The sequence below is a fragment of the Conger conger genome, chromosome 14 (genome assembly GCF_963514075.1).
Source record: "Conger conger chromosome 14, fConCon1.1, whole genome shotgun sequence".
Lineage (NCBI taxonomy): Eukaryota > Metazoa > Chordata > Actinopteri > Anguilliformes > Congridae > Conger > Conger conger.
Window position 1 is genome coordinate 12,522,139 of NC_083773.1, and position 144,179 is coordinate 12,666,317.

The 144,179-nt window shown below is 41.9% G+C and overlaps 1 protein-coding gene across 1 annotated transcript; it reads left to right on the forward strand.

Annotated features, from left to right (window-relative positions):
• Positions 1–5,612: 5,612 nt before the first annotated feature.
• suclg2 (succinate-CoA ligase GDP-forming subunit beta) lies at positions 5,613–118,021 on the forward strand. Its single transcript, XM_061220909.1, has 11 exons — positions 5,613–5,761; positions 33,116–33,257; positions 56,592–56,691; positions 58,477–58,567; positions 60,281–60,433; positions 61,100–61,189; positions 65,681–65,777; positions 69,228–69,389; positions 70,707–70,849; positions 109,123–109,243; positions 116,953–118,021. Exons 1-11 carry the CDS (start codon positions 5,678–5,680, stop codon positions 117,063–117,065), a joined length of 1,296 nt encoding a protein of 431 aa, XP_061076893.1. The 5' UTR covers positions 5,613–5,677; the 3' UTR covers positions 117,066–118,021.
• Positions 118,022–144,179: the final 26,158 nt, after the last annotated feature.

Below are 144,179 nucleotides of genomic sequence, written 5' to 3' on the forward strand. Positions count from 1 at the left end.
CCAGAGGTTTGAGAAAAATTACATTGTTGCATTTTCAATACGAAATACTTGGTTTCCCACCAAGATTAGAGTTCCCAGCAGTACAATGAAAGCCCACAAAAATCAGTTTAGAGCAGAAGTCTGTATATGAATCTTTACTGTTTCCCAGTTAACACAGCACGAATTGAAACTCATCATCAGATCTTTATGGGAGCATAATAGCAAGTCTAAATTCCATGGGAACTAAATTCTTGAGGGCATGGGATGTGTGTATTCCTCTGTAGGAGAAGTACTGTATAAGTAGGTTTCCTCATGCACTATACCCTGCACAATACAATATAATGCTGGGAAGGAAAGCTTGGGGAGAAATTATCGGCTCAAGATTCAGCATGGAGATAATGAAGAACAAAGGCTTGAAGTGGACATGAACAGGAATGGTAAGTTACCAAAGATAAAACAAGCAAAAGAGAAAAGACCTGCAGTCTAGTGGCTAAGGTATATGACTTGGATCTGGAAGCTTGGTGGTTCAAGCCCTGGTGTAGCCACGATAAGATCAGCACGGCTGTTGGGCCCTTGAGCAAGGCCCTGAACCCCACATTGCTCCATGGGAAGATTGTGCTTGCATGCTTAGTCTAATTAATTAAAAGTCACTTTGGATAAAAGCATCAGCTCAATAACAAATTATTATTAAAGAAGCATGAATGAGGCTAAGGAAGTAAGGGACCATGCTGAAAGCATGACAGGACTTGGACCTGGTTGGATCCCCTCTGCCCCCAGGACATATTGAGAATTATTCATTGCATTGATTCAACAAGGTGCTGGAAACATTCCTTAGGGATTTTGTCTAATGCTGACTTGATAGCATCACATAGTTCCCTTGTATTTTTTAGCCACACATTCATTCTGCAAACCTTCCATTCTGCCTCACTCCAAAGGTGCTCTATTGGGTTGAAATCTGGGGACAGTGCAGGCAATTTAAGTAAACTGAAGTAGCTGTCATGTTAGTGGAGCCAGCTTGAGATAATGTGTGCTCTGTGATATGGCACAATATCAGGCTGGAAGTATCCATTTGAAAAATGGTAAACTGTGGTCATAAAGGGATGCACATGGTCAGTAGAAATGCTTAGGTATGTTGTAGCATTCAAATGATTCTATTAAGGGGCCTAGTGTGTGCCAACAAAACATTCCCCACAGCCTTACACAACCACCACAAGCCAACACCGTTGACATAAGGCAGGATGGATGCAAGAATTCTGACCCAAGCATCTGCATGTTGCAGCAGAAATCAGGTTCTCTCAGACCAGGGAATATTTTTCCCATCTTCAATCATCTAGTTTTGGAGATCATGTGCCTACTGTGACCTCGTCTTCCTGTTCTTACCTGAGGAATGGAACCCAGTATGGTCTTCTGCTGCTGTAGCCCATCTGCTTCAAGGTTGGATGTGTTGTGCCTTCACAGATGCTGTTCTGCACACCACTGTCGTAAACATCTGTTATTTAAAAATGTGCAGCCTTTCTGTTAGCTTCAACAAGCCTTCCCCTTCTCCTGTGACCTCTCTCATTAACAAGTTGTTTTTGGCCACAGAATTGCCACTCACTGGATGTTTTTTGTTTATCGCACCATTCTCTGTAAACTCTAGAGACTGTAGCGTGAGAAGGCAAATATTTCTGAGATGCTGGAACCACCACATCTGGGACCAACAATCATAGCATGGTCAAAGTTTCTTTAGATCAAGCATCTTTCTCAATCTAATGTTTGAAAAATAAGAAGAAAAATAAATCTTCACCATGTCTGCATGCCTCATATATTGAGTTGCAGCCACATGATTAGCTGTTTAGAGGAGTGGGCTATTTGCGTTAATGGGTGTACCTAATAAAATGGCTGGTGAGTGTACATGGGAGCAAATAATTAAAGAGGCTAAAAAGGAACATGCAAAGGCATTTACAAGAATTCTGAGCTTGATTGAGTATGTACTTTCAGAGTATGTACTTTCAGTTCCTACATTATGACACATTCGGTACTTTTGCCACATTCTCTGCAATTAATCATCAGATGTGGAGTACATATTTTGCAATATTATCCAGAGAAGTTTTACAAAATATATTGGTAATGTTGCAATTAAACCCACATACTATCTTCACCCACAAAACATTTTTTTAATGTTAATATTATATCATTTGGCTTCCAATATAGAGCACATTCTTTGTTTTAATTTTATATTATATTTACTTTGAAACACATGCACTGGCGCACATTATGGAAACACTGCATTAATGCAATATTTTTCAGCAAGTTTTTAGAATCAGAATCACTTTAATCGCCAAGTAGTTTTCACATACAAGAATTTGCTGTGGTTAGTGGGTGCATGCAGACAACATAAAGAATAATACTAAAGATAGAAACATAGACGTAAAATAAAGTGGAATGTAAATTAAATTAAATTAAATTAAATTAAAATTAAAATATTTACAATACATGACACTGAAGTCTATGGGGGCGGGATAAGAGTCTGACAGTGGGGGGGGGTCCCGGGTCTTGTTGACGTTGCTCACAGGGAGATAGTGCGTTGATGTAATGTGTCTATGGGGGTGGTGTAAGGGTTCTGTGACAGTGGGGGGTCCCCCGGATCTTGTTGATGAGGCCAGCTGCAGATGGGAAGAAACTGTTTTTGTGGCGAGAGGTTTTGGTCCTGATGGACCGCAGCCTCCTGCCAGAGGGAAGTGTTTCTAACAGTCTGTGTCCGGGGTGAGAGAGGTCGGCCACAATCCTTCCTGCACGCCTCAGGGTCCTGGAGACATACAGGTCCTGAAGAGATGGCAGATTGCAGCCAATCACCTTCTCTGCGGACCAGATGATACGCTGCAGTCTGCCCTTGTCCTTGGCAGTGGCAGCAGCATACCAGATGGTGATGGAGGAGGTGAGGATGGACTCCATTATGGCGGTGTAGAAGTGCACCATCATTGTCTTTGGCAGGTTGAACTTCTTCAGCTGCCGCAGGAAGAACATCCTCTGCTGGGCTTTTTTTGGTGAGGGAGCTGATGTTCAGCTCCCACTTGAGGTCCTGGGAGATGATGGTGCCCAGAAAGCGGCATGACTCCACAATGTTGACAGGGGAGTCTCTCAAGGTGATGGGGGCGGGTGGGGCTGGGTTCTTTCTGAAGTCTACAACCATCTCCACTGTCTTCACAGTGTTGAGCTCCACGTTGTTCTGACTGCACCAGGTCACCAGTTAGTCAATCTCCCACCTGTAGGCGGACTCATCCCCACCAGAGATGAGTCCAAGAAGGGTGGTGTTGTCCGCGAACTTCAGGAGCTTGACAGACTGGTGACTGGAAGTGCAGCTGTTGGTGTACAGGGAGAAGAGCAGAGGGGAAAGAATGCAGCCTTGGGAGGAACCGGCGCGTTCAGCTGGGAGAGCTTGTCCTGCAGCAGAGTTGGCATTATTGTGTTGAAGGCAGAGCTGAAATCCAGAGAGAGCCATGTGGAGAGCCATGTACATCTACAGACCTGTTGGCTCTGTAGGCAAACTGCAGGGGGTCCAGGAGGGGGTCTTCAGACTTCGTCACCACAGAGGTCAGGCCGATGGGTCTGTAATCATTCAGTCCTGTGATCCTTGGCTTTTTGGGGACTGGGATGATGGTGGAGGTCTTGAAGCAATCTGATACATGGCAAGTCTCCAGTGAGGTGTTAAAAATGTCTGTGAACACCGGAGACAGTTGATCAGCACAGTGCTTCAGGGTGGATGGAGAGACAGAGTCTGGCCCGACTGCTTTGCGGGGGTTCTGCCTCTTGAAGATCCTGTTGACAGCTCTTTCCAGTAAGGACAGGGGTGTCTCTGAGGTGAGTAGCTGTGGAGTGGCCCAGGCTCCTGCTGTGATGGAGGAGGTGGGGGAGGAGGGGGGCTGGAGCTGGAGCTGGTGGCTAGTGTCAGGGGGGATGGTGTCAGGACTGTTCCATTGACCTTCAAAGGGACAGTAGACCTCGTTCAGGTCGTTGCCAGGCGTGAATTGTTCATAGAGTGGGGGTTTTTTGTTTTGTAGTTCGTGATCTGTCTGAACCCTTTCCAGACAGAAGCAGAGTCATTGGCTGAGAACTGGTGTTGCAGCTTCTCTGAGTACAGTTGTTTAGCTTCTCGCACCTCCTTGCTAAACTTGTACTTGGTCACTTTAAACATGACTCTGTCCCCACTCCTAAATGCCTCTTCTCGGACCTTAACTGTCTGGGTTTTGCTGTGAACCAGGGTTTGTCGTTGTTGTAACCCACCCTGGTGCGTGATGGTACACAGCTGTCCTCACAGAAGCTGATGTAGGAAGTCACCGCCTCATCCAGATTGTTGGTAGCAGTCCTGAAAACATCCCAGTCGGTGCAGTCCAAACATGCCTGAAGATCCGCCACAGCTTCACTGGTCCACTTCTTTGATGTCCTCACAACAGGTTTAGAGAGCTTTAATTTCTGCCTGTATGCAGGAATCAGGTGGACCATGACGTGGTCAGAGTATCCCAGTGCAGCACGGGGGACGGCATGATAAGCACTGCTAGCTGTGGTGTAACAGTGATCCAGAATGTTCTTCTCTCTGGTCGGACATTTAATAAACTGTCCGTATTTGGGGAGTTCATGGCTGAGGTTTCCTTTGTTAAAGTCGCCGAGAACAATAACTAAAGAGTCTGGGTTTGTCCGCTCCACTCAACAGTACCTGATTGGCGAGCATGCGCTGCACGTTAGCCTGCGGTGGAATGTAAACACCAACTAGTATGAATGAAACAAACTCACGGGGGGAGTAGAAGGGTTTGCAGTTTATGAAAAAAGATTCCAGATCAGGAGAACAGTGTTGTAGGATCACTGTGACCTCGTTACATCAGCCACTGTTAATGTAAAATCACAAACCTCCGCCTTTCGTTTTGCCGGAAAGTTCTGTGTCGCGATCCGCTCTGAAGAGTTGGAAGCCTGACCAGCTGCAGCGCAGAATCCGGTATCGATCCACACAGCCACGTCTCCGTGAAGCACAAAACAGAAGATTAAGAAAAGTCTTTGTTTTTACCCAACAGTAGCTGAAGTTCATCCAGTTTGTTTCCCAGTGAACGCACGTTAGAGATAAATATTCCAGGTAACGCTGTGCGCACCAGCACACCAGCGCGTCTTCCTCTCCTCCGGCGTTTCACTGTATGTACAAAGGTGAGCGCACCTTTGACCACAATGTTCAGTAGTTCCACAGATGTGGCGATGAATGTGGGAAATAAATCCGTAGGGGTTGTAGCCCTGATGTTTATAATTATATATTATATATAATATAATTACATCACATTTTTATAGACTACTGGAAACAAGAACAGAAGAAAGGGCACAGAAGTCTTGAGAGTATCCTACTCAACTTCTCAACACTGTTTCCCTCATTTGCGCCAGTAAGCTACTGTATCTTGAAAATATGCAAAACTGGAGCATAACTGAATTGTCTCTCAAATGTACAATGCTTATGCAGTAATCATTTAAGATCTGAAAAGTCAACTACAGTAGCCTAAACCAAAGTAAGAATGCGCACCGATGCGCCCGCCACACACACCCTGGGTAAACACGTTTTTGCTGACTTCAACTCCCGTCGACACCAGCGCCGAGTAAGAAACATGCCCCCACAGTTCTGTGCTTCTCTCCAAGTAGTAACCACTCGCACGTGTTTCAGTTCCGTTCTTGCTTCCGGGTCATCATGGCGGCATCCATGGCTTCACAGGCAATACTAAGAGGACTACGTGGAGCTAGTACCAGATACTTATTTCTCGAGAAGAGCAAGGTACTGATTTTAGTTTCGGAACTTTGTTACTCTCAATACTATTTTGCCTTAGTATTGCCGATGCAATCGCAGTTTTTATAAACGTTTGCGCGACTTAGTTGGAACTTCATCCAACGTTCACCCAGTGGTCAGTGCAGTGACCTGTTAGCAAGCTCTAACAGTTTCATGCAATTTAAATAATAGACATAAGAACGTCGTTCTGAGGCAGATAATTTATATGCTTCAGTGGCTAGGCGAATGCTTGACCATAGAATGCCTCAGCCCTTTTTAAAAATCATAACCATGTGAGCTTTTTTTGTTGCAAATAACCAGGGACGCTCATCATTGTGAACTTGTTAGCTTCTCAGCTAATATAATAAGTTAGTTGGTCGCTAGTTTGCCAAGATCACTCTAGAATAATCCGTGATATTCTCAGCGACTTTAAAGACCACTTAGTATAGTAGCGTAACGGCTGAATCTAGTTAAGAATTCCGTCTGGTATGTTTGGTGATTTTTCCAACAATATACCCTCATAATTTTGTTGATAAGGCAACATTGAGTGGTCAAGCTGCCTTTTACGTGGTAGCCTAGGTAGTAAACTAGGTAATTTAGTTGCTATCGCTGTAATGTTGTGCATCACTTAAGCAGACGTTCAATCTCAACATACTGTCAAACATGTTGTGTACCTAGCTAATAATTGCTAGTCAGCTGCCTTTTTGAAACCATGGAGAAGTCTAAAGGTCATTGCAAATGTGAGACCTGTTTTTTCTCTCTCCAGACATGAATACACACACACACACACACACACACACACACACACACACACAGTAGAAATAATCAGAAAATACTGCAGCTCAGGAGGCACTTTTGTAGTGATCAATGGAAGGAAATTCCGGTTCTATTATGCTTGTGGTGCAAAATCATGGACAAAGGTGAGCTTCCACTAAAAACGTGGAGCTAGAATCAAGGAACACCACTTCCTGGTTGGTGGACTTTGATAAAGTTTCCTTTGTGTACTTTGTGTGTTTACTTGTGTTTCTGTGGGTTTATTGTGTTTTTTTTTTTAAGAATAACATTTACAGGTCAATTGCTCTGGCTGTTATTATAGAGAATCAGAAATGCTAAAGGTGAATATGGAAACTTACTTAAATGAGCCTAAATAGCAGTACTTTTGTTATTCTGGACAATAGTAGTAGCTAGTCAACACTGCACATTTATGTTGCAGAAATGTCAATGTCCCCTTATTTCAACATTTACCATGAGGAAATGTGCCATTTTGTGCTCTAAAAAGTACATACATAATAGTCTGCTGCTTTGATAGTTTTATAGGCACATTTTTCAATGAAATTAGCTAATTCTTATGAATTGCTGGATACTGAACTTAAATGCTAAAGCACTCAAATGGAAGAATGGACTACTGCATACCACATATGTTTTTGTAATTCATGAGTCGTATAAATGTGTTACCACTCCTCTCCTGGACTTTGTTTCCACAGTGTGAGCCACTATTCTCTGAATAGTGAATGCAAGAATATGAATAGCCTTGCCACCGTTCACTGTGTCATTAAGCATTGATGATTGTTTTCAGAAGGTACCCAAAAAAGGAAAATAACCATAGATGCGTGAATTAATTTAAACATCGACCAAACTCCTTGCAGATCTCATTGGAACAATACATTCAATCACCAATCAGAACCTGCCAGACCCCTCCGTTTCACTACTTTGGGACATCTGGCACCTCCCCCTTGTCACACCTGCACTTCTTGGTCACGACTGCTGTCTGTTCTGACCCCACGGTTGTGGAATGACCTTCCTGTGGATGTCAGAACTGCAGAGTCTTTGACCATTTTCAAGCGCAGACTGAAGACTCATCTCTTCAGGCTGCACCTTTCCCTCCCTAACTCACTACTATGATTAGCCTTGTGTATGCCATAACTTATAATAGTTTATAGTTTAGTTATTGTAGTATTTGGGGTATTCTAGCTGTCAACCTTGGTTTGCTAATTGGTAAGTTGATGTACTCTTCAGGGGTTCAAGTTGTATCTTTGTGATCATGCTAGGACTCGGAACTGTACTTTCCTCTAGGGTCCTCAACACACTTGTCCCTGGGTTTGATTTGCATTGATTTTCATTGTACATCGCTCTGGATAAGAGCATCTGCAAAATTCCTGTAATGGAATATGTATTGTAACTACGTACAGTGGCTTCAGAAAGTATTCAGGTCCCTTTATTTATAAAATTTGCCATTTTTGCCCATCAATATAAACTCAATACTCCATGATTAGCTACAAAGTGAAAACATTTTTGAAAATGTATTATCAAAAACTGAAAGCTGTAATTCACAAATATTTGCTTTGCTGTGCCTCTCAAAAATGTGGTCAGGTACATCCTGTTTGCTTTAATTATCCTTGAAATGTGTCTAAAACCTGATTGGAGTTGACATCGCATGCACCTGTGTATATAAGCTCCCAAAATGGACACTGCATGTCAGGACAAAAACCAAGCCATGAAGTCCCAAGTAACCCATTGTAGACCTCGATAAAATTGTCACGAGGTACTATTTTGAGGGTTCCCAGGAGCACAGAGGCCTTAATAATTGTGAAATTGAAGACGTTTGGAACGACCGTGACTCTTCCTACAATTGGCTGTCCAGCCTTACTGACTAAGTGTGTGTTAGAGGGACCCGACGGTCCCTCTAAGAGTTATGGAGTTATGGAAATCCTCTGCAGAGATGGGAGAACCTGTTGGAAGGATAACCATTTCAGCAGCATTCCATCCATGGTAGAGTGGCTAAACAGAAGCCACTCTTAAGTAAATGCATACGACAGCTCACTTGGAGTTTGCCAAACAACATTTAAAGGACTCTGAGAGCATGAGGAAAAATATTCTCTGGTCTGTTGAGACAAGAAGTGGGCTGGTTTATGTCTGGCGAACACCCGGCACTGTTCATCACCCGGCTAATACCGTCCCTACGGTGAAGTATGGTGGTGGAATCATTATGCTATGGGGGTGCTTCTCAGGGGCAGGGACAGGGAGACTGGTCAGAATTGTGGGAAGGATGAATGTAGCCAAAGTCCTTGACGAAAACCTGCTCAAGTGTGCATGCAACCTCAGACTGGTGTGACGGTTCACCTTTCAGCACGATAATGACCCAAAGCATAGAGCAAAGACTAAGCTGGAGTGGCTTCAGGACAAGTCTCTGACTCCTTGAGTTGCGCAGCCAAAGCAAAGACTTAAACCCCATAGAACATCTGTGGAGAGACCTGAAGATGGCAGTTCACTGACACTTCCCATCCAATCTGACGGACCCAAATCCAGGTGTGCAAATCTTATAGAGACTTTCCCAAGAAGACCGGTATGATGCTGAAAAATAAAGAAATAAATCATCGCTAAGCAAGTTTCTAAAGTGTTTTTTCCGCTGGAAATGTAAGACTTAATAATCGTCCTCAATGCATTACTAAAAATTGACTTCTGTCCATTCTATTGATTCTCAGAATGCTAACAGCTTTTTGGATAGTGCCTTCTAGTTAAACTCTTGTCACCTCTGCATAACCCGAGGTTTCACTGTGCCTGTGCCACATTCCACTACATTAGTGGCAAATGCAAAAGAATTGGATTGCCTGATTAAGTCTGGGCTAGAATGATGTAGGCTGAAGTTGTACTAGGTCTAGCACTTAGATTCATCTGCCTCCTTAGGAGTGGCAGTTGGTGAAGCCAAGCCCCAGTGACAAGCCCACTCCAGCACCTCCTGCAGTAATCCCCACTTTAACATTATCACCACTCTTTCTAAGCCGCTCTTAGCATGTAGCTACCAGGGGACCACAAATGCTTGGAAATCCTCCCTTGTAACCTGCATTATGGATAGCCTTTTTCATTGTATTTGCATTTTTTCTTTCTCTCGAGGCAAATTCCATTGTAACAAATCAGTGTTGTACAGGATAAATGAGGTTTACCTGTATATTAAACAGCTTTATGGATTAACTTTAGCTCGAGACTGAACTGCTATTTTTAGAGCTGAATGGAATGAGATGGAACACATGAGTGTAAAGTTGTGATAATACTGCAGTTTGGCATTGCATTTTAACCGTGCCAGCGCCAGCTGTGGCTTGCAGCCCACTGGGTGTTTGTGTAATTACCCCTAGACTTTCAGTGTTCCCCCGCATTTTATCACAGAAGATAAAATTATAGCTACTCTATTAACTTGAACCCAAAGCATTCTGATTGACAGGCAGTGGGCGGAGCTGTGCTGTATTCTGCGACATACCTTTGTGTGGTCACGCTGCTCAGAAATCTGCTTTTGTATTCTGCATTCATACTTTGCTAGCATATATATTCAACCTGTCAGTATAATGAGGTATAGTGGTAGTAGCTGGGGACTGGCTTCATCTATCTAGGAAGGCTTCACATAATGAGATTGTATACAATGCCAAATTATATTACGGTTCACATCTTAATTGGAAAGATGGTTATACATTTAGAAAGGTTGAGAGGATATTTTTCAAAATGCCGTATTTAATTGTATGAATAGAGGATGAAGACGTTTCCAAGCTTTTGCTACATTTGTCATGATAATTGGTTAATTACGTAAATCCTTTTTTGTAGATGTTATTTAAGATGGTATCTCTGACCATTCAGCAGAGAATACAGTGTCTTGCCCATAAGAATATAGAACAGATGAAATTCCTTCAGGTGCCCTTATTCATTAATCTTTTCATGAATTTCACTGAAAAGTTACAATTCTCACTTCCTTTCTTAACGTTATGACAGTGCTCAAACATAGGTTTGCATAACCCTGCCATTTCTTCAAAGTTTTCTGGGTCCTCTGTCAAAGCCGTTGCTCAGCATTGTGGCAACACTTCACACCATTTTTAAACTGGGGAGCCTGTGGATTGCGCCTCAGTCCTGAATATTTAAAAGGGGGGACTCCTCCGGTGCAGGGACTTCAAACACTGTGAGGCGTTCCCATCTGTCTACAGCAAGCACACATTTACATTTCCTTCCCACAAGGAATACAGTGGACCAAGTTTGCTTTAAGTGGATACACATAATATTTCACCAAGGTTAATAGTCCTTTCTGTAGCTGATAAAACATAGGCTTTTAGAGGGTAATCTGTTACCGTGCCAAATATTTGGCAAAATAATGTAATATGTTGAATGATTACATTCAGTAACCATAACTGTTATCATATTTGCTTATGTCTGAAAGACACATTCATTTCCTTCATTTACTTTTACTTTACAAGTAGCATATCTTAGAAAATTGATAATATAGGTTAGAACCTCAGAGATATGAATCTCAGAGCTACACACTGACTGGTCAGTCTAGCAGGGTATGAACCCAGAACTACCATAAGCAAGTCCACCTTTTCAATCTCATTATGCAACATGTGCATGTATGACTGATCCAAAAACATTGACATTAAACAAAAGTCACAATTCCCATTGATTTTGGGAGCTGGTTTCTGAAGGAGCAGCATCATTAACTGAAAGCAGTGGTACAGTAACTTGTTGTTCTTTGACTTCACTTTCATGGTGATGAACATAAGAGTGACGCAAAGTATGTGGCAATGGTTAAAAAAATAAATAAAATCATTCACTAATGTTACTGTACTTTTGTAGGCCACTGTACATCCAAATAGGGTGATCTTGGAAGGAATTACAGCTCCCCATTTAAGTAATTGGACAAATAAGGTGAAATAACATCACATTTAGTACTCGGTAGGTAATCCTTTACATTTGATGACTTCCTGAAATCTGTGACCCATAGACATCTTCCCTGGTGATGCTCTGCCAGGCATCTACTGCAGCCGTCTTCAGTTCCTGTTTGTTTCTGGGGCGTTTGCCTTCAGTCTTGTCTTCAGCCGGTGAAACACATATTCATTTGGATTCAGGATGGGTGATTGACTTGCCAGTCAAGAACATTCCACTTCATGGCCCTGCAAAACTGAAAGATGTTGAGAGACGACAGCAACTCCAAATGCAATTTCTCCAATTTGCACACATGACATCAACTCTCAATCTTCTGCTCGCTTCCTTCCATGAACTAATAAGAAACGGCTTAGTAATTTGTAATTGTCCAATTACTTTTACTCCCCAAAAAAATATATAAATATGTTTAAAAAAAGCTGTATTCCTATGGATCCCCCAATATGGATGTTAATACCATCAAATTAAAGCATGAAATCTGTTATTTAACTTCATATTAATTGGGATGTTTCAGTAGCATTGTGTATTGGAGTACAGAAATGAAACAAATAAAATCATGTCACTGTCCAAATTTCACCCTTTATATCATTTCTTTCTGCATGCTTCTGAAAGCTTCTGGAAAAAAGTGCTGCACTTAGCGGCCCAAGGGATGGTTTTCAGTATGTTATTTGGGGCATGTATCTGTTATTTAGGGTATGTTTTCTGTCCAGCTGAATATCTGAATTTCTCAGTTCCCAAACTGAAAGGAGCAACACTGACCCCAGAAGCATTTTCACACACATTTGACCTGGTGGTAAAAGATACAGCTGAATGTGTATTCTACCACATGTATTCTGGCATTGAGTGCTGCTGTTTTGACGAAAAGGGCACAATAGTCTGAGAATAAATGCTTTGGGGAATGGGTAGTCGCAAAGTACATCCCTTCCCGTTCTCCACCAATATAAATGTTATCAAACAGAAAAATTGAAATGGACCTGCAATTTGCCTGCTCTCTCTGCCTGTGTGACGTGGAGTGTTTTTTCTACATTGTCAAAATTATTTTTTTCCATGGATACCTATGTAAATTATAAGAATGTAGATGGTAATGCTAATATTTTCTGGTCACAGAGCAAATAGTCAGGTCTAGACTACATTTGGGTATGTACACATGTATATACATATGTATATATGTTTTATTTTTTTTATCAGCGGGAAGTAGCCGACACACAAAAAGTAGCAGTTGCATCATCTGCATACATAATGATGTTTAAAGTAATTGAATGTACTTGTACAATACACATTTTTAAAAATGATTATTTAATTTATTTAATGAAAAAAAGTGATTGCCCCCTTAAACTTAAAGGAGCACTTCACCAGAAAATTTAATTAAGGTATTTCTCTACTTCAGAGTAGTATCTGTCCACCCCGATAGTTTGACCTTAACGTGTTGCGTTTTCTGAACAGTTGCTGTAGTTAGCCCTGATAAAGCAGTCTCTATGGGTCTGTTGTCCAGTGGCTTCAAAACGGAATAAAAATTTCATACAAAAAATTCAACAGCAACTTCTCTTTCGAAATATGATCTCATGGTTAAGCACAAACATCAACATAGTTTATTTTCTGGAAGGGTCCATGAAACTAGTTTACTTCTATGGAAGTACACCAACTGTGTAGCAGGCTGGCGGACTGCTTGAAACCTCAGTGGAGATGACAGGACATGGTGGAGTGTGACCTTTTGTAATTTCTATATGACAACTTGTTTGCAACTTTAATTTATTAAACTGCATACAAGTCATGGTTGAGCGATATAAACTGGGTGTAAGTTTTGTTAAAAGTCCATTTGGGCATAATTGCTCTCACCGTGCTTCACTTAGGCTTAGGCTTAACCTTTTTTTTTATTTTTTTTTATTTTTTATATAAATTCAGGAATTTCCTATAATCGTGGTTTAGTATGTTTGCAGAAACTTTCAGTATGACTGAGGTTTAGATTTTCAATATGACCTTTAGACCTTTTAGAGGTTTAGGTCTGGCTACAATCAAGCCTTCTGTGTTCTTTCATTGGCTCATCAATGTATTTAGTTAGAATAACTAAAACTGCTTTCTGTGCAGTTTTTAGGGAGATGTTCTTGTCTCTGTCCATGAACTCCCCAATGCCACTGTAGTTCTGTTTTTTATGCACATATTTTGAAGAACTCTTGTCAAATCTGGCAATCCAGTCCAGAGGGTGTTTTTTGACAAACAGTGTACTTAGGGGTTCAGGAACCCTAACAGCCTCAATGTGGGTGGGTTTCCATTCAAAAGGGCACTTTTGAATAATTATTTTGGATTGTAATCTGTGGTCAGTTTCTTCATACTAAAATGTCGTGCCCAATGTTCAACATTGGAGCATCACAGAAAATTTGAAGACCGCTCAAATGCAAATGATCTTGACTCGCAAGCTATCTTGGAGGCTAGTTATCACAGAATTTTGTACCATCAAAATTAAACAATATTTGGTACTACTGCTACAGAATACATCAAGCGAAATCATATAAAAAGAAGGGCCAAAACAAAATGGAATAGCAGTGGATTCTATAATATAATTAGAGAGTTACAAAACTTAACTTAATTGTAAAACGTAACTTAAGCCTGCTTATTGCTCATTACTGCTCACCTTTTGAATGAATTTGAATGAATCTTTTTATGAACCCCATGGATGTGTAATGAAGAATAATTAAGCACTGATCAATCCTTAACAGCTCTACAATGAAAACAAAAAGATCTGAAGTGTTTTATAAATAACCATATAATTCACTTTCAAAGTTACAGACATTTCAGAGTTCTTTGCCACCCTTATTCCAAAGTAGAAATAATTACTGATAATGATGTGTGTGCACAACTGTCAACACACCAAAAAGGCTAAACAAGCAAAAGTATGAACCAAAAAATGTGCTAATTGTCTCTGGAAGGTTGCACATTTGATGTTTAAACAGAAAAGAAGCCTACAGTTCCTCAAACTGCAACAACAGCAACAACTTAAATGTTGTTGAAAAGATGTCTAAGGTTTAATAGAAAATGTGGCTAGCTAGCTGTCTTAATAGTCATATGTCAATCCAAATAGGTTCCATTCTAATATACTGTATCTGTCTTTGGCATCAGTATCATTGTTGATGTGTCAGACATCCTCTCACTGTGGTCAGTATATGCCATAATGACTATATTACTCATAAACTGACTTAACTGCTGTTTTGATATCGTAGGAAATGGAGGCTTTCTTGGATACACAGTTAATCGATTTTCAGTGCCTACCATGACTCCACCCCAACACCCCACAGGATTTGGGTCCCTCTGCGTTCTTATCTTCCTCCAGACCTGGCTCCTTCAATAGGGGTTCCTGATAATTTCTCTTATTAGCCATGGTAATGGATGAGCTCCTATCTGCATTGAGAGGTGTCCCATGTTTGCAGTCTGTGTGCCGTGGATTAGACTGTGGATGATCCGTTTCGCAGCCGCTCCAAATCCCATGTAGCACTCTCGTTCCCTCAGCCTGCGGGTCACTGCTCCTAGAGACTGATTCAAGATCAGCTCAGACCCTTCAGCGCTGGAAAATTACATTGATGCATACATGCCAAGGATTTTTTTGGTGCCTTTCTCTGCCTTTTGAAGAGCTGAAAGAGAACAACTCAAGATAAATATTATAGCAACAGAAAATGTAGCATTTGATTTGGTGGATGTGATGCTTTGGATTAAAAGCGTCTGCCAAATTACAAAAAAGTAAATGTAAATGTAAATGGGTGGGCAGGTTCTTGGTTTCATTGCAGAGGCTATACAGTAACAGGCAGTTCGTATTTTGTCTGGTATTTGTGCAGGTGATTATACTGTGCAGTGCCTAAATTTAAATTACTTGGGTTTTCCTGCTACCAAATTCTTATGCATACAGATCATTGTAATTGTGCTCATCTCGTTTTTTGGTCAAATTAAAATCACCATTTATTTTCTTGCATCATGAAACATCTCCCAGCATCTGTAGAGCAGTCAAAGCTATATCAGTTAAAATTGAAAATGTGTTCGTAAAACATTTGAAAATGCCCCAGGAGGAATATTTAAGTTAATGGAGAGTAGTGCCATTCCAGGTGTTAATTAAGTTGACTCATTTCAGAGGTTCTGGGCTCCGCTATGTCTGGTAATAGGGATTTTACCCCTTTTGGATCCGGAGAATCCCAGGGCCTTGTGGGATTTTCAGGGCAGTCTGCGGATGATCTGTAAGCCGACTGCTGCTCGCGGTTCTCTGACCGTACTGGAAGTTCAGTGCAGATAGCGATGACTCCTATGCATCCACAATGAGCACAACATGGCGTATAATTACACAGCGCGCGAATGTAAGATGGTTTTTGTGTACGTGAAAAACCTGAGACTCAACTCTTACAGTTCTGTGAAAGGCCGAGTGCCAGAAAATGGTATTATAGTAATCTGCACTGAATGAAAGTGAAGCGCAAATAAGCTCTGGGGTTTATGGCAAGGCTAGATTGTCTGCAATGTTTTTTTAACATCACATACTGTCAAACAAAATCCAGTCCAAAAGCCCCTCTTGGTTTCCCGGGTTGAGTCAGGGTTTTTCAGTGGCTTGGTGATTTGTGGAGAAAGCGTGTATAGAATACTTTCTGGTGTTCATTTTTAGCAGCATTAAAATGCACAATACAGAATGCCGTTTAAGCCAATCCCAGTGGCAAAGTATTTGATGTACATTCTGGATTCTAACATCCATTTTTTCATTGATGTTCAGTGTTTAACGGACTAAACTGCCCCCCTGTATAACCGTGTTTCACACCTGCAAAGCCTGTGGTTTGATGTGCTGTCTGTTTCTGTTGTCTGGGTTCATGGTCTTTGTCAGAGATGACATGAGTTGAGACTTTTTCTTGTGTTCTTCAGCCGGTTACATATCAAATGTAACAAGGAACGTAGAGGAAAAACTCTCAAAAGGATGGTTGTTCGAGCATGGTTTAGTTGTAGCTTAAATATGCTAAAGCCTCATTAAACACAGCTTGTTCTATTATGCATCACAGTTTAAGCAAAGAAATGGCAGATTAGTGTGTTCCAGTGGTCTTCTGGACAGTAAGATTGGCTCTCGTGCTGTTGGGGGATTTTCCATAAACCCTGTAGATGTCCAGTTCTTCATGGAGCCGGGAATCTTTGGCTCAGTCACAGCAGCTGTCTTTTCCTATTCCCGCTTCCCCATACCACCATGCCCCCGGAAAAGTCACTCGGGAGACCTTGAAAGGGCATTTATCATTTCAAACCCTCTTTGGGATACGTTTGATTGCAATTCCATGAGCTCCACATCCTCTCCACAGAGCAGGTTCGGGTCAGTGAACATTTGCAAATCGCTCTTCATGAATATGCCAGCAAAATAGCCGTCTAGCATATGAGAGATTTCAAGCCACGCTACATTTTTTTGTTTTTTTCTAATGGGGCTCTTTTAAAAATCGATGTATATATATCGACGTATTGAGTTTTCAGTGCTTCTAATGGAGCCTCTGTATGTGCTCTCCCTAAGACATGCTAATGGTAATAGCTGCTGCTGTATCATGCAGGGTACAGTGCATTAAATACTAATTCCATCCCCCTCTGCAGTTTAAAATGTATTGGTAGATCCTGTGGCCTGCATCTGGTTAACATCTTCATTCAGAAAAAAAGGGGGTGGCAAAACAAAGGCACATGTACAAAGCTCTGAATATTGAATGTTAAAGACTGAATGAGTGATGGGTTCAGTTTCCTTCCAAGTGTCCTCAGAAAAGGATATTGATTTTTTCCCTCCTGCCTTTAGCAGGGATATTCTGCTTCATCCATCAGGGTTCCATCTAAACATGCCTCACAGTATTAGGGCGCGAGTGAGTCTGTGAAGGCGCGGTGTCGGCAGTGTAAATATGTTTCCTACCCATGCCAATTAGTGACATCACACATCTGTGATTCACTTCCAAAAGTGTACTTGGGACTGAGAGGGGTGGGGGAAAGAAGAGAGATGCAAAGCAGCCCGGATACGGGAGTACAGCGCCTCAGTGAGGAATGTCGGGGAGAGGGTGGATAAACAGTCGGGGAGATGCACATAAGATCAATGTCAGAAACTGCAGTAGAGAAGTAGAGGGACTGATTTGGGTGGTTGGAGTGTATAAATCCAGAAATGGTATGATAAGGGGTGTAGGAGAAGGGGTAGGAGAAAGGGGACAGGTGTAGGAGAAAGGGGAGGGGTATAGGAGTAGGGGTGGGGTGGAGGAGAAAGGGGATATGGTGTAGGAGAAGGAGAGAGGTTTAGGAGAAGGAGAGAGGTGTAGGAGAAAGGGGAGATGGTATAGTAGAAGGGGAGAGGTGTTGTAGAAGGGGTGGGGTGGAGGAGAAAGGGGTAGGTGTAGGATAAAGCAGAGGGCTTGCATCTCCTAAGCAGCTGCACACACGGTTGCAGCGGCATTTGAAAAGTGCGAATCCTGCTGCAGGCTAATTAAACTCGTGAGGAGAATAATTTCAACGAGGATGCTGCGATGTATTTATGAGTGCGAATGAAAATGAGCAATTGTCTCACCTTTTAAAATCTGCTTAGAGACTGATGGACCACTAACAGCAGCGGTGGTGGCGAGAGGTTCATTGCGTGCATGGCGATGCTATTTCGCTGCTGTTTATGGGTTTGTTCAAGCAAGGTGACATTTCTTGACCTTCCCCTCGAAATGAGGACTTATTACTCTATAACGTCCCCGGCCGAATAATGAGATATGTTTGCACTGAAAATGAGAAGCAGCCTGCCACAACACGGTATGCTGCTTTTATATCTGTCAGTGGTTGTTGCGATCCCATGACACACCACAATCTTTAGCGGGAGACCTGTCAGCCCGTGTAGCCCTCGGCTCTCTTCCTCTAGCTGTCCCCAATGGACACTGTATCATGTGTGCTTACTGTGGTGGTGTGTGTCTCCGTGTACTAACATGGAAGCGCAATCCATTTTGATAAAGGAGGACAATGGCTGAGCTTATAATTGGATCTAAATTGGCCAAGGGAAATGATAAAATAAGTCCATTGTTGTCCACCTGGCATTATCATGCATCATTGTCTGCTTGAGGGTAACACTTTTGAGGAATTTATTTACTTAGTTTTGTTCCGGGAAAAATAATTAATAGGCTAATTTATTAATGAGAGGAGACTGTGTGCTTTGGGATATGCAGTGCCCAGCACTAAAAATGTGTATTCTATGAGGAAATTATGATTGTCTTTCAGTTTCTCTCTTGGCTGTCATTTGTTATTTGTATACACAGTAAGCTCAATATTGTTTGATTCTCTGTACTGCACAATTTTAGATTTGCAATCAAACAATGTATGTGTGATTAAAGTGCAGATTCATAGCTTTTGCTAAAGGGTATTTTTAGTTTTTGGTCACTGTGTAGAAATTGCAGTATTTTTCTTCCATTTCCAGGCACCACAGTGATTGGGGCAAATGGCTTCACATGTGTTTCTGATTAGTCGGGTGTGTTCAATTGCTTCCTTAGTCCAGGTATAGAGAGCTTTCAGTAGGTGAACTAGTCTTGATTCTAAGCTTTTGATTGCCTTTGGAGTCTGTTATTGACATTTGCCAGCATTAGGGTCAGAGTGGTGCCCATGAAAGTCCAGGAAGCCATTATGCGGCTGAGAAACAGTCACAGACATAGGCCAAACATTAGGCTTACAAAAATCAGCTGTTTGCGACGTAACTAAGAATGAAGAGAGCCCTGCTGAGCTCAGTAATTGCAAAGAGCCTGGTAGGCTAAGAGAGAACCTTTACAGTTCAAGACCGAATAATTCTCAAAAACCTCAAACAGCTTTGCAGCACATCTAAAACACTCTTCTGGAGGCAGACGTGGCTGTATCAGTGACTGCTGTCCACAGAAGGCTTCACAAAGCAAACTACAGAGGCTACACTGCAATAATCAACAGTTTGCTACTGTAAGAAGTACCTAAAAGAGTTTTAGGTAAATGGCCAAGTCCTTCATCTGACCTGAACAGCTGATTCATATGCTGGAGAGAAAATGTAAGGCAACTAGTCCCCAAAACAGGCAGGACAAAGCAAGGCTGCAGTACAGGCCTGGTAGAGCATCACCAGAGAAGATACTCAGTTGGCTACCTGCTGATGCATATGGGCCACAGTCTTCAAGCAGTCATTGAATACGAAGGATATGCAACAAAGTATGAAACAGTACTACTAACGATATAAGTTTGATTTACCCTGTAATACGATTTGAAAGCGCGACTAATTCACCCCAAATCAGGAGAAAATGTCTGTCATCTGGAGCTTAGTTGGTTGTACCCACATGATTTCTTGTTTGGAGGAGGACTATTTTCATTGACAAGCAGGTTTATCGAATAAAGTGATTGGTGAGTGCATGTTGCGTAAGTGCAGGTCACGTTTTTGGGTCGGCATTTAAGTGCACCTGTTTTTGAGTGGAGCACGCCTGTCCTCTCGAGTCTACGCTCTTTATAACCTCCCTGGACAGCACCTGTGACCTGCCTGTGGCACGTTTCATCGTCCTGAGGTTGGGACACACACTGCAGTCCTCCCATGGTGTCATCCCCAAATAGCTTGCTGCTAATTATAATTCGCTCGGCTGTGCACTAGCCTGTTGTGCAAATTGATCCCCCAGAACAAACGCACAAAGATCTGATGCCGTTATTAGTTTAGGTTTGTCATACGTCGATTTAAATGTGACCTGCTGCCCATGAATTCGTGAATAGTTTTAGTGTTCAGAACAAGAATTTCTGGATGAATTGAGCCACAAAACTGCATTCGTTTACACCCCAAACTGGAAAAATAATAATTAAAATGCATTCAGGGGGAGTCTGCATCCACTGAGATAGCACAGATGCTTAATGAGTCAAACAACTAGTTCACAAAACATATTGAAATTGTAAAACGTTTGTGACTTTAAACAAATTAATGCTTTCTTAAGCTGACGGTATTTGATCATAACGTGCCCTTAATTGAGGGTCCTCTTAATGACAGAGTCTGCAGGTCCAACCCTCGGTCTAGACGGTAATGGAGCTTTTAGCGTTGGTGGAGTAGAGTTTGGAATATAGTTATGCTGGACTGGACTGATGGGTGGTCCACAGTAAACTGGACTGCACAAGGCTGTAATTGTTACGTTGTGCATTCGCATCATAATCACACAGCTGATTTTGTGATTGGTCTGTGGGTTGGTCAGCAAGAAGTCCTGGGGTGTAAGTATGAAAGTTAGAAGATAGAAATAGCAGAGCAATCATGTCGTGACAGCAAGGGTGGATGGAGTAGAAGCACTGGCTCCTCTGAAATGCAATATTAAACCACTCATTGCTACGGAAGACTATAATGCTGCTCTGCTATATAGCCTGTCTATTGGATTGTACTACAGTACAATGGATTAATGGTCTACTGGTGCCCCATGGGTTTGCGTGCCATGTTCAAGTGCTTGAACATGCCTTTTTTTTATGGACATAAAACCGGAGACCGACCTGGGCTACACCCCAAGCCTTCTTTAATCACGCTGGCCTGATATCCACTTCCTCTGTCCTCGTCTTCTGTAGAAATGATATCGTTCCTCTGGGCTCTCAGAGCAGTTGCTATGGATATTCATGAATTAACTGTGGTGAGGGCCTCAACAGCTCAATGTCTTAGAATAACCCAATAACCTTACTGGGGTTTTATAAATGTGCTCTGATGTCCCTTTTTCTTTTTCTTTTTTTATACATGCAGTTCACCCTGATGTAATGGAGCTCTACGGAAATTTTCTTGTAATCAATGCACCAGAAATTACATTTAAAAAAATGTTTTTTTTAAATGAATAGCTACGTCTCTTTCCAAATGTAATTCCAAATTTCTTGCAAACTTGCTCAAAAATGCAACTACTGTATTTCTTCTTCTTCCGGAACTTGCCAACTGTGTCCGTGCAAGGCACAGTTGGCAAGATGAGCAAGGCTCATTGTTGACAAGCTTACGAGCCACAATTAACATTGCGAGCTAAATTAGTTTGTATATTGGCTTGGAACTGAAGTTCACAGGTGGATAATACATACTCTTTCATGTTTCGGTATGTAAGCCTAATGCAGCAAAACAGCTGGCTAAAACACTGATCAAAACGATTGACCCCTGTGCCTTTTCTGGTGTGCCTCCGCGGACATACTTGGCTGTATTATTATTATAATTGTGTTTCTTTTCACAAAAAAAATCACAAGATCAACTCTGCTTGTGTTCTTTACGAATATAGGCAAGTTTATTAACCACAGGTTTAAGACACAGCTTTTTATTTGTATTCAATTGCTTGTGTAGCCTTCTACTTGTTCCACACAGGTGAAGTTGTTGATTTGGAGATGCATAATATTAAACTTGTAAATATGCTCCATATACAGGTGCATCTCAAAAAAATCTTATATTGTGGAAAAGTTTTTTTTTCTTAATTTAATTCAAAAAGTGAAACTTTCATATATTAGATTCATTACACATAAAGTGAAATATTTCAATTACATGGGCTTACAGCTCATGAAAATCAAAAATCAAGTATCTCAAAATATTAGAATATTACATAAGACATTGATACTTGGTCGGGGCTCCTTTTGCACGAATTACAGCATCAATGCGGCGTGGTATGGAGGAAATCAGCCTGTGGCAATGCTGAGGTGTTCTAGAAGCCCGGGTTGGTTTGATAGCGGCCTTCAGCTCGTCTGTATTGTTGGGTCTGGCGTCTCATCTTCCTCTTGACAATACCCCATAGATTCTCCATGGGGTTCAGGTCAGGCGAGTTGGCTGGCCAATCAAGCACAGTAATACCATGGTCAGCAAACCAGTTACTTGTAGTTTTGGCTGGAAATCAGCATCTCCATAAAGCTTGTCAGCAGACGGAAGCATGAAGTGCTCTAAAATCTCCTCGTAGATGGCTGCGTTGACTCTGGACTTGATAAAACAGAGTGGACCAACACCAGCAGATGACATGGCACCCCAAATCATCACTGATTGTGGAAACTTCACACTGGACTTCAAGCAACTTGGATTCTGTGCCTCTCCAGTTCTTGAATTGCCTTTGCCTGACAATCCTCTGAAGGCTGCAAAGCATCCCTGTTGCTTGTGCACCTTTTCCTACCACACTTTTCCCTTCCAGTCAACTTTCCATGAATATGCTTTGATGCAACACTCCTTTCAGAAATGACCTTCTGTGGCTTACCCTCCTTGTGCCCGACCAAGTATTGAGTGCATAAATGAACATACTTTGACATTTGACATTTCAGTATTATAAATCTTTTTTTTTTTTTTTTTGATCGGTCTGTAATATTATGTAATATTCTAATATTTTGATAATTTTAGATTTTCATGAGCTGTAAGCCGTAATCATCATTTTTATTTTAAAAGGCTTGAAATGTTTCACTGTATGTCTAATTAATCTAGAATATATAAAAGTTTCACTTTTTGAATTAAATTTCCACAATTCTAATTTTTTGAGATGCACCTGTATATGATGTGCTTACAAATGTTCTTCCTATTGCAACAACTGCCGTGGTTTATAGGACACAATATTTTTCATTGTTATTATTTGTGTAGCAAGTGGATGACCCAGAGTCTGGGATCGAACCCTGACTATGCCAGTGCTTGCCGTGGCTCATCGAAGGTTGGCGTGTAATTGGCTGTATCTTTGCCCAGGGGGAGGGAGGGTTCATTTGGCACGGAGGGTGTCGTCATTCTGTAGCCACCCCAGCTCGTCCAGGTCTGCCTGCATACAAAGTGTTTCCTCCAGCTCATCTCAGTGAAATTCTGACTTGTGCGCAGTGGTGTAATAAGATGTGCAGCTTGACTTGGGGAATTGTAACCTAGAAATACTGTACAATAATACTCAATAATACTAAAACATTTGAATAGTTTGAATAGTCTACTTTCATCACTTGAAATTATTTTTTTACACTGAATAGCTTGTGAGTCTTATGAATGTTTGTTTCCTTCCTTCTCAATATTCAATTTCCATTCCGTAATTATGCTCCAATAACTAGGCATGCAACTTCACTTACCAATTTACTGAATGGGCAGTGTTCTGGCACTTGAAATTTTAACATTCCTACTGAGTAATGTGCATTTGCAAATGCAACAATAATCCTATTTGGAAGATAAAATGATGTTGCTAATGGTATTGGAATGTAACCTATTAACTTAAATGCTAAATGCTATCAATAGCTCAGTTTGAGACCAGCCTCTGGATCCTCCCTTTAATCGACTGCCATCGAGCAGTGCAGAGAAAAATAAAATAAAAAAGAACTCACTGAAAGAGGTGGGTCTTGTGGAACATTGCAGGGAGGATAGAATATCCTCATTCTCCCTGTGTGCCTTTCATTTCTTTTATTTTACTGTTATTATATGTCCATAATGTTTATAGTGAAAAAACCCCCCAAAAAACAACAAATAAATACAAATAAAAAAAACGTTCAGTTTTTCCGCATACTGAAGCTCCAAAATAGGCTGAAGTACAGCTTACTGGCCTTATTAGAAAATGACTGTAATAATCATTGTCAGATATGCATAATTACATAATGTGCTATATTCAGGCATGCTCCCTAGTGATTGAATCCATGGCCATAAATGCAGGCTGTGCTCTGTAGTCTCAGGTTTTATGTTATTAGGCAACTAACAGGTCGATATCTGCCCTGAGGTAGGGCGGACTTAAAGTTAGCCAGGATTCCTTTGGCCATTTACCGGTACATTCTTTCCTTTCAATGGTGTGATTAGTGTCCTTATGGTACTAGCTGCTGCCAGTCATATGCTGCCATATGCCTGTTCTCCAAATGTCGCTAGGATTCTTCTGTCGTCCAGCATAACCTGTAAATTTTGAAATGATTGCTGGTTTGCAGACCACTGTATGAGCTTCTGGTAGAACAGTGATTTCTCGACTGTCAAACTTGAGTGCAAAAAAAACGATTCACACGAATGACATTACTTGTACCTAAACGTAGGTTTATTAGTACTAGCCTGATTAAAAATAGGGACATCAGTATACATTAGAGCTTCTGTAAAACACTGCAGTATTTTGTTGTGTTTCAGAGCCCTTATTCACCGTTCTGGTTTTCAGCTGCGTCACACCGAGTCTTGCTCTACCAGAGCCTCCCATTAGCGCTCAAGCTGCAGCCCACAGGCAGGCATGGCTGCCTTTTTAATTTTGACACAATTTAAACACTTTATTTATTTTTTTATTCACCGATTTCTCATAATAGACCTGCTCTCACAGCATTTGTTTCGGCATTGGCCCGGGTCTAATTAATTACATTTCAGTTCGTATTCAGATGTTTAACTACTTTCAAACGTCTTTAGTGTTTAAACTAAACAGTGCAGCGATGAAGGAAATGCACTGGGCATTTTTCCAATTAGTACATCCAAGAACAGTGAAAGGATTAATCTTACAAGCTGACACATACAGATAGCGGATAAAACTGGAAGCCTCCTATCTTAAAATGCCGGAGCTACGTGGTGTTTGGACATTATGCACTCTTCCCCAAATGTCATCCAAACGAGACGTCTCTAACGGCGGAACCATTCCACATGGGACACTTTGGGCAGACTTTGCCTGTTTTCAAAGCAATATGGGACATTTTATTCCGGGGTGATTCAGTGCAGACTGGCCTATTTTACAGGGCAAGGCTCATTGTTGACAAGCTTACGAGCCACAATTAAGACGGGGCTCCTTAAAGCCTTGTGTCCCTCCGCTGTTACCCTGATTCCCATACTGAGGATGAGGCAATCACACCAGCTTTATTTCAGCGCACACATTATGTGCAGCAAAGTTGGTGTTTTTCCAGTTTGAGTGTAACAGCTTATGCTGTTGTAGGCCGCAGAGGCAGAGAGAAGCCCACGGGGCAGTATCATTCTATATTCTCCAGAATGTCATTTGCTCAGCTCTGAATAATGAATAATTCTGCTCCTGGTCAATCAGTCTCAGGGAGGGGGTAGAACGCGCCCGTTCTGATGGGGGTTCTGGGTGTATCTGCAGAGATTTTAATCTCTGTTGAAGTTGGAAGGAGAAATGAAGTCGCGCACTGATGCATACCCATCGCGGCTAAGTTGTCTTCTCAATTGTTTTCCATCTTTTATGGCTTCACGGCTGAGGAACATTGTCCTTTTCATTTTCAGCATGTCTGAAGCCTGTTCCCTGGCAGTTTTTAAAATTTATGAAGTACAATGGGGTACTGCTGAAATGAAAATACCATTTGAGCCATGGGTGTTTAAGTGCTGCTGCTGGTTTCTAGAATGCTGATGAGAATAATTACTGTACAGTGAGTACGTCATGGGGAGATCACAAGCCTTGGCACAGTGTTGCTTAACTTAAAATCACTGTGTTCAGAACAGTGCAAATTTTATGACGAATAACTGGAAAATGACTTCCAGATAGACGTAATTCCTTACATTTTCATAGAAAATTGGTATGAGTCACATACCCGATCCATTTCAGCATACAGTGACATGGTAATAGTGCTCCACTGTGACATTGCGGTGGGGAAGCTGTTGCTAACGAGAGACTGTGAACCGGGCTTATACGGAGGTATTCGGGCCATCGTGAGCTAACATGTTCTTCTGAACACAGGGACGTTGTGTAGTTATTTGTCGTTTTCTCTATAATTATTGGTCCAGTTCACATCAATCAAACTGTTTTAGTGTCTGGGATAGTCAATAAGCAACCATGATCATAAACCACATTGCTCAGGACCATTCAGAGGATGTTAAGTTCTGGTGGAGTTCACGTTACCTCAGGTCAGGTTGTCAGGTTCTTCGTATTTATTGACATTCTCTTCTCCACAAATCAAAATGGCTTGTATATTCTTCTGAAAATGTTGATACTGCACTAAAGCAGGTCTCGGAGGCTGTGTCGCTGGCTGGGGTAATGAAGCATTGCAGCAAGAGCAGGTCACCGGGGGGTGGTCACGGCTGGGTCAGTCTCATCCCCACTGCCTGGGGAAGCGGCATGGTCAAAGCCCCCAGAACTCTGAACCCACGTGAAATACCCTTCAACACTGAGATGAATGAAAAATATGAAGGTGTAGTTCATCTCCGCTCTCTCTCCACTCTCTCTGTTCCTCTGTTGCTCCCCCTCTCTCTTTTCCTCTCTTGCCCCCTCTCTCCCTGTCCCTCTATTTTTGTCTTTCTGTCTTTCTTTCTGTCTTAACACATTGCTGCTCTAGTTTACATGCCAATGTGGAGATGTGGCAAAGATTTTCAAAGGATTTTTCAACACTCCACTCAGCATCCGTACATTTTGAACATTTGCAAAGTTCAACTCTCATTGCCTCGGCAGAGTAGTACATCACAGACTTGGTTGATGTGCAGCTCCTCGCATCCATATTTTTAAAATTTATTACCATTTTGGCTGAAATGTGTCCCCTATTAACTTTGACAAACGTTACCCACATGACTTTTTTGAGGAAGCCCGTCTGCTTTCTGTGAATCTGTCTTAGCAGACATAAAGTGTCTATTAGCTGACACAGAGTATATGTATCAGCTATATGTTGGGCACATGTGGGGGGGAAAAAAGTGATGAAATTGGAGTAGCAGCGTGCATGGAAGTAGCAGTAATTTATCTTAGTCTGAGCTCTGTAAAATTAAGTGCTATCCATATATTCCGGTTCTCTTTATGCCCAAGGTAACTTTTAGTGCCTGAAGGGACACCTCAAACCCTATTACATATTCAGCATTTGTTATTTTTGGAATTATTTGTTCGGTGACAGTGGGGCCTCTGATGATTCATTTTAAAATGCCTTTGCTTGTTCCATCTCCTACTGTTCGCCAGGTAATCTGGAAACTTTGTTTTGTGATTTTATTGAGCATCTTCCGAGCACCCTGTCTTTATAGCTGTCACATTGGATTAATCTCTGCCCACTTTTGCTCATTGCAGTTTTCCACCAAAAAAGTAACTTTTTCCAAAAATAGACTATTTAAGGCTGTTCCTTACCTTAAAGTTGGATAGACTCGCATGGTTTGCATATTGATAGGCAAGGCGAATATCTTTTCACAAACTTTTGACACCCTGTACATGGCAGTCCCTCTAATCCATGAGTGATGAATTCACTATTGATTTTAACAAAAGTAAAATGTCTCTGAGTAAAGACATATGCAGATGGCTGTTCTGAATTATTTAAATGTGTCATTTCCTTTCGAATTGTAAAAATTTATTTAAAAAAATTTAATTGAATCTGATCTGTTTTACTTTTTCTGCCTCTAGTACCCAGAATGACCTGCTTCTTTGCAAGAAATATTTCCAGGTCACACGGGAAATACAAACCAGCGTAGCTGAAGTATCTTCAACTTTGTTGCTCAGCAACAAAGGTCAAATGGACATGTGCAGTCTTTCTTGGATATTTCAACGTAGGTCATGTTCTTTGTAATTACAATTAAGGACTTTCAGTGCAGATGACACTGTGAAACAAAGTGAAACTTTTATATATTCTAGATTCATTTGACATACAGTGAAATATTTCAAGCCTTTTAAAATAAAAATGATGATTACGGCTTACAGCTCATGAAAATCTAAAATTATCAAAATATTAGAATATTACATAATATTACAGACCGATCAAAAAAAAAAAAAAGATTTATAATACTGAAATGTCAAATGTCAAAGTATGTTCATTTATGCACTCAATACTTGGTCGGGCACAAGGAGGGTAAGCCACAGAAGGTCATTTCTGAAAGGAGTGTTGTATCAAAGCATATTCATGGAAAGTTGACTGGAAAGTGTGGTAGGAAAAGGTGCACAAGCAACAGGGATGCTTGCAGCCTTCAGAGGATTGTCAAGCAAAGGCAATTCAAGAACTGGAGAGGCACAGAATCCAAGTTGCTTGAAGTCCAGTGTGAAGTTTCCACAATCAGTGATGATTTGGGGTGCCATGTCATCTGCTGGTGTTGGTCCACTCTGTTTTATCAAGTCCAGAGTCAACGCAGCCATCTAGAACACCTCAGCATTGCCACAGGCTGATCACATCCATGCCACGCCGCATTCATGCTGTAATTCGTGGGGGCGACATGGCTCAGGCAGTAAGAGCAGTCGCCTGGCAGTCGGAGGGATGCCGGTTCGATCCCCGCAGGGCTGTGTCGAAGTGTCCCTGAGCAAGACACCTAACCCCCAAATGCTCCTGACGAGCTGGTTGGCGCCTTGCATGGCAGCCAATCGCCGTTGGTGTGTGAGTGTGTGTATGAATGGGTGAATGGAGAAGCATCAAATGTACAGCACTTTGGATAAAGGCGCTATATAAATGCCTGCCATTTACCATATTATCCCCGTCATTTGCATCCCCCTGTTCTTAAAGATCTATTGGACAAAAAGGCACACCTCATCCAGTGAAGAGCTGAAAGTAAGCAAGGGCATAGTGGTAATATGCCAGCTGGCTCTAGAGAAGTGTTACATTTGGGTTTAATGTAGCTGATTTGACTCTGAAACATTGATGCAGTGTGGGTATAGGCTTGTGTTTTGTTTGATTCAGACTTTTTTTGCACTTTTTAACTATAAGTAGCACTCCTGGGTGCTCAGTCTTTTGACAGTCATGACAGAAAGCATAGGAACCGCGTTGATGTGTTTTTGTGTGCTGTGGGTACCGGTGAGACAAAGTTGTGGGAGATCTGGTATAGTCCTTCCCATAGGAGACCCAAACCAAGTAACGTTGTGCCCCCAGCTGTCAAAGACAAAGAGCGCTTCTTGCTTGCGCTCGAACAACTAAAATGGGTTTTGCAAATACAAATGGGCTTTTACAGCCCTGTAAAACTCTGTAATCTGTGGATCTAATTGTCACAAGTGCCAGAATACCTCTCCTCTAAGAGGCTACATTTTGTGTAAGGTGTCAGAAGTTTGCTGTGAAGATAAGGTATTCAGGGCAATCGCGTTATACGCTTTCTGAGCCCTTCCAATACGTTGTGTCCCGTCACTGAACCCGCTGTAGCTCAGCAAGACTGCTCGTGTATTTAGGCCAGTTAATGCAGCACAGAGCGTCTGTGGCGCGTTACATCCAGCTCTTTAAAAAATGAATAAAAATGTAGAGCGTCCGGCCTGCCCACGGAAGTGACCCAGAATATAACGTCAATTGTTTATGACAGGCAAATCCTAATCCTTATCAATCTGAACACCTTCCAGGTAATGTAGTACACATCCCAACTTCATAAAAGTGAGAGATGAAGAAGTGATATGCGTTTCGTTTCTGTCCATTCTTTAATAGTCATCATAAACAGTTGACGTTTGTGAATTAGGCTGTGTATTCTATGAGAGGGGAATGCCTGGTTGTCCACTGAATGACCAATGACGATTTTACTGTGCGTTTCATAAAAGAGACCTGTAGAACTGAATCCTGAGGGGCCAGGGCGCAAGCTTAGAACAGAGCCACCAATTGTGATTTTATGGTTCGCATCTGTTCATTGTGTCTTCGTTTCACATTGTGGCATTTTTTATGTTTTATGCTGGCAGGTATTTTCTTTTTTGTACCTGCCAACATACTAGCTCTCTTATACAGACAATAGTGCCCATGGTCACCCGTAGTGTTATTGAGCTTCCGCAGGTGTGATTCCTGTCGCTGCTGTTTCCACTGCACTCCGGCTCTCCCAATTTTACCCCTTAACCTTTGTCTTTAAACTCTGATCTTCTGTTCTCAAACAGACAATAGTGGTGGCTGAATGAATTTCAGTGTTTGTTTATTTTTTGTCCTTTAATATCAAGGGTATTGGCCAGTATGAGTGACATTGTTAATTTGATTGAGTCTCCTCTGCATGCCAGCATTTGTATTGGAACACCAAACAAAGCACGCCTCATGACGATTCCCTTATAAACCGTGTAGTTGCTCCGGCCCTCATCTGAAAGACATGCTGTGGCCTTGTCATCTTGTGCTGTTAGCTCTTTTGTGCGCTCTGTTAAAATGCCTGTTGAAATTCTAAATTCACTTTTTAAAGATTTACTTTGATCACGGCCGTGTTTATATGGTCATGCTTGTTGGAACCATTCGACAGAGTGAATGTACATTGGCGATATCTGATCATGGTCCTCTGGTATGACCTTAACTTGCTAGAATTTCACAGCAATGAAATGGTGCTGGATCTTTGTGATATAGGCACTACAAATCATAAGATGCACAGGTGTTTTGACAGACTAGAGAATTAGATGGGAGGTCTATAAACCCAAGGTATGAGTCCATAAACCAAGACAAGCTGTCACATTTGGGAAGGAGACTATTGTGTCTTGGTGTTGCGAATACATTCGGCTGCATCTTGGTGAAGACAGAGCGTGAGTTTAAGCCATTCACCGGTTCTAACCAATCAGACATGGTATGCTAATACACTTCTTCACTGTGTGAACCCCAGGAGTTTCCGTTGTCAGAACAAAATGTCAAAAGAAAAGGCATACCCCACACATGAATAAGCGTACAAACTTTCTCTGTTACTAGAAAAAGGGCACTATTTTCAGACACCTTTTAGAGAGCTCAGTGTTGATCCAGTCTGCGACACGGGATTGAGACATTTCTCAACATCGTTTATTTGTTCAGCAGACACCGGTTTCCAGGGTGCCTTGCATTGTGCATTTAGCAAGGATATAACTGCCATGCCCCAATGCCCATGCTCGATTCAGGCCTGCTCTCGATGTCGAATGTGGTTACAAGTGCAGTTCCTTCACCACTACACCACTGTGACATTTCTCACCGCTACCTTATTCATAGGTAAACACATGCCCTTATTTTAGCTGTTGCTAATGGCGACTGTAGGGCGAGGTGATTCACGCGAATTGCCTGAGAGATGCTGTTCCCCTATCCTGGGAAAGGATGGCTGTGATTAGATCACCATGTCCATATTGCATAAAGTGTCACAGACACAGTCAGCACAAGTGCAAATGTTGTAGCCTCAGGTCGGAAGCTGTGCAGTAGTAGGAATTAGTGTTGTCTTGGAGGCGGAAAGACAATTCACAGATTCAGGGCAAGGTTTGGATAATTAAGACTGGCAGTTCAGTCTGCCTTCTCCGGGAGGCCAGTGTAATTATAACCATCTGAAGAATGAAGAGAATGTCCTCCCATTTCTGATTTTTCTTTATTCGAACGGGGGAAACGGTCACTGTAGGTGTAGATGTCATTTGTCCAATCAACAAGGGAGGTCACGCGTCCCACATCCTGTGATGTCACAAACATTTAAAAAATATCTTTTTGATAATGCAGTCCTGAAGTGAATGTGTTTCTGCAGGACAGGCCTCAAACACTGCTCCATGTTATTTGTTGCCCTTCACTTCTATTGCTATTCACAGCACCTACCGCCCTGCTGTAATGAAGTAGCCAATTTCACTCCAGCTTTCTCTTAGGAGTGACTCAACCCAGCATTATTTACTCTCGCTAATGTTTATGCCCTTTCCTTTATTGCGGGCCTTGCAGTTTTCCAAATGAAAAAGAAAAAGCAAAACATAGCTAATATTCCACATTTTCCGCTGGCTCTGATTTGTCTTTACTCCGGGAGCCTCTCCGTAATGGCTTTGTTCCTTCATGAACGCTCCGCGGCCGATGCCCGCACTTGGCGAAATGGGCCTGCAGGACTCGCGCTGGATATGTAACGTTTAAGTGGGCTTTTCATATTAACACCCAATGCCTTTTTAATAGCGCCAACAGCTGGAGTCAACAGCAGTCTCGTCTGCTGAGTAAACAGTTTTTAAGCTGCCGCGGCCCGTTTCGGTATGTTCCATTACTCTCCATGAAGAGCAGAGAGCAATGCCCAGATGTCTCCGCTTCAGAAGGTGTCTCGCAAGTAGGCGTGTGAAGTACCTGGGCTCGCACTCCTACTTTCAAAAGAGATCCTGTGTTTTGATCAGCCTTTCAAGAATCATAATGAGCCAATTAGCATTATGACTACTGTGTATGGGGCCATTCATTTGCCTTCGTATGTGTGAACCGTTTCCTTCTTAGATTCACTTAACTCGTTTCACAATTAGCCAACTTTGTGTGGCCAACTTTGTGTCCACCAATCCCGTAGTTCATTCACTCTAGCTAAAGTTGTGCACTAAATGCACAAGCTGTGTGGTAAGAAATTGCATAGTGACTAGCTGTATTGTGAATACGCCAATACCCAATCAACATTACATTCTTACCACTTTGAAATGTTGTAGTAGTGTTACATTTCAATTAATCTTTGTTTTGTGTTTCTATGGGGACAGTTTTTTTGGCTACATAATTTCTTGAACAAGCTATTGTGTAGTACTGTGTTTTTTGAGAAACAGGAAATAGTGAGCTAAGTGAGCGTAACACATTTTTCTTTACAGGAGGGGATACCATTAAGCATTGAACAGAATAATAAATAGCCTAGGTATTATTTATTAATTTCAATTGTTTAAGTAAGAAAAAGTCATTTAGGTTTATATCCACAAGCACGTATATTGGGCTCACTTTAATGTTTTGTTTTCTTTAGACCTCCTGTGTTTATATAATAACTGGGAAAGAGAAAGCACGGACGCTCGCAAAATAATTTTTCTTCTTAATTCGTAACGACAGAAGACCCTGACAAAGGCACAGTCATGTGGAACATGTTGGTCTTCTGCCATAACTAATTAACAGAGTGGCTAAGACTGTAGTCAGTATTTTGCAACCTCAAGCCCATTTAAACAAAAATGTCAAATAAGACCCGCAGGCCTGTTCCTCATTCTGTGGATTTGAGGCTGCGGTTGGCACTTTGGGTAATGCTGCCTGTTTCTCCCCCTGCAGTTGGGGAGGGTGAACCCCAGACGATGGCTCAACCTGCAGGAGTACCAGAGCAAGAAGCTGATGCAGGAGAGCGGGGTGACGGTGCAGCGCTTCTTCGTGGCAGACAACGCCCCCGATGCCCTGGAGGCCGCCAAACGACTGAGTGAGTGGCACAACCACTAACAAAATAAATTAAACCTTTGTTTGCGCCGAAATTTGCCCACACGCAAACAGCTGTGGCTAATTTCATCTGATGTGTCGTCAAATCCAGTTTTGCCATTTTGGCAGGCCGGCTTCCCTCTCATTATTTATTTATTTATTTATTTATTGGTTTGTTTGTTTTGCCGTTTTCCTTTCACAACCCAGTGTTTTGTGTCTCGGACATCTGCAATGACAGTTTGTTGCTCCTAGGAACGTTGTTAATCAGGTCTGTGAGATGCGGGCCTTCAGACCCTGGAGTGCTCAGTTAAATCTTTGGGAGATTAGTCTGGGATGTCTCTCTCTCTACTGTAGCTCTCCCTTACGCTTTCCTTACTTGTGAGATGAAAATGTGACAGGGGGTTACTGAGGGAACGCTGAAACATATCCAGGTAAAGATAATAACCACCTGTACAAGATCCTACTTATCTAAAAGTACGTGATGTGCTTTAACTCTCATTCCTACAGGAGAGGGGTTATTCTTTGGCCATTTTCTTCTGCTAGTAGTGCGTCCATAACTACCTGTTCTTTATACTCTACAGTCCATTTCAGGTCAAGTCTGTGAGTTGTTCCTGTTTTTGTGTATGCCGAAATGACCTTTCCCGTACATGAAGCATCCGTTTAGGTAAATAACGTGGCCCCAGCAGTGTGGGGGATCAGCCCAGGGCCTCCTCCTTCCGTTTACCAAGCCATGAAGCAGCGGACCTGTTTTAAAGTGCCAGTTCTATCCCAAATATAATATTTTACATATTGCAATGTACATATTGCACTTTTGCAATGTTTTCATGATTCTTGTTACATGTTTATATCTTCTGTTGTCCTGATCATAAAAGGTAATGGATTAATTATGTTATACTGAGGTCTAAGAGCACTTACATGTAAAGTGCAGTAGCTATAGCTGTAGACCAGCCCCATTAAATATCACACTGAAAAGCAAGTACATGTATTTCTGCTTTGTGTAAACAGGAAAAATAAAGGGTTTTGAATGTCTTTCCATTTTGATAGAAATGGTGCTGCATCTGTCCCAAATCTAGTAAAACTGCAAGTACAGATGGGATGCTGTACTTTTAAACTCTGTTATTTAGTAATCTAACTGTCAAAGCAGCCGGCTTAATGCTGGCCTCATCAGTCATGGCTCGACTACACACCTCCTGCTTTTACTCCAGCAAACTGGTGAGAGAAAAATGATAAGAAAGCAGCAATATGCTGTATGCTGATTGGAAGCCAGAGCAAACGCAACACTAAGCTTGTTTATGCCTTGATGTTCAGTAAATCAATGTGTAAAGTTGGGTTGTGTTATTTGTTTTGTACGGAGAGGACGGTGGGACTAGGGTTGAATGCAAAACCATCAAACAATAAATGTTTCTGGAATGTTCTTGACACTTATGACACGTTGGCTTGTTTATGATAGTTTTGCGAGCCCCAATTGCTCAGTCACTAAATATATGGACTAACAGTTGAAGGCTTGGCCTTCTATTCACAAGTTCAATCACTGGCTGTGTCTTTAACCAACTATGAGTACAGTCCACTGCTTTGTTGGTGTTCTGCCAGTAGTATGGTGAGTTATATTGGTCATGTTTACCACAGCTTGCTTTAAACAACGTTCCAAGCTCCACTGGCTTCCAGTTGTCGGCAGGGAGTGACACAGGGAGTCTGCCTGTGGGGCGTAACGTTGTCCTCAGCTGACTGGCGAGTGTACTAGCTTCATTTACACTGGTGCTCCTGTGTGGGCAGATGGCGCACTGGAACGCAAGATTCCTGTTCCAAATTCGATAACAAAGATGTTTTGCGTATTCAGCAAAGAAAATCACGAGGTCGCAGGGTATGAAATTTACAATTAAATAGTTTGGAAGCATAAAGCCCATTACTTGGGAGCATAATGCTTCACTAAAATGTAGTCTTCTGTTTTCATCAGGTAAGGCGTGATGTGGTCAGATACGCCTGCGTTGGCATTAAGCGCAGGCTCGTCGGTACCTTATCATGTTGAGACATGAATCGCAACACATGTAATGAATATAAATTATGGTCTGCCATTTTGCATTGTTATTGCCCCTCTCCCCACCCCCCACCAAATGAAAGTCTGGAAATGATTTTGGCCACTTTGTACATTATAAACCTGTTGGCAGATGCATCTGTTGGCAAAATCTTGATGGATATTCGCTGCAGATCCCTATAATAGTTTTCTTTGCATCTGCAGTATCTGTGCTGTCAGCCAGGCCATTTTTTCTGCACACAGAGATGGATGAGGAAGAGATGGGATAGGCTCTATTCCACGTGTTGAGCCAGATTGATGAACATGTGCACTGTGTATGCACACAAAACATTAAATTTTTTTTTGTTCCAGGATCAGTTAAATGAAACATTTTTCCCTTGATCTATGCATGCGGGTTGTCTTTGTCAGAATAACTGCCATGTTTTGAGTTTTGCGTTTTAGCTGTCCAGATAACAGTTCTGTTGAGAGGCTAAGGTTTCAGACACGTTTTCTTTTGGATTCGTCATCGGTGTGAAAACAATTGGTAAAACAATTGCAAAACAAAAAGGAAAATGTATGCTGTATACCAGTGTGTAGTGTGTTAGTTTGCTCTTTGTGATTTTAGAAATATAATTTGTAGGATTTATAAAACATGGTTTAAGCAAAGACATTACTTTTTTTCATTGTTCAAAAATACTTTAGTAAATGGCGCAAAAGAGCAATGTTGCCAAGATCTTTATGGTTGAAACATTTTTTATTAGACTGTAGGATTACATCTGCCTTTACAATTTTTTTGGGCTTTAAACACACACACACACACACACACACACACACACACACGGCTGTGCATTTTTTTTTTTAAGTTTGCAAAGTATAGACAGACTGCACAGCAATCTCCTGTGTGTGCTGTTTTTCCATTTAAATTCTCCATCTTTTTCTTTCATGGTCTGTAGGTAACCCAGAGATAAATAGCACTCTGCTATGGAAGATTTAGCCTTTATTTTTCAATAAACATTCAATTAAATGCCAAGTGGTGACCTGATTTTTAAATGACCTACCGTGCAGGAAAGCAATTGACTGGAGCGATGCTGCAGTATCTTTGAGAACTGTTAATGTGTGTCAGAAATATGTCTGAATCGACAGTCACAGCTTTCTGTAAATGCGCCTTCACCATTACCGAACCTTTAAGGTCAGGCACTGGTCTCGCCATGCTGTTGACATCTCGTCTGGTTTTGTGCTTTTGCTCTGATGGCTCTCCAATCATGATCTCTTATGTGAAACTAGATCTTTTGATTGGTTGACTTCCTGTTGCTGGGGAAGGTAGTCATTGAAAGACACTTCCAAAAACATGGCCCAAACCCATCTGATTTCTGTCGCAATTAGTGCTGATGAATCAGTGGAGGGAACTCTTCCCTCCTGGCCTGGTAAATCCAATGTCCTTGCGCAGTGCTGGGGCCAATGTGCAGGTGAAGCTGCTGTCTATTGGTTGAGCTGTTAAACTGAGGTCTTGACACAGTGGTCATTAAATGTCAAAGAGCTCTCACTGAAAGAGTTGGGTTATTAACCCCAATGTCCTGGTCAGATCCCGAATCTGACTCTCTGTATCTGCCAACCTAATCACAGCCCACCCTGTTTGATTGGACCTTACACTTACATGCAATTACGACCTGAATCAATTCCCCCAGGCTGTCACGGTAAATGTGCATGCTTCTTCAGTGATTCTTCTGATTCTCCTTTTTATTTGAAGGCATGAAAACTTAAACAAAATATTTTTTCTTGAGATTGCACCTTTTTTCGACGGAGCTTATTTAGGAAAGCAGGCTTGTTAAACTCGAGTCACACTTAACAAGAAAAATTGAATATATAAATTCCCATCACAGTGATATGAATATTCAAAATAAAAGCTCTGCATTGTGAACAGCAGCCAAGTCTCCTGTGTGCTTATTAGAGGGATCTCAAGTTTGATATGTCAAAATGCGGCATAATACAGGAGTGAGATGACATTAAGCCCTGTGAAAAATGCAGGTATGAAAATGAACTTCAAAAGAGAAACTTTAGCAGGCGAGCACTTTTGAAATGATCAGAGTTGGAATATATTAGAGGCAATTTATCTGCTCTCCCTTAAATAAACAGACATATGTCATTATTTTTAACAAATGAAATCCCTTGCCTTGAGCAATAGCGGATAGGTCCATAAAACGGTGTTGCTTAAATAAGCTGGAATAGTCAGTAACGCATTCCCTTTGCGGTTGCTGATGAGTTTGTTTTTGAATTATTAAGACGTTGCTTGGTCTAACCTCTTTTTGATATTGTGATTTTCTCAAGATTGGCTGAGGCCGGTCGTTTGATCTTCCTGAGCCACTCAGTTTGGGTGTCATGGCTCCCCTCCGCAGAAGGACTGCTGCTTCTGTTTGAACTGGAGTGGAAGGACAGCTCCTCCATTTGTCAGGATGGATGCGGCTTCTGCATCCGTCTCTGCTTGATCTTCTGTAAAAACAAAGAGTGGGGAACAAGTTCAGGGACGGAACCAGACTTTCTGCTCCACGGTTTCCACAGTAGTGCTGATGAAGCCTCTCTCCTGTGTCCATGTTTGAATTTTACATCAAAGTGTTTATCTGAGCAAAGTGTTTGTGCTTTGAAGGGGAGAATTCTCATTTTGTCTGGGCCTTAAAAAAAAAAAAAAAAAAAAACCTATTACTCATTGGGCATTTAATATTAAATATAATTTATTTAACTTTAAGCAGCCCTGTTTGGAGCACGGTGTCATATAAGAGTCCTGAATTATGCAGGACTATTAAAATGCTTGAGCCGAGTGCACACCTTGCTGATGATTACTAGATTATAGTTACCAGTGTTTCCACAAAAGACCCTCCATTTCCTCCTGCTAGCATGCCTGCTACCATTGAGCCAGAGGTACCACAGTCACTCAATTCAGAGAAAGCCTTTAAACCTAGTTATCCAATTTCTGTTTATGGGTCATTTTATCATCTTACCAAACAGCTCTTTATGCAGGCATATTATTTATTATACTCATTCATTACAGTCTAAATCTATATATTTTTGCCTCTAAATCTATATGACTATGCCAATGATTGTCTTGTCGGTTTTATTGTTTGAGTGCTTTAACAGGAGACTCTATTGTCTCATTCGTTTTACATTTATTTTATTTTATTCTCCCTGACTACTGGCCAAGATTTCTCTCATTCCCTGCGTGCCAGTGTTTTGGAGTGGAGTTTACTGAGCAATCATTATTGCTAACCTGTCTTAGGGTCAAATCACTGTGGGGTATAGCACTTTATCCTTCAGCAAGTAGTGACTTAAGCAAAATGTCTATAAAATTCATAATATGCCGAAATACTATATGTACAGTATCTTTCCATGGATGGGTGAAGTGTGCAGTGTGTTGTAATGTAATATAATGCATTGCTGTCTGTCACTCATTTAAATCTGCTCTGTTTAGTAGGCTACTAGTTAGATTGTGCAGTTGGAAGGAAGAAAGAAAATGAAGCCTGTCACTTGCTGTCTGGTCTAGCCTGGAGTGTTGTTTACATTTTGACTGCAGCCTTGTTTGGGATCATCTGCAGCACCATATGCTTTCTTTCGACCATCCACCCTTTTGAGTCAGTGCCATCTGTCATGCCTTCCCTCACTAGAGGGCCTCCTCAGTCATGCGTGATGCTCCCGCTTTTACTTTGTGTAAACACATCCCTGTGCAAATTACATGCGTGTTTCTCTTTTTTTCCTTTCTTCAACACGGCTAGGAGGGATTTTCTTCTTTCTCTTTCTAATGCGAAGGTATAGCCTAGCCTTTCAGGCATGCCGTGGCACACAAAGTAGCTTTTGAATACTCGCGTAGTTTAATAAATATCTCACAAGGCAATACCAAAAACATTATGTATTTATTATTATGCAATTGCTGAGCTTTTGGGTCCGGACTGTGGTAGAGTGAATGTGTAGGAGGGATATTGGCCATTAATCACTGAATGAGTTTCGCTGTTCTGCTGCTTTAGCTCTCATTTACAAACCCAAGCACTGCGTCTAGAATAACCAGGCATACCAAGGGTCATTGAATTGCTAATAACATTGAAAGGGAAAAACAAACCAATCATCAGATTTTTATTCTATTCTTTGTTTATGGATTTTAAGCCTATGACTGCTGTCCTGATTTGTGTTTATCTTGTAAAACAACTGAGATGTCTTTCAAATTATGTCTGCAAATGCATTCTAAAGACTTCAGGTTGCTATCAGAAACCTCACAAATCAAAATGTCATTTCAAAATCCTGATGGCTGCGCAGTATTGATATGATGTGCTGCATATTACCCTTATTCACTCAGAATTTTGCTGCTTTGCCCGCATTTCTCCTTCTTTCCAAGGCGGGTAGGTGTGGTTTTATTATTTGGATAATGTGAACTGTAAGTGCGTATTTTGTTTGGGTCATTTAAGGGTCTGTCTCGCAGTAAAATGGAAGGTTACATCATATCTTCTTGGTTATTTTGCTTAATAATTTTATGTGATTTTTATCATTGATTACGTAGCTCTGATTTTTATCATCTAGAATTTTTCATTGCACATATTTTGCTTCTTTACATTAGTTGTGATGTAGGTTATGGTAAGATTGTTACCATAGCACCTGGTTAGATGCTGAATGCGTTGTTAGTTAAAAAGCCAGTAAGTGAGCTGATTATGCAAAGTTCAAAGTGCATTATTTTATCCAAATCTACCTCCTGCAAAGATCTTGTGCAGTGCTGTTCGCAGGTAAGCCAGTAGTATAGCTTCAGTCGCCCATCCCCTTTGCTAGAAACACTTCATCTACTTCAAGCACCTTTAAGCCTGCTTTCATCCACTAGAAATGGCATGGCTTTCATGCCTGTAGAAAAACCGGCAGAGTCTTTGAAGAGTGCGGACACTTGCAATAACAATGAGCATTCACCAATATTGTTTCAAGCACGCAGTCCATTTTCTATCCACTGAGGTGCTAGGCAGGGATTTCCTAGGTTAGTAGTACACCCAGTACTGTGACACCGTATCATATTTTCACTTCTTTCTAATGATGCTGCCGCACTATTCCCTGTCTTCTCCGCACATAGTGTGGCTGTAACACACATGCGCACACGCACAAACACACATACACACACACTTTGTGACTGTAATGCTTTAAATGACATGGCACTGAAATAAATAAGTAAAATGTAAATGTCAGAGCAAATATAAAAACGTGAATTATTGTCTGTTGCTGCTTTCAACTGCAATTTAAGGAAATTGGGCAATTACAAAGGATTTAGCCGTCTGCTCTCAAAAATGTCAGTGATTCTGATGTTGAACAATGCCACCAAGCACAGTGTGTGCACTCCAGTCTGCTTTCTGTCTTCCACATACCCTCACTCGCTTTAAACATTAAGAAGTTGTAATTAACACCTAATGTACAGTTTGAATAATTCCCATAAGTTTAGCATAATGCAGTTAGTGCCCTGCATGCAGGTTTCATCCAGGGCACTAACTTGCTTCAAGTATGTTACTTCACTATAGCAAAATAAGGAAATATGCATTTTTCATGTTTCCCAATTTTAAATTTCCAATCACGTTTACACTACAACTCTCATCGCAACTTCTGGTCTTGATTTGGGAAAGCACAGACAAATCATGTCAGTTTTATGCTTCTTTTTTTTAACACCAAAGTTTGCAATCAGGCTCATGCAGACATTGGAGGAAGACGCTTACTGTACAGCTCAACAAACCAGCATTTTGTCACAAGCCAGTTATCTCAGGCTGGTCGCAGTTGGCATTGACACTGTGCATATTGCATAATGACCATGGGGCCCATCCATGCACTTGTAAATGCGAAAACATGGGTTGGTGTATGCGTGATTTACAAATCAATTCCTGTCTATTAGTAGCAGTATGTATAGATTTATAGACTAAGCAAAAATGTGATTTGTTTTTGGTCATTACATTGCTTTATCACTTCATGGATGAATATCTGTAACCCAGCTTAATAAAAAAAATTAAATAAATTTAAAAAAACTGCCTGCATTTAAAGTTATTGTAGGAGTTGACAAAGGTGGACAATCAAAATACTGTGACTGTCTTTATTGACTTTATATGACACCTTTCAAACTTTCAAACACATACTGTTTTTCAAAATGGCGTCTATGGCTTCATGTCATCCTTGAGTGTTCTCTCTCTACCAAGGGAAGTGGGCTGGTTGACCTAGGATCATGACAATGAACTACATCTTTTCATTCTGAGAAAATGGTAAAATCTGATAGGTTGACCTATTTAAGGTCAACTTTTCTGAAGATCTTTGTAGGTACAAGATGTGGTGTCTTGGTCCCTGTGTTGTGGTGGTCTTGTAGTGCTCTGGTACTTCATTCATCTCCCCCAGAAAAGCAGCACACATTGGACCACTCTCTGATTAGACCTCCATTTGGCCTGGCATAATTGTTTCACTTTTTTTGTCAATACCAGCCTAACTGTAGGAGTTGTTTTTGTCTTAGTTTTTTGGGGGGTGGGGTGTGTGAACAACTGTTCTGGAGTATTGTCTTGGAGACCCGATGTCTCATCAGTATGCTTACTGTACATTTGGAACAGAAAGCTTACAGTTCAATTGCCCTTTGCTTCTGTTGCGGCTTGTTCTGTTCTCCAGTGTTAGGCTGAGATCTCTTTCCATCATTAGGTATTCCTCTGAAATAAAACTTCCACTGCTGAAGAGAGATAAAGTTAAACATTTTTTATTTTGATCTGGACTGCGGGGGAGAAAGGGAGATTGATAGATCGAACAATGCACCTTGACAGACGGTGGAATATTCTAGAAGGTAGAGTGGAGCAGCCTTCGTTGTGGGTTTACTTGAGTGGTTCACCTTCAGAGGAGCAATGGAGACTTTTTCAAGCAGGAGCTGGCCTGGTTGTGAAATAGGCAGGCAGTCACCGCACACGGGCATATTCTCCCCACAAATGCTTTTCCCCATTTACATATTCCATTTTACGATCTGTCAGCCATTTTGCACACAGGTTTCTACAAACACAATGGTGCTGCAGTGGGCTATGTTGGATGGAAACCACACATGATTAATAAACTTTCCCCTGGCTAATATAAATGGCTTGTGCCATTTCAGACTCTATGCGGAAACCTGTTTACGCTTTCCATAATTGAAGAACTGAGGTCGCAGCGGTCTGCAAAATATTGCAGTTCTAATTAGTGTGACATAAAAGTTTTGTTGGCTTCTGGCCAAAAGACATTTTGCTTAACAGATTTTTATGCTGCTGTTTATTTGCCTCTTTTAGGGAGGGTTCATTACACTAGATTAGGTGACATTATGAGTCCAAAATGATCATACATTACGCGATTAGTTCAGAGTTAACACCACTGGGGGTATGGTTTATCACATGGGTTAATTTCAGACTAACATTACGATAGTTCATTCCACTGGTATCGTTTTTAAAGATGCAGTGGATGCAGGGATGACCACTTTATCAGTGATAGAGAGCTTCTGTTTTACAGGTATTTTTATATTTTGTCCTGCTACTGTGTGTGTTCGTATCAGAGGATATGCATCAACACCTGAAGTTAATTCACTTCAATAGCATTCAATAGCCCAAAATTACATGGGAATATCAGTGCCTTCTGGGAAGATGAAGGCACGCAAGCAAACTCGTCTTTGCGCAAGGTTGGTTTCAGCAGCATGCGTGCCCAGGCAGCAGGGACACTTCCAAAAAACTCTCTGTCCCTCCAACACCACCAACCCCCTGGCGCTTCCTCTGGGACACATAGGGAGTTATTTTAGTAGTCCACTGTGGGCCCTGGTCACCTGAGGGGTCTGTGGTTTTCAGGTGTAAAGGGGGGGGGCTTAATCTTGACAGAGAGTATATTCTTGCTAGAATGTTGACGGCACGGGGCGGAGAATACGCGGCTTCCTTCCCGCTGAAGTCCCTGTGACACAGAAGTGCTGATAATTGATGGTATTCATACGGCCTCATTCTCATGCCGAGCCCGTAGCTTCTGTGAGGAATGTGCCGCGGAGCCGCTTCCCGCGCGCGGACGGTAATAATTCCAGCCTGAAAGGAGGAAGGTGCTTTTAGCTCCCACTGCAGCCCTCATCTGCGCCGGGGTTACATTGTTAAAAAGAGATGAATCACTGCCAGGCCCAGAAAGCAATAGCCTTCTTTGAGTCTGAGCACCTCATCAAAAGTCTTTTATTAGTCATCTACAAGTTCCATTTTCTGTAGCGGACGCACGCGGCCATAGTTTTCCCTCCCCTCCTCTCTCCTGCTCTTAGTACCTGGTTGTGTACATGCATATCCCTTTTTTTTTTTCTTGCTCTTATTTTCTGAGGTCCATTCAGGTCTGCTAAGCAGCCCTTAGTCACAGTTTCTCCAGTGGGTGGTCTAAGGTGACTTATATGGAAGACAGGCAGAATACTTTTCTTCTGACTGACTCTTATGAATTTATCACAGTCCTTAAAAGATCTCCAAAACTCCTTTCAAATGGGAGAGGCTAGCATCTGGAAAGTCATGGTAAGTGGTTAAATGCCCTACTGTCATTTAAAAGTCATTGATGACTGGAGATTATATGTTCTTAGTGTCTTAGTGCATGGACCTTAGCACAATGCAGAGGTGTGACCAGACTAACGTTTGCTGGTTTGATGGTCGATAGCTCACATCCAAAGTAAGGGGCTGGACTTTGTGGCTTAATTAATAGGAGTGTCTTTGGCTTATTGCATGTTTGCCCCTTGGCAGTTTGCTAATATAATGGCGGATTTAGCAAGACTGATTTACCTCTGAGGATAAAGACCTTTAAAATCGTTTGAACTAATTGTCTAATGTGGTTCAAGTTTTCCTTTTCGATTTATGGTTCTCTTTAGAAATCGTTTTGGTCAGTTATGGAGTATCATGTGAAATATGTAGGTTTTTAATTGACAAATGATTTGAGAAGTGATAATATAGTCAGCTAATGTCTAGTTAATTCGTTCTTTTAATTGCTTGCTTTGTTAACTTGCTGGCAATAAATGCAGATAACAGTAGCCATGCACCCAACTAATTTATCATTTTGTAATCTTACTTCAGTACATGGCCATTTCATAAATATGCCAACTAATTGAGATGTTAGTCAGTTAAACAATTAATGAATATCTCAGGCTTAGGTTAGTTATTTGTAAGCAAGTATCCATGCAGAAATGAATGATTGATGAAGTTGTCACATTTGTTATTGATAAGCAAGTTTCAGTAGAGAAAGGTCACCTGTAAAGTTAGTGGAAAAAAGCACTGGTACAAATATTAATGAATGATCAAGCTGTAACATTTTTTATTGATAAGCCCAGATAAGACTTACTTAGGGTACTGGCCCAATTGGGCAAGTGACCAATCAATCAGCTGGCCAGAACCAATCTCATAGTGGCCTTGGGACAGTGGGCACTTCTTATTGTCAAGCCCTGTGTATTCAAATGTAACATTACAGTCACTGGAACATCATACAGATGTAGAAAAGGCCTTTCAACACAGGATGCAAAATGTGCTCTATGTAAAACAAGTTTCCCACTCTCAGTAGGTTTATGGGCTCTCAATGACATCTCAAGGGTATATGTATAATGTTCAAAGACTTTTACGGGTTATTAGGCTACCTTTGTAAGGTGAACACACATTTATTGCACATTATCTTCAACATATATTGTGCCTACAATATTGCTCATACTTCTAAAATGTAAAAAAAATAAGATTTTTTTATTTTACATTTAGATCTTTTTCTTCTGTGAAATCAACCATTTCGAATTCCATCAGACACGGGACAGAAGGCCAACGGTGGAGTGGCACTATGGTAAAATAGCTAAAGTAGGCCTATTGTCGCGGATAGATAAATTGTACCTTTTGAGCAGTCTCACCTTTTTATTCATAGGCCTTTCAATGACATCTCAACATTGATTGTGTCGTTTCCATCTTTGAATTTTCACAGCGGGCGGATTGTCAGGCGTCCTTGGCGGAGGGAATGCAGCCGGGAATCGCAGGCGTATTTCAACATTTCCTCTCTGTGCTGAGCGGTGCTAAGGCTACCTCTTGAGAAATCATTATCTGGGATCGTGTCTGGAGCCAGGTGGACTTGTATAACAAGGAATCACCTGTCATCTTTGCAGTGACAGAAGGATTTGATATGGCACTATAGGTCTTGGACCACTTATCCACCTCTGTTCCGCTCCGGAGAGAGATGGTATCATTAGGCGGGGGGGGACCAGCGTGATTTCCTCTACATCACAGTATGGGTAGAATGAAAGATACTATGTAATATAAAACAGTGCAGAGAGAACATAAAGGAGGTCAAATTCCAGCGGATCGCAGCTGTCCATTTTTGTTGCGTAGTTTCCAGCTGTCGTCCCGGCCATCAGCAGGCTCAGTTCCTTTGGCCATCGACGTAGAGGCAGTTAAAGAGGGTTCGGCTGAGTCAAGTGCTGATAGGTTCCTGATACAAAGGCTGGGTGAAATTAACAGCAACTTGTTAGCCTTTTAGGGGGGTTTATTCAGTGAGAATTACACTTCAACATGCAGACTTGTGTTTGTGGGGTAATTAGAGGCTGGTGATGTTGTTTTGGTGAGGTCTAAATATGATATCTAGCGGATGGAAAATGTAGTGCTGCCTATTGAAAGATCCCGGTTATTTGCGGAGCCCGTTGTTGGCATGATCATATTCTGTTATCTTATTATTATCATCATTACTGTTATTATCTTTTCTCATGTCATTACCACCACACCCACACCTCATTTTCATACGCGTAAACTTTTGCTTTTTTGTTTTTCCGTTGTCTAAAAATGCACCACTTTGACACTGGAAGGGCTTTCATCTTGGCTGAGAGAAATAATGCATTTTAACTCAGATTTGTTTTCCCCTATTTTGGAGTCCAATATCTTTCTCGGCTGGTAATGCTTCAGCTCTGTTTATCAATTTGGGGGAGCGAAGCCAAACCCCCACTCTCCACTGCTGCCAGTGCTCTTCACTGCACACCAGCTGAGGTACTCTTTCATGCTGTTGGATCACTACACTTCACGCACAGATGGCACAGACAGGCTGCAGCCACACAATCGAACAGAAGAGATCGCTAGTGAGCGATGAGAGACTGTAGACCTCTGGTCTGTAGACCTTTATCCAAATGTAGTGGTACGGCTAACTGTGCATAGTGTACTATCGACACTTTTACGATTGGGCATATCTGCTAGGGATGGGACATTAATCGATATCATAATATATCTTGTTAAAAAACATTAACGGTTATTTAAACTTCATTACTTTATATCACAGTAAAATGTTATTACGGAAATATCCAGTTGTTACACCGTAGCTTTTGTCAACTGCCTATGAAAGTGAACAGGAAGTGTAATTACCACTATGGACATAGGGGGAGCACTGCTTATGATCTCACCCTTGCATCATAAAGTAGGTTTTGGCTTAAGGCAGAGGTCATATATCAATGGACCAGGAGATTAAGTTACCAGAAGCATCGTTTCGGTAACGTTTATCTGCAGGGTTTAAAATTTAAAAAAAGTTATTTTTTTCTTTATAAGCAGGCAACATTTTTACATTTATTTCTAAATAAACTGTGCAGCTGTTGTTTTGTCTAAATCCTGGCCGACATGTTTACATTTACATTGATATTATTATTTTTAATATTTACTTCAGAATTAATGTTAAAACTATTTATTGGCATTGCCAGTAAAACAGATGGCTTCTGATTTGTATGAATTTGTCTTTAAGTCATTGAAGTTTGTTTTAGGGTACTTTCATGCACATAGTTCACTTGATACAATGTTGCATTTTTTGGTTTGGAATGGTTACGTTTCACACTGTCTTTTTTTAAGCAAAGCATGATTTCTAAACAAAACCACATTACATTACATTACATTATTGGCTCGCGTGTGCTAAGATTGTTTGTTTATTGGACAGAAAGGTGTCCTATTAGATTCCGATCCGGTGACTGGGAAGGCCACTGAAGAACATTGAACTCATTGTCACGCTCATGAAACCAGTTTGAGTCGACTTGCAGTTTGGGTTGCTTTGTGACCTGGTGCATTATCATGGAAGTAGCCATTAGAAGATGGATACATTGTGGCCATGAAGGGATGCCCAATATTACATAACATTACATTATTGGCATTTGGCAGACGCTCTTATCCAGAGCGACTTACAGTTGATTAGACTAAGCAGGAGACAATCCTCCTCTGGAGCAATGCAAGGTTAAGAGCCTTGCTAAAGGGCCCAATGGCCGTGCGGATCTTATTGTGGCTACACCGGGATTAGAACCACCAACCTTGCGTGTCCCAGTCATTTACCTTAACCACTGCGCTACAGGCCGCCCTGTAATAGGCTGTGGCATTAAATCGATGATTGATTGGTATTAACAAGCCCAAAGTGTGCCAAAAAAAACATTGCATTACCCACACCATTACACCACGGCCACCAGCCTGGGGTGTTGTCACAAGGCAGGTTGGGTCCATGGATTCATGCTGTTGGTGCCAAATTCTGACCCTACCATCTATATGCCTGATGATTCAAGATTCATCAGACCAGGCTACATTTTTCCAGTCTTCATCTATCCAGTTTTGGTGAGCCTGTGCCCACTGCAGCCTCAGCTTTCTGTTCTAAATTCTGGAGATTGTTGTGTTTGAAAATCCCAGTAGACCAGCAGTTACGAGAATACTCAAACCAGCCCATCTGGCTCCAACAATCATGCCACAATCGTAATCAAAATCACTGAGATTTCTTCCTCCATTCTGATGGTTGATGTGAACATTAACTGAAGCTTTTGACCCATATCTGCATGATTTTATGCATTGAACTGCTGCCACATGATTGGCTGATCAGAGAATTGCATGAATAAGTAGGTGAACAGGTGTATTTTCTATTGTGTTGTGATGCCCATTCCAGATTAGAATGGTATTGGGGGGGTTATAACAATTACATGATTCTAGCTCTCACACTAACGTGATCGCCCATGCTTTGAGAGCAGGGTAAATGCAGTGATGTTGATGTTCTGCTTTCTCAAGCAGTTCTTAAAATGCAAATGGTGGAGTGCTCTAAAATGGCCTCTGCACTGGAAGCAGACATCTCAATCATTCTGTCAGTGATTCACTGCCCGTATCAGTTTGCCTGAATGACAGGAGGCATATATCAGTGTATGCCGAGTGAGGATCATCAGAAGCTCCTGAATGCATGTATGCGTAAGTAGTTTACATATTTACATATCGTGTAAATCAAAGGCAGAACTTTCGATATGAAACCTGCCAGACCTCTTCGTTCAGTCACCGCAGGACACGTGGTGCCTCCCCCTCTCCTCACTTCCACCTCCCTCTCACGACTACGGTCTGTTCTGCCTCCACGGTGGTGGAACGGCCTCCCAATAGAAGTCAGAACAGCAGAGACTCTGACCACCTTCAAGCGCAGACTAAAGACACTCCTCTTCAAACTGCACCTCTCCCCACCCCTCCCTACCTCCCTGTAATCTCTAATTGATTGGTAATTGTTTCTTTTTCAGTTTTTTTTCAGTCAATAGTGTGTCACTACTTGTTATAACTTGTGTTCGCTAGGATGGTATTTTTGCTACTTTCCTTTATTTTAAGTATTGTTTTAGTGTAAATCATTCTATCGCCTTGTGCTATCGAGAAACGCTTTTTGATATGTTCCATTGTCAGCTTAATCAAATGGGCCCGAGTCCTTATCTTTGTTGTAGCCTTAGCACTTGAAATTGTACTTCCCTCTCAGGGTCTTTCAGCGCACTCTTCCCTGGTTATGGGTATGCACTTTGCACTTTGTTGTTTGTCACTCTGGATAAGAGTGCCTGCCGAATGCTAATTATGTAAGGTAATGTTATGAAACCAGTCCTCAGTTGGCCATACCTCCTGAATTTGAACAAAAATTCCCCACAAACGTTTGGCTGTTTGGGAGTAGTGGTTCATGTTGTACGCTGGAACTGAGTGACCATTTATTTAGGAAAGCAAGCTGTCAAGGTTGACCCAGTTGGGGCATCTCAGTGCAGAGATAGTTTGTGCCTTATTAGAAGTGATAATAGTTTTGGTATCCACACCAACAATCAGGGAACAAAAATCATATTTGCCCTCTTCACTGAAGGGAAATGGCTTGATAGTGTGCAGTACCTTTAATCCTCCTATTATGTTTGGGGTCAATTTGACCCCATTCAGTGTTTGACATCTCTTAAAAACCTGTTTCTCGATCCTGTATGATTTTTAAAATGTTCTGTTTTGGTGGGAATTATTGCATGTTATTAAATACGTACTGTACCAAAATTGCATGTGTTATGTGCCCTTATTTTGAACCCTCTGTAACTGTATAAAATGTCAGAAAATATTCAGCCATTTTTATTTTTATCTCAGATTTCTTTGTGGATGATTCTTTTGGCACCTTCCTATAAAGGTGCCAAACTTTCACTTGCTGTACCTCAGGCTCTAAAATGAGATTTTTCTCATAGATTTTTCATATTTATGGATAAAAAGCTGGTCATTTGGGAGACAATAAGAAGCCAACACCCAAAGTGTCGACATTTTTCTGTTTATTTAAACTGTTGGGGTCAATTTGACCCCAAACATAAAAGCAGTCATAAACTCGTAACATAGTAGGAGGGTTAAGAATTTACTGTAAGACATTGCACTTGAAATGTACCTTTCTCCATTGCTATGTTAGTACAGAGAAGATGCCATGCAAAACAACTTCCACTAATAACAGGTATAGATATAGGCCTACACATTCTTCAACTCCTGGTCTGTCTGTCCCTCTCTGTCTGTCTCTCTCTCTGCTTGTCTGTTGTCAGTCAGTCAGTCCGTCAGACATCAAAGATGGAAATACATCTTTAAAGAAAATGTACCCCCATCCCATCAGGAATAAAAAATTGAGGTAATAAAAAGGACAAGGTCGACCATGAGAGGTGACTATAGTGCCCCTTAGGCAAAGCAAATTTAGCAGACCGCTTTTTCAGTGGGAGACACATTTATGGAATGCACTTTACGGTGAACACTAGGAACTGTGCCAGCTTGCCTTTAAATTCAGATATGCTCAAAACGGACTCGATGCAAATCACTAGTGTCACCATCGTATTTTCATGGGTTATTTTATCCTAGAGTTCCTCTTTCTGCTCTTTCCCTCTTCCTTACATAATACAACCCACAACTCTGTTATGTATATTTTTTAATTCGGCACAGGACATCTATATATATTATTGAATTAAGATTTATTCTCTGTCATTTTATCTCTACTAGCTAGCCCAGGGATTACAGATTGAATTGAGCTGCTCGGCTAAATCTGGCATCTTTACATACGCAGTAATGTGTACAAATTATTTATATGGAACACACACTGTCCCTGTCAAGTAAATGCTATTATTTAATGTAGAAATGCGTCCCAGAGCATTCTTCGATACATGTGTTGATGCTGCGCGGAGAAACCAAAGTGACATCTGTCCTCTGCAATGTCAGCACAAGTTTGTACGTGTACAGAGGCATCAGTGTTTACCGTAGCCAGTATGTACATGATGCTTATTGGCATGCTAATAGGACTACTAACTTTTATATCTAATGCCACTGTGAACACGGGGACATGAAAAAATAAAATAAAAAAATATTCAAGAGTTAAGTTTTAGGTATTGGTTGTTTTTACAACCCTGACAGTCTTTTTTTAACCAACTTGGTGAGCCATGTGGTTTTACTTCTTGTATCCCTTTTTTCCCCAATTATTTTTCAGGAATTAATCACTTCTTTTTAATATGACTTTATACCTGCTTTAGTGTATGCAGGAGCTGTTAGAAGTCGACCTTTGGAAGGTTATAGGGTCGGTCCCCAGCCAGATGAAACCAGAGCTGAAATCAGAAATGGTACGCAAAGCCATCTGCCTAACATTAAGAAGGTGATGGGCTGCCATTTTAATGATGTGTTCAGGCAGCACCGCCTACTTGTACATTTCTCATAGACAAGCTACAGCCTCTTAGCCATCGGACATCCAGGTCCAACACAGCAACAATTATGTATACGGCTATGACTATATTTTAAGAATTATACTGTATAAAAGCTTCTCTCTTCACATTTGCATGTATTTCATCTTCATTTTCTTGTGCCTTTTGCTTAGCTCTCGGTTGGCTGGTTTGCCGTTTAAGGCGTGGCACGGAGGGAAAGGGAACCCTCTCTGCTCACCGTGCCTGTATTGGCCGGAAGGTTCCAGCACGTTCCTTAATGCACTCCCAGCGAGCCGTGCTTTATGGCTTAATTAAATATCAGACAACACTAACTCTGTCGTCTCTAACCCCTGGCAAGATCCTCTCAGATTGTTAAAAGAGGATGTGAGCAATAATGAGATGAACATTGAAGCAGAAGTAACAAGCCAGCGCTGACTGCTGTCATTAGTAAATAAGCTTCAAGTTCATTTGTGCTCATTAATTGTAAATGTCTTGCTTGAGGGTATCTGTCTCACCGAGACTGCTGTTGCTATTGCGGTGGAAGGACACGGGTAGAACTGTGGCGCTCTTCTTGTTGTGTCTTTAGGAGGTGCACTGGGTGCGAACAAAGTTTTTGGATCGTCATTCTCAAAACTCAACGATTAAATAATATTATCTTTGGGTTGTTCGGAGACCTTTGCACGTTTGTGAGTGCTTTAGGAATAGACGCCATTACTGAAATCACTATTTTTGTATTAACGGATTCGTTTTTTTCTACCAAAAGCAGGGTGTGTAAACTCTCGCTATTCGTAAATTCAAATAAGCTTTATTGGCATGACCCACACATCGGCACAGTATTTCCAAAGTGACCATTTGCATAAAACAATAGTGCCAACAACTATGTATTATTTTTTGTTAGACTTATTATGTAGACTTATTGGTCTTATGCTGCTGTAGCCTGTCCACAGGTTTGACGTGTTGTGTGTTCAGAGATGCTCTTCTGCAAACCACTGTTGTAATGTGTGGTTATTTGCGTTACTTTCCTGTCAGCTTCAACCAATCTGGCCATTCTCCTTTGACCTTTCTCATTAGCAATGCATTTTTTCCTGCAGAACTGCTGCTCACTGGATGTTTTTTTGTTTTTTTTTGCACCATTCTCTGCAAACTCTAGAGACTGTTGTGTGTGACAATCACAGGAGATCAGCAGATTCTGTGACCACCCTGTCTGGCACCAACAATCATTTCATGGTCAAAATCACTGAGATCACATTTCTTCCTCATTTTGACATTTGGTCTGAACAACAGCTAAAGCTTTTGTCTGCATGCTTTTATGCATTTAGTTGCTGGCTGATTAAATATTTGCATTAAGAAGCTGGTGTACAGGCCTGCCTAATAAAGTGCTCACTGAGTGTAGATTATTGTCCCCGTCCCAGGGACAGTATGATGGTGGATTTGACTGTTCACAGCCTCTCAGGCTGGAACTCCTGCCATCGTACTGTGCGGCCAGTGCTGTGTGTCTTCCCCCAGTGAGACTGATAAACTGTCAGTCAGTCATTACTTTGAATTGAGGGAGATATATTTCGTATTTGTAAAATATTTTTCTCGCAGTTCTGTATATTCTGTAGACTGTGATTACATGCTTCTCTTGTGTTCTCGCTATCTCTCTCTCTCTCGCTCTCAGCAGCTGTGTCAGTAATATTGCGGAACAGCTGTGATGGTAAGCATTGTTAAAAGATCAGTTTTACAAGGGCGATTGATGAGTTCCCAGAGTGAAGACATCACACAGGCACCTCGTGAGAACGCTCTCACCCGCTCAGTAACTCGCCGCTGTGCATTTCAATAACCTCGTGTTTTGTGTGACCTCATGAGATATTCAGCACATGAAAGCACATGTCCACCTCGTGGTTTGCCGGTTCGTTTGATATATCTTGGAGATGCAGCGCGCTGTCGTTAGTTGCCGTACTGGGCCTCCAGGTCAGCAGGTGAGGGTTAGTGCCTCTATCCCTCATGTAAGCTCAAAAACCGTGTAATTCGTAGTTGAAATTGAGAGATTTCCACCAAGGATGACGCAATGAAATAATAAAAATTAAAATGTAGCAGGCTTCACGACAATAAAATGTCCTTTTCACGTACACCACATCATTGATAACAGCTTTGATTTACTGGTGGTGCGAGTGGTGTTGGGGCATGATAGTATCTTCTTCCATTCCCATTTCCTCCTTAGACTGCTATGGGAGGGTTTCCGTATGGCTAAACCCACACAAAATGACTGATATATCGGCTGTTCTGCAATCAACTGGATTTAGCCCTCCATCCTTCCTCTAAGGCTTTCTCTTCCTCCAATGAATCCATATCAGAGATGAACATTCATACCTGTCGGCCATCTTCCTGCAGGCCATTGTGATGGAGTAGCCTCTGTCCTTTGGCAGATGATGATATTAATATGCATTAGCATGGTTGGCCGTTCTGGGGACATTTGTGCTTTAGCGCAGCTGAATATTGATGACTATGAAAATGGTTTTCGCTCTCGCTTTACTGTGAAGTGTGGTCACAAAGGGCACTGCTGCTTTTCTGTGCCTTCAAAATGGCCGCCAGGTAAAGGGGGAGAGTCAAGGCAGTACAACTTACAAGGCAGTACAACTGGCTGACTGGTAAAAAATTAATGTTGGACGACTAAGTAGCTAGACTCAAAAGACATATAGGCCTCACCCTGAGGTTCCCAAAGGAAAGCTGGCTATTGTATAGTTTGATAAGGAACAATAAGACCTGGCTTTCCTTATGGGTCTAGACCCATGTGTGATTGTTAGCCCTTTTTCCCCCCTGTACCTGTAAAAAAATTGCATGCGATCTGGCGGGACTGACCGAGAAGCCCTTGCTTTTGTTCTAGCATACATGATGGATCTATGTCCGAGGGCTTCAGGAATAATATTGAATCTACCTTTAGGTGCTCTTCGCCGTGTAAATAAAACCATAAAACATCCGGTGTGAATTATGTTGAAGGTTGTCAGGATATAAATTTAGTTTTCTTACAGTAAGTAACACATCCATCAGTAGGGCTGTAGCACATTCATCAGTATTGAAAGCAGGTGTGAGGCCGTTTTGACAATAGCACCGCGAAGGGCAGACTGAACAGTCTTTACAACGCCTAAAATCATAAACATCCGATTTAGTTCAGTAGTATAAGCACCTGTTTTACTGTTACTGGATACCATTTTTTATATTTCTGGCTACAAAGTGTGCCCTTATGATTTAGTTAGCACCCAGACTGTACTTTTTCCACTATATTGAATTTAATGAGTTGGCAGAAGAATCCTCAGTTATTTTAGGTATAATCTGAATGTGGCTGAACATGATCTTGGCTATACCATGCACAAGGCAGAACAGTTTTTCCATTGATCTTGTTTTAATGGTGCGGATGGTGAAATTCATACTGCAGATAAGTTCAACTTTCATTTACTTGGTGCTCAGGAGGGGAAATGGTATCTCATGTCATGTTCTATCTCCAATGCTCCCAATACTGTCTCTGCTCCCCAACACTGTCTGTGCTCCCCAACACTGTCTGTACTCGGCCTGTAGTGTAGTGGTTAAGGTACATGGTACATGACTAGGACCCGCAAGATCCGTGGTTCGATCCCCGGTGTAGCCACTATCCGCACAGCTGTTGGGCCCTTCAGCAAGGCCCTTAACCCTGCATTGCTCCAGGGGAGGATTGTCATCTGCTTGGTCTAATCAACTGTATGTCGCTCTGGATAAGAGTGTCTGCCAAATGCCATGAATGTAATGTAATGTAATGTAATGTACTCCCCAACACTTTCTATGCTCCCCAACGCTCCCGAGCACTGTCTGTACTCCCCAACTCGGTCTGTCTGTACTCTCCAACATTCTAGCTATACCCCAACACTGTCTGTACTTCCCAACACTGTCTGTACTTCCCAATTATCCAATTACATCAACTTGTCATCTCTTCCCAAATCTCTCTATCTGCTCTTTCTGCTACCTCACTCCCAAATCAGTCTGCACTCTCACTTACTCATACACACACACACACACACACACACACACACACACACACACACGCACGCAAGCACACACAGAAGTGGCTTCCCGCTTTCACTTCCAGTCTTCTCATTAGTTTCTGATGGGTCATTTTCCAAGGGCTGAATTCAATCCTTGTGCAAAGCTTTTAGCCGGATGCTCTCCGCTTTTCCAGCAATCACTGCCATTCACTCCTGGCGTAAGGTCAGCACCCCTGTTTAAATATGTATAGGTGGCTCATCTAACAGCCAGTGATGGAACACTTTGTATTTCCTATTGTTTTCCGTTCAAGCTTCTTTAGGAAGGCCAACGAGGCACTATCTGAGTAAACAGATTAAATTTAGCTTACACACTGAGTTTGCGGTCTTTACTGTACTTGCGGTCCATACAAAATATTAGTAATGGAATAAACATGAATGTCACTTGAGTGTCAGCTTTTATTTGTCAAATTATGTAATAAAACGAACTGGCCATCAAACCGTGTTATTTTAAAGTGGTGTTAACTATAGCCAAGTTACTCAGCCTGGCATGGTGCTTGTTTTTTATTGAAGTGCAGTTTTAATACAGACAAAGCACTTAAGAAGCTACAGCTTTGCAGGTCTTGCCAAGAAAGAGCCAGTGAAACTGAGTATAATCTGACCCCATCTGACACCATAAGTAGTGCTGTCTGTGCGGAGAGTGAAACGCCCTGCCCCACTGCCCAGGAGGTACTGCGTGGGGGAACGGCTACATTCAGCCACTCCACACCCATGCAGCAAGTCGCCTTGGGCGTGTGCTTGTGTTTCTGTGTCCATGGTGCGTGTGTGTGTGTGCGTGTGTGTGTAGTGTGTGAGTGGTATGTGTGGGAGAGAGTGCGTTTGTCTGTCTCTGTTTGTATGTGAGTGTGTGTTTGTGTTTGTGTTTGTTTATGTGCAGCCACTCATGTTGCTGCATGACATGGGCTTGTTTGTTCCACACGCAGCACATGTGCTCGTGTATCCGTGCACACGTGTGCATGAACACGTGTGTAGTTGCGTGTAGGCTATATCTGTGCGAGAGATTAACTGGTGGTGGATTCGTTCTCATGCTCTCTGGGCTGGTGGACTCACTCAGGGGGCAGTATGCTGCATAAGTAGCCCAGGACAGGCCTGTGGGCTGCATTGAGAGGCAGTGAGTGTGAGGAGGACCTTTAGTACAGTACCACCCCACCCCACCCTACCCCACTCCACCCAGCGTCCAGCACCCTGCCAGACGGGGGGCAGCTAATGGAGGCCCAGGGCCATGGGCGAGTGAGCTGACATTTAAGAGAGGAAAGGGAGCTGGGTAATGGCCTCCTTCATAACGCACTGATTGGAGAACGGGCTCCTCACTCTGCTGCCATTTTATTCCTCCCTTTACAGATGCCAAGGAGATCGTTTTAAAGGCACAGATCCTGGCAGGAGGGCGGGGGAAGGGCGTGTTCGACAGCGGCCTTAAAGGAGGGGTGCACTTAACCAAAGAGTGAGTATGGTGCACTATTACTCCCTGCATTTTCTTTATTTATTCTAGAAGGGTCTGAACAGAGTCTACCTGCACCACCTATTACTTTTCCAAAGGAATACTGGAACTGTTGTAATTAGGTGTGGTAATCAAAAATGTTATTTTATGGTATTGATGTTGTGATTAATTATCACGTTAACCTAAAGTGAATGTTCTGTTGACAAAATTTGTGCTTAAATAAGGTTTAATTGTGATCTAAACAATATTGTTTAATGTTGTAACTAGCATTTTCCAGTCAACCCTGATGGCCACCCTGAGTATTCCATTATTTATTCTCCTCAGATTGTGAAGAATTGTTCTGTGAGCCACTTTGTGTTTGAGCTTATGTGCTCATTTCTAGAAGTTGGCTCAAGTTATACAAACTCTTGCAATTCTGACAGACAGGCAGGCATGTGGTTATTTTACCATTATTGTGCCATACACTTCACAAATCCCGCTTTATAGCTTAAATTACTGGTCAATAGATTGCCACTTCAGGCTGAGGTCATGTAGACACGTGGCAATAATTGCACTTATGTCAGTCAGCATCGAACAACACCAAACGTCAGGCATTATTTACAAAGCAACTCGGCGGTCATATTGCTCGAAATCATGGACAGCAGCACAGCGACATCTGTGTTTATATCAAAAATATATGTATAATTTTTATTATTCAACGCTGTACTGGGCCTTTTGTGGCTTATCAGTGCTGTGCCAAATTGTTGGTGCTGCTGGCCATAATTGACCATTCATTTCCAGAAGTAATTACAAAAAAAAATAAAAAATTTGTTGAGTATTTATTAGCTGGTATCACCAGGTACAATGTAAATTTTTATAGTGGCTATTACAGTAAGATGTTATAGTTTTCATCAAATAAGAGGGATTTGTTCATGAGAATGTAACCTCATATTTGCCATTGTAACCCTGAAGTACAGCATTTTGAACCACATCAAGTTGAGTTTCCATTGACTGGGGTGGATTTCAACAACATATCAAACAGGATAAAACCAAAGGCTTCATTTCCTATAGGTGATATTGGCATCCCTGACATGGACGGGGAGATATGTGTGGGATTAATATGTGTGAGAGTCCAGAAACAAAATTAAACATACAGAGCTTTATTTAGAAAGTCATATTGAAGATTTAATCAAATACTCTTAGCTTCAGAATGGTGAGTATTGAGGCAGGGGTTTGTTAAATCTGGAAAAATAATTATTCCACGTGTTCATAGCAGAAGTGGAAAATCCAGGTTCAGTACTTTCTACCTCTACTTCATGGGAGCAAACACTCTCATCTCGTATAAATATACCTTTCGTTTGGTCTTCTGGTTAGCAAACCAGGTTTGCAAGTAGAATGGGGGCTCAAGCCTGTTGCCGGCCTATAGCCTAGTGGTCAACTTGCTTGACCGGGACCTAGAAGGTTGGTGGTTGAAACCCCAGTGTAACCACAATAAGATCCATGCAGCTGTGGGCCCTTGAGCAAGGCCCTTAACCCCTTATTGCTCCAGGCTGGATTGGCCCCTGCTTAGTCAAATCAAACGTTAGTCACTTTGTATTAAAGCGTCAACTAAATAACTGTGATGTAATGTTGTGCTCCCAGTGAAGTGTGTGTATTTCTTTAGTCAGTTTCTCGCTGAAAGGTAAGAGTAAAAATGAAAATATGAAATACTGTATAATGCAAGATAATCATTACTAAGCAAGTTTATGATGAATAGAATGGAACTGGGAGCTTGTAACTCTCCATCTGCCTGTCCTTCTCCATTTCCAGCCCTGCTGTGGTGGGGGACCTGGCCAGTAGGATGCTGGGATATAACCTGACCACCAAGCAGACGCCAAAGGAAGGAGTCAAAGTTAAAACAGTTCAGTGGAAATCCTGGCCTAATGAAATTAGCAACTCTGAATTCTCTTAGCAACTCTGAACTTTAATTTCAGATTTGATTCTTCAAATGAGTTATTCTTGTTCTGATATCATGAGAAGTGTTAGTATTGTTGCTTTGGTTATTTTCCTGGGAAGATGGTGTTGGTCTCCTGTTATTTGCAGTCTGGGCCCTTGTTTTCTCTTCCCTCTTTAGGGTGGTGTTGTATTGTGATAAGTAATGTGTGCGAGTCAGACTCTCGGCTTGTATTAGTGCTTGCATGCCCGCCTTACCTTGTGTCACTAACAAGCGGGGATATTATTTTCTCCCTGCACATATACACATTGAGGGAAAACACATTTGGAGGTAATGAAGCCGTCCCGCCCAGTGCCATGTTTTTTCTCCTTCAGTGAAATATGGCCTAGAGCGCTCCCCATTACTGCCTGCTTATGCCCTCCTCACACCGCCCCCCCCCCCCCCCCAAGTCACTAAGCCAGCTCAGAAGTTTAGCCGCGGAATCAAACAAACGGCAATCCTCGTCTTTTTGTTCTTCTTCATTTCTCGATGCTTGAGGGGGGAACAAGAAGTTCACAAGATGTGAAATTTCAGTCACGCAGGGAGGATGTTCATAAAAGGATGTTAATAAAAAGTTAAAGAGTTAATAAAGGCGGTGGAGTCGAGGCCGTTCGGCACAGTGCGGTGAGCAGATTAGTTTTGTTCATGTTTTGCATATATCTCCATTGTTGGCCCTTAGTCATAATGCTCGGTGGGCAGACTTGTTACTCATCGCCAAGACACGCGGCGGATCTGCGAATTCTCGGTGAATGAAATTGATTATCTCGTGTATGTTATCATCATAAACAATTTCTAGTGGAAAATAGCTCATGCCATGTCTGTTTCCTTCCCTCATGGGCTGGATGCAGATTAGAGTAATGAATAAAGCCACGGCAACAGCAATGTACAACCCCGGATTGAATATCTAATGCCTAAATGGCTGTAATTATATTGTCGGGGTCTGTCTCCCCGAATGAAACCACAGGCGAGCTGTCACGCGGCTATTGTGGGGATCTGTTAATGTGCTTCTTATGTGCTTCAATAGATGGTGTCGCCCGCTTTATTCGCTTTACAATGCAGCAATCCTCCCCAGACATCACGCCCGGTTCAGCTGCCAGAAAAACACGCACACAAAGAGGGAGCAAGCGCACACAGCCACGCCGCAGATAAAAGCGGCTGTTCATTTCCATTTAGTGTTCATTTGTGAGGAATTAAACACGAGTGCCCGACGCAGCCAAATGCACTGTGTCCAATTAGGCTGCTCAGGCACTGATAATGCTAGGGCCTCTCTCTCTCTCTCTCTCTCTCTCTCTCTCTCTCTCTCTCTCTTTCTCCCTCTCCCTATCTCCCTCTCTCTCTCCCCCTCACCATCCTTCTCTCTCATCTTTTCTGTCTCTCCCTCTCTCTTCCCCCCTGTCTCTCTCTCTCCCCCTCCCTCTCTCTATCTCATTCCTCCTCTCTCTCATTCCCGCTCTCTCTCTCCCTCTCTCTCTCTCTCTCTCTCTCTCTCTCTCTCTCATATTCCCTGTCTCTCTCTCTCCCCTTTATATCTTTCCTCCTCTGCTCATTCCTCTCTGCGGTTAGATTTGGGAGTGAATGTAAACCGGGGCGCCACCGTAGGCTGTGAAATCTCAACGTGATCACCTCTCCCCTGTCCTTCAGGTGATGGTGGCCGAGGCCTTGGACATCACCAGAGAGACGTATTTCGCCATTCTGATGGACCGCGCCTGCAACGGGCCGGTCATGGTGGGCAGTCCCCAGGGCGGGGTGGACATCGAGGAGGTGGCAGCCAGCACACCTGAGCTCATTTTCAAGGTGCCGTTCGCTTGTTGAGTGCGGCGTTGACAAAATGACTGCAATTAGACCTGCCAGTTTAACCACTGATCACGTTACTGATTACTTTGATATATTTTCTTTACATTCTTAATGTTATCTGATTAATTTAGTCGGGCATTTGCTGAAGTTATCCCAGTGAAGTGCTGTAGCTTATTCAAGAGTGACACAGTAGCGCCCCATTTGGAAATCACACCCGCATCCTCTTGTCACTTGTACATAAATACACAGAAATAATACAAGTGCATTTATTTATTAGTTTGATGAAATGCCAGTGCGAACCAGGGTTCAAACATGTGATTGGACACCCACTCTGCAGCATTTGCAACATACATTTATCATACAATCTTGTTGAGTCTCTTAGCCTCAGCCCAAGTCTCTCTACCACTTTTACAACAACACTCTCTCTCACACTCTCTCGTTCTCTCTCGCTCGACACTTCTTTTCATGGCATTCAAATTGCAGCTTGGTGTTTGAGTGATTTCCGTGTGATGGTGTGGTAATTATAAAGCCATTGCCTGGACTGAGGGCTTTATTCTGGCAGGTTGCCACGGCTTTAATTGCCCCCTTCATGATTTAATATGAACATCTACTTCATGTCAAATTAGAGCTGATGGTAGATTTCCATTCCCCTGTCCTTTGCCACAGGAAGTCATAGATATTTTTGAAGGGGTGCAAGACGATCAGGCAGTTCGCATGGCAGCTAATTTGGGTTTCAAAGGACCTCTGGAGCGACAGGTAATATACTCCTGGAGAGTATGGTATTCTGCCTCACAACTGCTCCACAGCATTGCTGGGCAAATGCTACACTCCAATACAGCACTCTGTATCTTTTTAAAATGTTGAGTAGGTGAGGCTCTTGGGGTGATGGAATGTTTATGAACATTATGATCCTATACAGTGCTGTGATCATACAGTATGCTCCATAATGTTTGGGACAAAGACATGTTTTTATTTTCTTGATTTGGCTCAGTACTCCATAATTTTAGATTTGTGATCAAACCAATGTGCAGATGTGAAGATTCTCAGCTTTTATTAAAGGGTATTTCTGTCTGTTTTTATTTTCACCATGTTCCTTTTGGCCTCCCTAGTTTGCTCTTGCCATCCCTCTGATACAAGTCGATGTTGGTCTCATCTGTCCAGAACTCTGCAGGCTCCTTTAGGTCCTTCTCAGCAAACTGTAACCTTTCTGTGGCTAACTAGAGTAGTGGTCTGCATCTTGCAGTGTAGCCTCTGCATTTCTGGTTCTGTCTTCGGCTGACAGTAGTCACTGGCACATCCATGTCTGCCTGCTGAACAGTGTTTCTGATCTGTCAGAGAGGTGTTTGGGGTTTTCTCTTCATTATGGTGGGAATTCTACGGTCATCAACTGCAGAGGCCTTCCTTGGTATTTGAGATTACTGAGTTCCAAACAATTGAAAGGTTAACGTGGTTGTTATTATTATTATTATTATTATTATTATTATTATTATTTTAAAATATATATTTATACAATTTTGTGTTGTGTGCTGATCAGGATTGCTTCTGTTTTTCATACGTGTGACTGAGTAACTGCAGGAAAGTTCTCCTCCAGGCCTTGAGCTAGAAATATGACAAAAAGGGAGGAAGAGAATAAGTTCTACTTTCTTTTCGAATAAAGTGGTGATCCTTGAAACTAGCATGCGCATGGGTTTGCACAGTCGCTCTTAGGGGGTAGCAAGGATAGCTGCAAATAATGCTTTTTGAGTACAGTGTTGACTCTGTCAGCAGGCATGCTCTTTCTGCAAAAATAAAGACCTTATAATTAGATCAAGTGTGAAGTCTTTTCCTGACTGGATTTCCTCCTTATTACAAGACAAGTGTGGAATTTTCCTTCTCTACCCAACAGTTAATTTTAGCAAGTGTAAGGGTTGGTATGTATCTTGACTACTTTTTTCCTAAGTTCTCAGCTTCATCATAGCTACCTTGACTTTCATTGTCACAACTCTCCGGCCCTCATGTTGAGAGAGGCCAAGACTCCAAAAGCAATCAAAAGCTTAAAGACTAGATACTCCTGCCGCAAGGAAGCAGTTGAATATGCCTGATTGTTCAGAAATGTCTGCAAATCCATTTGTCCCAAACATTATGGTCCCCTGAAATAAAGGGGACTATGTATAAAAAGTGCTGTCATTTGTACACACTACAATGTATAAAAATACAATTCAATCAGAGCTGAGAATCTTCACTTTAGGCACAACTGCATTGGTTGGTTACAAATCTAAAATTGTGGCGTTCATAGCCAGAAATGTGTCTTTGACATGATCATTATGGAGCATACTCTAGACACTGACTTTTGCTGCGAGACTGCAACAGACTCCCCACCCAGAAACAAATTTTTTTTTAAGCTTTCTTGTCCATAAACTAATGATTCAAAGACACACAGCTGGCTGAGAAACCGCTGAGCAGCCAGTTGTCCAGTTCCTTTTTCTAAAATGGGTGGGTGTGTCTGAAATGGGCTGTAATTCCTACACAAATCGCACAATGTGGATATAAAAGGCAATTAAATTAAAGCTGATGGTCTACATTTTAAGTGGATTCATCATTTTGTTTAGAATCGAATATGCTGGAGTTCTGAGCAAAAGCAAAATTAGTTTCACTGTTCTAATACTTGTACTTTTAGATTTAATGATGGTGTGTGTATATACGGTATACATACATACATACATACATATACACACAGCCGCACACAAATTCCCCCACCAAGGTAAGCCTGTAAAATAAAAACATAGCTTCCCTGAAGCCGAGCTGCTTCAAACAGCTTGGCTGTAAATTCGCTGTAAATCCATAAAGCCGGGGAAGTCCACTAAAACATCTATGTCTTTAGCCCGTGCTAGACAGACTGTCTTCAACAGTTAACCAGGTTAGGAGCTAATGTAACGCAGAGTTTGATTTCCTGAAGGAAAAATAAAAAACCGAGTGAATACATTGTAAAGGCAATTGTCCCGTATCATCAGATTGCTCATTTGTATTCTCAATGTGCAGATAAGCATACAAAATTATATTAGTTAAGAACATTCAAATGAGGGGAAAAAATGATTTAATTAATTGTTTTTATGAGGAATGGAACAATGCATGACTTGTTTTCTACATCGTTTGAACACAGATGTGTATCAACTCTGCATTGATTCCTTCAACTAGAGGAAATTAAAATGATTTGCTTAGTGTCAAGCTTGTCATTTTGGTTTTGCCAACATTGCCTCTATATATACGTATACAGTGGTGTGGTTGTGTGCAATATTTTAATAATGTTACACATGAGACCTTTCTGCACATTTTAAAGCAAGATTGCTTTTTATTTTCATTGTTTACTGTTTATAAATTATAAGAAAGTGCCCTGTGCAAAAGTTTGGGAACCCTCTGGGATTACTTTTTAAAAGGATGATTAATAAGGCCCAGACCTCTGTGATTTACTTGTTAGTGCTTCAATAAGTCAGATGAGTATAATTCCAGGGTTGAAGTCTGAAGTAGCTCCATGACTTCTAAAGCATCCAACTGCAGAGGCTGTTCTGTCTGGGGTTAACAACATGGGTTCCTCTAAACAGTTGTCCAAGGATGTCAGAATAAATATTTCATTTGAAGGTTAGTTTCCACCAGGAAGGTGAAAGCTGCAAAAAACTGTCTCAATGTTTCAAACGGCCTATTTCCACTGTCAGAAACATGTGAAAATGGATGATCAATAGAACAGTTGAAGTCAAGGCAAGGTCTGGAAGACTAAGAAAATCTTCAGATTGAATGGCCCGAGACCTGGTGTGAAATGCTGAGAAGAACCCACTCATCACTGCATAAGAGCTGCAAAAAAGAGGAGCGAACTCAGCTCTAGCTGTTCCCTATGACCTCAACACAAAATTAAGCATCTGAATTATGCTAAGAAAGAGTTGAGAAGACTGAAGCCTTTTGGACACCTTGCCAACTGTTAAGTATGGAGGTGGATCCATTATGCTTTGGGGTTTATTATGTTATGTTATGTTGTGTGGCAGCTGGACTGGAAGGAAGAATGGATTCACCAAATATCTAGAAATTCTAGAGGCTAATGTTCGGTTATGTAAATGTAAAGGTTAGTCCACTCATTGAAGTCGAAGAGAGGTTGGGTATTCCAGCAAGTCTGTGATCCAAGGCATATCTCAAAATCAACCATGAAGTGCCTCCAGGAAAGACATATGGTTTTGCAATGGCCACCACTGTCCCCAAACTTGAGTATTATAGAAAATCTGTAAAGAGATCTCAAACACACCATACATGTAAGGAGGCCGAATAATATTTCTGAGCTAGAGGTAATTGAAAATCGAAAAACTCTTAACTGACTACCGCAAGCTGTTATAGTTGCCCGAGGAGGAGTTACAAAGTACTAACTGTCAAGGTTCCCAAACTTTTGAGCAGTGCCTTTTTCATTTTTCAATATTTTGAAAACTGGGGAAAAAAAAAAATATATATATATATATATAAACTAATCTTACTTTCAAATTAAGAAATGTGTCATGTTTAACTTTGTACCATTTAGAGGTCAGGTTTGCTTCTGTTCATCAAGATATTAATTGTAAAAGTATTGACCAGGGGTGCCTACATTCTTGCATACGACTGTGTAATTCTTTAAAAAATATATCTCTTATTGTTGTGCTATACTGTTGCTTTGAAGCTGTATGACAGAAAATGCCCGTTAGATTTTGTGGAAGAGAGCAGCTGCATTTTAGTCTGTCATATTGCTTTTAGTTTCAGAGCTGTACTGTCATTAGGATAGAACCAAACATTTGTTTACCACAGACATTTTGGAGGCTTATTTTGTATAACAATGAACAAGGCTCAAAATTTACCATAAATTATTATAGGGAAGCTTCATGCATGTATTTTTTTAAATTTTTATATCTGTTCAATATAAGTTCATGCCAAAATGAGTGTTTAAAAGGTCATGTGCATTTAACACAATGCAAATGTAATGAGTACATTTTTATTTGATTGGTTACAGGCTATATTTTCTGCTCTGTTAAGACTTGTCAGAACATATAAAGTTGAAGTTTGTCATCAAACAGATGAGCAGCCACCCCTCTTTGCTAAAGATGTGAGTGGGGCAGAAATGCAGTGGGCTGTCAGAGCCCAGTTGTGCAGGCTTGAAGGCGATTTGACATGTATTATTAAGCGTATGCACACAGGTGAGTGGATGTGAAGCCACTGCTTGGCTTTCTGTTCAGTAATGACTGCCCTCTGTGGAACACACAGGCAGCAGATCAGATTAAGAGACTCTATGATCTCTTCCTGAAAGTCGACGCTACTCAAGTTGAAGTCAATCCCCTTGGCGAGACTCCCGAAGGACAAGGTAAGAAATGAAAGCAGCCATTTTTATTTTTTTAGGCCTTCTTTTCTTTTATTGTCTGTAACGTCAAGCACTTTTGTCTTTTTCTTAAAAGTGTGTGTGTGTGTGTGTGTGGCTTACGCATTTAGTGATTTTCTGTACAGTGTCATAATGATCTGTTGTATTTATCTTAACTTTTTTATTTATCCTATTTTTTTTTATCTTATACTGTAACTCCTACTGTATTCTGGGGAAGTCACATTATTTTTTTACTTGCATTGATAAGGGGATGAGATAAGAATATTCAGTTGTCCAGGTTATATAATCTTTTGTACTGTATTTAGTGTCTTGTACTTTAAACATGGTCTCCATCAATGGTTTATATTTATGTTATATACTTTATTCTTATAATTTTGAATACCATTTTTTAATATAATATTTATGCTATTAAAGTCTGTTGTGAGGAAACCAGAACACCAAGAGTGAGCAAATTTTCACATCTGAATGTGTGTGTAGATTGAAGCTGTGTTTTATGCAAAACAAACACACACACACACACACACACACACACACACGCATTAGAGGTCTAGCAATGTCAATGTATCTCAGTGACATTGCACCCTAACTGGAAGCTAATTAACCTCTGCTATGACAGTAGAGGATGAATGTGTCTTCATAGCCGTGAGGCCCGCTATGGGTTTACGTTTCTGAGAAGGAAAACGCGTATCATGGACTGACTGGTGCCACAGGACTGTTAAACTGTACAACACCCCACGTCCCTGATGTGCCATGTGCTAACAGCTGCATGGGAACATTTGAGCCGGTTGCCCATAGGCTGATGTTTCTTATGCAAGGTAGTCAAATCAAACTGGAGCAATATAAACTCCTTTCATTTTTCCTGCTGTAGAAATAAGGTGAAAAAAACCTGCTGCATAATGGCTCGACCCTGTAGGGGACTGCCATATTTCCGCTCCAAGATTGCTTTTTTCCACTGCTTTTCTTTTTGATTAGAGGGGGGAAAACCAAGTTTGTTTCTTGTTAGAGGATAACTAATAAAGAACCTGCGGTACTGCAGTCCATGTTCAGATGTGGGAGAATAGTCGACACAGGAGTTTGAAATCATTCAGCTTGGCCCGAGTGTGAAGTACCAGAGCTATGATTTGAATAGCAACGATGAGCAAATTGTTGGGTTTTTTCCCCTCCCTCGTTCATAGTATACCGAACAAGTAGATAAGCACCAGTGCGGGTTTACCCCTTTTCAACACCGAAAATGAACAGATCAGTACAAGATACAGTGTACCCAGCAAATAATGTTGAAAATTGTGCCTCTGTACGTGGGGAGCTGTGTGCCAGTTGTTGGGTATCATTTATCATAACAAAAACCAACAAAAGAATCCGCCATCGCAGAGCCGAACCTTTGCTTTTACATGCCTCTGCATAAAGTCCACTAGGTGTTGTCAACTGCCACGGTGCTCATCTGTCATCCATGGCTCTTCATCGATTCGTGATTCTGCCGAGCCTACATTATCCGAGCCAGTAGTCCCTGGAACTCACTCCTGCTATTATGCTAAGATGCCATGTATACGTTTATGTTTATGTATTTGATCATTTTTGTTTTCTCCCTACATTGATATTGCAGATTGTGCCTCTTATGTCACACTCCTCTGCAAGCCAGTGACTATTTTACACACGACAGACTGAACAGGGCTACAGACTGAACAGTGCTATGAGAGAGCTAATGTTGTTTGCAGATGTGATGTATCACTCACTGGAGATAATGGGAAGCCTGTTGCTGTTAGTGCCTGGTGTGTTGTAGGAAGGAGCTACTGTAGCACTGCTGTAGCCCAAGGAAACTTGGCCAATTTAAACCCACCCAACCCCTGACAGGATAAAGTCAGTTGTGTTCCACTGCTACATGACTGGTCGTAATCATTTAAGGATGTAGCTGAGCGTGGGCCTGCAGTGCCTGCACCGTAGGGCCTGCTTTTGGTTAACCACGGAGCTTTTTTTTATGTACTGTATATAGAAATTGTTGACAACTACGTATGTAAAAATCAGGAAAGGGCTCAATGACTTTGTCTTGTTCAAAAACGTCTATGCAACTTTGTAGTCCGATAATCTTTTTATAAATATGAATGCCCATTGTCACATTACGTCCAAGCTATTATCTTCCCTCCAAGTGGGCCTCGAACTAAAGAGGCGGCTATTTCCTGTAACAGAAATCGTTGTTGGTTTGTTTTTGTTCTTTATAGACTTGCCTCTCATTAAAACTAGCGCTCCTGAGCGTTTCTTCCGTACTTTTGCGTGTCGCTAACGGTGACAGACAGCTGTTAGGGGAGACGCGCGGAGGGTGGAGCAGAGTGGAGGAAACGGCTCTGGTGTAGCTGCCACAGCACCGCGCTGCATCAGGAACTCCCGCCGGAGGGCTGGAGGCCATAAAGATAGGTGTTTTTTTTATGCGTGCCCACATTGCCCTGCTTTTCCACGGGGAGCGAAAGAACGGAAAATGTAAAACTCTTCAAATTGCATTCTTTCCCATAATAAGAGGAGGCCGGGTGCTGAGCACATCATTTGGAGTAACTGCCGTGTATGACTCCAGTCGCGGAAGCAAGGACATTTTTCTTCCAAAACACGGCGAGTGTGCGTCGGGTTTATTACGTTTGGGAGCGCTAGCCTGGCTTTATTTCCCAGCGAAGAGCCATTACCCAGTAAATTTACAGTGGGTTCCAGAAAGAACCAATGTGCTGTGACTGTCATTTTTCCAGGCCTGTTATGCACTATTGATAGATGTAGGCCCCAATCATTGTGTAGAAATGATTGTTTTATTTTGTGGGCTGTGCGCGGCAGAAATCCACTGAGCGTTGCGAATTCCAAAAGCGCCACGCTGCCGCGGCGCAAGAGAGAGAATCGCATCTCGATTCAATTAGCTTTTTTAATGAGGAAAAATGATCAAATGTTTTCTTTTCGATTTCTTTTTTTGTTTGTTGTTGCTGTGCAGCTCAAACAATTTTGCTTCTCGGAAAGAACTTGCATTCGACTTTTTCTTTTCCCATCTCTCCCCTCGGTGTAGGATTTGAATGGATGGTGTTTATTGAAAGGTGTAAGCGTTGGTAGCGTGGACAGGGCCAAGCGCAGAGGTTTTATATGGATGTGCCGTAGACCTCATTTCCTCTGAGAAGCGCAGAGTGCTTAATCATATGCAGTGTCCCGTCCAGGTGCTGTCAAACGGGTACACACTGGGCCCGTTTCCTAAAATACCGAACCGGAGCCCGCTCCTGCATCCGTTTCATCTGCACTGTAGTGTTACTAGAATGAGCGTAGTTAATGTAAACTTAATCAACACTGTAATTAAATCCAACCGTGATTTCAGTGTCATAATGAGAAACAAAGCTGCATCATTACTCTCTCTCCCTGTCTCCCTGTCTCCCTCTCTCCTTGTCTCTCTCTCTCTCTCTCTCTCCCCCTCTCCCCCAGTTGTTTGCTTCGATGCAAAAATAAACTTCGATGACAATGCAGAGTTCAGGCAGAAAGACGTCTTTGCGATGGATGACATGACGGAGAGCGACCCCACCGAAACCGAGGCGGCGAAATACGACCTCAAGTACATCGGACTGGACGGAAACATCGCCTGCTTCGGTAAGATAAGGCAGCAACTCGCCCTCCATTTTAACACTAACGCACACATCATCAGACTGCTGTGATTTGAACCTTGAAGTTTGAGTTCATTCAACTCAAGAAAGAAACCCAACTAAAACTTACTGCAACTCGCTGAGCTGGAGTACAGTCAAAATTGTGATCAGCTTCTTGGGGGGGGGGGGGAGTCATTTTTCAGTTGTTATAAATCAGAGGTTGATTGCAAATGTCTGCCAAAGAGTAAGCTACTTCCACTTTACTTTAAAAATAGAGGGGTGTTAAAGATATATGCAATATATACGTGTTGGTTAGTAACTCCTGTGACAGCCTAAATCCTTATAAAAACAATATGGAGCTGATTCCCTCCCTTAAAAGCTCTGTAAGCCTCCAAAGTGACAGCTGTTAAACTGTTATTCCGTTTATTGAGACTTTGGTCAGGGCGCTTGCCAGGCTGCAGTCTCAGCAATGATAAACCAAATTAAGTAAGATGTTTGGAGCTAGCCGGGTGAGTTTAGCAGGTAAGGGCTGAATCACTGATGAACCAAATGAAGTAAGACATTTGTAGCTAGCCGGGTGAGTTTAGCAGGTAAGGGCTGAATCACTGATGAACCAAATGAAGTAAGACATTTGTAGCTAGCCGGGTGAGTTTAGCAGGTAAGGGCTGGATCACTGATGAACCAAATGAAGTAAGACATTTGTAGCTAGCCGGGTGAGTTTAGCAGGTAAGGGCTGGATCACTTGCCTTGCTTACTGCGCAGCAGGCTGAATCATTTCAGTGGGCTGGGTAATGTGCCACAGAACCAATGAAACCCAACCCTATTTTTAATCAAGGCCCCCCTCCTCCATTTGGGAATGGAGTAATTGGAATCTCAGATTTCATCAACACACAAGTATTATCCAGATTAGAAGGCAGTGATTAAAATGGTGTCTTGGTCTGTTTTAGCAGATAATTCTAGGCAGCATTTCAACTGCAAATTACTTTACCTTTCTTCTGCTTCTGTTCATTTGTACAGACTGACCAGGGCAATTCATTCATGGTTATATTCTAGGATTTGTCTCAAATGTGTTTATTACCTTTGTTCATTTAAACTGCACTGAAAATGGCATGCAATATTGAATAGACAGAAATATTTTATGATCTAATAACGACAATGATATGACATGATGAACACAAGATCTAGCATCAGGTAGATATTTTTCAAGGGCGAATAATCAATCCAGTTATTTTCAGAGATGTAAACATTAGTTTTATGACTTTTGACACTAAATATAAATGAAACTGTCTCTGATTTTTATCTGACCTTTAACCTGCTATGGCAGTGAATGGCGCTGGTCTTGCCATGGCGACGTGTGACATCATCGATCTGCACGGAGGAAAGCCTGCTAACTTCCTGGACTTGGGAGGGGGGGTTCAGGAGAACCAGGTGTACCAGGCATTCAAGCTTCTTACCGCTGACCCAAAGGTATGGCTGTCCCGTAATCTCCTGTGTTAAATGCATCGGAACCGATGGCAGAAATGGGGATGCCACTTATTTCACAGTGTGTTTATCACCACTCACCCTAGAGCTTTGTCTGCTCTGTCTGTGTGATCACGTACAGCAAGGTTAGGAAATCTCTGCACTAGAGGGTATCCACAGCCGTGGTACTTCTCTGTAATGTAGATTATTCATGCATGCAGTAAAGAGCTATAGCATTGCGGTGGCTTGACATTTCATTTTAAATTCAGTCCATAGCCAGTGTGCAATTCATTTGGTTGATATTGTTTGTCTTCTGCCACCGTTTACACCGCATGCATAATCAGTTCTACAACTACCATGGAAACGGGTCATGCTACTCACGTGCTTCTCAGTTTGCTTAGTGGGCAGAAACGGGTTTAATTTCGAGAGGAAAGTGCTATAGTATTCCGCCAGCACTCTGTGCTTTTCCACAGAGAAGGCTCAAACATTAGTGATCTGGGTGTACACCTGTCTAACCTATATTATGCCCGGAGATTGTTGACCTCGCACTATGCATTTCAAATGCGTGGCAGTTTTTAGCGAAGGCTGACCGCGTTGTGATTTCAGTTGGTGTTGGTCTCATAATTACCCTTCTTAGATTCATAATTAAACAGAGCGTTTCTATAAAATGTTTGTGTCAGCGTGTTCTCTCCAAATGCATAATTATCATCTTCTGAATTATAAGCTTTAGACCCAAGTAAATATGCATGTAATGAGGGAATATAACTTTTTGGCGTACATTTTTTTTTCCTCTTTATTTATGTTTTGCCCCAGTAGTCGGAAAAAGGAGGGAAAAAAAACTCTATTTAATAATGCCTTCCGCTGTTTTGAGGAACTACGCAAAAAATATGTTTTGACGTGCATACAAAATAGATGAATTTTCAAGTAATGCTCGTTTAACATCCTAGGTGTTGATCTATTATATTGTTCTTATATCCGCGGTATATGTGTATTATTTTAGGTCTCATATTAATTTGTCGTTAGGCTCCTCTAAATATATAACGTAAAAGTGGCTCTCTCACCTCTGAATACGTGATAAGAATAATCTGTTTTCACGTCAGGTTATGAATAATGCAAGACGTGCTGTAAAAATGTTGCCTTGGAAAACAACAGAATTGTATATCTCAATTATTAACTTACAAAACGTCTTTTGTAATTTGGTATAAACATTATTGATTTTAATGTAGTCTTTCCATCTCTTGTGGAAATGGCATACATGCAGCTCAGCAATTTGGAAGACAAAGCTGCTCTTCTGTAATAGAGACAGGATTGACATTAAGACCTCGGTACACACTCCATTTGCATTTCGTCTGGGATTTAGACTATAAAGAGACTCCAGATCTGTGGCAGGAATGTAGATGAGAATCATTAGATTTCTTGCAGGGATAAATTAGTCTTTATTTTTTATTTTTTATTATTTTAATCGTAACCAATTACACTCCTTGTGATTTGATTCATTTGTTTACTTCAGCTGTCAATGTTAGAGTTGCTTTTGTAAGCTCAGGTAATTACTGTACATCGAATGTACACTGTATGGACCCATGTTACAATTTACATTGTGACTCGTTCCTGCATTGGCAAAAAAAAATCTTAAACGCAATTTGACAAGATGACCTGATGTGAACTTCCATTATTTCTTCCTTCATTAGTTTGGTTGGCAAGTGGTCAAAACTATAGAACCACTGATTTTAACCAGCATTTTGACTGGAGAACAGAATTGTTTTCTTTACCAGCTAAGGTGTCTAAGGTGTTCCAGTTGTCCGTACCTGCAAGTGAACCACCTTTATTAGCTGGTGTTTCAAACTATTTTCACATGAATACAAGAGAAAGCACAAAAACGAAATGCCATATTTATTTTTCACAGAATTACATCTTATAGGAATGACTTCACTCATCCAAGATTAGCAAACAAGATGCAGTCCCCTCCAAAATTATATAAGATGTACATGAGATGACAGATCCGAATTGCAGCTGTTATTTCCTTGTATTTTTATCTAGATTCGTTAAATCACCTTTTGTATCTGACCACCCAATTGCTTTAGGTGAGCAAAAGTATTGGAACTTGTGACTGACAGGTGTTTCTTCTCTAGATTTAATGATTAAACAATAAAGAATTCTGAATGTCTACTCTTGCCTGTGAAGACTGCATTTGTGTAAAGCAACATGAACATAGAGATGTCAGTGTTCAGAGCCATTGTACAAGCATTGGGGATAGCTTGTAAGACATCTTGGAATGTCCTGAAAAATGAAGAAACCACTGGCCTACTGAGCACCAGACTTCAAATTGGTCGACCAAGGAAGTTGATGACAGAAATATTGTGAGAGCTGTGAAGAGAACCCCCCAAAACATCAGTCAGTGACATCACAAACAATCTCCACAGAGCAGGTGTGAAGGTATCTCAACCAACCATTCAAAGAAGACTTTGAGAACAGCAATATAGAGGCTATACCACAAGATGCAACCCACTCGTCAGTTGTAAGAATTAAAAAGCGAGATTACAATTTGCAAAGAAATACAGAGATGAGCCACGAAGGTTCTGGAACAAAGTTTTATGGAATCGTGAGACCAAAATTAACTTGATGGAAAGTGTGGAAAATTAAGGGATATGCTCATGATCCAAAACTTACAAGCTCATCTGTGAAGCACGGTGGAGGTCTGTCACGGCTTAGGCTGGAGTGGGCTCACTAATGTTTATTGATTTAGGAATTCAGAAGTCTACAAAAAATGCCAAGCAAGACATGACCCAAAACACACTGCCAACACAACAAAGGACTTCATTGGGGAGAAAAAGTGGAAGGTTTTACATTGCCAAAGTCAATCACCAGACCTTAACCCAATTGAGCATGCATTTCACCTCCCGAAGAAAACCTCCCGAAAACAAACAACAATAACTGAAAGAGGCTACAGTAAAAGCCTGGAAAAGTATCACAAAAGAAGAATGCAACAATTTGGTTATGTCAATGGATTGCCGGCTTGATGCAGTTATTGCAAGCAAGGGTTATGCTACCAAATATTAAGTGTTATTTACTTTCATATAGAAATTGGGTGGTCTGATATCAAAGGTGCTATGTTCTAAGTAGTTTAATGCATCTAGGTGTAAATTCAGGGAAATAAAAGCTGAAATTCTGAATTCTGAAATTCTTGTCTCGTGTTCATCTTTTTATCTCAACCCCAAATCTATTCAGTGTATTGCAAAAACAAAGGAATTGGCTTTGCTGTTCCAATACTTCTTGGGGGAACTGTATATGGTCAGAAGCTGCTTTTAGCTGCTGGCTAGGCTCCTTAGATAGTCTTTTTTAAATCCATGTGTGAGTGCCATTGTAGCCAATTTCATAATTAACTAGCTATCAACACATTCCAGAACAGACACAAGGCTGAGGGAATTTGTTGTTGTGATGGCAAACATAGTAGCAGTTTGCCCTGCCACATATACAATTGGGTAATTAAGTTGACAGTTATTCAGAAATTCAAAAAGCTAAGAAATTGGTGAATAGTTGACTTATGTTATTATTATTATTTTATTCTTATTATTATTATTTTAATACAGTGCACAAGTATAGTATAGAATGTTTATGACATATTGACATTTCTTTCATTACTAAAAGGCTTATTTTGTATTCAATAACTAATTCAAAAACTAGATTAAGGGAAGTGGTAAATTTGTAATGTAATATTTTTTATACTGTAAATGCTACAGATATACCTATATCTATGCTTTATGCACTCTCATCGGTGTGTCTTCTTAGATACACATTGTATTCTCTATTACTGGAAGACCGCTGAATAATTTAAAAGTTGTTCTTCAAGATACGGGTTGATACTTTGGTGAGGTTAAGTTCTGGTGTTCATCTTCTGCAGTGGCTCTTTCTGGTTAGCAGCATCCCGTTTTGCCATGGAAGTTGTCAATGTGCTTTCCTGCAGCGTTAAAACGGTGTGCCATTGTCACACTCATCGTTTGAACAGAAGGTCAGTCGAGAAGGTTTTTTTCTTTCTTTTTAAAAACTGAACAGATGTCGTTGTTCTAGGGGCATTTGGATTTATAGTGGTGAGGCACGGATCTCAACGGCGAGGAAAGGCGTTTTTCGGCAAACGGGCAGCAGCCCAGGGCTGGAGGCAGCTGCAGTCAGACTTCCCATCAGGCCGAGCCATCAAACTGACGGGGTCAGGGAGGGGCGCCAAGAATAAACAGTTAGCATTCAACACCTCAGCAGGAACAAAGGCATTTTTTGGAAGTTAAGTAGATCCACCTTTCTCTTATCGCGGACCTTGAGACGATTAGTGACATTACCATAAAAGCGGCACCGCGGAGATGTTTGGTGTGACAGAACTTTGTCTGCTCTTCAGAAGTCCAGGATAAAAGCATCGCCTAGACACTTGGGTTATGGTGGTGGGGGGGATCGGCCAATTTAAAAATAATTATGGCAGGCCTCGCATTGCAAAAGTTTGGGAGTGACTGCTGTATTCTATATTTGAGTTTGGTTTTTACATGCACTCTGTGCTTTGATCTGTTTAGCTTGCTTTATTGGAACAGTGGGAGGCCGCCATTGCACGCAGTTCGCTTATTGAGCTCTTAGAAACAGAACCAGTGTGCCCTAAAAAATAATAATACAAATAATTAAAAGAAAAAAAGTTTTGTCTTTGCAATTCTGAATTTACATTCGTTAGCTAAACTACACAGCATTGCCTTTGCGATGGATAGCCGAAATGCACGTCCTGCACAAACCCAAATTTACCTTAAAAAAAAAAGGCAACAAGGCTCTTAACTATAAGGCGTGGTGGTCCCTATGACTGTTACTTCCTCAGTGTACGAAATCAGCATTTTGATGTCCCCCCGTTTTGACAGACTCGATTACCATACTCCAGGCGCCTCTTGAGCTCATACGCCCTGCTGCATCTGCGTTGTTTTTGACTGTAGAAACGGGGCTCCTAATGGGAACAGCAGAGGTTTAACACTGGGTTACACTGCTGGCAGCCGCTTGCTTCTTTGCGCACGTGGCCCAGGCTCACCTCACTCATGGCTAGCCGGCTGATGAGTCTGTTCAGCGCTGCCACCAACGCGCTGGGCCCTCAGCAGAGCTCATCCCATCCGGCTGATGATCAGACGCGGCCGTGTCCGGTGTCAGACGGACAGCGCTCAGGCCCAGGCAGCCCTGAATAATGCATCAGAACGGGGACAAGGATTCTTTCTGTGGGCTTGCCCTGCATGTCAGAACTGCAGGGTTATGTAACTGTTCGGCCCTGCTCACCGGGTGTCTGTGTTCACCATATGATTTCTCTAAAAGAGGTTTATTAGATGTGTTTATAGGGACTTATCTTTTGTATTTATGTGTAAATCGTTTTAATTGTGCTACCGCAGCATTCACTGATACAGTAGGCTCAAAATATGTGTACACACACATGCACATACCTGTAGGCTGTTTCCTAACACCAAGGTGTAAAAATAACTACTCTATTTTCTTCTCTTTCAGTCCTTAGAGGACTAGGGAATTGATGTTTTCCTGACTTCATAGCAATTTCATTCGGTTGTGTTTCAGGGCAGGAGAGAATGCCTAAATTTCACTCTCAGGACACACACACGGCACACCACAATGGGCATGTGACTGGCTCAGTAATTGTCACCTGCGGCCATTTTACCTCCACATAGCGCTGGCAAATTGGTACATCTGGAAGTGTATTTAAGGTTAACAAGAAATATCTGAAGGGAACGGAAATGAAAGCTCTTCTTTGTACTACAGGCGAAGCTGGCAAATTGTCATCAGTTCACTGTCTGTCTCAGAGGCAAACTGGAAGCAATGCAGCGTCATGGCTTGCCATGCGTACGGATCGTATGCTGTGCCTTCGATAAGTCACCTGTGCTAACCTGTGTCTTCAGTGATAAAGAAAGGCCTCTGCCTTCTCGACCGGCCGCAGGAGGAGCCACAGGGAATATTGCAGTCGGCCAGTAGAACATGAAAGGGACGTCTCGTCAGGTTGTGGAACTAAACGATTGTGTAAACAGTCGGGTATTCAGGGCCGATTCATCATCCGCACATTACGAAGCGTTCAAAAAATTGTCATTTTTTTTTAAATTTTCCATCTGCTTTGAACTTTAAAAAAAGACAAAAAAATCCTATTACCGTTGTCTGTAATGCTCTTTCTTCTCGGCGATGCCTTTTTCAAAGGAAAACCCCTCTTCATAAGTCCTCTTTATGCGGGGTCGATCTGTTCTGTAACCCGATGCCAGATGCCAAATGAGAAGCGTTGTGGAGTGTTAATGAGGAACCGCTACGCCGCTGGCCGCTCCTCCTTCAAACTCCAGCCTAACACGAGCCTTAGCCGCCGTCGCCGCGGAGACCGGTCCGTCTACGAGGAGCGGCCCGCACTCCGTCCGCGGGGCTCATTACCGCCGTCCCCCGCCCGAAGCCGTCTCACCCTCATCCCATCCCGCTCACGCTGCCCCTGCCTCGCGGGACACCACCACCGCCCGCCACTCAAACCCTCCACCTGCCCCCCCCGAAACCAGGGGGAGCGCTGGCTCCTGTCTGTCACACGGGCAAACAATGAGAGTCTCAGACACATGCCTCTCCCCGGTAATGGAGTTGGCCTCCTGCGTGCCGCGCATTAGGAGCCTCCAATTGTGGAGGCAGCACCTGCGCGCCGGCGGATAACCACCCGGAAGCTTCCAGAAGCAGGCCGACAGAACTTTTAACCAGCGAGGGTCTTTAAGAGCACCGTCTGCTAAGGCTGGTAATTGTTCGTCTGGTGTTTACGTAAGAGGAGCTGTGCTCAGGGAGGAGGAAAAGAGTTTTCTGTCGCTGCGGTGTTAGTGGAAGTAACCTTCTGTATGGATCGGGCTCTGGAGAGGGGACAGCCAGGGAGGGAGGGGCGGAGGGAGAGAGAGAGGAGGGAGGTATGGGGGGAGAGAGGAGGGAGGGAGGGAGGGGCGGAGGGAGAGAGAGGAGGGAGGTATGGGGGGAGAGAGGAGGGAGGGAGGGGCGGAGGGAGAGAGAGGAGGGAGGTATGGGGGGAGAGAGAGAGGAGCGAGGGGCGGAGCGAGAGAGAGAGGAGGGAGGGGCGGAGGGAGAGAGAGAGGAGGGAGGTATGGGGAGAGGGAGAAGAGGGAGGGCCGGAGGGAGAGGATGAGTGGCAGAGAGAGGAGGGAGGGTGAGAGAGAGGAGGGAGGGTGGGAGAGAGGGACGGAGAGAGGGAGAGGGAGGGACGGAGGGGAAGGGAGAGAGGGACGTAGGGATGGAGAGACAGGGGGAGGGATGGATGGAGAGAGAGAGAGTGCAGTACAGAGAGGGAGGTATGGAGAGAGAAAGAGAGAGAGAGAGAGAGAGAGAGGGCGAGGGTGGAATGGAAGTTGAGCGTTGCTGCCGTGGCTTGGCGCCAGGCTGGGCTTTCGGGTATGGAAGTGCGCGCCCTCAGCTCCCACCTTTTCCGCCTACTCAGACGCACACGCGCACTGCCTGCTTTTCCAGACACTTCCCTAATAAACAGGCCATTATTTATAATCGCCCTCAAAATGCTCTGATAAAACGTCTGAAAAGCCAGATATGAGTCAAAATAAGCAGCATTACTGTTTTTAGTTATTTTTTGCATGTCCCTCTAGATTGGCCCAGCAGATGTTCTCGGCTCTGTGTGAAATCCATTAGCAGCTGATTTAAACAGTCTACACACAGCTAAGTTATCCACATGCATCGAAATGAGAAATTTTGGACCTTGGTAAAATAGGAAAGCTATATCCATGTAGTGGTCGCAGTCATCTATTTCAATTTCAATTATAATTGCTGATGTATTTGCTTTGCATATTGTTATTCCAAGAAAAAAATGATTTAAGGCAGTGCTGCCTTTGTTGGACACATACCTTTATTTCTTGGTTCTGATTGTTTTTCATGCTATTGCACCTGGCATCTATATCTATATATCTACATTATAAATTGTGAATTCTATTTGTTTGTCCTCTATTTCCCATTTTAAAAAAAAGTTCTGATAGGACTTATTTTCTTTCCCTTTGAGCAAGACATTTTCTAAATGTGTTCATTTTGTTGCATGGACACATAGGTTTACATGTACAGGTGGTTACGCAGTTTGTTATGGTTTAGTGCTCCAGCGCATTAGATATAAAGGTAAACATTGAATGTGAGGCTAAAGCGCAGACTGACAGCTTTAAGGGTGGGGTGATTGGTGTAGGAGTTACAGCCCTTTTCTAATGGGACCATTGGCTGCTCAGCTGTCTCTCGCCCAGCTGTTAGACTTTGCATCATTAGCTCATGCACAGGAAAGCTAGTAAAAGCTCTAGTTAAATCTAGGTGTGCCGTCTGCATTCGGAGTCTGTTGCTGCTGTCTCTCAGCATGTGGACCGAATAAATGTCGATTGTTAAGTAAACTAACTTCTGAAGAGGATGTGAGATCATATAATCAAAAGAGTGCCAGCTGCCCTTTGTGGCCTTTCTGGAGTAGAAGCAAGACGCCTAGAGTAGGTAAACAAGTAGGTCAGGTTTCCAGGCAGGTTTCAAAATTTGCATAAAAATGGTTAGGGCGCACTGGTGAACTCCGCACCAGCAAGGAACCTGGTAGACCACTGTACTGAATGACTGAATACTTTCAACTGTGAAGAAAAACCCCTTTTTGACTGTCGATCAGGATTGTGGCATGGATGTCTGAAAGGCTTGCCTAATAAAAGGACTACATCAGCATAACCTTACCGGGTTCACCACAAGATGGTGCAACTGTAAGTCTCAAGAACAGCATGGCTAGACTAGAGTTCACTGAAAGGTACATTTTAAAAAATCTATAGTTCTGGAACAATGTCTAATGAACAGATGAGACAAGTATTGGATTGAGGAAGGCATGGTGACAGAAAGGAACTGCTCATGATCCAAGCTCTTTGTATGTATGGCTGCCACTCAAACTGAAACTTGTATTCTTTGATGGGGCTGCGGACAGCAGCGGGATGAATTCTGAAGTGTACAGAAAAGGCTTATCTGCTCAGATCCAGCTAAATGCCTCAGAGCTCATCGGACGGCGTTTCACCTTGCAGCAGGACAATGTCCTCAAACACACCGCTGAAGCAGCTAAGGAGCTTTTCAGGGCCAGAAGGTGGAATGTTCTTCACCGGCCAAGTCAATCACCCGTCCTGAATCTATTTGAACATGCATTTCAATTGCTGATGGCAAGGACTGAGGGCAAAGTGCCCAGAAACAAACAGGAACTGAAGATGGCTGCAGTACAGGCCTGGCAGAGCATCACCAGGGAACGCGCCCAGAGTCTGTTGATGTCTATGGGTCACACACTTCAGGACAGTAAACCTTTTTTTCAAAGAGGGTTCTTATCCTTTTTTATGTCTTATCATTTTCGGTTGAGCAATAAAAAGAAAGTCATTGTGCTTAACTTTTAGCTATTTGTCTGTTGAACTTACGGTTGCAGTGCTAGAAACGAAAACACAGCACCTGTTGAATTGACATGTTTGAATTACGAATAAAACAGATTTCTGCAGAAAAAGCAAACTGAATAACTCAATTAATATCATTCAGTTCTCAGTCGTGTGAGCCGGGAAGAGAGAGCAGGGAGATTAAACGTTTGGTTAACACGTTTCCCTTATTGTCCTTCAGGTGCTGAAACAGATCTGTTCCTGAGTGCTCTGGAAACCATCACTTGTATTTAATGTGGTTGCTTATCTAATTAAATCAGTTGAGTTCACAATCAAATATGTGATAACATGATAATGGTAGCTTATTGTTGGTGTTTTATACACATTGCTTATCGGATTGAATTATTGTATCTGTTTATTTGGGGGGGGGTTTGGCTCTAGGAAGGAAAACAAGAGCACTGAATTATACACTCGATCAATACATGAATCACTGTGAAAAATGCTCTTTCAGAAGTTGCAGGGCTTATCACATTTCCTCTGCCTATTTTCAGTGCAGAAAACAGCTCATAAATTTAGCTTCAAAGAGGCAGCAATGACACTCAAAATGTTACTTTGCTACTTTTTTTTAATGTGCTGGTATTAATTAGCTTTTGGGTGGTTGGGGTTGTTGTTAATCCAAGTTAGGTGTTTCAAAGGTTGTTGCATGCTGCTTTGTCTACATAGACCATGGAGAAAGGGATTGTGAGGTCAGCAATGAATATTTGAAAATTATACAAAATGGCGCCCCCCTTTCTTGCATACAGTATGTCCTCTTTGATTTATCCTGTGTGTGATACACAGGCGTATCACACAGACTAGAGCTGGACCTGATGCCTTCCCATCATTCACCTAAGCGCGTTCCGCATTCCCTTGTGTCATCAGCCTGCTTTTCTATTAGTCATTCATTCCCACTTATACTGTACAGCACACAGCAATTTCCCCTGCGTTTATGGGGCAGAACGGGTATCAGGATCCACTGTGCACGCCTAGCTTTGTTAGGATTGCAGAGCCAAAGCCATTTTATCCATATACTATATCTTTTTTTCAGTTTTTTTCTCCAGAAGCTTTTTTTGCTTGGAAGGAAATGTGCAGCCTGCATGAACAAAGAGAGAAAAAGTGTTGATGAGAAAGGGTTAAAGCGTAAACAAACGTCGCGCCTGTCAGGGAAGGTGCCCAGGGACTCAGGGACTAGGCTAGCTCGCAGTAGTGCCAGGGCACTGGCGTGGCACTAATAGAGCCGAAATGGTGCTCTGGCTCTGATCCAGCTATCAGTGCCAAAACGCCGGGGCCACAGGGTTACAACTGGAAGTGCAATACCTTTGCTCCTTAGGCCAGAGGTTCTGTAGCAGGAACAGGGTCGCAGTGGAGCTATCGTGAGACCACTGGACGTCCGGCGGCTGGGTCATATTCGCGAGACCCATACAGGTCATCACTTTTTCAGCACTCTGAAAAAGGGCACGTCGGATCTGTGCCAGCAAAGAAACAACAATGGAAGCAAATCTCGGGCCTGAAATGGGAGCATAACTGTGAATGGTCTTTCACTCTGGATGAGGGACTCAACTCTGGGTTATAGCCACATGTGTTTACATGCATGTTTAAATGCAAACAAATAAATACGTTTTGATTTAAATGTAGGTTGTACATAGGTCATACATCAAAACAGTGCAGTTCACAAACTGATCAACTTCTGAAATGTAAGAATCTAACATTAGCTTCAATGTTAATATTTTCGGGCCAGGTTCACAGATTAAGCCCCGCTCCAAGATGAAATTCAATTTTGATTGGCGATTCCCCAGAGAAAACTCAATTTAGTCTACGTCTAAACTTAATCTGCTTCTGCGAAACAGGCCTGTTGTGTTGCAGTCTAGCCTTGCTAAATGGAGGTAAAATCAGATAATTTTAGCTATTATTCTCAGGTGTGGCACTGCTATTGAACCCTCAAGCAAAGTATGTGATTTGCTTTCCTCCAGTAAATATCCAGTTGTGTTAAAATGGTACAGTTTAACAAAATAAGCCCCGGGTACGATGTCTGACAAGCCGACTAATAGTAATAATAATGAAGTACAAAAAAACGGCAAAGTTAAACTGATTGAATGCGTTTGACTGGGAGGAATCCAATTACTAAAAAATAAGCGTTATAAATGCAGGCTACATCCAGCACGTCCTCCGTTTTTATATATTTATTTAGTATTATTTTTATTTTCATCTGCGTGTGGATCCACATTGTGTTTTTTTACGCTTCCAGATAAACAAACGCGCAATAGTCCCTGAGGGAGAATGCAAAGCTCGGGTCTTTATGACATCATCATTATCATAAGCAATATAATACATTTATAGCGTGTCATAATAGTGCCCTATGTCTTATGAAGTATACCCTAAAATTTTCAATAATGAATTCATTTGTTATGCCTGAGGGGAAATCAGTGTTGTTTTGCGCCAGTGGCAGAACCTCTTTGTGTGTGTGTGTGTATATATATATATATGAGTTTTTTTGAGTTTTTTGTTTTGTTATTCATATTCCTGTTGCTGTTGTTGTTGTTCTGCTGTGTCCCCTTATCCTGAAGGTTGATTTGTAATTGGATTTCGCTGCCGAGGGACCCCCGGTGCATCAGAGAATCCGTTGGGTTCTAGCCCTGCTGCGCGGCACAGAGTGCGGGTCTAGTTTCTAATAAGTCGTGAGACGCCACTCCTGACACAATGTCATTCTGCTCGCGGAGACGCTCCAACATAAGCATGTCCCGCTGTCATTTGTGTATTCGGCCAGATTATTCAGTTTGTCCCAATTGAGTTTCTTCTCTGTTGGACACCGTCGCCGTTTGGCGAAGAGCCGCCTGATTGAAAAACCTCTTGTCTGTCATTCTTCATCTGGGAAAATCGATACTGGATCCAGCATCGGAGCCCGGCTAATTGAGCCATTCTCTTACCTGTATTGCTTTATGAATCATTTCGTCATGTCAACTGTTGTCCCAGATAACACAGAAGGACTGCAGTCAAATTGCATGGCTTTTCATGTCTGTCCACCCACAAGGAACATGTATATAGAATGAACATTTACTGTGGTACGGTATACACACACTACAGTGCATTTCCATTCTAAGTATTATTTTTAAGAGCACAAGTATTTATCTGTATTTACTGTTGTCAAATACAGGTACCTATAGATCCCTCAGACCCATTTTTTATATCAAAGCATCTCTGCAGCTAATTTAGCATGATCAGACCCATTATATGCGTATGCCTCTCTTAGTTCCTTTATAACCTTCCTGACAGTCTATGCAAGGTCTGTAATCTTTCTGGCCAGTTGTAATGTATTGCTTTTAACCTACTTGCCAAGAATATTGGCATTTCTATTAAATGCCAGCAAGTGCAGTGCTGCTTAACAAAAAATGACAATCATGTTGCTTTATCCAAGATAGGGTGACAGTTTTAGATCCCAAGTTATGTTAAATGGTGACTTCAGCATGCATTTATAATGTAGTTTTATGTTGATGTATAGACAGCTGTTTGGCACAGGTGGTAAAGGACAGAAGGGTCATAGTTCAAAATCCTACTGAGGGACAAGACTCCCCTTTACAGTGTGTCTACCAAGTTTCGCTGAAGCCTTTTCATGTATAATTTGGCACCCTGCTCTTGAGGCTATTAAAATGTAAAAATTGTACAATATCAAGGCTGATATTTCTTTTTTAGGTGTTAGCTACAGTGGTTAACCACAGATTCCCTACCTCTCCTTCACACCACTTAAATCTTACATCTGATCTGATGAAATATGAATGTAATGTTATGCAATAGCAGGTGCTGATTATAATATTCATTATCATATTGCTTCATATTATCCATTACTTCAGAGAGGAAATGCCTGATAACTGCTGGCTCATACATAATAAAATATATATTTATGAAGGATAATTTCTGTCCCCCTGTATCTTCTGGAAGCTCTACTCTACCCTTCCTGTAATTGTTCAATTGAGAAATTAAACGCAAATAAGTTTAAACATTGTGAAATATTTAAACCTAACAGAGTGACAGTTTGGACAATGTGAGATTACACAGATTGTCAGTGCTCCAGAGTGCCCCCACTCCCATAATGACAGATATGAACTGAAGTTTCACCCAAAACATCTACATGATCTCTATTGCCTTAAGTGTATTGGGTAAAGCTTCATTTCCTTTCCTTTAATACAGAAGCTAAGGAGATAATTTAGGCTGTATGTGTCGCTTGGAGGCATTGTCATGCTGGTTTATTACGTGTGTATTTGTGTAGATGGCAGATTGAATATAAAACATTTTTTACAGTCATGTCTTCATTATTTCAACAATTAAGCTCTTTTTGGAAGCAGGATTTTTGAAGCACTTCAGAACTGTAGGCTCTGATGGGTTGACAAAAACGGGATAGAGAAATGGCTATTTGAATCACACTCAGAGTAATAACATGGGAGCAAGCTTTAGTACCCTTAAAAATATATATCAATCTTTTCAGTCAGCTTGTTTTTTGGCAATAATGTATGTATCACTGCCAAAAATGACTTTATGTAAATACAAGCAGTTGTAAAAAGCCACAAAGTGGAAAAAAGGTTGTGCGTTTCCCTCATACCGATATTTCGAGGTCAGTGCTGCAGTCATACTGTAGTGCAGTCAGAAACATTGCTGTTTTATCATTGGGAGGTGTCTGTTGCTCTGCCATGAACACTGCCCTGCAGACTGTGCTCAGCAGTGCATCCAGTGCGCAGCGTTTGGCTGGAGACTCGTTATGAGTTCATGGGATGTGCTCTCCGGGTAGAGCGCTTTAAGCAGTGGTGTTGTGCCATGGTCTGGAGCCAGGTCAGTACACACACAAGCCCAGGAAAAACTCAGCCATGAGGAGCTAGCTAATGTTTCACTTTTATGCACTTACAGTAATGTACTGAAAATGCATTATTGTCTGTAATTTGATTGAACAAAATATTGTTGAAAAACATTGCCACTGTGTATCAGTTGCACATTTGTTACATTACATTACATTACATTACATTGTTGGCCTTTCTTGCTCTATTGTACCTCTCAATATCAGGCTGGGTTACAGCACTGTTCAGCAGTGGAGTGTCAGTGGAAAATGACAGTGGTATAATGACTAGTATGGGGTGATGAGAGGCTATGGTTTTGGTACAGTATGCACAATGAAACTTTTACCTTGCACTTATTAAAAATGGTACGTATGCCTTTTAATCCCATACAAATAGAAAAGCATGCAGAAGCCCGCACTCCAATGATTAATCATTATTTATTTTATTATATTTTTATTCCAAGGCAGACGTGTTTCGGTTCATGTTGTCTTCAACGCTGTGGTACAGTATGCCCCACCCCCCAGTTTTTGCATATTGCACATCTTTCCTGAAATAAGATAAACAAAAACATAAAATAAAATTAATTAAATTGCGGTGTTTCAGTGACGGAATGCATGTGTCTGTAATGTGCAGTCGATGTGTTTTGCATCCAAATGAAGAAAGTTTGAATGCAAGCGCTGCATGGCATAAATGAGGCATTTTTCTGCAAGTGAAATAATATATTCAAAGGTGTGGAGATTAAAAGGCTAAAAGATTTGCAGTGACACAGGATACACTCGGTCTCTACAGACATTTGCCCGCCTGCTTCAATTTCGACAGCATTGCGGTCCTATTTTCTCACCGGCTGAAATGTGTCATGTATACTAAACAACACTGGCTGCAGTTCTAAGCGATTACTGTCACTATAATTGGATTTGCTATGAGGCACATTTCTGATCAGTACACCTCTTCACGTTTTTAATGGAAAGACCATCAACCGCAATTGAAATGTTTCTAACATTAGGAACATGCAAGAAATGAGCTGGCAGCTTAGTATTTGACAGTGGAATTCTGAACATGTGGCTTAACAAGAGTGCAGGTCTGCCAGACAGTACTCAAGCGCTGTCAGTCAACATTAAGACCTGTTTCTACCTCTGCTAGTAGTTGTCCTGGGAGTCGCAGTACATTCATACTTGGATTAGTATTAAGAACATCATGTCTAGTATGCATGTACTTGCACTTAATACTTTGTGTCGTTAATTGTGTAGTGCGCTAAATGTTATAGTGTTCTGGTTCTTAGTTATCCTGCTTATTTGCACTTGCTTTTGTTCCCCATAATGGCCTTATGAGTTGCTTCAGACAAAAACATATAAATAAATCCCAGCAGCCATAACGCTTTTAATATGGTATAAAACAAGCTTAGCTTGGCATTATGATTATGTATAAACACAACTTTTTGTTTTTCCTCCATGCAAAAATGTCTAAAGTAAAAAAGAAGATTTTAACTTCTATTTAATGTTGCTTGTAGTGTGAAGGCATGGGAGTTGCTGTTTTTGCTGGCAGGGCATGATAAATACAGTATACTAGGTCTACTTATATATTTGAAGGCTGAATTGCTAGACTGTATCCATCAGGTAAATGCCAGTGATTACATCAATATGAAGTGAGGAATTACAGTAGTGCTAGAATCAATTAAATGTGCTCGGAAGGTTGCATTCATGAAGAAAACGACAGTGTAGTTTTGTTTACATAAGTGTCCTTATGTAAACAAAAGCCCGCTGTAAGAATGAACAACTATGTAAACAAGATCTACATCAATGTGTACTATATTCTCCGGGCTGGCTGAGTGACATCTGTTGGCCCAGTGCAGTTTTTTGGCTATCTTATACTGTATAGTGTATAGTCTTATACTGTGCAGTTGAAATTGTACTTCCCTCTAGGGCCTTTCAGCGCACTTATCCCTGGTTATGGGTATGCACTTTGTTGTACGTCGCTCTGGATAAGAGTGTCTGCCAAATGCCATTAATGTAATGTAATGTATAGCAAAAGTGCACATCTTTCAGAGAAGAAAAATAATCAGTCAAGCAGACATTGCTTCCTTACAGTTGATCTATTAAATGGAGTTTTAAGGTAAATAAATACCAGACACAATGTTTTCATTAGAGATGGGTAAATTAACTATTTGACATTGTATTGCTTTATTATTATTATATTTGGCACTATAGTTGTGAAGCCTTTGGTGTATAAAGTACATAAAATATATTTTTATATGGTGTATGTTTATATGGGCAGTGGCAGTGAAAAATAGATATCATGCAAATCTATCTATCTTACCAAAGATTGCGGTGAATACTGTGAATGGCAGATGGTAATTAGAGACCCCTCCTGTGAAAACTTTATAACATACCCAAGCCATTAGGTCATTGTATTTCTTGATGTGCTGTATACCATAATGCCTACCGTGAATGTGCATCGTGCAGCTCTTTACCGTGTTTATCTTGGGTGCGTTTTTCAAGGTCATAAAGGGTTCATCTCCAGTACATCTCAGACTGCCTCCAGTGTGATTGTGTCCGCATCCCGTATTCACAGTCAGAATGTTCCGAGGCAAGCTTACAAAGACCTCGCCTGAAGTAATCTCACAGGTCATGGCCTTCAGCTGCTTGTCCACTGAAGTGCAGTATTATGAGCAAGGATAGTTTGAGCAAAAATGTTATGCTATGTGAATTCTTGCCATGGAATTAGGGTGCGCAACATTCAGCTTGTAAGTTTTTAGTTTAGTTCCAAATATTCCAATTACATTTTATTTCCTTCTGGAAGTGAATAAACCCTTGTTGTCATGTACCTGCCATATCACCATTACTTGGGGCTTTTATCTACATTCATTTGCCGCTTATAAGTGTGTAGCTATTCATTGATAAGAAATGTTTGCATTTCTTCATATAAAAGATAAAATCATTTTCTGCTGGTGCAAATTCATACAGTTCAATGACCAATGGGTATGTACTTGCTCTGCATCTTTCAGAATGGGGCCCACATGCAAACAGGCAAAAACTACTACAATTTCCCTCGGGATGAATAAAGTATCTATCTGTCTATCTATCTCTATCTAAAACCATATCCTTTAATGACCACTAATCAAAATTGTTTTTATTATTTACAGAAACAATGTTGCCAAAATGTCAGTTTGAGGTAAAAAGCGTACAGTATGTGATGAGTGTGGTGTATGTGTGTGCCTGCGGAGAGCTCCAGAGGGTGGGACTGTTCTCCCGTGGAAGCGCCGCGCTGTGCTACACGGTTTCCGGGGCTCGCTCACGGCCGCGCGGGCACACCGGAGCCTTTTCACAATTCCATTTTTCACCATCCATCAGCACCCACCCGCCACACAGCTGCCCGCGTTCCTCCATTTAAAGTACAGAAGTGATTACAGTGTCCATCAGTGCTCAGGAGGACCCGCATCACCCCGTGATTGATGTTTGACAGAATAATTAGAAAGCTGTCTGTGTCTGTAATCACTGGAGCTCATCTTCAGGAAGGGTTTGACTGTGCCCGGCACTGCCTAGTTTGAGCAGGGCAGGGTGGGGAGGGTGGGAGGGGGTTAGGGGGGGGTGAGGGTTTGGGGGGAGGGGGGGGGTTAAATGTTTATTTGGGCAAAACAGCAGACCTCAGCCGGGGAAAAGGAATCGAAAATCGGTCTCTGGAGTGGCGCCCCGGCTCCTGCTCCTCCAGCAAATAACCAATTCATTAACAAGGCCACTGTCTGCGGGCCCAGGGGGATGAAGACAATGTTTCCACCTGCTCAAATGTGTCCAGGAACAATCTTTTAATCGCCCATCACCCGGTGCCGGGCTGGGCTCTCCAGGGGCAGGGGGAGGGTTCGGGGCAGCTGTGCTCTTCGGGTCGAAGCGCACGCGCTAATCCCTCTAATACCTGGGCTAACGTCTAACGGCTAATTGATATGCCTCGGTGTTATGCAGATTAGAAAGGCAGCCTGTAGGTCTTTAGCGTCTGCTGACGGGAGACAGCGGTTATCCCGCGAAAGTCCAGGTTCTTTAAGGATTCCTCCGTTCTGCAACGCAGGGACAAACGGATCGGCTTAACTTTGAAATGTCACGCGCGCCCGGGCACCTTTTTGGGTCACGCAAGGACGCGTGAGCGCGCTGGGGAATGTTTAAAAATACAGTCTGTGTACGCGTATATGGCAATTTTTCATTTTTTTACAGTCTCCTCGTTTCTACGCCAGTGGTTTAGTGAGGCCCCAAAAACCCTGCGGAGGCACTGCTTGCGTCTGTAATATGCATTCTACCAATTTTTAAATTACCCATTTAGTCTGTACTGAGTCGCGCCGAAAATCCGAGCATTGCATTTCAGCAAATGCCGTTATTCAGTGATTCGTACAGATGAATAACGAATTAATGGTCTTAAAAGGGCTATTTTTAGAGGGCTTCCATAGAGGGGAAAACGCACTATGAAAGTGGCATTCCATCTATCACGATTAGAGCTTTCAGATGTTATTTTCCCCCTGCTAAATTGCTTCTTGAGCTAAACAGTGCCAGAAAAGTGAGTTATTTGTTTCCTCTCCCATTTTTATTTATTTTTTTATTTTTTTGTGGTTATGAATAGAGTCCCTACACATTCGTTCTCTGTAAAATTTTGTATGATGAATTTTGCGAAAGAAAGCTGATGTCTGACATTGAGCAGTGAGAATTTTGAGGTTGTTTTTGTTCCTCATCATGGCTGTCCTTGCTGTTTGTGCCTTTGGTTAAAAATGCCATGTAATTGCTTTCTTATGGATTCCCTAAAAATTCCCTAAAAATAACACACACATTTTTTCCCTAAAAATAAGTTTGTTTCTGTGTGCATGTGTGTGAGCACACGTGTGTTGACATGCAAAAGTATTGTGACAGTGACACATGTTTTGCTGTTGTGGTTCTGTATACGAAACAAAGATTAAGAGGTTAAATTTGAGGGTACCTAACTCAATGTTGACACATTGTTAGCAAAACCTGTGTCACTGTCCTAGTACTTTTGGACTTAGTGTTTAACTGTATGTTTGTGTGCCTGGCAGACACATCTGTTTGTCTGAGCGTGCTGGAGCTTGTATTGGCAGAGCTTCCTCATGCTGGTTTGAAACGGTGAAAACATCAGCACTCTCTAAGAGCCTCCAAACAGTACCAGATCAGACAGAACAGCTCCTCACTCTTAGTGTTCTCTCTTAGCACTGTTCTCGGCAAAAAGACTCCACTGTCTTGCCTGTGTGATCCCTCGCCACAGTTAGTACGGTAGGAAGAGCTGATCTTCACATGGATCATTCTTCCCATTTGAACAGGTGGGACTTTGGTGTGGGTTTTCTCATCAGAAAGATTTTACTATGAATGAGGCAAGCTCTGAGAACAGTGTGTGTGCCTTCAAAAGTGGTTTTCAAGGCATTGCAGAATTTTGTTTTATAAACTAAAAAGCTGAATACTGTTGCTGAAAATAAAGGCTCAGATTTTTTTCCTGTTTCTGTATTGCATAACAACGGTTGCTATTGTAGCATAGCATTTTTCTATTTTCCTGTTTCACTATTGAATAGCAAAGGTTGCTATTGTAGCATTTTTTTCTCCCTGCCCCCTTCCCCTGTTTCTTTATTGGATAGCAATGGTTGCTATTTGGCACAACCGGTCTGGGATTGATTGAATTATTCATTGATTAATTGACTGGTTAGTTGGTGGGCTTTTATTTACTGATTGATTGATTGGTTGACTTATTCACTGATTGATTGATTGTTTACTTGGTTGGCTTTTATTGATTGTTTGTTTCATCGGTTGGCTTTTATTGATTGATTGATTGTTTGTTTCTTCAGTTGGCTTTTATTGATTGATTGATTGATTAGGTACCACCCATTCACAGTTCAACCTCATAGAAACTGTTGATGGGTCGACAGAACTCCTCCATTTAAAATGACTTGATTAACTTATTAACCCTTATTTAGATGTTAATTTCACACCTCAGTTGTTATCATTCTGTAAATGTCAGACCTTTTTCGACACAGAACAACCCCAAAGTCATTTATGCAAGAGTACCTCCAGATTTCCAGAAGGAGTTTCCTTCAAACGGTGACACGGTGTAGTTCACATTACAAAAAAAGTTGTTCTTTGCAAATGGGTTGTTGCCCAGGACCAGAAGCACAGACGCCCTTTAGCTGGCTCATTGGCTGCCAAGATCAGGTGCGGTCTGAATTAGAATCATTTGGATAATTGACCTTCTGTGTGAATACATTAGAATAAATTAATTTTGATTGGCCGTGTAGCATTATGAACAAAGTAAAAACGTAGTCTTTTATATTCAGCACTAGCTTGTTGGGCTGGGTCTCTGCGGTGATTATATATGCCATCCGGCACCATTATGAATTCCTTCAATCTAATAAAGCGGTTTTCACAGGGAGCAGAGGCGCAAGACCGGTGCATGTTGGTGTTGAACTTGGCGATGGCGGAAAGGAGAGATATCTGAAGAGTACATGCACCATCTCCACGGCTCATATTTTAGGAAGGCATACGTGCGATTTCAGGTCTGCTTTCTCAAGGTGCTTTCACTGAATTATTGATGCTGTTTATCAGCCTAAATCTCAAAGGTAAAGAACCAACCTGTGTGCGCCTAGTAAAGTTCTGGTCTAAAGAGTCAAGAAGCATCAAACCTGGCTCTTAAAATTCACTGAGCATCAGGCCAAGTGAGCCAACACAAATATCCTTGAATTTGGTCTTAAATATGGTCTTGAATAATAATAATTATTATTATTACTACTACTCGAGAGGTATTTACAGATTTCACTAGTAGTAATAATAATAGTAATTATAATATAATAGATATAGCTGCAAGCAGCAATGTAGAGACCAAGCACTGCAGCGCCTCCATCTAATGAATTCTGTTGGTTGCCCAATTCGGGCCTCTTACAGTTATTACAACCAAACTTTTGTTGTAATAATGTATGTGCCATAGTTTCAGAGTAAGTGGCTTTTAAATCTCTTGGTATATCGGCCACAGGTGACAAAACTTTCACTTTATTTGCTGTGTGCCCCTGAGGCCCCATGTCATCATTCGTGCAGGCTTGGTGTTCAGCTCCAAGGATTTGGCCTGTTAGTGGTGCTAGAGGGGTGGATGGACTGGCCCCAAATTTGGTGTCTGGATTCTGGATATCTTGCCATATTCTCTATCTATGTGGCAAATTTCACAAAAATCCACCAAACAGTTCTAAGGGCTGCCAGAGCAGAGATATAAGAATATAAAAAATAATGTAAAAAGCTGTCTTCGCACTTTTGGTGCTTGGCCCCTTATAATAATAAGAATAATAATATTAATAATAAAAATAAATAATTAATAATGTATTCATAATTAATAAGTGTCAAAATACATTTAAAAAAGTAGGTCATATGCTGCAAGTCCGTATCTTTTATTAGGGAGAATTTAATTTAGGTTCCAGATGAGGTACTTGTTCTTTTGTGCAGAAACGGTGTCTGTAGCCTATTTCTGGAACCCATGCTCTCATGGGCTTCTATTAACCCTTTCAGAGACTGATGGGGGAGCGTTTATGTTTAGCTGTCACAGATGATATCACACTCACAGATACATAATGAATAGCTTGTCAGCTTCAAAAGGTGGGCTTTTTGTTGAATGTGATATCTGCGAACGTGTGCAGGACAATCCTGAAATGATGTGTATGAAATGTCTGTCAGGGATGTAAAATTCATCTGACACCGTGTCATTCCCGCCTGTCTCCCGCCTGCTCGGCTCCCGATCCCTCATTCTCCGCGGATCCCAGCCGCAGCCAGGCCATAAAGGCAGCCTTCAGAGGAGTCCAATAACGTTTAAGGCTTCTCAGCCTCCTTTGGTGTGGTACAATTTCATTTCATTTTCATTTGCCTCTGATTTACAGCATTTCATGTGTGTGTGTTTTTGTCTGCTTCTGGTTGTGTTGTCTGTAATGGACGCAACACCAGCGGCAGGTTCTGATGGATCATGTGCAGAATACCTGCATAAACACACATTCTGTACACTTACAGTCAGTCTGGATGTAACTGATACATGGAGCCCCTTTTCTTTGAGCTTAGAAAGCGGTGAGATGCTCTTTTGCTTCAGTGGATAATCACCTGTATATATGAATAATTACCAAGATCTCTCTGGAGCAAAGAGGAACTGCTATTAATTGCTGACAACTGAAAAAGAATTGTAATACTGCAGGGCCACAGTTCTGGCTCTTGTACTGTGGGTACAGAATAAGCACATTTAGGTTTGTATTGCACAGAAATGGGTATATATAGTATATTTTTATTTCTGTGTGTGTGTCTGCGTGCGTCTGTTTGTGTGCATTGTAATATGTTTTGGAATACAGTCGAAGCTGTGTGCGCATGCTTTCGAAACACAATTAAAGGCATGCCTTTATTTGGGTGCTGTGGCCACTGTGTTGTGGAAATTGAATGACCGGCTGCCTGAAAAGACAGTCTTACTCATCTGCGGTAGGCTTGGGAGAGACAGCTGTCACAGTTCACAACCCCGCGGCTCTAACACAAAAAGGCGAGACCTTGAAGCGGAAATGACCGGTTTGATTATCAATTCACAGAGAAGCCCCCCCCTCGGAACCATTCTACCACAAACCATCTCACATTTTTATTGGTTTCTCTTCTTTGTCCAAGAACAATATCCCTTCCCTTTCCCCAAGATAGAGAGGGCAGAGTTCATGGCGAGGGAGGAGAGTAGGGGAAAGGATGTCGTAAACTTTTTGTATGCATGTGATGTTCAGGTCCTGGTCTGCTGTACATGGCCGTTCTATGTCACGTGTATGCATAGACTGGTTCTATGCTGTGCACATAAATGTAAGCACTCAGTGAGCACTTTATTAGGTATTTATTAGACCTATTTCTTTTTTTTTCTTTTTTTTTTTTTCTTTTTTTTTTTTACTTAAGTCTTCTGCTGCTGTAGCCTTTAACCACTTCAACCTCTTAGCGGTTTGATGCATTCTGTGTTCAGAGCTGCTCTTCTGCATACCAATGTTTTAATGCATGCTTATTTGTGTTACTGTTACCTTCCTGTCAGCTTCGAACGGCCCTTCTCCTCTGATCTCTCTCATTAACAACGCGTTTCTGCCCACAGAACTTCTGCTCACTGTTTTTTGTTTTCCACACCATTCTCTGCAAACTCTAGAGACTGTCGTGTGTGAAAATCCCAGGAGATCAGCAGTTTCTGAGATACTCAAACCACCCTGCCTGGCACAAACAATTATTCCGTGGTCAAAGATCATTTCTTCCCTATTCTGAAATTTTTTCTGAAAAACAGCTGCATGTTTTTATGTATTTAGTTGCTGCCACATGATTGGCTGATTAAATATTTGCATTAACAAGCTGGTGTACAGGTCTACCTAATGAAGTGCTTACTGGGTGTCTGTGTCCCTAGGTACTATCAGGGCTGTTAAGGGAAACATAGTAATGGTTTTAATTACCCAACTAACATATTTATACACACAGTATGCCATGTGTCAACATCTTACAAGGACAAATGCATTTAATTTGTATTTCACGTCAACCTCTATTATTGGATGAGGCCAGTCAGCTAATTTTGTGAATATGATAATATGGACATGAGCACTTATGCAATCAACAGAACCTTTTTTTGCATATGCATTTTACGATACATATGCGCTTGCCAGCGTGTATATCAACCGAGGTACACATGTTCAATCCCAAAACTGCAGGAGGAGAATGCAGCTTGCGCATTTCAAGTTTTCTTTCCGAACGTGAACTGAAACTTCAGATGCCGGTGTCAAGATGTGTCTGTGTTTGTAGCAGATTTTTGACATAATGCTCCATCTTTTTCACTCGGGCTGAGGAGGAGCTGTCATGCTCCAGTAGGCCAGATAATTATTTCCCTCTTATCCCCATCGCCAGGACCAATCCCAACTTTCAATAGCAGCGCGGGCCCCTGCGCGTCTCTCCTGGGCCTCTGTGCCTCTGCTGTAGTGGAGCCGGAGACTCGTCTGCCGGGGGATGAATAGCCCCTCAGATTCGATAAGGTTCTGCCAAAGAGAGAGACAAGAAAATGGAGAGGATTGAAATCTAACCGTCACCACTGCCGCCATTTCACCTCACTCTCTGAACGAACACAAACGCATATAAACATTCTCTTAAGTATTTAATAACACATTAACACACAGTATGTGGTTTTACAATATAATTTCATCTTGAATTTCTTTGGCAAATGCGCGCCTTCTTCAGCTGCTTCGGTTGCGTCATGCAGGGTGTATGGTATGATAATGATGCTAAAATGGAACCCACGGTTCTTGCAGGTGCATTTTTGGAGAGGTGAAAACAAAAACTTTACACATCACATTTACTGTATCAATTGCTTTAGCTGGTTGGTGCCTTGCATGGCAGCCAATCACTGTTCGTGTGTGATCGTGTGTATGAACGGGTGAATGAGTACAGTCAAAAAATGAGAAGTGTCAATTGTACAGCACTTTGGATAAAGGCGCTAAATAAATGCCAGCCATTTACCATTTATTACTCAATATAGTATGTACTCATGCTTTTTCAACAAACCAGCATGGTTTGGGCTTCTGTCTGCCCAACATTTTAATTTTATTCATTAGTTTAGTTCTGGAATACAATTCAAATCCCTCCTACATTGTCAATACCGTTTGCCAGTTTGGCTTCCTTTTGGAGGGCAGGATGGGCCTTTCACTGTAAAAGACAGTAGCTATTGTAAAATCGAATGAGCAATATAGGACATAAATGCTCCCAGCTTCCTCTCCATCCAACAGCTAAATTGAACAAACCGTAGACAGATGGCACACACACATACGTTTTTACAGTATGTGCCATTACCTTTTTTCTGTCTCATTTCACAAGTGTCCGTTCCAGAGAGGCATGCTTTAGCTGTATCTGACCTGGCCAAGGGGCAGCCAGTTACACTGCCTGTGTTGCTGCCTGTCTAGCTTTGCCAACGTACTTAGAATATGAAATTTTGATTATGTCCAACTGTGAAACAGAGGAGTTTCAGCTACGCTGGCAAAACCTGTTTATTCGAGCCGCAAGTCGAAGCTGAGAGGTCGAAGTGCAAAGTTAAATTGGCGTTCTGACTGTTTCAGGACAGCTGGCTGCATTTTCAATAAATCTGGGTTGTCTTAAGGTAGTTGGTGAAAGTGACATGAAGACCATGTCATCGTTTTTTGGGGTTTTTTTCTCTCTCAAGGAATTGCAGAAGCACAAATCATTTTCAGTCCTGTCGATTTGTTCTCGCCTTGAGGTCTTCTCTCTCAAAGTAATTTGCTTCACTCCACATGTACTGTAGTCCTGTTGTTGCAGGAAGCAGTACCACTTCTTTCATTCAGTGCAGTGCTCTTGAGCTGCATGTGTCATAGGAAGGACTTCTAACCACAGAAGAGATTTGTGCTTTTTATTAATAAACAGGAAATCTACGCACAATCTCTCAAGGCAGCTGCAGAAACTTATATGACAGCAATCTATCCTTCCTCCCACATGCAAACTGTGTGATCCATGCACAACATACACCTAATACTATTCACGATTTGTGGTGTTCTAGCTGCCAACTGTGGTATTGCTACTGGGACAATTATTTGATTATTCTACAAGGGTTCAAGTTTTTATCTATATGATTACTCTAGCACTTGGAACTGTACTTCCCTCTAGGGTTTTCAGCACAGTTTGTCCCTCGTTCTGATTTGCACTATTGTACGTCACTCTGGATAAGAGCATCTGCTAAATGACTATAGTGTAATGTAATCTAAAATACAGTGACCTGTCCCTTTAAGCTCATACTAGTGCAATGTTTCTACACTTGGATGAAATTACATGTTTTGGGGCCAAGCATCTCTGGTGCTGTTATTGGCAAGTGGCCAATGATATTTTTGGTATTTCTTCTCCGTCCTTAGATTTTTATTTTCGCTTATTCCCCCTTCTTCTAAATTTTTTTTTGGTTTTTCCTCCTGCTGTTTGTCTTGTCAACTATTAAAAATACAAAAACCTAAGAAAATACTTAGTAAATAAGTGAAAAAGCATGTTAATAAGTAAGTACTGTAAAAAAATAAAAAATAAAAGAATAAATAAAATGTTTGACTGGTAGTGATCTATGCTGGAATCCCAGTTCATGAGATCAGAGCTCAGCAAGCACTGCAGGCAGGTGTCACTATCGCATTCAGTTTAAATTTCTATTTTTAAACATTTGTCAAACATCACTGTGTACAAAATATATGAACGTGGGGAAACCTTCTCATAAAAAAATATTTCTTGTAGTTACACTCAATGCAAGAGAAGGTTTTTTTCTCTGTGCAGTGCAGTGTATGTATGTGAAGTAAATGTATTTGTGTATGGTGCAATGAATCACACTGTGAATGAGTAGTGAATGTAAAACTAAATAATACTATATTTCAGTTGTCCATTTTATATGTGGGCAATTATATTTACATTGTACATGGTACATTTACAACGGTACATTGTCTTATAATTGCCTTGAAATTTTAGCAATTAAAGGAAAGTAGGTGAAATAAAATTGGTATTAAAAATAAGTAACAGTTGAAAGCAAGAATGCAACAAAAAAAAACAGATTTCAGAAGGGATTTTCAAAAAGAGGGCACAAACTCTGCTGCTCGGGTCTCTGGAGGGAACAGGCAGTCCAAGTTTTTACTTTCAAAGTTTTTGTTTCTCAGCAGGGCTTTGTCTGTGGATGGTTCAGTTGCTGTCCACTTATGTACAGAGCTAAAAGGTCAGTAATAGAATCAGGAGCTGAATCATTTCAACTGAATTAGCTAAAATGATTTTCTTTTCTTTTTTTTTCAAACAATTGTTCAGACTGCTGGAAGCCCGTTGAAGCAGAGGGTTGTGTGAGTGCTCTTGCCTGTCACGGTCAACAGCGCAGCTCGTGAAGTGCTGGGGGCCTCCTGAGTTGTGTAGTGAATCGCAGCTGTACAGTAGCTGTGCTAAAGTAATGTCATGACCTTCTTCATGTCTGAAAATGGACTAACTGTGGCTATGCCTCAAAGTAGCAATACTTTTTAAAATCTGTTTTAAAATGAATAGTACGTTTGAAAAAAACGATATGCAAATCTGTATATGTAATTTGGAGTTGGGTCAGTTGATGTCTGTTCGGTGCTGCTGTTGATGTGACAAGGTGGACAGCTTGAATCTGGTTGAAGGACAAGTCACTGTAAATGTTTTCCTGCGTGTCATAAAGCCATCAACTTTGTGTGTAAATAGTAAAATATATATATTATAGAAATGTATGTTTTGCTAGTGCCTGACCCCACATAATTACTACTTACCGGTATGTATCAGTCAGTACCATATAGAACGTTGATTATTTGTCAAGCTTTTCATTTTAAATGTATATATTTATTTCTTATTGAAATCTATTCTGCTACATCTGTTGCGGGCCTTGTACCAAATAAATATTGACATTTTACTGTGACTTCCTGTGATTCCACTAAAAAGCCTTTAGTACAGCAAAGCTCATGATTTTGAAGTGAATGAACGCTGACCCATTAGTAGCTGAGCCATTGAATGCTATGATCTCATTCATACAGTATGACATTTTAACATTTGTGAATCCCTGAAGAATAAGTGAACTTATCCTGGCCATGGTTAATTTATAAGTCATCAGCATATTTCTATTTGATGTGGTTTCATTTATATAAATCAGATTTTCTAAACTTCATTTCTGAAATGTATTTGATATTCACTTATGTATGTCCTTATTGCATAAAAAACTTTTTGACCCACCCACAAAAAATCTGTCTGTCTGTCTGTCTCTGTCAGAGGGCGGCCTGTAGTGTAGTGGTTAAGATACATGACTGGCACCTGCAAGGTCGGTGGTTTGACCCCCGGTGTAGATCCGCACAGCCGTTGGGCCCTTGAGCAAGGCCCTTAACCCTGCATTGCCCCAGGGGAGGATTGTCTCCTGCTTAGTCTAATGAACTGTACGTCGCTCTGGATAAGAGCGTCTGCCAAATGCTATTAATGTAATGTAATGTAATGTAATGTAATGTAATGTCTCTGTCTGTGTATGTATTAGGGCTGCGCAATATAGCTGTCGCGGTACATTGTTTTTTTTTCCGCTATAAGAACTTATCTCTGGCAGGTGGCGGTAGGTTTTGTTCCTTCCTTTTGTCTTTAATCGTACTTGATACGGAAACACATCTCCAAACTTCAGTGAAATGCTTCCGGGGGAGGAAAATCATCACTTGTATCTATTCAGTGCTGGTTAACTTACCTATTAGTTTTGAAACACACATCGCTTATGTTTTGGCTCTTTATCCTTGTAGTCAGGTTTTTATCTACCACATGGAAACAGCATAGCCCTGTTGCTGTCATATCAACATTGAAAGGATACGAGTGACATTTCCTTCCCCGGAAGCGTTTCACTTTGGCTCAGAAAGTTGGAGATGTGCTACCGCATCAGGTATGATTAAATAAAAAAAAGACAAAAATAGATATACACCGCATGCCAAAGGTAGTTCTTACTGAACTTATTAAAAAAATAAAAAAAAATAATTGTTATACCGCGAATGACTATATCGCCCAGCCCCTTGTGTGTGTGTGTGTGTGTGTGTGTGTGTGTGTGTGTATATATATATATATATATATATATATATATATATATATATATATATATATATATATGTGTGTGTGTGTGTGTCTTTGTGTATGTATGTGTGCGTGTCTGTGTATGTGTGTGTTTGTGTGTGTGTGTGTGTGTGTGTGTGTGTGTGTGTGTCTTAAGTAATGGATTTCTAAAGTGTCAAAATACATTTTTTAAATACACAACGTTACAGTGTGGAAGAAAGTGTTTAGCATTCATTCCAAATGTGAGCTGTGAGCACAGCGATAATCATTACGGGAGAGAACTAGATGTGTGTATATGTGTATGAGAGCTCTGTAGAGGAGCATTCACTGACTGACAGCTGAGGAGATGTCCAGCTGCCTGACAGCTGCATCCGTGTACATAAAACACTGCACTCAAAATATGTATGGTGTTAGATTGGTTATGTGAATTCAAATCACTGGCATATAGTGTGCTGTAATTACCATCTGGAAAATATAGTTGCATGAAATGAAACTCATGAAATGGTTTCAGTTTTTGGTAGGTGTGCTGTGCTGAATTAGTCAATATTGGAAGATGTGGGCAAACAAGTCTGAGAACACCTACTGTACTCTAGGCAACCAAGTTCTTCTAGTATTACCACCGGCTGTTGTTATTTTTTGGTGGTTAATAGCATTGCATAATTAGCACAGACCTTTGTGTGTTAGAATGCCTAATTAGCTTAATTTACACAATATCTTCCTTGTTTTTTATGGACTGCCAAGAAACGCATATGCAAATGAAAAATTACATGTGTATCAGCTGCCAAGGGTTGCTCTGTTGCTATCAGTTCAGAATGGCCATTAATTATGACCCACTGTGCTTAGTGAATCCCATGTTACATTTTTTATTTGTTTTACTTTATTTTGATTGACTGTTTTGGGGTCTCCAAGGAAGAGCAGTCCTTCTGTGGATCCACCCCTGACACACCAGAGTTACTATGGCAAACTGGCATACTTCCCTCTATAGAAACTCAACTGTAGCACGCTGACACTCTAGAGACAGGACTGGTGTGTTGGATAATACATATGATCCCACCCACACAGATTATCTGCATCAATCATCATAGATGGAATCAAAGGTTTCCTCCTGTCACCATTTGCATAATAAAGCATTACATTACAATTATTACTTCAAACTGTAGACTAGCAGAGGACACTGACTCGCCACCCTATAGACATTGGTCACACTATAGAGGCTTCCTTGAGGTCACACCCATCTCTGTAAACTACAGTACACGGACACCCATCTCTCTGTAGACTACAGTACACGGACACCCATCTCTCTGTAAACTACAGTACACGGACACCCATTTCTCTGTAGACTGCAGTACACTGACACCCATCTCTCTGTCGACTACAGCACACTGACACCCATCTCTCTGTAGAGACTACAGCACACTCAGACAGATCTCTCTGTAGACTACAGTACACGGACACCCATCTCTCTGTAGACTACATTACACTGACACCCTACTCTCTGTAGAGACGACAGCATACTGACACCAATCTCTCTGTAGACTACAGCACACTGACACCCATCTCTCTGTAGAGACTACAGTACACAGACACCCATCTCTCTGTAGAGACTACCGTACACTGACATCCATCTCTCTGTAGACTACAGCACATGACGCCATCTCTCTGTAGACCACAGTACACTGACACCATCTCTCTGTAGACTATAGTACACTGACACCCAACTCTCTGTAAACTATAGTACACAGACACCCATCTCTCTGTAGACTACAGTACACTGACGCCCATCTCTCTGTAGAGACTACAGTACACTGACACCCATCTCTCTGTAGACTACAGCACATGACACCCATCTCTCTGTAGACCACAGTACACTGACACCATCTCTCTGTAGAGACTACAGCACACTGACACCATCTCTCTGTAGACTACAGTGCACTGACACCATCTCTCTGTAGACTACAGTGCACTGACACCATCTCTCTGTAGACTACAGTACACTGACACCCATCTCTCTGTTGACTATAGTAAACTGACACCCAACTCTCTGTAGACCACAGTACACTGACACCCAACTCTTTGTAGACTATAGTACACTCACACCCATCTCTCTGTAGACTACAGTACACAGACACCCATCTCTCTGTAGACTACAGTACACTGACACCCATCTCTCTGTAGACTACAGCACATGACACCATCTCTCTGTAGACCACAGTACACTGACACCATCTCTCTGTAGACTATAGTACACTGACACCCAACTCTCTGTAGACTATAGTACATTGACACCCAACTCTCTGTAAACTATAGTACACGGACTCCCATCTCTCTGTAGAGACTACAGCACACTGACACCCATCTCTCTGTAGAGACTACAGTACACTGACTCCCATCTCTCTGTAGAGACTACAGTACACTGACTCCCATCTCTCTGTAGAGACTACAGTACACTGACTCCCATCTCTCTGTAGAGACTACAGCACACTGACACCCATCTCTCTGTAGAGACTATATCACACTGACACCATCTCTCTGGAGACTACAGTAAACTGAGAAACTGAGACTCAACTCTCTGTAGACTACAGCACATGACACCATCTCTCTGCAGAGACTACAGCACATTGACACCCATCTTTCTGTAGAGTATACAGCACTACACTGGTGCCTGTTTCACCAAATATTTGCAGCCTGGTTTCCCCAGCAGATGGCTGCAGCTGAGTGGACTAGCATACCGTACAGAATAACACTAAAGCGCTGTGCTGCTGTGTGAAGCTTGCGGCACGGTGGCGTTTTGAAAGTTTATATGCTGAGATGGCCTAAGTGTCAGTCTCCTGAAATAATCTTCAAGTTTATAGAGGAACTTTGCTTTTGCTCGCGTTTTTCATTTGTTACCCATAATACCCGGCGTTCCAGTGCAGAACAGCCTGATATTGTTCATCTGTATTTTTATGAATGCATTTACTTGTGTATACGTACACATAAATCATTTAATATGTACCGTATGTATCATTTTTATACAGAGATGTCAATAGGAAATGCTTGAGTGGAAGAAATATGATGGTGCTCAATAAAGCCGGAATTGGAAATGTGGTATAAATAGCAGCGAGGGTGTGTGGTGTGCTGAGGTTCGTCTCTGGCGTGTTGAGCTGGTGTGCCCTCTAGTGTGAGATTGTTTGTATGGCTTTCAGGGAGCTGCTCCAGAAGCACTAACCTAGAGCAATGTTTATCTGCGAGCCACACGAGAGGGTCACGTCAGCTGGCCCCTCGCGCGGGCAGGAAACCGCACGCCATGCGGCCAGGCCGCAGGGAAAACCGAGCGCTTAACAGGCCTGGCTTTAACTCGCACCTTGACCGTTCAAAACCAGTAAATAAACATGAGATGAGTTCGTTTGTTTGTCGTTTGGCCATGGTTTCAGCGAGGTCTCAGCACTTTGGTGGCCTCGAGTTAAAACACGCTGCTCTCCCCTCCCTTCCCCTCCCCGTATTGGTTGGAGACTGAACTTTGCGGGGGGAATAAACTCATCTTTACTAAAGTTGAGAAATGAACTCCCTGTGTGTGTGGGAGTGTGTTAATGATGGCCTGATGTGTGTAGGGGGGGGGTCGGTGAAGGCGGAATGGCGAGGTGCGCTGGGGTCCTGTCGAGCGGGGGAGGTATCCGTCAACACACCGCGGTTTCTGAACCCAACGCCACCACACCGGGGAGTTCTTACTACACCGTCCGTGCATCTGCCCTGACCCCAAATCCAAGCGTGAAATATGAAACGAGCCTGTGCATCAGGTAGTGCGCACAGTAAACTTCCAGTTCTTGTTAAAAACATAAGCTTTGTGAAATCCTCTAATTCTGCTGGTAAGAAAATAAAGAATAGTTCCCCTCCATGATCCTCCTCACCTTACAATTGCGTTGACACCCCCATGCTGCTCTCTCAGACAGCGGTGTGTCTGTCACACCCCAGCTCCGTGAGGTGTTAGCTTCCTGCTGTCCCTTCTCATTGCCACTATGGTCATGTGACCCACAGGCTCTCAGTTACAGTCTGTGCTATTGGCACAGGCTTGAAGGGGTTAAGCAGCAGGAAAGGGGAAGTAAACAGCCGTTAGCTGAAGGTGTTAACACACAGCACCTTGAGAGGAGAACCGTACGGCGGTGTAACCGGGGGAAACGTGGGCAGCGCAGCCCCTCCGGCGTGTCAGGTGTCACTCACTGATGACAGTGATGGAGAGTGGCCCGTCGCTGAAGACTGTCTCCCTCTACAGGGTTTGACAGTTCACAGTCATTTACAAACAAGGGGCTTTCAGTGACAGGTTTGGCCTCGCGAGGAATTTCACCGGTGATTTCATCACGTCTTATTGCGGTAAAAGCCACTCCCAAAACCCAAACGGGGGAAAGATAATCATCCGTTTGCCAGTACTTAGCCAGAACACAAAGAAATAATTGACTGCTATATTTTTATGTTTTTTTTACAGCAGGTATTTTTGTCATTAGTGTCACAGCAAGCTCAGAAAGGTGTTGCGGCAGACTGATATATCCCAGTTTAAGGCATGTATTTACAGAATTGTACAGTAGTGTGGCAAAATGTGGGCACCCCTGGCCTTTTATAAGTAGTATTGAATTAATATAAGTGAATCTGACCTCTACATGGTACATTTCTTAAAATTTTGAAGCAAGATTACTTTTTTTATATACAGTTTCAAAATAATTAAAAAAAGGAAAAAGGCCCTGTGAAAAAGTTTGGGAACCCTGTCAGTTAGTACTCCTCCTCAGGCAACTATTACAGCTTGTAAACACTTCCTGTAGCCAGCTAAGAGTCTTTCAATTCTTCTTTTTGGAATTTCTTTCAATATTATTCAGCCTCCTTGCATGTACGGCATGTTTTGAGATCTCACCACATATTTTCAATAATATTCAAGTCTTGGGACTGTGGCGGCCATTCCAAAACCTTCATCTGTCTTCCCTGGAGGTTCTTCATGATTGATTTTGAGGTTGCTTTGGATCATTGTCTTACTGAAATACCCAACCTTTCTTAAACTTCAATGTTTGGACTGACTTTTGAACATTAGCCTCTAGAAGTTCTTGATATTTGGTGGAATCCATTCTTTCTTCCACTCGCATAACGTTTCCTGTGACCCCAGTTGCCACACAACCCCAAAGCATATTGGATCCATCTCTACAAAGGTTTCACCCTTTTTTCTTCAAGCATACCTTCTTTGGTGGTGGCCAAAAAGTTACATTTTGGTTTCATCAGTCTAAAGCACATTGTTCCGAAAGGCTTCAGGCTTCTCAATGTTTTCTTCTGCATACTTCAGACTCTTATTTTGTGTTGAGGTCGTTCTTTCTGGCAACTCTGCCATGTAGGTTTTTCTTGATGAAAAAGTATGTTGTATTGTTGTCCTGTGAACAGCTAGACCTGTGTTTGCTACTCTTTTTTTCAGCTCTTTTGCAGTGATGTGCAGGTTCTTTTGAACATTTCTCATCAGGTCTCGGGCCATTCTATCTGAAATCTTTTTTGCTCTTCCAGACCTTGCCTTGACTTCAACTATTCCATTCATCATCCATTTTCTAATAATGTTTCTGACAGTGTAAATAGGTAGTTTGAAACATTGAGAGAGTTTGTGTAGCCTTCTTCTTGGTGGAAATGAACCGTCTTCATTCTGAAATCCTTGGACAACTGGATAGAACCCACAGTTGTTAACAGCAGACAGGACAGCCACTGCAGTTGGATACTTTAGAAGGTATAGAGTTCAAAATAAAAAGGTCAACCCTGGAATTATTCTCTCCTGACTCACTGAAGCTCTAACGAGTGAATCCCCTGGGTCTAGACCTTAGTAATCATCTTTTTAAAAAGTAACTCAAACTTCCTGCACTTGGCCCTTACCTTTTTTAATAATTTATAAACCGTAAAAAATGAAAATAAAAAGCAATCTTGCTTTATTTGCAGAAAGGTCTCATGTATAACTTTGTACCATTTAGAGATCAGGTTTTCTTTTGATCACATACAGGTTTATTGTAACAGACATTTAAACCAGGGGTGCTCACATTTTTCGCATAAATCTGCACTGTATTTCAATGTATTAACATGTGATCCCTGCCTCTGGTAGTGGGCCCTGATGCCAGCTTGTCTCAGAATCTCATGCCAGACACATCGACGTCCGGAGTTGTGTCGGAGCGAGATAAGGAATCCTTTATCCTAATTTCTGAACTTTGTAGATGGGCTGAGATCAGTGGGTAGTGAACTGATCGGGAAGCCCTGGCTCGAGTGCCGCTCCACGTCCAACGCCGCCTGCCACTAACTGTTGGAGACGTTTCACTCATCCCCAAAACTGACGAACTACAGAACGGGATGCAAGATGGGCCGCTAATGCTAATGCACACAGCCCTCACCAACAACCCACGCACACACACTCACACACACACTGAAGCCTGTGCAGTTAATACAGATAGAAACACCTCAGATATTTTAAAAGAGAGAGTGCAAGAGAGAAGGGGAGAGGGAGAGGAGGAGAGAATTCCCCAATGGGAAGATGTTCCACAAAGTGTCTGTTGAAGCAGTATTGTGAAGAACACATTTCCAGAGCGCGGGATGTGTGTTTGAGATGTGCCTGCTTGTGTTTGTGGAGGGATTACTATTTTATCTGTCTTCTGCTCTCACCCAAAGCGTGGCTTTAACCCACCCTGGCACCTGATGAATCATTGTTTGAAGAGCAGCCATTTTGATGTCTGATGTATGGATTTGTCAGCAAGGAGAGATGGCTTCTGTAGAAAATGGCCTTTTTTTGTTGTGGCTCTGGAGACGAGTCAAATATTCCAGTGGTGGCTTTAATCCTAAAATCACTGGATTTGTTTTTGCACTTGGGTGAATTACGTGTGTTGGATTGTTTGTGTGTATTTGCTTACTGGTTGATTGGTTTGCTGAAGGATTGATTGGCGTCCCAAAATCAGCTTTTGGAAGACATTTTGTATTTAAACTGTCTTCATTCTGTGTCACAATTCACTGTGTGCCTATCAAAATGAATAAATATCCTTTATTAAGTCGACTGTTAAGCACCTACAAGTAGACAGCTGCATCTGTCTCTGTAAACAAACGTTGTGTTTTCATATCAGCTATGTGTTTCTTAATTGGAGAGGGAAACGAGCAGTCTTGCAGAATGCCAGCGACACCAGTCATTGTTAATGGCGGAGGCTCCTGTGATGGTCCAATGTAAATATCATTACTACAGAATCCACTGCTCGTGCCCTCTGCAGTACTGCTGGCGGATTAGTGAAGATTAGAAATAAATCTGCAAAATTAAGCCTGTCTTCTTATACTTAACTTTTTCTCAAAACTGCCTGCTGTAATTACATGGCTGATTATTGCAGATATCTAACCCGGGGTCCAGAAAACTCAGCCATAGTGATCATAACATGAAGGCTTTTCACATGCAGCATAGCCCAGCTATTCAGTAGCGTTTGCGCTGAAATGCTCATTTGCATGTAGCTCCGTTTCATCGTGTTCAGCAGACATTTGCTTGTGATTTAGTGCACTGGCTACAGTAAATCCTTCACAGGCTTTGCTGCAATGGTTTGTGTTGCCTTCATGTTGATTGCTTCTAGTTTTAGGATTAAAAAAAAAAAAAAACCTAGCTTTGATAACTCTTCAGTTAGGAGGTAAAGTTCAGCCATAAGCTGCAGAAGGTGGGGGCAGGGGGTACATACAGTATGAAGGTTTCTTAGTCATTAGATCTTATTTTGTGATTATTTTTTAGTAAAGTGCGCTTGATTACTAAGCCTGTAAGAATTTTTTTATGTATCGTGCAATTAACCCAACTGTGTGGTCAAGTCATTCCATTGTCCTGTCTCAACTTTGGCCTTAAAGCCTATGTAAAGCACTTTGAATTATCTTTGTATAAGAAATGTGCTATATAAATAAACTTGCCTTGCCTTGCCTAAAGCAACATTCAGATCCTCATAAGACAGCGAGACAGCATGATTTCAAGTTTCCAGGAGTTTCTGGCAACAGCTTTTTCTGGAAGACTTTCATAGTTGTTTGACATTCATTTATTTCCTTTATTTATTTAATTAATTTACTTTCTGCCGATTTTACCATGGGCATAACACATACACTTTGATTGATTAATGTATTGATTCAGTTTAACAAGATTTATTGTGTAATCACTCACATATACAGGTTATTTATTAAATATCACCAAATATGAGAAGTGCAGGAGCCGCCTGAGTTGTGTTATCAGAGTGGCAGTGCTTTCATCCTGGAGTAGGTGACCTGGGGGGCACAGGAGCTCCGCAGTAAAATCAAAAAGCCCTCGTGGCCGTCCTCTTCCGTACTCATCGTAAATTCATCCTTTAGACGGGGTCAGATGTTCCGTTTTGACCCGTCTCTTCATTTTGGTTTATTCATAATGACTGCAGAAGCTTCGCCCCATCTGTGTATACTGTAATATATCCGCCTTGTGCTTTAGACGCACTCGGCCCAAATTTCCTGGCATCTGTCGGAAAATATATTTTCGGGCCGCTAAGCGTTTGTGCCTCTGGAGAGCCGTTCAGGAGGCTGAAATGGGGGGGGGAGACGCGGGCCATCTTTGACACTTGTTCAATTCTGACCCTGCGCTCCCGGCACCGTACTTACTGGCTGGAGTTCAGCTGTATTTCCTTCTCCCTTTTCATCTTTCTCAAAACGCTGTCAAGCACATCAAGTATGCCTTATAGGTGCAATGTACATGTCAACTGCAAAGTCCCGCAGAATTCAAACCAACATGGCGGCCCAACAGGAAAGCGTTTGAGTTGTTCGGGGGTATTGATTTTGGACTGCAGATTATATATAAAATAAAGGAAACCGTAGTATCCCTCCTTGTGCAGATCTTGACAGCCTTGCTCCTGATGAAACTGCCAGCTCATGCCCTTGATTAATATTTGCGGTGGACTGATACAGAGTTGTTTTGCTTGATGTCTCAACGCAGTGGACTGACATCACAGTCAAGGAGTGTGTGCTTTCAAACACAGTTGTGTCCCTGTCTAAAGCATATGTCCGTGATCAAATGTACAAGTGAATCCAAATTGGTGTGCAGCTAATTATTGAGTCTGGGTAATTGATGGAGATAAAACTCTGCATGTACAAGGGCCCCCCTGGTAGGGAATAGCCTGTCTCTTTTGAAGATGAATATAATGAACATAGTGCTCAGCCCAGAATGCCTTATTACTGTGCCATTTCCAGTGGTTTAGGTTTCATGACTGTCCCCCTCCTGGCTGGTCAGATGAGTCAGCTAATTATGTGTGGTGTGAGTTCAGTGGAGCTGCTCCGGGCTGGGTAGGTGTTGGGCCAAACATGAATGTGTGTCGTGTTCCCACGCTAAACCGCCCCTCTCCTCTCCCCTTTTCTGTTCTCTTCTCCGCTCCTTTCCTACCTCATCTCCCACTCTCATTTCCTCTCTCTCTTTCCACCCGTCTCCTGTCCTCCTGCAGGTGGAGGCCATCTTGGTGAACATATTCGGGGGGATCGTGAACTGCGCCATCATCGCCAACGGCATCACCAAGGCGTGCCGCGAGCTGGAACTGAAGGTGCCCCTGGTGGTCCGCCTGGAAGGTGGGTACGGAGGCAGGGTGTCGTTCTACGCCCCCTCCAGGACAAGCTGAGAACGCAGTTGGCTGGACCTTGCTCGGAGGTCAGCGGGGTCGTTTATGCTTATTTCAGTGGCGAGCGGGAAATGGATGCGTTCCTGTGCTCTGTTTCTTAATAGCGAGGATGTCAGCCTGTCCGCCGCTTCCTGACGCTCTTCAGGAGACGGACGCGCTGCTTGTCACTCGCGTCACGTCGGTAGCGGGGTGCGGGGGACGGCGGCGTCGGGGCCCCTCACCTGTGCGTTCTAATGAGGAGCCGTGGCCCCGGCTTGGGGGCCGCCGTCCTGTCCCATCTGGTCATTAGGATAATTGGCAGGAAACGGCTGACTCCTGCATCCTGGGAGAGTCCAGGAAAGCTGAACTTCATTAGTTTACACTACTTCATTTGTTCAGCAATGCGCTGACTTTTCAGGGTTAGCGTGAGCGCCTTCTCGGCGCAGCAGTTTTGCGTTTGACGGTGTGAGGCACGTCTCACGGGCGTCACGATGGTGCAGTGGCTACCGCTGTTGTCTCGCAAGAAGAAGGTTCTGGGTTTGAGTCTTACCCTTATCCTCTCTGTGTGGAGTTTGCACGTTCTCCCCGTGTTCACGTGGGTTTCCTCTGGGTACTCCGGTTTCCTCCCACAGCCATAACATTTAACCCAGGGACTGCAAATGAAAGTTTTCCTTCATCGTTAACTCTGGGAGGCATTTACTGAAAATGTTATTAATGTGCATTGTCCCTGTCAAATTAACTAATGAATTAAATTAAATTCAGTGTGCGGATTTCAGAGTTAAACGTTAATGCATTTAAAAGGGGCCCCGATGTTGCGACTGTCTGCTCTGGTTCTTCACATTATATTTTTTTAGCGGGATGCACAAATGTGTTGTTTAATCAGACATTTTAATCGCTGCAGGCTCAGTACCGAGCAGCATCCATTCTGCTCCACTGCTGTTTATGCTAAACCCTATAGACTGTGTGTGGGTGTGTTTGTGTGTCTGTGCGTGGATTTGTATTTGAGTGTCTGTCTGTGTCTTTGCAGAGAAAGTGAAACTTAGGGGCAAACCATTCCTTATTCCAGGAGGAAAGTGATGTTTTGACAGGCTGGTGGTCATCTCATTATAATGCTATAAAGACTAGCACACAGGCCTGGTCACTGGCCTCTTCTCTTCCCATTGGGGCAGAGAGACAGCTGTCCCTTCAGATTGGCCACATGTGCAGCCCAATCAGAGTGTGCCTGAAGTGGAACTGAGAAGTAATGTTCCACACAGATATTAGGAAGTTGTTTTTTTTTCGCACAGCGAGTGGTCACTGTGTGGAATTGCTTGCCGTATCATGTCATTGGTGGCCGAAACATTGGGGGTTCTCAAGAGCAGGCTTGATACAGTGCAAGATACTATTTAGGTTTTAGGCAAACTAAGCAGTTGGATACACTTTAGTGGTCGGAAAAGGTGAGCATTGCTGGGCTGAATAGCCTGTTCTCGTCGTTATGTTATGTTATGTTATGTTATGTTATGTTATGTTATGTTATGTTATGTTATGTTATGTTATGTTATGTTATGTTATGTTATGTTATGTTATGTTATGTTATGTTATGCTATGCTATGCTATGCTAATGTGTGCACACATTAACATAGCATAGCATAGTCAGGTGTCAGGAGTCAGGCATGTGCTCCTGTTCCTTATGTGGTCATACTGTAAGTTTTCTTTAACCCTGCTGGGAAAGTAATTTTCTTGCTGATGCTGGGATGTTCGTTATTTAACACGCAAAGCTCTGTTGTAAACTGTGTGGGGGCCCTTTTTTCACCATGTAACATTGCTTAATTAGCAACGTTCTTCTCCCAAATACATTAATCTTTTAGCACACCAATTTATCCATAAAAAGAATGCCAAAGCCATTAAAATATGTCCATTGGAGTATTTGATCCAAGTTTTAACTATAACCGCTACAAGAATGGCATTAGTATGAGGAATCGTTTGGAATCAGTCTGCGGCATCTGGCTTTAAACAGATTCTCTGACACCAATTTCTACACAATTGAGACAATAATGGCAAGCTGCTCAGATAGAGGATCAAGCAGGGCTTATGTGTTCTCTTATTAATTGGAAACCAAAGCTTGCTTCATTGGTACTTTTATTTATTTTTTCCTCTATCTCATTATATTGTAGTGTAGAATGTTGCCATATTAGATGTGGGTTGGAAATCAAATTATGTATGCAATATTGCACGTAATATCAGTCGGTGATGAACTGATGAATACATGTTTCCTTAACACTCAGTTCTATGCGGTCTTCACACGTGCACCACCCTTGTACACATACCTGTACGTGCACACTCACAGGGGCACACACGTTTCCTCACGGTATTCCCCCATTTGTGCGCGTGTAATGGTGCGAGAACAGTACAAAGACATTTCTTGAAAACTCTTTCTCTGGTAACAGAATAAAACCTTGGTTCATAAGACGCACATACACACTCATGCACGCACCCACACGGTCACACACACTGTGCCCACACGACTGACAGAGAGACCTTTTCCCAGGAGCATGTGGGAGGGGTGAAGGGGTTAAACATTGCGTGAGGTGTTCTTTGTGACAGAGTACGTGCTGTTCTCCGGAACCTTCCACCCACAACGTCGTCCAAGGCCCGCTGATAAAAGGCCCTTTTTTAAAGTGATTATAACCCTATTGATTCGCCGTTAATAACACATTCCGCTCTGGTCTTCCCAAGTTAGGAGGGAAATTTTGCGGGTATCGCGGTGTTCCCGGCCTGATTAAAACTCGGTTGATCCCGAGGTCAGGCTGGGAGCCCCGACAGCATCATTACAGCTGTAATTGAGCAATCCGTTGCCAGGAGCGTGGAGCAGACACAAGCCGCAGCAGCCGGATGCACACTGGGAGAGATCACAAACACAAATCAGCCTCGGGACAGCACAATCGCTACAAAAACCTCCTTAATAAAAGAAAGAGGCAGCAAACGATAGCAAAACACCCACAGAGCTACGGCACATACTGAGAAGCACGAGCTAAAGCTCTAATGCGCCGGCTCCCTTTCTGGGACAGCTGCCTGTGCTGGCCTGCAAACAGAGTACACTGTCTGACCACGGTGAGGAATGGGTGTCTTTATGGGAGAGAAGTACTGAGAAAACACAGGATTACACTCATATCTTTATAGGAGAGAAGTACTGAGAAAGCACACGATCACACATTATTTTTATGTTAGAGTAGTCCTGAGAAAGCACAGGATTGCAATCTTTATTTTTATGTTAGAGTAGTCCTGAGAAAGCACAGGATCACACTCATTATTTTTATGTTAGAGTAGTCCTGAGAAAGCACAGGATCACACTCAGGCCCTCCAGAGGAGAATGACTGTGCCCACACAGCAGCCATTTGCAGATTAAGAAAAAGACATTTTGAAGCAATGCCCGAGGAAAAACATAGAAATTAGAGAAACAGTCTTCCCTGCAATGAAAAAAAATATATTTTCTTGTTTTTCCTTCCATGCCTTTTTTTATTTAAACAGGAGTGTTCCTGGGGGGGAAGAGAGGTGCTGTGTGTTTTTGGCAGCGCAACAAACATGGAGAGCCTGAGAGCACATTGCCTGCTGAAGCCAGTGTAAACGCATCACGCGCTGCGTTCTTAATTATTATTACGGCTATTGTTGTTAGCATTATTATTCCCACTGCGCTCACACTTCCTCAGAAGCCGTATTTTTATGCGTTTTCCTCAGATTGACCTTCCGTATCTGGCTGATCTTAAACCGCGCTGTTGATTATTGCTTTCTGCGCTTAGTTGCTATGCTCTGGCAATATGTGCGGCACAAGTGTGGCATGCTAATGAAGCAGTTAAAATTGAATTGAAATGGGGATGCGGCGTGATTCCTTCTGCAGGCCTGGTTGGCTTGCACTTTGGGCTATTGTCCAGCGAGCCGTCCTTATCGCTATTTGTGCTGTCTTGGTTTAGTGAAAGCTTTCTAGAAAGGGGAAACATTCTGCTCTACATGGTTTGAATGCTTCCAATTGCAGCCGGCTGGTTGTGCAACAAAGACAACATCCCCACAATGTAGGTCTCCTTCAACAATGACAACATCCTCACAATGTAGGTCTCCTTCAACAAAGACAACGTCCTCACAATGTAGGTCTCCTTCAACAAAGACAACATTCTCACAATGTAGGTCTCCTTCAACAAAGACAACATTCTCACAATGTAGGTCTCCTTCGACAAAGACAACATCCCCACAATGTAGGTCTCCTTCAACAAAGACAACATCCCCACAATGTAGGTCTCCTTCGACAAAGACGACGTCCTCACAATGTAGGTCTCCTTCGACAAAGACAATGTCCCTGCAACATAGGTCTCCTTCCGGTAGGTTCCACAAAAGCCTGCCTCTTTGAAAGGTTGTCTTTAGATGCCTTAAACTGAGTGAGTCTGGGATGCCATTCGGTTTTACCTGCCTTCATTTAAAATCTGAGAGATGTTACATTACATTACATGTGGCATGGTGACATACTATAGCGTACTCCACACACACATACAGAAACACACGCGCACACACATACACACACATACATAAATACACACACACAGACATCCATACACATGCACACATACACAGACTCAAACGCAAGCGCATATACAGGCACTCACACATATTCCCACACGCATCTATACACATGCGCCCACACACCTTTAGCCCACAGCTACTATATTATTTATGACAGTTACAACTTGATTTATGTCACAGTTTGGTTTGTGCAGTTCTTCTTCAAAACGCACAAACAACAACAAATTTAGTTTTTGTTTCTTTTTTTTTTTTTTCTCCCACCCCCCACCCACTGATAAAATGATTATTCGAGGTCCAGGTTCTACATCCTGCTAGCTGAGATGGCCCAGTAAATACATTCACTGATAATGTAATTGAATACATTGTGAGAAAAGTGTTTAAAAATCCCAACCTTGTGTCCCTGTCTGGGATGGGATGGGATGGGGTGGGATGGGGTGGAGCAGGGCTTTGGGAGCTGTGTGCTTCCAGGTGGGAGTGTTGACCAGGAAGCTGAGCTCAAAGATGCTGAAAGTAGGGCTTTGGCGGCACCTAGTGGTGTCAGGAGTACATGCATCACTGAGTCCAAGCTCTGTCCTTTCCATGATGCATTGTATCAACAAGGACCACCGTACGTTTTAAATGCGTAGAAGTTTGTATACTGTAGTCTGATACTTCAAAGGGAAATAGGATTTTTTTTTAATCATATTTTTGAAAAGCCATTTCACAGGTTGAGGTACTATTCTCAATGAAGATGTCCATGTACATGTACCTGATTCTCTCTGTGAAGTATGTCTATATGAGTATATTCCTTTCCAAAGACACAACGGGAGGGTGGACTGTGTATTTTTGAGAGTATTTGTAATATAATTGGTCCAACATTTTACCCACGGAATGTGTGTCTGGCATTGGCCCTGTGCCATGCTAATTCAATTATTCAATTGATCCTTTCTGCTGAAGACCAGGCGTTTAAAATTACTTCTTCCAACAGACGAGTGAATACACAGCGATGAAATATTAGTAGTTGAGTGCAGGCAGAAAGAAAGCCATATTGATTGGAGCGCCCTGGCTTCTGAGATTTCAGATACCACACACAATCTTAATTACACTCCAGCGAACAAACAGCCATTTCACAGTGCCTCGCCCCTTTGAACTGCAGGCCTCGTAACACACAGCACCTGCAGAATACTGCTTCAGCCCTACTGTGTGCGTTTCTGTGTGTGTGTGTGTCTGTGTGTCCGCTTGCGTGTGTGCGTGTGCGTGTGTGTGTGTGTGTGTGTGTGTGTGTGTGTGTGTGTGTGTGTGTGTGTGTGTGTGTGTGTGCGCGTGTATATGTGTGCATGTCTGTGTGTGTCTGTGCGTGCATGTTTGTGTGTGTGTGTGTGTGTGTCTGTGCGTGCGTGTGTCTGTGTGTGCATGTGTTGGTGTATGTGTGTGTGTGTGTGTGCATGTACAGTATGTGCGTGTGTGTGTGTTTTTGTTTGCATGTTTTTTGTGTGTGTGTGTGTGTGTGTGTTTAATGTATTGGGGTTCATGTAAAGAAACCTGTTTTTAACAAGCCCTTGGATAAACACTACAAATGGAAAATGCATGCAATGGGCGCAAACAGTGTTGGACGCAAACAATGCAGTGTATTGTGAGGGGATGTGTGTCACGCTGGCACACACACTAACACACACAGAGGTGTGTGACTGCAGCAGAGCACCTTGGCATGGCACACACACACACACACACACACACACACACACACACACACACACACACACACACACACACACACAGACGGAGTCCTCTGTGACAGCGCTCATGAATAAACCTGCCGTGACCCGGGTTCCGCTGCGGGCAGGGGAGAGAGACGACGCTTGGCCGCCTCTCCCACGGCGACTCCCTCACCTGTGAAATCTCCGTCCCGGCCAACACGCCCGCGACAGCTGTTTCCCGGAGACGAGCGGGCGCGCGGGAGGTCGCGGGCGCAGAGCGGCGCTCCGGTTTGGCTGCCTTCCTCGCGCCGCCGCGCCGCGCTCGTCCAGCTGCTGGCGCTTCTCTCTGCCCGGCGAACAGGGACCCCGCAGGTGGCGCTACGCTGCGTCCGCCTGGCGGCCCCGGGGCCCGGCTCCTCGGGGCCTCGCGGCGCGCGGTTACCCGCTAACCCGCGCTCGTCTGAGCGAGCCGCCGCTCCGCTCCGCCCGTCCCGGCCGACGCCCGCGTGAGCGCAGCCGGAGCAGCGGTCGCTCCGGGGAGGCCGGCGGCTCCCGCAGGTTTGGGCTCAGCCCAGCAGAGCGAGAGGCCGCACGGGCGTGCAGCTGCCTCCCCGCCGCCGGAGACGCTCAGGTACCGCGTTCAGCAGCAGCGCCCCGGACAGAAATAGCAGCGCATTACGGCCCCGCGGTCTCTGATGAAACCTCTCTTTATTCATGCTTTACAGAGGACCGGGCTCTGTCTAATTGTACGGCCGCTCCGTGGCTTGGCGCGGCGGCGGAATAATGAGGAGAATGAATTACCGCGCGCTGTGACCGGGCTGTGGCGGGGGGGGGGGCTCCCTCACTCCCGAAAAGGCGTCGGGTGTTATTGAGTGTGACTGACAGACCACCCCGCACCCCCCCTCCGCTCCTTAATCCGCTCCTGTTTCCGCCATCGCCCCGGCTTTAATGAGCTGCACTCAGCGGTCTGACGGCGTGAGACTCCACGCTCTACGCCACGTCACATGTCATTTCCTCAAACCCTGACGCCCGCTAATCTCCCTCGTCTCCACGTGTCGGCCACGTTTTTTCCGCAGCTTGGACACATTTAGTTGAAAAGGATATGCAATTATTTGCGCAAAGTGAATAAATGCGAAGTAACAATTTGTGCAAAGTAACATTTTCTCCGTTTTTGTGATTATGTGCATGTGTGTTAGTATCTGGTCTTGTTCTGCTTGGTGTCTCAGTCACTTGCAACGCATTTCTTCCCCATTCTGACATTTGGTCTGAACAACATCTGAATCTCTTGACCACGTCTGCATGCTTTCATGAATTTAGTTGCTGCCCTATGATTGGCTGATTATAAGCTGGTGTCCAGGTCTACCCAATACATTTCTCACTGAGTGTATATAGTTCTGTTACAGTGCCAGTGATATGATGGTCCATATTGTACCTCAGCTGTGTTTCTCTTGTACAGGAACTAATGTGCAGGAGGCCAAGAGGATCCTGAGTGAGAGCGGGCTGCCCATCACGTCGGCCAGTAACCTGGACGACGCTGCCAGGAAGGCGGTGGCCAGCATCAGGAAGTGACCGTCAGCACCCCCCGCCTCCCGCCTCACGCTCCGTCATGTGACCTGAGTCCAGACGGTCACAGCGCCATTCCTGTTTCTTTCGATCAGAATGTTTCAGTCTTAAACAATCACCTTTTCTCGTACTGTACCTGAGAGTATTATTGACTGCATTCTGAATGCTGAGTTCAGGTTGTGCTGCACTGTCTCTCTCTACGGTGAGATTCTTCAGGAGGGCGAGATGTCAGTCAGGAGGAGTCTCAAAGAGCAAGGCGTTGTCAACATGAAGAGAAAATGTGCTGTTCCTTGGCTGCAGGCGAGATGCTAAGGCCACATAATGCCTTTGTTATTGTTTTAAGCGCGTATGCTTCTGCCATCACTGTGAAATGATATCAGTGTCATTTTTTCATGGTTTGCCATGTCTGCTGTTAGTGCTTCGCAATATGCCAAAAAAAATAATAATCATAAGAAACACTTTATTTTATGTAGTTGCTTTATAATAATGATAATAATATAGCTATAATTTTGCTTATTGCAAAAAAAGAAACAATTCTGGTATTTGATTCCTTAAAATATCATTTATTAAATATGAGGAATGTCACAAATCATGATCATGGTAACCGAACCATTTTTTTGACATCAGATATTAAAATTTGGAAGTGGCAATAATGCAATAAATATCAAGTCTCTCTTTTTAGCGAGGATTTATACAGTGATCTTATGAATTATATAATGGTCGTACAGTATAACAATTTATTTTTTGAACATAAATTGCTAAAATACCATCTTTCTATCAACCGGAAGGTTCTGTAATACATGGCATCCTCAGGGTAATGGCATAATGCAGAATAATCCAAGACATAATTTCTGTCTCATTTTAATTGAGGATTTATTGTTGTCATGTATGAAAAAGTGTAATGTTTCATAAACTGTACCGGTTCTCTGAGAGATTAAATAAATGTGAATTTTTGAAGAATATGACAGGTCTCATGTCACATGAGAAGCCGTGCATTTTCATTATCAGAAACTTGCTGATATATTCATACTGGTCTGTTTTGTGTTGCTCCACATGACTGAGCAGAATTTCCCTGTATGGACCACTGTACCGCATTACATATTTCACTGTTAAATCTGAAAGATACAGCTTGTTCTTGAGAGCAAAAAAGTCACGAAAGCTGATTAACATATTTGACAGGTGAATGTCAGAATCCTTATTAGATACTCCACTTTCTGTCCTGATCTCAGTTCTGATTTCAGGATTGCTGAGGAAAATGAACCATTTTTCTGCTTTAAACAAACAAGCTTTCGTGCTTTTTGCTGTTGGTGGGAATGCATGTAGAGCATGGGCCTGTGTGCTCATGTTTCAGTAAGAACACAATTAGCCTTCTTCACTTGTGTTTGCTCTGCAGTTGATTTAGCGTGACTGCTTTTTAATTATTCATTTGCTGTGTCTACATCCAGTGCAAAATGTGCGCTTATTTTAAAAATGTTGGATGTTAATAGAATCGTCAATATTTATAATTTAAGTATTTATCATTTTAAGCACGGACATTTTAGTATTTTTAGAGTTAATAATTGGACGCGTTTAAGATTATGTGCAGGTTGATCTTTGTTTTTGATTCTTGGTTTATGATTTGAAATAACTAAATAACTGTGAACCTGGTGCTTTCATTTTTAACCTCAGTCTGACCCCCAATAAGTACTTTATACTGTGTACCTGTATTATAGAGAAATATGGGAATTTTCTGAATATGTGAAACATAAAGGTAACAGTCTGTAGTCATGCTGAGTAAGGCCTTCCCATACAAGTGTAAGAAAAAGGCATGTGTGTGTATGTGTGCATGTCTGTGTGCCTGCGTGTGTGTGCATGTGTGTGTACGTGTACATGTCTGTGTCTGTGCGTACGTGTGCATGTCTGTCTGCGTGCGTGTGTGCTTGTGTGTGTGCTTGTGTGTATGCACGTGTCTGTGCACATGTCCATGTGTGTGTGCATGTGTAGAAGAGGCTTGACAAAGAAAAGGCAGTGTTTCTGTCCTACAGAAGCACAGGAGACTAAGGTGAGCACTGCAGGTGGAAACATCCAGGCCTGTCAGATGACTGAGCATTTGATGAATGACCTGTCACTCGATCCCAGCCAGCTTCAGGCTCCGCCCCCACACTCAGCCCTGCTCTTCATGAAAGGGCCCCAAACCTGATTCCAGAGCGACTGCCATGCCCTCCACCTCCGCACAACTACTCCTGTCCCTCTGCCACCCCACAACAACTCCTGTGCCCCTACCTCCACACAATACAACTACTCCTGTTCCTCCATCTCCACACAACACAACAATACAACTACTCCTGTTCCTCCACCTCCACACAACACAACTGTACAACTACTCCTGTTCCTCCACCTCCACCCAACACAACAATACAACTACTCCTGTTCCTCCACCTCTACACAACACAACAATACAACTACTCCTGTTCCTCCACCTCTACACAACAATACAACTACTCCTGTTCCTCCACCTCCACACAACACTACTCTACAACTACTCCTGTTCCTCCACCTCCACACAAAACAACTATACAAGTACTCCCGTTCCTCTACCTCCCCACAACTACTCCTGTTCCTCCATCTCTCTACAACACAACTATACAACTACTCCTGTTCCTCCACCTCTCTAAAACACAACTATACAACAACTCCTGTTCCTCCACCTCCCCACAAAGCAAGTAATTGGGGGGCGACATGGCTCAGGCAGTAAGAGCAGTCGTCTGGCAGTCGGAGGGTTGCCCGTTCGATCCCCCGCCCAGGCTGTGTCAAAGTGTCCCTGAGCAAGACACCTAACCCCCAAATGCTCCTGATGAGCTGGTTGGCGCCTTGCATGGCAGCCAATCGCCGTCGGTGTGTCAGTGTGTCTATGAATGGGTGAATGAGAAGCATCAATTGTACAGCGCTTTGGATAAAGGCGCTATATAAATGCCAACCATTCACAAGTCTGCAACTGCAACTCTAGTCTTCCCCCTCTCCATAGCACAACTCTTTACAACTCTCTTCCCTCAACTTCTTTTCCTACACCAAGCCAGCTTCATTTGCCTCCTGGGGTTTGCCAACAAATAGCATTTTCCATACACAAAGTGTGAGGTAGACTTTAGCTTGTTTTTTCCACATAAATATCTGGACAGGAGCTTTCAATGCGCATTGTGGCAGCACAGTGACCATTTAAATAGGCTTGATGGTCCAATAATTGCTTATTTCATGGTCTTCATGCTGTGTCAGAAATATGCGGGCTGATGGATTGCGCTCTTGAATTTAAGGGTTGTTAAAATATGCTCTTGTGGTGACATTGTTTAATTCAGAATTGAGTAGAGGTCATTTGAAATGTGTGTGAATATACTCTCTGACATTAGTGCTGTGGTATCATAAATATAGATGAGGCAAAAACCACTTGAGGTTACTGTGGATTAAATCATTTAGCTCTAGCTTTTAACTTGGCTAATACTGACTTTGGAGAGTTGCAAATAATAGGCCAGTCACATTGTTTAAATGATATTTTGTATTGCAGGGGCACTTTAATTAAACTGAATTATGATGCCAGGAGTGCATTCATCAGCCTTTGTGACTCACCCGTATTTGTTTGAGTAATTGTGCATTCCTGCTTCATGAAAGGCTTTAGAATGTTCCAAAATTGATGTCACCATGGTAATTGCCACTTTGTGAAACCAAAACCAAAACCCCCCAATGCGAAGTCGTTTCATTTTCCTTCTCATCCAGGACAATAATGTCAAGTCTTTCTTTGAGGAAATATTGGTTATATATTGTGTAATTTACAGGTAGCCACCGCTAATATATTAGTTCAAAAAAGCAATAGCATTGTAAATTGCTTGCAGCTCTGGTGTTCTTCTGTGGTTTTGTCTCCTCTTTCTCTTGCAGTAGCTCTAAAGGAGTGGAGGGAGAAGGTGTGGGCTTTATCCAGGATTACGCTATAAGTGTCCACATCGGCTTTTGTCGCCCTGAGATCCCAGCCCCTCACACCCTGTTCTCCAACGTCAGTTGACACCGTGCAAGATTGCTTTTCCTCCCTGGAGAAAACGTTTAAGATCAGGGCCTCTTTTCTTCTGGGACCATTTGTCAAATTCAAAGTGAAATTCTTTACAAAACCCGCTGATGATCTTTAAACCGTTAATTTAGGGAAGTGCAGGAATAAACGGATGGCACTCGTATTATTGCCTGTTGACCTTAGTCCACTGGAGCATGCGAGCCGTTTCAGCACTGACCAAAAAAAATCCCATTTCACTTCTGTAGAGCCGGAGTCCATAAGCAAGATCGCTAGTAATGGAAGGACTTAAAAATCAATTCAAATTACCTTCAGTGCTGTCTTAAGAATTTGAGCTGTGAAAAAGATTGAAAGTAGAAGTGAGATACTTGTCAAAATAATCTTCAAATATCTGTTGCCTTTTTGAAGTGCTATATGCTTCAGAGAACCTTCTGGAGACTGTACTGTTGGCTAGCGCTTAATTAATCTCCAACTTTGTGGTTGATCTTGCTAAATGCTATGCTAAAACTGGATTTTTTTTTGTTTTGGAGCTACACAGGCGTCAACTGTAAAAGCTCTTCCTTGGCTACTTCGATCCTTTGTTATTACTGAGCTCACCTCTGCTCTCTTCTTAAGGATGTTCCAAACTTTTATTTTTGGTAAGCAAATAAATAGCAGTGCATTAAAAAAAAGTGAATAAAGTGCAGATATTTTTAAATAGCTTTTAGTTCCATATTTCAAATGTAGTGGTAACATTACACATTCAATTCCAAATCAAAGTATTAGCAAATTTTATCAAGTCTGCATTATTCTTTTACAGGAAGCAAAGAAAAGGAATATTAATCCGTTCAAAAACAAATGGCAGTGTCAACATTTTTCTCTTCAACTCCAAAAACCTACTGTACAAACTGAAGAAATTTTAACTTCACTTTAAATTCCTGAACTAATATTTAGTTGCATAACCATTGCAAACACCTAGAAACAGGTATTTCAGCCCAGGATGAACAAACTACATTCCGCAGTTCCTGTGAATTCTTGGGTTTTGCTTCAGAAACTGCATTTTTAATGTCACCCCACAAGTTTTCAATGGGGTTGAGGTCAGGGGATTGAGCTGGCCACTCCATTACCTCAATCTTTTTTGTCTGGAACCAGGATGTTGCTCGCTTACTCGTGTGTTTGTTGAAACACCCACTTCAGGGGCATTTACTCTTCAGCATATGGTAACATAATCTCCTAGTATTTTGATGTATTCAAACTGATCCATGATCCCTGGTATATGAACCCAACACCGTAGTATGAAAAACATCCCCATACCATGATTTTGCAGCACCATGCTTCACTGTCTTCACAGTGTACTGTGGCTTGAATTCAGTACCCGGGGGGCTTCTTGCAGATAGCTTAGCTTCGATCAAACTTCTTTGTCTTCTGACTGTAAGAGCACTTACAGGTAATTGTTCAAAACACACCTTTTCAAACTCAAAACACACCTCTGTTCAAACTCTACCTTAGTCCTCCCTCCTGATTTCCCCCGCCCCTCCTTTCTGATATCCCTATCGTTGTCTAACCCCGACCCAAAAAATAAATAAATAAATTGCACTTATGATGACGACTATGTTTAGAACAGCATTCCATGTGTATTTTCTTAGTTCTGGATGTGATGCTTTGACTTATGGTAGAACCTATGCACTTGTAAATCGCTTTGGATTAAAAGCATCTGCCAAATGACAAAAATGTAAATGTAAATAATTGTAGGTCATCTTTGATCTTTCTGAAGCTGATGAATGGCTGAATCTTTGCCATTCTGACTATTCTTCGATCGATTTTAACGGTAGTTGCTTGTTTTCTTCATCATGATTCAGGTTTTTGTTGCCATTTTAAAGCATTTGAGATCATTTTAGCTGAGCATCCTATATGCACTTTTTTATACATTTGCCCCTCTCCAATCAACTTTTTAATCAAATGACATTCCTCCAAACAATGTTTGGAACAGCCCCTTTCAACAAATGTGTCAATTACTCAGAACAAGCAGCATGCATGGCATGACAGTTGGGTCTGTTGTTTTTCTATTATACTACTATATCTACAAGTAAATTATTGCCATGCCGAAATATCACTACTACTAATAACAGTGGTCATCAGCTTACTGATATTGTACTGCTATTTATTTGAACGCAACTGTTTTCTATTCTATTTTGCAGCCTCATAATGGTTTCCTTGACTTTCATTGCTACAACTAAATGCTAATAACAGACTCTAATGGCAAGCAAAAGGTTAGAATCTAGACAAGATCATGTTATACCTGGATGCAATTGAACACATCTGACTCATCGGAAACAACTGTGATGCCATTTGTGCCAAATTTTATGGCACCTTGAAAGTTTTGTTGGAAACTAACCTTCATATGGTTAGCATTTATATATAATGCCTTTATCCAAGTCACTGTACAATTTACCCTTTTCATTTACTCATTCACACACCCACACACACACATCAACGGCGATTGGCTGCCAATGCAAGACACCAACCAGCTCATCAGGAGCATTTTGGTGTCATGCTCAGGGACACTTCGATATACCCAGGGTGGGATTGAACCGGCAACCCTCTGACTGCCCTCAAACTCCAATGTCACTCAATGACATGACATCAATAATTGACAATTTCCACTTATACCAAATAATGCGCTGTATCTTGTTTCAAAAAGGTTGGTGGTGTCAGATACCGTAGATAAAAAACAGGTGTTGTTTTTAAATAAATTATTTGCAGGGAGTGCAGCATTTTGTCAGCATGTCAGCATTTTCAGTCATGCATATATGCTTTACAGATGAGGTCCACTGCATGTGTACAGCACACAAACCAAATGCAATTGAAAGGTTGTCACAAAATGCATTTATTAGAATTATTGTCAACATGTAAAATGGAGTTTCATAACATGTCCAATAAAACCAAATTTGGCCAAAGGGTCATTTGAAAGGAATCATTTCAAGCCAACTTGGTGTTAAAATGATTTCTTAATCCTTGACTGAATTGTAATATGACTGAACATTGTATTATTTTTCCTCTGTGAGTCACACAAGACTCAGGTAAATGTATTCTACTTAATTGAAATTCAAATGAATCCTACATTTTTAGCTTGTGACAGCTGGCTGAACTCTGTGGGAGGTTGATATTTTTTTCTTTTAAGTTGAATACAGAATCTAATAAAATAATTTCACATTATTATTATTATATATATATACACACACATACACATACACATACACATACACATACATAGACAGTGGGCTCCAAAATGATTGCCACCCTTGAGAAAAATGCACAAAATATGTTGTAAACTAATAAATAATAGTTATTGACATAAGCTGTATTTTCCAACCTGTGTAAAGCAGTGTGCTCAGCAACTGTGTGCTCCATTTTTATTAAGGATGTCTAATTCACACAATTTCTTATTCCCTATATATAAAGCCCACTATATACACCCACTGAGCACTTTATTAGGAACACTTATTAATGTGATTTATCAGCCAATTGTGTGGCAGCAGTGCAGTGCATAAAATCATGCAGATACGGGTCAGGAGCTGGTGCCAGACAGGGTGGTTTGAGTATCTTGGAAACTGCTGATCTCCTGGGATTTTCACACACAAGTCTGAAGAGTTTTCAGGGAATGCTGCTTAATAAGTCTAAAAAGTGAGTCTAATAAATGCCTAATAAAGTGCTCACTGTGTGTATATTGAATATGTCAGTTAAACAATATAACTGTCAAAGTCAATATAATGGATACATATCCAATTAGACACTGGATACATACACTAAACTGCATTGGTAACTGGAAAGATCATTGCATGTAGTGCTATGCATTTAATGTTGTCCTGTGGCTCGTTCTTGAAGTTAGCAGGCCAGAAAGACTATTTTTAAATGAAATTCAGCTCATTGGATAATAGGAGTCATTATCTATTACTTTAAATAACTAACCTAAGAGGCAACACAGAATTAAGGAGTCCACTGACTGCAGCTAATTAGGTGGACACCTTTGGTATTTGCGAGTCTAATTTTGTTATGAGTGTAAGTGATTCGGAGAAAGGAACATGCCTTGTGCCAATGTGTATAGGCAAGCTCATTACCCAGTACAAACAGAACACACTCCTGAGATCCGAGGCACCCAGTGTTGGTCTTTCTAGCAATTGCAATTACCTGACACTCCCATTTATTGAAGGCGCTTGTTTTTACAGACAGCTGTGAGAGTTTATTTACTCTACCTGTTTGCAAGTTGTTAATGCGGTTTCATTAATTGAAGGGGAAAACACCGATAGCATAATTTAGACCCACGCTCCTATTCAACTACTCCCGTATTTTCAAATATTTATTTGTTCCTCTTTGTTCAATAAACTTTCATTCCGAAAACTTTTGACAGTGATCTGTGTGTGTGTGTTTGTGGGTTCTCTGATCCAATTAACTACAAAGAGGTATCGGGAGAGATGGTTTCAATAGAGGAGAAATATACTGATGGCTGACACTAATTAAAAACTCATTTCATGTGACCTCTGAAAGCCTCTCTAATTAAAACAGAAGCACAAGCAACATAATTTTGTTTAAAATTGCCTGATAATTAGATGTTGCCACTTCCTAGTGGGGGCTCCAGCAGGTGCTCCTGTGACATGCTCAAATGCTCCAGAAATCCTCTCTCACACCCCTGTGAATTCACACTTCATGAAAGGAAGGAAACACAAATTGGAAAACAATTGTATTTGCGTCAGTCTAACTGGAAATCTGTGAGTTTTTCAATGAACAATGGGGTTGATTTAAATTATATTTCGTTTTTTTTTTTTTTTTTTTTTTTTTTTGTATTATTTTTCTTTTGTGTGCATATATGCTATCTGATATGTTTCTGCATGCATTTGATATCTGTATGACAAATGCAGTAGGATCAAAATGTGTATATTAAAATGAATAAAACTGAATGTTATCATGCATAGATAAAAAGATGTTCCAAAATGGCTGTCAGTTTGGGGGGTTGGGCTCCAACCGCTTACTTTTCACCTCCTTCCTTTACTTTCATCTTTTCCTTGCTCATAGCTCCACCCATTTGGGGAGGCAAGTAAAGGAAGCAAGAAAAGGATGTGAAGATGGGGGAATCAAGAAAAAGCGAATTAGGCAAACAGGAAGTCCTTGCTCCTTCAAACATTGGTTACAGGCTCAGCAGATGGGGAGAGGGTGATCACACATTCTGAAAAAATAATTATGTAAGGGATGCGCTTGTGCTGGCTCAAGAAGTCTTCGGGAGCCTCCTAGGTCCTGGCTCCTAGGTCCCTCCTAGGTGACGGGTTAGACCAGGAACAATGAGACAAGAAAGGATGAAATATGCAGTTGAAATGAGCCCATTTATATGATTGTTTGTAAGGATATGGGTGCAATGAGTTAATTTATAGTAACTATGCACAGAACAAACATTTTTGACAATTTTGTCAAAAATATCAATGTAGTACATAGAAAAAATGTATTGCATGAAAAGGAGAAGAAAAGAAATGAAATGTTTTTTTACAGGCACACTCTCACCCTCAGATGCACTCCCACTGTGACAGCACCATTAGGGCTCGATATTTTGCAGTCAAGGTCGACATGGAAACCATGAATGGCACTCAGCAGGTGGAAACACTATCAAATGAGTCTTTCAATGTGCAATGTGTCAATATGCACTCCTCTTCATTGCTAGAGATCATAAAGATACATGTCAGTGTAATAAAGGATATTGTGAAAAGACAATCTTTAACAAAAAATTTTTTTTAAATCTGGGTTACTTAGAAAAAAACTAGCCAGAAAGCTAACTTGCGTTACCGGTTGGCTAACTTAATAATTACCCAGCTACTGCTTAATGATGGAAAACAGGTAATCTAGGAAATCTGGGCTCCTTTAGAATATGGCTAAATAAAAAAAGTGCTTTAAAGAATTATGCAATATCTGCATGTTAGAATTTACAGTATATAATATTTTGTAATTTGCTATCAATCAGTTTCACCGCCAGTTTGCCACACATAATATTCGAGAGAATATGATGTTTGGACACCATTAACTTGATCAACGAGACAATATTTTATTCTGTCTGTTGATTAGTAAGGGAGGTCATCCTCCCTTGAAGCATCGTTTTATGTGTTTTGGCCAAATCCCAGATTAGCAGTGAAAAAGAGGCCAACCCTAATTGAGGAGATTTTGCCTCCCTGTCTTTTCATTGTTCCTTTTTCTTTGAATGAAATTTTGCTTCCCCCAGAATTCTGACTTTACTCCAGATACATCCATCAAGCAAAGGGGGCTCTGTCATTATATGTGAGACTCAATGGACCCAGACAGATAAAACACTGTGTCTGATTGATTACAGAATCCCTTGTATTTCCTGCCTGCATTGATTGACTAATTCAGGAAATTTTGAGCTGCATGAATTTTCTTTTATGAGAATGTTACTACCACCAAGCCTGAGAAAAAAAACGGTTAAAGAAGAGCATGCATGAGTGATGTTGGCTAAAAGGGGAATCACAATAAGAACATAAATGTGAATTTGAGGGGACCTCTTGTTCTGTGCTTCCCATTATATGTGACACTTTTGTATTCCTCATAAACACGTGTGGATCAATCTGTACATATTTTACCGCACTTGAAAATGCTTTGCTTCCGTGCGTGTTCGCGTGCTTGGGCAGGTTTGAACGAACACACGTATGCGCGCACGGCGATGAAGGTGACTTTGCCGGTTAATAGCAATAACCCGAAAGAGCGTTACACGCCCAGCCCCCAGCCATCTGCAGACTCGGGAGTGAATATATGAAACCTGTGCGTGTCAAGTGCTATTGACATCAAATAACGTCGACGGAGCTGCGCGGTGCGAGGAGTCTGTCGGCTGCGCGCCCCGGAAAGTGGCTTGTCACAGGTGATTTCGCCGACGTGATAAAGCAAATTTGTAATGAGGCGATGAAGGTTGCAGATGTGATGAAGCACATCTGAAATAGGGTGATGAGGATTTGCATTGTGCTCGCAAGGACTTCTCAAGCACCTGTCGGTCTTCTACAAACACGAAAGAAAATAAGTGTGCACACATTACATGCGTGGGTGAATGTCTGCATGTATGAATATTTGTTGGGAAACGCGCACTAATAACATAATAATGTTGATTAGAAGAGTTTTAAAATGTGTTGTTGCGGCCATTGTTTGAAATCAGATAAGCCTAGTTCGCTATTTTAGGCAGAGTTGCTTCAGACTGCAGTTACCAAAATAACAGTCCAGGGTGTTCTTGGGATTGCTGCGAGTCAGGTGTCATTTTATTGTGACACAGGAAGCGGTTTGGGAAAAACAGAAACAGTGGGTGAGCAGTATTGCAGTCATCTTCACATTCGGCTGTGTGCATGAGTGTCACCTGCTGTGACCGCAGGCTTATTATTGCCCTTCATTCTGACATTCTTCCGTTGTTTCTGTGTGATTTGTCTGGCTACGGAGTGAGCCATCCTAACCCTTCAGTTGAAATCTGTGTTTTGGTGATGCTTTAAAAAGTACACACTCCCGTTAATACATAAATACATCGACAACCTGCCAACACTGCTCCTCGAGCAGGTTCAAGTATCGAATCCGCTGACACTTCATACACCAACATCATTTCGTAGGATGATAGAGATGACAATGACATACGGAGCCTGTCTTTTGTGAGTAATAATCACAGGAAAATGCATCATATACCATTTACTTGCACTGCTCTGATTGTGTAGCCCTCAGTGGCAACTCGAGACTCGACTGTGAATGTGAGGCGTGCAGACTTAAATGAAAGCATTACTTACTTTCAGAATACATTTCATACACTTCCACTTGTAATACCCTCCATTATCTGGGTCGGGCAAGGGCAATGCAAGCTAAATAAGTGTCTAACCTCTTGAAAGACTAGATTTTAGGGAATAATTCCTTCCCGCTGAAATATCTGTCACTGCTTTGATTGCGTTCCATAAAACACATTCGCAGGGCGCATGCTTTCTGAAGGAGCAATTTTCGGCCGGTATTATCCACGCAAGATATTGGGAAATTAATGAAAGCACAATGACAACCTCCTCCTGTGGGAAGGAGCTGGCAGTCCTACCTCCACAAATTTCCCCTCAGGTCCATTTCAAAATGGAGGCAGGTCACAATCTCATCTTCTCACCGAGATTAAAAACTCATCTCTCCGCAACGCTTATTTTATTGAAGCTTTTATTTTTTCTCATGCAAATAAAGCGAGGGGGGGGGGGGGTGAGGGGTGAGGGTTTGTTCGCAACGCGCGGCAGGTGTGTGCGAGGACTCCTCATTCTTCTTCCCAATTACTATTGTGTGTGTTAAAGAGAGAAATGCTGTCCTATCTACCCTGCCAGGGCTCTTTGCCAGCTCTTCAAGAGCTACAGCGGCCATTTTGGAGCAAATATGAAATAAAGTTCCATGCCAAATCTTAACTGTTCTATCTGTACTGGGGAAGAAATACAATCCAAGTCATACAAAGCATAATACTGCAGAACTAAAGATCAATTTTTTTTTTGTGTTTTGTTCTTACCTGGCCAAACATACTAATATTATTGCAGAGAAAACCATGACTTGATGGTGCTTTTTAGATCAGGTTAGGAGTGGATCATCTGAGGTCTGAAGTTTCTCGGTCCTCATCCAATTTGATGACTAATCTGGTGACTAAGTCTGCTGTTGTTGTTAACTATAGTTTTTTTCAAAATCATTGGCAGCCAGAGAATATAGAAGAAAATTTAACATTTGAAGCATTTAAAAAAAAGATAACATAATTAAAAGTCATAATTCTGAGCACAAACTGGGTAATTAGCTCAGGAGACAGAAACTACGTCAAATGCCCCAGGCAAAATCTTTGTGTTCTGTAAAAGACTGCCCTCTGCATTGCGAAATAACAAGTGCTAATTATATTGCTCACAGGTGTTGTACTGTTAATCAGCTTTTTAACAGGCTCTCTCATTATCGAATACTCGCAATAACTCTAAGCAACAAAATATCATAAACACACAAATGTCAAGGCAGTAGTTAATCAGCCGACATGTTGATAAACATTGCTTTAGGAAGCACACATGGATCCTCATTCAACCTTTTTTTTTTTCTTGACAGTGCAACATATCAATTTTTCACACAAGGACAAGGACTCATTTTCATATTCGTCATACATATACAGTACAGTATGTAAAAATTGACAATGGAAAAGTTAAATCAAGGATTACTCACAGAGTATCCTTGTTTCTCTGATGAAGAGAACTTACTTCCCATCAGGACCATTGCAAAATAAAAGTCAATATCTGTAATGAATCCACCCACATGATGTGGGCTTCCTGTACTCTGTGAATAAAGACCTACAGATTCCCTGCTGTTTAAAGACTGAAGACGCAATCCTGGTTCGTACACACCCATGCTTTGTGCTTTATGAGATTTTGAATTCATTATGGGATTTACAACATGGGTTTGATTTAATTTGAGATAAATTTAGCTCTTATTTATTTCGTTTTTATTTATTTTATTTTATTTTTTGCTGAGAAATCTGATAATGCATAGAAGAATGGGGGCCATTGAATGTCCAAGACCAGGTTTGACACAGTATTGGATACAGTCTCATAATCAACCATCATGAAATAACATGTTCTTATACAGTGTACAGGTCCATAAGTATTTGGACAATGACACATTGTTATGGCACAGTACACCTGAGATTTGAAATGAAACAATGAATATGTGGGCATTTCAATCCATATCAAGTGATCCATGTAGGAATAACTGCCCTTTTATACAACATTTCCCCATTTTTATACTGCCTTTTGGAAATAAACAGGTAAAGATACATGCTCTTACCCTGCTTTAACTAGAAGACATTCTATATTTTTGCTCAAAATAACAACCTTATATACTGTGGATGAATAACTGTGATACCAGCTGATGTTTTCTCACCAAAGGGTTGTATTGTTGTTTTAAGCGGTGGTGTGATGTCAAACACAAATGCACTGGAGAGCAGGAAATGCCATTAACAAATACATTTTGTGATGACTGAAGCCCCATAGGAAGTGCGCTGTCACAAACAATCATTTTTTCCTGTGCAATGGTCCTGAAACTCATGACAAACACTTGCTTTGGTGAAGACCTGCTATCTCACTCTCATCCTCTTTTTCATTTTGTAGCTTTCGTTCAATCTTCCGGATACCTGTAAGTTTGGCGAGGCTAATTTTGCTTTGCATTTTGTTTATTTAACTCTTCATACATATTGGCATATCTATAATTTGGATAATAACCCTGGCAAGTTGTCTGTCTCATTTTCATGTTGCATCATCTCAGTCAACCAGTCATCATGTTATTGTAATTATCGTTCTTTGATTGTCGACCAGCAAAAGTAACTGTTCTCACAAAACTTCCAAGACCATTAGAAAACATGCTTACATAAGGGACTAAATCTACCACTGCCCAAGTTGAGTGATGTACAGGATACCTCTTAGTCCCTTAGGATAGGCTCTTAGTCTCATGGTACTATGCTCCTAGTCAGGCTCTTAGTCTCATGGTACTATGTTCCTAGTCAGGCTCTTCGTCTCATGGTACTATGTTCCTAGTCAGGCTCTTAGTCTCATGGTACTACACTCCTAGTCAGGCTCTTAGTCTCATGGTACTATGTTCCTAGTCAGGCTCTTAGTCTCATGGTACTATGCTCCTAGTCAGGCTCTTAGTCTCATGGTACTACACTCCTAGTCAGGCTCTTAGTCTCATGGTACTATGTTCCTAGTCAGGCTCTTAGTCTCATGGTACTATGTTCCTAGTCAGGCTCTTCGTCTCATGGTACTATGTTCCTAGTCAGGCTCTTAGTCTCATGGTACTATGTTCCTAGTCAGGCTCTTAGTCTCATGGTACTATGTTCCTAGTCAGGCTCTTAGTCTCATGGTACTATGTTCCTAGTCAGGCTCTTAGTCTCATGGTACTATGTTCCTAGTCAGGCTCTTAGTCTCATGGTACTATGTTCCTAGTCAGGCTCTTAGTCTCATGGTACTATGCTCCTAGTCAGGCTCTTAGTCTCATGGTACTATGCTCTTAGTCAGGCTGACATTGTAATGGGAGAGACGTCCACTCAATGTCCAGGGATGTGCTGTACTAATGAGCCAATGGTCATCTACTTATGATGACCCTGCTGAAAAAAACAGCTCAAACTAGGTTTTGAAACAGCTGGTAGCTGATTGACCACCTCAGACCAACTCGATATTTTGATCAGCTCAAGCTATGTTTTGAAACAGCTGATAGCTGGTCATTTCAAACGGTTCAAAGCTGGATTTTGTACCAGGGGAGTCTTGCTGTATGTAGAGGCTCCAACTGGTGTCAGTAATAAAAACCTAAAATACCTAAAAAACCTGGTATGGAATGCTGACCGATACTTGATAAAAACCAATCATGCTGGATTTTTAATGGAAGCCAGTCCTACAAACATTAACCTCCCTTTCCAGAGTGTCTGTGGCTGAGACTTTTACGGTATGTATCTATCAGTGAAGAGGAAGGGTTCAGGCCTCATGCAGTAAAATAGGTCAGAGCAACTTATATGCTTTGTGCTAATATGCTATCCGTCCAATACTACAAAGGGAAACCAAAGAAAATTTAATGTTAATACAAAATTAATGTAATAATTAAATCTATGTGAAGTTTATTTCATATTTTTAATGATAATAATGTTCTATAGTAATCTAGTGGTGTGGGATATGTGACCCGGTGTTTGACTCAGACTAAATGAAACTGAATATCTCTTTGAAAGTGAAGGGGATCTCGCTGTAATGGCAGTGGAATATGCTATAATAATATGCTGAATTTTAATTATTTTGCAGATCATTAAAAGGAGAGCATGATGCCTTTTTAATGAAGGAAGCTATGGCAGGAATATCCAGATTAGCTTAGATTTGATATTCATGCCGAGTTGTTTTCTCATTAGCCTTAAATTATGCAAGTTAATGCGGTTCAAACCCTGGTTTATGAAAAGGCACTTTCTGTTTAAGCACTTTCTTTTAAATTAGTATTTGTTTACATAGTATATATGGCATTATATATACTGTGTACTATATATTTTACACATAAAGTATGATAATTTCTACAGGATAAAACCAAAGTAAGTATTAAACATAGCCTATAAATATAAAAGCTGAGAATGTTCACTTTAACCACTCTTAAAAGTATGGAGTACATAGCCAAATCAATAAAAAATGTATTTGTGGCAAAAACATTATGGAGCTCACTGTAGCAATGGTGAGCTTAGTAATTGCAAAGGGCCTGGTAGGCCTAGAAAGACCTCCACAGTTAACCATATTGTAGAAAAATGATCAAAACTTGTCCGACAGATCATAAACACTCTTCGGGAGGCAGTTCTGGATGTGTCAGTGACTACTGTTCGCAAAAATAGGTCAGAATAAATGATGACTAAATGACAGTAATAATAATAATAAAATTATAAAATGTAGCCTTTGTAGCAAGTCCTTTACATTCCTTTACACTCATTACAAGTGCAAAATTATAAAGACAAGACATTGTATTAATATTATTATTATTATTAGTAGTAGTAGTAGTAGTAGGAGTAGGAGTAGTAGTAGTATTTAGTATTGAATTACTATTATTATCATTCACACATGCCCCTTATGATGGTATGATATAGATAGCAGTGCTCTGGGGTGGATGAAGAAGAATAAAAGCTAAAGCTCTGAGATCCAGTCCTTCTGCTCCATGGCTTTGCACCATCAGCCCAATATTTTACTGATACATCTCTCAGTTTCATCTGAGTCAAAGCAATCGGAGGGTGTCCTTCTGAATTCTTAACTTTCAAACAGGTTCTGGGAGTGTATCGCTTCCAACTCCAAAAATAATTGAGGATTTAACAGGATAGGATGGATTGCATAGTTTCCTATAGTACTGTATATCATCACATATCATCCACCAGAAGAAAAATCAGAGTAGCATCCAGACAGTGGCTCTTCTACCACCTTCCATTGCTAGCAACAGCTATTGTAAACCTTCATAAAATAGCTTTTTTATGATTCTAGTACGCTGAAAAAATAGACTGAATATAATGTATTCAATGCTGTAATTAGTTTTCGCCACCCTTTGCTCCACTCAGCCCTAACCCTTCTCTTTAGCTCTGTGTCTCCCTCTCACCACAGACAATTAGCTTTATTGTGTCATGCTATTACAACTGTTATTATTGTGTAAAAACCGTTGACCCTGCACACCACAAGTATCTAACTGCGAGGCAGCAACGATCACATGTGCAGCCCAACACAGATAACATTCATCAGAGCAAAGCCTATTAATGAGATTCACCAAAGTGTCTACTGGGGAAATGACTCTGTAATATACAGTACGACTCTTTCTGAATGCCCTTTCGCCAACTGGCAAATAAACCATTAATAATAATTTAGCCCATAATTATGAAAATGTAATTATGGAAACAAAAATGTCCCCATAGTCTGCTTGTCCTAAGGCCATAGATGTGTCACCAGAGGCAGAATAGGGACATAGTTTGCCGTAATGGGTTGTCCTTGCTGAAATGCTTGCACATTCAATTAGGTTGCAGAAATATTAGCCTACATTTCAGTTCCATTACAAAGTAAATATGGGAGATCATTATTATAGATTTGTCTCAGCACAAAATGTCTACCATTTAAGATTTCCCTGCTCCATTCTGTCCTGCCTGTTTTCCTGCCCTGAGACGACTTTTGTTCAACATTAGATTTGGTGTCCTGTGGTTTTCCCCAATCCGGTCTTCGCAGCATCCTACATCCACATTACGGATGACGAAATACCCTGAAATGCAGTCTACCTCAACAACCCTTTGCTCTTATGTTAGACATGACACTGCAGAGGTTTATGTCCTACAGCATCTCCTAATTTGCCTCCATTTTGGCTCCTGACTTGTCACTTTTAAATGACACACTCCTTTATGGCAGCGAGGCATAGTTTAAGGCCCTGGAGGAGACAGTGGATATCTGCTCTTAATTATCATAAGAGAATTAATCAGGGGGGTGTGATTGGGAGGGTTTAATTGCTGTCTCTGTGACGGAGATGAGGGCACTAAGAGCTGCTGGGCTGTCTGGTACATTAGGACTGGAGAGAGGACACCTGTTATACGATGCAGGGAAAACAGGGACAGCCTTTTGGCTTCATTTGACATCTTGTTAATTGTTATCTCCATTCTGCTCTCAGAATAAGAGGTACAGATTGGGTCATTAATGTCAGGCCAGAATGGTACCATTGTTCCCTGCCCCTGTGGAAAGCCAGATTCTCACAGTGGCCATAAAACCAGACACTAGGTATACAAGCCTCTGATAGCTTGGCTTCAGCTGACATTGCCATCTACTTTGCCTTTGAAAGTGCTTTATATATTTATTTACGTGTACATATTTTTGTAGCAGTAGTTTTCGGGCAATAGAAGCAGACACAAGTTACACATCCCCCTGATAGCTTGGCTTCAGCTGACATTGCCTTTGAAAGTGCTTTAATTATTTGTTTACATGTGCATATTTTTTGTAGCAGTAGTTTTAGGGCAAAGAAGCAGACGCTAGTTACACATGCCTCTGATAGCTTGACTTCTTTGCCTTTAAAGTTCTTTAATTATTCATTTACATGCACACATTTTTGATGAATAGCAGTAGTTTTATAGCTTTCTGAAATCCAAATAGCTATGGCAGAGGATGTTAACATGAGTACTTTAAATATATGAATGTAATATACAGTAGTGTATGGAGGTGGAAACTCATAGTGGCGCAGAGGCAGAGGCTCACAGTGATATGAAGTTCAGCCGTGTTCTTAGGCCCTGACACAGCCTATCAGACAGGGGAGGCCGTGGGCACCAGGCCCCTCAGATCTGTACATAATGAGGGCGCTAAGTCTCCTGCACAGCTGCTAAAGCATTCGCCGCGTGTGTGGAGCCCCCCTGCCACGCTCCTGCGAGCCACATGACATTTTATAAAATATTTATAAAAACTATCTCAGAGCGCCGTCATTAGAGGGAGGATTTAATGTCCTCCAATTCCTGCTGCTCCCATTCGCAGTCATTTTCAATGTGAGTCAGAAGGACTGCTGCCAGGGAGTCCAGCGCTAGTGCCCACTCAGAGAGAGAGAGTTATTTGCCTGCCCTTGTCCTGTCTATCAGACTTTTTTACCCCTTTGATATGTCACCAGCATTTCTCAAGGTGCATCCTGAGCCAGGTGGTACACATTGGCATGTGCAACCAGGAGTCGTTGACTCATCCTCCATGTTCTGTGTACACTACATATGTGGTAATGTACAGACAAAGTTAGGTATTAGTTTTCTTCTGATGAAGTTGAACAATTGTTGAATGACACCCTACATCAATCTTTATTATAGTAAATATTTATATACATATATTGTATGTTCACTCAGTGAAGTATAGTATTGTTTTGCGCATACTATATTTTACTATAGTTGCTATAGGACCGCCAGGCCCACCACCCCCTCGCTCATGGGTAATCCCAAACACAGCTGTGGTTGCATGTGCTGTAAGCATCATTCAGCAAAGATGATCAAATTTCAGGTTATTAATTATTTTCCAATTACTTAAAGGAACACGCTACATTAAGCAGCTAATTTTTCTGCAAACCAGGGAACAGATGGATGTGACTGCTGCTGAACACGCTGATGTATTTCTTCCACACGCGTGACAGAATGAGAGCTCATAGATCCGCATGTTATAGCTTCAATAAAGTAGGATATTGGACCTGATAGCAGGCTAGTCTATGGGTGGGCTGTATTCTAAATATTCTGTTTCCTCCTCACTTTAAACGCTTTTCAGTAACAGGTCCCTTGAAGGGTTCTACATAAGAGCTATATAACTCATTCATGAGAACGACATAAGCATTCATCAGTGTGTATGTCAATAACCTCAAATAGGCATATTGTGTGTTATGCCCACAATGACAACATGCGTTGTGTCATTCCATTTAATATGTCATGGTACTATAATGTCACTTGCTGTATCAATGTTGACATAGCTAACACACCATATGCCTATTTGCCATTATTGACATAAGTGTGCATGCTTTAGGAATGTGCTTTGTAGTTCTTACAAAGGAGCTATATAGCTCTTATGTAGGACACTTCAAAGACAGCGTTACCCAATGTTCTTACCCAGTGGCTTTTACATTGATATTTGTCATAGGTATTGTATACATTGTTGTATACTTACTAACATGTTGTAACATGCTTAGAAGTAATCTCTGTCGAGTCCGCTGCTGGTTATCCTGTCAAAGAAGTCTTTGATAAGAATAATATTGTATAAAATAATGCCCAGGTTTTTTGATGGGTGTGCATGGTTATGCATGCACTTGTCTGGACGTAAGTGTCTATGGTTTATGTGAAATGTGCAAATGGCAATGGTTTTTTAAATATTCTGTTTCCACCGCTTCTCTAATGTGAATGAATGGTTTTGGCAGAACTGAGATGGATATAAAAAAAAAAAAAAACTCCACTCACGGAAAAACCCTGATGGAAATATTTCTAATTAAGATGCATGAATTATTCAAGTGATCCCAAGCTAATTATCATTCTGTCAACAATCCGAATGAGTTTGGGGTGTCAGAAATGCCTGTGCGTTTTATCACCGTAAAACGAAATAGAGGGATAAATAGGTAGTTTTGGTTGGCAGAAGACAGGTGTCATGAATGCCTGATTTTTATCAATTTCATCTGCCGTTGCTGTACTATACATATACAAGTCCGTATTCAACAGTCATTAACAAGAGGCTTTGCAGAAGTGTGACAAGACTGATAGAGCAGGTAGTTATAAAATAAGAGGCCACAGCTTCATTAATTAATCAGTTTGACTGGGGAGGCCATTATTCTCCAAAGTGCCAAACAACAATTCAAACTGAAGAGTGAAAGGCATATCAACAATCTGGATAGAAAATGGCATTTGATAGTAGATCAGCATATATGTACATTTATAATGTTTAGGGCAGTGATTGCCAAGGGGTTGCAGGAATGCAATATAACCAAAATATTATTCATGCTTGTGTGCTTTGTGAAAGCCTGAACTCGAGCAGATTTATTCACTGTGTGTTTTTCAAAGCATTGAAATGCATTACGAGCCTTCTACTTTCTGGCTGGAAGTTTTCTCAAGCTTAGGGAAATATTCAAGAAGACAGCTATTGATCCCTGTGTACAGTTAGATGTCCTATGCCTGGCACTATATGTGTGTTTACATCCATATTAAGTGTGGTTTTAGATGTTATGATGTATGCTGTTCATTGTGGTTTTTGATGTTGTTTGTGATATGTTTTTGTGATTCTGCTGTCTACTGATGTGGTATTTGTGTACTGGTATTGGTTCTCGCTATTTAAAAAAGTCTATTTTGCAGGTTATAAATATGCTCTTTGTATTTTCTTGTTGGATGGCCCCGCTTTAGAGGAGTTGTGTATTATCTGCAATTTCAATTTCTTCATTTATGTATTACCATATAAGTGCAGTTTGTTGGTATCATTTTGATACCGTTCTGATATTTATTTTCTGCTAGGGAGCAGGGAATTCTAGCTGCAAGAAAGGTGTCATCTTTCATTTCCTGCCCTTCTTTACAAAGCGTACCTTTCTGCGAATGGAAAAGCACAAGGAGTAACCAACCTTGTGCACTTAAAATAAATCACAGGCTCTTCCCGCTCCATACATATCGCCACAGACGTGATTTCATCCTGAAGGAGGGGCCCGGTTTTTGCGCCGAGGGTGGGGTGGGGGGGAGCAAAGCTTTCTCTAACTGCTGGAGGAGGGGACAAGGGCAGCCGAATCCCAGATGCGCAAAGTGGATCTGGCTGGGTCCCCACGGGCAGGTGAGCAGCAAACGGGACGCCGGACAATAGAGGCATTAATCATCTTCATCCTGACGGCTAGCCTCGCCACCGCCCTACATATCAGCACGGTAGAGCAGCTGAGCGCTCTAATGAAAAAGGACAAGTGGGAAATGTTGTGAATGATAGCGCTGATAGCCTCTTTCTGAAAGGAGATGTTGTCCAAAGCATATCAGCATACGTGATGTTTTAGTTGACATTTTTTTTCTCTCTCTCTCTCTCTCTCTCTCTCTCCTTTGCTGAAATGTGACTTTCGAGGTGATTTGTGCACACCTGCCTCTGTTTGTCAGCCATGGGCTCGTGTTACATCGATGCTGAAGGAGAACGTGTCCGCACTGTTTGCCCAGGCCTCTCTTTAGCTCCTCTGTCAGGCTGACTCTCCTCATTCTTCTGGCAGCAGCATCAGCACATTAGCTGTTTGTTGCTTCGATGTGATGCGAACATGAGAAAAATTTTGTTTATTTATTTATTTATTCTAGACAGCTCTGTCCGAAGGGCTTACCTTACCTGCCAACAAGGCAGTTGCTGTGTTTAAGCACATCCAGTTAGCACTGTCCCCACATTACTTCAGACCCTGACCAGCTTACCACCACTCCAGCGAACTGTTCTCTAGCCTCACATGATGTTAGCTCAAGGGGAGTAACATATAATAGGGTCTCTTGAGCCCGACAGTTGTGAACTTTCATCGTCTGTACACACATTTATATTTCACCATTGTTTATTCTGTTGTTGTAATTTCACGATAACAATTGCTGTTCCCTTTCCGATATTTTACCTTTTAAATAAATAGTTTGTCCTTAGTTGTGATTGTGAGCTTTTGAAATGTGTTGAGAGTAAATTAAATGGCAGTGTTGGTGAACTGCTGTGATGAGGGTGCATCAGCTGTGTGGATGGGGCAACACATGGCAGGGTGGTGCTTGTCCTCTGCAATTAGTGGCCCATCCAAGACTTCCCCAGCCCGTGTGAGTGTGAGGGCCCAATTTACCCATCAGACCCCTCTCAGCCATCAGCCCGCTCCACTGCTGAGGCAGCATATGCCAGTCAATATACCAGTATGGGCTCTTATCATTAGAGAGGGGTTATGGGTAATTACCAGCAAACTGTGGGAGAAGGCAGTGAATGCTATCTTAATTAAGAAAATAGGATTTCATTTCTTGAGGAGTCATCAGGTTCCAATTCCCCCCGCTCCCAGTGCCAGTCTCACCCGTCTGTTCGTGAATGGCTCCCATGGCAGATTGCCTTGCAGAGACCGTAGTAGCGCTGGTTAATTATTGCCCATTCATCTGGGAATTGTGCCTAAGTTTACCTTTTTTTCCTGGTGTACTGCATATTTGTGTGTGTGTGTGTGTGTGTGTGTGTGTATGCGTGTGTGTGCATGTGTGTGTGTGTTTGTGAGAGTCTCTGAACATATACCGTATACCTTTCTTCTTTTTCCTTTTTTCTTTTTACCAAAGATAAAACACTTTAAAATCAGTAATTCAGCCCTTTGAAGGTCTGTGAGATTGTTTTGGATTGTTTTTCTCCTGCCGGTACCTCAGTGAGAGACTGCTGAGACAGGGAGAGACTGCTCAGGAAGTCAGTCCAAAGTTGTGCTACTGCCACATACGCCATATGAATTCAACTTTAACAGAGTCTATATGTGTCCAGTAGGGATCATACTGTGTTTGACTTTATTCAACACTGAAAAGGGTGCTGTGTACGGCCACAACACTGGGGCAGCCTGTAGTCTAGTGGCTAAGGAAGGTGGCTCAAGTCCCAGTGTAGGCACTATAAGACTGTACAGCTGAACCCTTAACCCCACATTGCTCCAGGGGGGACTGTCCCCTGCTTAGTCTAATCAACTGTAAGTCATTGGAATAACAATGTCAGCTAAATAACAAATCAAATCAAATCAAACCAACAAACTGTCAACCAGACACCCAACCACAAACAAACTACCCACATAGAAAATTTGTCAAGTTATCCATATAAATATAAACAATCACAGACTGAAGAGTGCATGATGATTGATGTGATGATGAAAGACAAGCACCCATGATTACAGCTTTGAAGTGGCCTTATCTCTGTGAGTGGCCTATCACACTGTCAGCTTCTCTCTCTCTCTCTTCGTCTCTTTTTCTCTCTCTCTCTCCTTTCAATGCCATGTCTATCAGTATTATTCACTGGTTTTTCTCTTTCATTATTTTTATACTGCTTTTTCAAAGGGGTTACAGGTGCTGAAGAACACCAGAAACAGAAAACAGAAAGTAATATGCACTCATAACAACACAGGGTCTGCATGTGTTGTTGCACAGAGCTTATCCTGCCGAAGGAATATGACACCGTTCGAACACGAGAAAGTCAATCGATTCACGCTAGCCGATGGACGTGGAAACATTGACTCGTATCGTACAGATAGCGTTTGCCTCATGCTGTTCAAGGCTCTGGTGACCATCTGTCCTCTGTGGTGAGACATTGTTCTCTCTCTCTGGTCGGGAGGTTTTTGTTATCATCTTGGAAGACCCCAATCCACCAATCTATTCAGGTTAAAAGTACTTTATGGGGTAAAGAAGATCACGCAATACCATTATGAAATCTGGGTGCTGCTGGTTTTCCACCCTTCCTTTACCTGGGATTTGGGAGTCTGGCCAATCAGCTAATTACTGTACCTGGGAGAAAAGAAAACCAGGGCCGAATTTGGATTCAAGGTCCAGATTTGATAATTGCTGACCTAAACCATCCAGTGGTTTCCCTGCCCTAAAAAGGTTGGTGGTTACAGAACTCCCTGGGACCCCTTGACTCTTGGGTCATGGTTGCATATCTGTCTTGTTGTACGTTGTGTTGTCTTATTGTGAATTGTGTGCACTAGCTGTAGCTTGAAAGAACAAACATCCAGAAATTATGCAAAGCATTATTCAAACTCATTATTCAAAAATACTAATTCTGCATTCATCAGCCATGCACTATGTGTTACTAATTGGCATGTGCTTTGCATGTCCAAGTCAACACTTTTCCTGAGATTTTCACAAATATGTGGATTGTTCTCGGAAAGACTACATTTTAATGTGATTCTAATGTCTAATTGTTAAAGGGACTACAGTTTTTTTTTCCAGGAACAACCATATTATCCTTTAAGCAATTTAAGTAATAAATGAAAGGGTCTGTCCAACAGAAATAAAGGCAATGAAGAGCATTTGGTATGCTGTTTGTTTTCACTGAGCCAGCTCACTGGGTCTTTTGGAATGGCAATTCTTCATTTATTCATTTAGTTCCAAAAGCAAATCTTAATACAGCACAGTTTTAGTGAAAGAAAACAATGTGTGATTACAACACAAATACAAGCAAATACAAAGTAAACACATCTGTTACTTGGTTCTGTGCATTTCATAATCCTTATATTGCCTATTTCTTATCGTCGGCTCTTTAATTAATCACAATAGTGAGAGTAATTCATTCTCGCTGGAAACATTTAGCCTAACTGACATAATTCAAACATTTTTGGCAGTGGCTCTTTCACATAATAAATCTTTTCCCTATCTGCCACAAACCCAATTAATGTCCAATAAGACACTTTACTATCTGTTTGTCTGTCTCTGGGGGGTGATGTCTGTCTGGCCACATGTGTGCTAAGGTCCAGAGCCTCCCTACACATTATCTGTCTGTCAGTCAGTAAATATGTCCCTTTCTGACTTGTCTGTTGTCTAAGAAATCACCTACTAAAATGTCTCTGTATCTGTTGATTGGGGTAGGGCTGAGAGACAGGAGAGGAGTCCGTCTAGTTGCCCTGGTATAAAATCCAGCTATGACCAGCAACCAGGTGTTTCAAAACCTAGCTTGAGCAGGTTAATCCATGTTGAGTATGGAGCTGGTCTTAACTGGTCAGCCAGCTACCAACTGTGTCTTTCAGCAGGGTGTCTATCCATGTGTCTGTCTGTGTATCTGGGTGTCTGTCTCTCTGTCTGTGTGTCTGTGTGTCTGTGTGTCTGTCTGTGTGTCTGTGTGTCTGTCTGTGTGTGTCTGTCTGTCTCTCTGTCTTTGTGTCTGGGTGTCTGTCTGTGTGTGTGTCTGAGTGTCTGTGTGTCTGTCTGTCTGTCTCTCTGTCTGTGTGTCTGGGTGTCTGGGTGTGTGTCTGAGTGTCTGTGTGAGTGTCTGTGTGTGTGTCTGTGTGTCTGAGTGTCTGTGTGTCTGTCTGGTTGTGTGGAGTTAGGTTTCTCCAGGCTCAGCCGGAGCTCCTGTGTAGAGCAGGCCCCCGGCCCCCACCGCAGCACCTCCCTGTTACTTCTTTCAATCCCAATATGTCCGACCGTCGGAGCAGACCGCGGCCGGGAGAAGCCTCAGAACCCAGCGCGAGTCCAGCACGAGGCAGCGCAGAAACGGAAGAATAATGTAACCCAATATCTGATTTGCCTCTGATGGGCAGGGTGTGGGAATCACGCCATGATAATGTGTCCGCATTTGGCTGGGGTCCCCACAGCTAGTCTGATTTAATTGCATGCCGTTTGGTCGCTGTTTGGAGCCCGGAACAAGGCATTCGCCTGTCAAAAGATGCTAAGTGCGTGAAAAATGTTTGGCTTAGTTTTCAGGAATGAAGATATGCATAAATCAATATGTCAGGCTGTGAATAAATCATTACATCAGTGAATTGGATGGCGATCTATAGGCACTGTACTTTTGGGTGTGTGTACGATTGAGACTGGTGCTACTTTCTTTCAAAGCTGTAGAATTGGTTTGCTTATTTTTCTGTGTCTGTTTCTTCATCTCTGTTAACACCTCACATCATTATTATGGGGTCTCCACAAGGCTTGTGTGCTTTGGAATCCATTAAAAGTGTAAGATAAATGAAACTCGTTTTCATTAATATTAATTTCATGCCATTTGACCAGACAGGAAGTGTCAGAGAAAAATGTACTCTGTCCTGAAACCTGTCAATCAGACCCCCTGATGTCTCCAAGCTCCTCTTCTGTTGGGGAAACTGCTGCTTTTTGGAAGGAATATATTCTTCCACTGAAGAAAAAATATTTTTGCTAAAATCAATACACCAGAATATCATTAAACCAGTCCCATTGTCCCAGCGGCACCAAACAATTGAAATGAGCTCTTTCTTGTGCCGTTTAAAAAGTTTCACACCAGCACATTCAAGGTAAAAGGCGGCGCTTTTATTTGATGACCTGGGGGTTGGGGTGGGGGGATTGTGGTTCCGGCAGGGACAGACTTTCTCTATCCGCAGGACTCGGGGAATGATGATGTCAGCTTCCCCGTGCCTTTAGAGGTCGCCTT

Excerpts from the sequence above, each read along its gene's own strand:
- suclg2 (XM_061220909.1), top strand. The coding sequence starts at position 5,678 with ATGGCGGCATCCATGGCTTCACAGGCAATACTAAGAGGACTACGTGGA. Across the intron at positions 56,692-58,476 it reads GGGGTGCACTTAACCAAAGA|CCCTGCTGTGGTGGGGGACC; the intron begins GTGAGTATGGTG and ends CTCCATTTCCAG. Across the intron at positions 60,434-61,099 it reads CACCTGAGCTCATTTTCAAG|GAAGTCATAGATATTTTTGA; the intron begins GTGCCGTTCGCT and ends CCTTTGCCACAG.